The sequence below is a fragment of the Crocodylus siamensis genome, chromosome 1 (genome assembly GCF_052110815.1).
Source record: "Crocodylus siamensis isolate JL-2025a chromosome 1, ASM5211081v1, whole genome shotgun sequence".
Classification (NCBI taxonomy): Eukaryota; Metazoa; Chordata; order Crocodylia; family Crocodylidae; genus Crocodylus; species Crocodylus siamensis.
Window position 1 is genome coordinate 355716097 of NC_143395.1, and position 144179 is coordinate 355860275.

The 144179-nt window shown below is 42.5% G+C and overlaps 1 long non-coding RNA gene and 1 other non-coding gene across 2 annotated transcripts; both read right to left on the reverse strand.

Moving 5' to 3' along the window:
* Positions 1 to 9161: 9161 nt before the first annotated feature.
* Positions 9162 to 9234, reverse strand: TRNAH-AUG (transfer RNA histidin (anticodon AUG)). Its single transcript has one exon. It is a non-coding gene; the product is annotated as a tRNA-His (tRNA).
* Positions 9235 to 23787: 14553 nt separating this feature from the next.
* LOC149874939 (uncharacterized) lies at positions 23788 to 58569 on the reverse strand. The gene is made up of 3 exons (XR_016438792.1): positions 58493 to 58569; positions 28020 to 28238; positions 23788 to 23878 (listed from the first exon to the last, which is right to left on the reverse strand). It is a non-coding gene; the product is annotated as an uncharacterized LOC149874939 (long non-coding RNA).
* Positions 58570 to 144179: the final 85610 nt, after the last annotated feature.

The window sequence follows — 144179 nt, forward strand, 5'->3', positions numbered from 1 at the left end:
TGATGCTGTTCAGTCAAACCCTGAAACACTGCTACGTTAGTTAATGCAGTTAGGAAAAAAATAACAGGCTTCTGAATGGTGCGTACTTTGCTTGCAGTCTGTACTGATTGTTTTGTTAGGGTTTTAAATAGCATGCTCTTGCAGTGTGCTTCTAAGAATGAGTGTGCCAAGAGAAAAGCCTAATTTTTGAAAATAAGATGGGTTTCTGGAAATGACTGAAATTACTTTCATGTCAGGCTAAGCACCCTGGGCCTGATGCTTCAATTGGTTTGAGCAGTATGAGCTGGTGAAAATCCACTGAAATCAGTGAATCAGGCCGTATGAGCTCATTGCAAATCAACTGCATACAGGCACTGTACCAAGTCAGAAGATTGATTTGACTTTACTTCTGTTACTTGACTTTGGACTGAAAAACCTAAACCAAGTTTGTGCCCTGAATAAGGGACTGCTTGTTGACATGCCAGCCCTGGAGGGCTGGATATGGAAGGCACAATTCCCTCCCTACTGCTAACTTGCTCTGGCAGGTGTAAAGATAATCATTTGCTACTGCTCTTATACCAGCAGGGTACAACTATTCATCACTCCCAACCTTGTGCTGGATCAGCTGTCTTGGCTGGTACACTGGGGAGTGGATCCAAGATTCTGATTTCTTCCTGTACATCTCAGGGCAGAGGGAGAAGTCATGTGGGCAGAGGGGAGCGGGGTGCTGTAGCAGATATGCAGATATTCCTATAGGATGGGTCCAGTTTTAAGGGAGGCCATGTAGAAGCAAAGAAAGGGTGCCTTTTTGCATCTTATGCTCTTGTACATCTGCATAGCCCACATCACAATCTTGCTTAATGATTTGAACAATTGGAAAAATCACATATTTGTTTCAGTGGAGTTATCTAGATTTCAGGCTATGACATGCTATTCACCATCTTGGCTAGAAGTTACAAATAAACTGGTTTAAGTGATCATCAAGGAACCTGGTTTTCTCAGATTTAAAAAAAATCCAATTTTTGGATTAAAGTAGTAACCCAAAATCCATATTTTTCTATGATTACAATTAAAGGCCATATATATATATATATAGTATAATTTCATTTTAATCACAGAAAAATGTGGATTTTGGGTTACTTCTTTAATCCAAAAATTGGGGATTTTTTAATCAGAGAAAACCAGGATCCCTGCTGATCAGACACTGCTTTAAACCTGTAACAGAACAGAAGTTTAGCACACATAAACCAGATTCAAAATGGCCAAAAGTAGTTTAAGATAACCCTGGTTGAATGTAGTATCAGACATAGCTGATTTAAGACAAACTGGTTTATAAAACTTCTGTCCCAGACACCTTCCTAGTTCAAGTTAAAATATAGTTCCCCAGCATCCCAGAATGCTTTGCATCTCTGGGCTGGGCTCTGCTGTCTGCCTGAGCAAAGCAGGGGTTGGCTCTGCCTCTCTGCTCTCTAGCTGGGAGCCAACAAGGGGCTGGGAAACTTAGCTAGGAATGCAGCCCAGTCTGCCTGGCAGGGACAGAGCAACGCCTGCCAGACTTTTCCTCACTGCAGTGGAGGAGGTGTGTGTGTGGGGGTGGTAAGACAGCAGGCTCAGACAGAGGGGAGGGAGGGGGATTAAACCTCCCTGCCTCCCCTCTTCCACCAGAATAGGACCCCAGCTGAGGTCTGGTTGGCTTCCCCCCTCTCCTCGCTTGCTGCTCAAGTGCCAGGGTACATGGCCAGCTGGCAGCCTAGGTAGTGCCTCAGGAGCGGGGGGGGGGGGAAGGGAGGAGATTAAACCTTCCTGCCTCCCCTCTCCTACCAGCATGGGACCCAGCTGGGGTCTGGCCAGCTTTCTTTGACTCTGCTTGTTGCTTGGGTGGTGGGGGGCATAGTCAGTCCTCACAGAGCCTCATGTGAAGTGAGGGGAGGGAGGAGGATTAACTCCCCTGCCTGCCCTCGGCTGGGGTCTTCCAGCTTTTCTGTCAACTAGCTCTGCCACTCAGGAACAAACCTAGCAAGGGCTGCTTCCCCCTTTTCCCTCCAGGCACACCCTGGCTTGGGTCCCTGCAGGCCAGGTTGGGGGGTTTAAACCCCTCCCCAATCATACTCAGTGGTCTGTCGGGGCCTTGCCATGCCCACCCAGCTTAGCATGCCCACCCACCTCCAGCCTTCTGCCCACTGTCAAAGTGAAAGGACGGCTCAATTTAGCACGCCCTGGCTTTTAACCTGTGCCACTGCAGACATGCAGCTGCATTTCTGGAATCAAAAGGGTCTATTCATTTGCTTCTCATTTCAGTCTATGCAGGTTAGATTCGCCTGCAAAGATTAAATTAATTCAGGCTTGGGCTTTTTGAATGTCTGTACTTAGCCCTTCTGATTCCAATAACATTACTATACAATGTGGGGAATAAGTACCCTGTAAAAGGTGTAAATGCCATCTCATAATTTATAGATATATCTTGTATATATTAATTATGCATATTTTTCTACTAGTTCCATTACCAGTTATGATATTACATTAGAGTTACATGTTATAAGATTCAACACCCCCAAAATAAATAAATAAATAAATAAAGCAACTTACCCCTTAGGAAGCTGCTTTCACAGCAGAGTTGTCAGGAAAGACAATGAACTGAGAGGAGAATATGTGGTAGACAATACACAAGATTGAGGAGGTACAGGAATAGAAAGGGGGAAGGAAAGATGGGATTTAAATTAGAAAAAAAGAAAAAGAGAAAATTCTTGCTGAGGCATGGAATGAAAAGGATTGCACACAGAACTAGAGTTTGTATCATTTGGAGAAGTTATTCCAGACCTCTATAAGTTCTGCAACTTGGTCTCAAAATATTCTTTTGGGTTGGAATATGTATGTTGAAGGAACTTGCGAAGCAGATACAATAGGCTAGACCTCAGCTGGAATACCTGGGCATAGTTCCACTGAAGTCATGGAAGATTATGCCAGTTTACATCAGCTGAGGTTCTGGCCCTGTAGTTTCAGTGAAAAAAAATGTAAATTAAATAATATCATATTTCTGAGAGCTGGAATGAAGCTTTGGAGATTGAACTGCCTATTGATCGGTGGACTACCATATGGAGGCTAGTTAATGTTCCTTTAGGAAGCAAGTGCCCTGAGCTATTTCATATCTCTGCTGCAGATATACTGATCTAATATCATTCACTTAAATCCCCCCAACGTTTTATTTATTACACAATATTAGCAAGGTTTTACAACATACCGAAGTACATTTTCACAAAAGGAGATCAATATATTAGCTCAACATAAATGTTCATGGAGCTGCCCTTTGGAGTAGGTTTGTTTCTGTTTTTCGGTTTGTTTTTAATGTTTCAAGTAAATGAGTCTGTTGCCCTAAATAACAGGAACATGTTTCAGAATTCGGACCTGATGAGGACGGATGAACTTCTGGAGCCAGGTGTACACCAGGGTCTGCACAGACTACTGGCATCAGCTCTCTTGGTGGGAGTCTGCCAAAATGTTATTTAAAGCAGTGTAACATGGAAAAAGCCTACTTTCCATGAGGCTGCTACAAGCAGCTAATGCTGCCTCAAATATAGGCAGCAGTAGCTGTTAGTGCCTCAGAAACAGCCAGCTAGAATGCTTTTATCCAGTGAAGCCCAGCTGCAGCCGTTAGATGGCATATATCTTATGTATCCCTTAAGCTATGCCTTCTCCTGAAACATGGAGGTGCAGAGTGCTGCACCTAGGACTCAGAAATATCCAGCACACCTACTGTGGCTGGGAAGTGACTCTCTCAGCAGCACAGAAGCAGAAAGGGATCTCAGAGTCATAGTGGACTCCAAGGTGAGCATGAGTTGCCAGTGTGATGAAATCATCAGCAAAGCTAACTGACTTTATCGTGCATCAGCAGGTGCATGACAAGTAGATTCAAGGAGGTGATTACTTCCCCTTTATGCCGCATTGGTCAGACCGCTGTTGGAGTACTGCATCCAGGTTTGGGTGCCATACTTCAAGAAGGATGTTGATAGACTCAAGAGGGCAGAGGCGGGCCACTAGTATGGTTAGGGGCTTACAGGACAAGCCCTATGAGGAGAGACTGAGGGACCTGGACCTCTTCAGGCTCCACAAGAGAAGGGTGAGAGGTGATCTTGTGGCTGCCTACAAATTCAATAGGGGGACACAGCAAGGGATCAGAGATGCTCTGTTCACCAGGGCACCTCTTGGGGTAACAAGGAACAATGGTCACAAACTGACAGAGAGCAGATTTAGGGTAGATATCAGGAAAAACTTCTTCACGGTAAGGGAGGTCAAACTTTGGAATGGGCTTCCAAGGGAAGTGATGCTCTCCCCTACCTTGGGGGTCTTTAAGAGAAGGCTGGATAGGCATCTGGAGACATCTGACCCCAGCACTGTTTCCTGCCTAGGCAGGGGATTGGATCTGATGATCTGTTGAGGTCCCTTTTGTCCCTACCATCTCTGAATCTGTGAATCTATGGAGACCATGGAAATGCTGCCTGGTACCTGCCAAGGCTCAGTCTTGCCTGTGCTACAGTGAAGAAAGGTTAACATATGAAGGTCGAGGTTCAATCAGCTCTAGAAACAGGGGTGTACAGAGTCAGAAGACAACCCATATTATAAATGAAAATAGTAACTGCAATGCTTTGCATTTCTCTAGTTATGAACTAGCTCTGAGAAATTATCCTGAGGCTCTTAAGGGACTTTTAGGTAGGAGATTTATTAGCACAAAGGCTACACCTGTTATTTTTGCAAAGATGTTTTTCTTTGTTCTTTATTTTACTTCATAATATCACCCTTGAAATTTTGTCCAAAGGAATTGTACTAGATGGTGGATTCCGTGGGAAACTGAGTTCTCCATTCCCATACCTGGAAATCAAATTGAGATCAGATCTGTGGATGAAGTATAATGTAAATTTCAGTTACTTTTTGTTGCAGAGGTCCTGGATGTCAGCTGAGAAGGGCTTTGGGGTACTACCTATGAGTTGAATCAAATACCCTTCATATCAGGTGAAAATTAAAGTTCCATGGGTGCAGCATTTGATAACACTGACTAAGAGCTAAATTGACCTGTAGACACTGCATAGTGGAAGGGATCCCACTATTCAGTATTTTCTTCCCTTCCAGGAAAATCTCAGAGAATCTGGGAATCATTTAGGTCACTACTCATCTCCCCAGTAGTACATTTGATGCAGAGTTGCATTGTCTCCCTGCTTTTTGTTCTGCATGCTAGTTGAGACTGCTGGGTGAGATTATCAGGCATTTTGGGCTGGCATCTACGTCTATGTGACAAAGCCCTGCATTTTTTGTGACCCAGATAGTACAATGGCCAGCAGGGTCACATTTCATCTGTGTTTAGAAATATTTATAACTTCCTCAATTTAAGTAAAACTGAGAACCTGGAATACTTATGTCTGTGTAGTCTTACTAAAAAGTGTCCATAATAAATTGTTGTACATGAGTCCTTCATTTTTTTTTTAAATTTAGATCTTGTATGCTCAGTTTCCTACCACATTCTACAGTACTCCTGCTATTTAGAGATGTAGCAAGTTGTATCCCCTTCTTTGTTTTTACACTTGGCTCATTGACCTTACCTTTGTAACTTCTTTTCACCTGCACACATATTGGCAACCTAACTCACTTGATAAATGGGCTGCCATTGTTACAGAATACAATTACTAAGACTGTTTGGTAGGAAAAAGGTCTGATTACATCACACAAGAACTGTGGCCCTTTTCTATTACCACCATTCCTGGGGGAACAGTATATAAATACCTGGTTTTCTTGATGAGTTTGCATCTTTTTGAAACTTTAGATCCTAGAATTTTAGTTGGAATTTTTTGGTAGATAATTCCCATGGAGAATTCTCAGTGTGTAATTAGTGGTTAAGCAGTTCTGAGTATTCAGCATTTCGAATTCAGAATATTCTGATCACACACACAATGTTTGTTTCATTCATAGAATATAAATCTTAGAATTAGCTTTCTAGGGACTTCCTATAAATAGTCTGAAACATTCACTAAGTCTTGCCAGTGAACCTGCTTTTTTGAATATAGAGAGAAATAAAATCCTATTAGACACATTGGGCATGTTTACCATTCTGGTACAGATGTACCCAGCAGAATAAACCAATTTTATGGCTGCCTTGTGTCTCTAGAGCAGACCAAAGCAGCCAGAAAGTATTAACACATCTTGTCCTATGCATGTTTGAACAGGATGAAAAATGGTTAAGACTTGATTTAATTGCCTAAATACTTGGAAAGGACTATATAGCTCTTATTCCCAATCAGGTGTCAATTGAATCGTATAGTTCTGATGTCAGGAAATAAACATGATCAAATTATCTTTCTGCACCTATAGTTCTAAAATGTCATTTTGCTCGGTTGTGTATCTAACTTTGATGCACCAGTTTTAAGGAACTCATTACTGCCTATTGATAGTTATTATTGAATAAAGTGAGTGTGCTTATATCCTTTCCTTTCTGCTTTCCAGAGCTGATGTAGTTTAATATGGTTGCTGTGCAACGTTTCTATGCAGTGTTTTGAGTTTATGAAATAGAAAATGATTTTGAAATCCATCTTCAATGTAAGTTTGAAACACCATAAAATACTGTAGCATTGAAAACCAAAGAAATAGCAAAATCCTAATATGTAATTTCAAAAAATTATTTTTCCCAGCTTTGTCTAGGCTTTTATAATTTGCATCATGGTCATTATAATATTGTTCCTAGGAGTTAACCAATTTGACTACTTGTATATTGAATTTCAGTGAGTTGTGGTCTTAATGTTAGGAACATTGTTGAAGTATGGAGGAGTACAACTTCAGAAGGAGCAGAGAGTGTGCTACTGATTAGAGTTTTGAGACTTGTTTTTAACATGTATGGAAATCAGTGCAATATATTTCCTTAGCAGAGAGAGAGACTTGTTAATAACTGACCTAGGGTCTTGAACTATAGTTTTCCTACACTACTTTTGCCTGGGGTGCACACTGAATTATGCTCTAATCAAAAATCATAATTTAAGTAGAGAAGCATGGTTTAGTGTGAGTAGGCTATTGACTCTGAGAACAGTAATGCTGCATGTAGCCTACCTATGACACTGTAGAAATGGTAACAAGAAGATTAATGCTTGCTGTGTACAATGTTTTATTTGTTCAGAACATATTACTGATCAGCTAGTCCTCAGAGTTTCCTGCTACACATGTTGTTCTCCCCACTTCACAGATGAAGAAACTGAACTAAAACAAGTTAAATAGCTACTAATGTTTACTGTAAATCTAGCACAGTTGTAATGTTGAGATTTTCCTAGTCTCATGTTCAGACCATATATAGGCTCTAAACCTGCAGATAGGTGCTTTCATATGTGAAGTGCCAGTGATACCAATACAGGGACCCTGGTTGTCTTTTTTTAAAACCCCCAAATTCTCTGATTTAAGACCCCCAAATCCATATTTTTCTGTGATTTAAATGAAATGTCATGATATATACAGGTATCAATGTTTTATTGATATATTTACAACTTTAAAACAATTTAGAAGCCTACTAATGACTCAGTCATTATAATAAAATAGATTTTAAATACCTATATGTTTTGGTGTTTGAGTTTATTTTTTTATTATAGAAAATAAGAGTTCCTCCTGTTCCCTTTGCTCACCAGGATGTGGGTCCAGCTGTAGCTATGCCCCTGTTGTTTTGTGGCACTAAGCAGCCCAGATATGCCAGTGCCCCTCACTCCTGACCCACAGTCCCCCACCCCCAGGCCCCGGCCTCCCAGTATGGTGGGGGGTATGTGTGGAAGGGAGGTCATTTGAGGCAGGATGGGAGTGTATGGTACATGGGGGTGTGAGAGGTGGGGGATGTGAGGTGTGGGATGGAGCAGGTGTGTATGTGAGGCAAGGGGGTGTAAGTAGGGTGGGAGGGGGGTGTGAGGCAGGAGGGTGCCTGACCATAGGTGATGCCATTACTATGGGGCATAGGATGGTATGGGGGTGCATGTGTTCCCCAGATGTATGTGCTCACAGCAAGGCACAGGGCTGCAGCCTGGCTGGACTGGCATGGGCATGAGCTCCCTCCATAACCCAGGGGTAGGACCTGGCACGAGAGGGCAGATGGAAGTGACAAGACTTGATGCTGCCACTGATGCCTCTGAGACCCCTTCACCAGCCCTGGTCCAAGTGCCACTGCTGCTTCCCTCAGGCCACCCATGCTGCCCCTCATCCTGCCTTTCCTCTGAGGTAGAGCTGCATCCTGAGGAGAGCAGTTGTGGGGGCAGTAGCAGCAGCTGGACCATGGCACAGGGTAGAGCCATGACTTGGCATAGAAGGATCTGGCAGGAGGAGGAGATAGAACAGCGTCCCCCACCATTACTGCTTGCGCTGCTGGTGGCATGGTCAGTGCAGGGGTCCCAGCCACATTGGTAGGGCAGCAGCAGCACCAGCTGCAGCAACAAATCTCACCATCCCACTCTGCCCTCCCACACTGGGTCCCTCCCAGTGGGCTGTGTAGTCAGTGCCTGCCCATGCCAGTCCTGTCTACCTGAAGCCTCTTGCCCTCTGTGGGTACAGAAATCTGGGAGGGAACATGCCCCTCCATGCAACCCTAATGCATTGCTTATGCACCCCACCCCCTTCCTCCTGAAGCTTTGCCTATGCTCCTTCATACCTTATGCCTTGTGGGAAGCTGTGGGAGCTGCTTTCCACCATGCTACTTGGTTGCCATGTGCATGTGTGCACACGCACGTGGCTCTGGCTACCTATGATCAGCCTTCTCCCACATCCTCTAGGCCCTCTAGGAACTCTGCCAACCTGCAGGTTCCCATAGTTCTCTCTTTTAAAGGAGAAAATCTGCATTTTTCCATGGCAAATGGAAAACCCCGATCTATCACTCTTTATATACTTCATATACTGATAGTTCAGTATTAGTTAAGCACTACAGATGTGGAAAAATGGATCTATTCAGGTATACTTAAGCATGTGTGCAACTTTCGGTGAATAGTCATAGAATCATAGAATCAATGAGTCTGAAGGGACCTAGACAGATCATCTAGTCCGACCCTCTACCATGGGAAGGAAGGAGCACTGGGGGTGGCAGGGGTCATAAGACCTCAGCCAGGTGCCTATCCAGTCTCCTCTTGAAGATTTCCAGGGAAGGTAAGAAAAGAGACAACTGCCTGGAGATAAAACAGGCAGTGCGAGCCAGGCAGGAGTTGAACCTACAATCTTCTGATCCATAGTCAGATGCGTTATCCATTGCACCACTGGCCCAGGCACAATTGAATTTTTTTGAATTCTGTTTATGTGGCTTGCTAAACTGGATGTTAGAAAGGCAACTGATATTCCTCTTAGTGTGTGGGTCAGAGGTTCTGAAATGGGGTGTTGTGAAATGCTACAGCAGCCAAGTAAAACTGCTCTGCATGTATGCCTGCTGCATTAGGGCTCTCTGATCAACTCAAAGCAGACAGGTGACTGGGACTATAGTCCTTTTTAGTCCACCTCCCACACACTAGGGCTGTGCAAAACAGGCCAGTTTCATTTTGACTTCTGTTTTGCTGTTTCAATGAGACCGCATTTTGTTTTGAGTTCCATTTCGTTTAACAGAAACTGTTTTGCAGTTTCAATGCTGTTTTGAGCTTGAAATGAGTTGAAACAGTGTTGAAATGAAAAAGCTGGCGAAATTTTGCACAGCCTACCACACATTCCACGAGCATGCCTCTGTTTCTGGAAGGATCATGGGGTGGGGCACAGGACCAGAAAAACCTGCTGCACCAGAGCTCCCACCTGATTTAGGCTGATCAGAGAACCCTAATGCAACAGTAGCATGTGCATGTGCCCCAACCCTTCTCAGGTTTTCTATGCAGGAGGTACACAGAACAGTTTTATTTGGAAACAGAAGCACCTGGTTGAGAAGCAAAGGTAATTTGAGGCAGCACCTACAATAATTCCCAACCATGGGTGCCACCACATTCGAAGTGGTGGAAGGATGCCCTGACTCTAAAAAAGTAAGAACTACTTGTGTGGACAGCAAAATATTATCCCCACCCTGATACACTCCTACAGCATCAAAACATTGAAGGCTCATGGAAGACAAGAAAAATATGACATATTCCATTGCTTGCCCCAGCAAGTACCACTTATATAGTTTCATAGCATCATCTCCAGTTTTACTTCTGGTTGAAAAAAATGGTAAATTTAAAATGGATGCAAATCTTTGTGTTGCCTGTTGGTGATATAACACATCTCAAAACAAGAAAAAAGATCATGGACTGAATATAAATTCGTGGTAGTCATATACTTATTCAAGGACATATTTGAGTGAATTGCACTTCTTAGACTGGATTAAACGTAGTTCTTCAAGGATGAATCAAGACCAAATCTTTAACTTCTATGGTATTCTCTGCTTACAGTTTTTGCTAGTTCTAAATACTTTTTAGGGTACTGTTTATTTCAGATCCAGTAGAAAATGGTTATGCTAAATGACGGTTGTTTGAGACTTACTTCTGAAGGCTGCAGTTGTGTCCAGTTAATATATGTGGTAGAAGAGTGATAAGTAACAGTCTGATTTATTCCAATAAAATAATTTTCCTTTTATATGTTTTGAGGCAAACACAAGATTGCTGTTTAAAGGCAAGGTACATTTCTGCTTTTTAATAAAACAAGACCACAGATGATAGCAAGTCTGAGACATCACTCACAATTAACACATTCTCATTATAACTTTGTGATTGCTCCCTTGCAGGAGAGCAGGCAAGTGGCTGTCTTTAAAACTAATGACAAGACTGCTTTGTTAATTAGCCAGCAGGGGGTGGCCAATTTCCTATCTCCCTATGAACTAGATATCAAGTGTATCATTTCAGTGATGTATGTGGCATCTGATATATTGACAATTTAGAGAGTTCTGGTTTTCTGAATTCAGGGCTTTCATACAGGAAGACGACATGCTACTGCTATTGCAATTGCAAATGTTTTTCCCCATTAAAAACAGTCTTTTGTTTTGTAACAAGGCACAGAGATTTGAGTATTATTAAGATCACTACAATGAAAGCATTACTTTATCTTACATATTTCTTATATACTGCACCTTTTATGAAAGCAGAATTAAGGGCATATTCTCAAAAAACATTAGCATGAAGTATGACTCTTCCCTTCCTGAATAAAAAGCTAAAACATTTTTAGAACTAACAACAATTTCATACAGATGCATCATTTCCATTTACCCACAGTACATGTGATCAGTCATTCCATTCTTTTGTGTTTAGTACTTTTTCACTCTTGCAGAATAGATGCCTTAAGTGGGTAAAATGATTAAATGTCATCATGGTCCGTCCCCCACTTCCCTTGCAAATGAAGGACGTTACATTTAAAATTACCTATCATGAAGCTGGAAGGAAGTCTCCTTCTCTGATTTGTCAACCTAGAATGTGTATTTTGAATTGAAAAGCAATGTGTCATTTTGCAAAAAGAGATTAGCACTAAGCCCACAGACTAAACAGCTTGGGTGGAAAAAGGGAAGCTGATTAGCAATTCAGGCTTTATCTTTACTGAAAAGACACTGATGCCCAGAGAGTTCTGGCATTCTTCACCTTTTGTTGACCATCTGTATCTATGAGCTCCCCAGCAGAGATGCAGCTCACTTGGGGACAGAAGAGCAGAAGGGCATAGCCTCCTCTACAAGAGAGAGAAACCAAAAGCCACACTAAACACCATCAATTAAAATTCATTAGTCCTGTAGGAGCTGCCCATTAGAGTGTTGAGTGTGCACAGATGCCGCTATTACAAGCATGACACCAGTAATTAGGCACCAAAAGTAGGAGGACTTCACAGCCTATTTAGCAAAGATATGATCTCTCTGTTCTTGCATAAACTTTGCCATAACTTTAATTGCAGTAGATTTCACCTACATTGGTCAAAAGAAATATTGCCTTTCTTCTTATAACTGCTAGGATTGTTGCTTTCTAATTAGGTTTAAGGCACATAACAAAATAGATGAGATTACTGCATGGAAAAAAATGCTGTGCTATTAGAAGTGCATTAGTTATGATAGATGTCTATACTTAGTCAAGAAAAATTAAAGCTCAATTTATTCTTATACATTTTCATGTTGGCTGTCACTACTGACTGATGACTTGTCTTTTGAGTGCATCTGTAATGCTTTAAAATAAATAAAAAGACAGCTATCTCCATACAAGTTGCTGGGACATGCTTTTTAGTTATATTTAGGCCTTGCTTCTAAGAGTCTCATGGTTGCAGTAAATTGTTGCTTTTATTTGATATTTTTTCTCTTTTTTTTAACAGTGGAGGGGATGTCATGAAGTTTGTCTAACAAATAGTACCTTCAAATTCATATTTTCTCTATCGTTGTTCTTATCTTTACCAGAACAGTAATTTTTACTCATATTACATATATGGCATAACCTTAACTCTGACATTTAAGGGGGAAAGGAGAATGTAGAGAATTGCGAGAGTTGTGGTTTGCTATCACAATTACTCCCCATTGGACTGCTGAACATGTTTTATAGAATTTCCTAGAGTCATAGAAAAGTAGGGATGGAAGGAATTTCATTGGCCATCTCCTCCAACCCTCTTCTCGAGGCTATTATCATCCCTGCCTAGGCAGGCATTTGTCTAAATTGATCATAAAAATGTTCCAGGATGGAAATTCTACAGCCTCTATAGGTAACCTGCTCTAATGCTTAATCACTCTCATACTGATAAATATCCAACCCAATATCAATTGCAACAATTGAAGATCATTGTTCCTTGTCTTTTGCCTTTTAGCCACATAAAAATACCTTTTTATAGCTACCCTTCTATAATTTCTACACCAATTTGAAGACTGTTCTCAGATCGAGCTTCATTAAATCTTCTCCCAAACTAAATAATCTTAGTTCTTTCAATACTTTCTTTCAAGCCATTTTTCCAGGACTGCTGTTAATTTATGTTGCTCTTTTTTAGGATCTTTTCAGTCTATCTACATCTCTTCTGAAGCATAGTGCCCGATCCTGGACAGCTGAGCGTCACTAGTGTCAGGGTAGAAGAATCACCTCTCTTGATGGACAGGCGATGTTTGTATTAATACAACCTGGTATGTTTTGGCTTTTATTTCACAACTAGACCACACTGGGAACATTTACACATTCATTAATATGCTGTAGTAACTGTGCATTAAGTTTAGTACTAGGATAACCAAGTATTAAATCAATGTGCAGTAACTGGTACTACTGCGTGGTAGTGCCAGTGTATGGCTTTTTAGTGGCATTGACTGTGCAGTAGCATAATACTACTGTGGAGTAGTATATTAGCACAGGTTTTGCCCTGCACACTACTACACAGTGTTATTAGGTTACTGCGGAGTTAGCATCTCATATAGACACTCCCACTGTGGGTTTATTTTCAGATTATAGTCCACTATTCCCCCCAGGACATTTTCTGCAATACTCCAGCCTACCTAATCATTGCCCAGTCTATATTTGTGAATGTTATTGTTATGTCCTAATTGCAGGGCTCTCCATTTCTACTACATTTCAATTACCTCATTTTGATTCATTTTTCAAGTTGATAAGGGTCATTCTGGAGCCTAATTTTACCCTTCAGAATGACTGCAATTCCAGCCATATTGATGTCATCTGCAAATTTGATATGTATGTACTCAGTCCTATCCTTTAAATTATTAAATGAGATATTAAGCATTACAAATTACCCAAGACAAATTTTTAGGGAGCCCCACTTAATATTGGCTTCCAACTAGATATTGAGCCAATAATGACTGCTTTGAGTACAGTGCTCCAACCAGATATGTGTCCATGGCTGCATTTGCCAAGAATCAAACCCAAGCCTTCCATACAGCAGGCAAGAATTCTACAACTGAGATGCCAATGAAATGCCTTCATTCTCTAATTTTATTTAGGGAAATATAGCCATTTCCTTGTCTGATAATTGTCTTCCTGAATTGCTCAGGGAATAATCAAAAACAAAGCACAATCTTTAAATAAATCCAAAAAATCCCTCTGTCATCCCCAACTCTGGGGAGGGGAGCCCCTTTTGCTCTGGCCCTCACACAGTAGCCTGGCTTCTTCTTGCAACAATTAATTTTCTTCACAGCTTACTCTTTAGGGAGTTTTTGAAGGTCCCAGTAAGACACTCTTTGCCCCATAGCTGGTCTTTTTTGACAAGGCTGACTGTTCCTCCTTAAAGATGCAGACCATACTGTTGCAATAGAAAACCATGAATAACAAGAAAGATGAAGTAATCAGCCTGTTCTTATCTACATGTGTACAGAAAGCTGAATTGAAAAACATCTCAAAGTCAAGTTCAGTTCTACTATTAGAGTTCACACGACTCAAGAACCAGACAAACAATTTGAAAAAAGTAAAAAAGAAAAGAAAAGAACATTCTGATTCAGGTACCTACATAGCGGTATAGTAGAAAGCCTGAAAAATAACAATGGTAAATCAGGAAGTTTGTTATGGGCTAATTTGGTTCTCCAAGCTATGAAACTCATTGAATGTAAGCACAGTTTTGTAGGCTAGTCCTGTGGATTTATGAAGACATCTAATAAGCAAGACATTCACAATGCTTTGCTAAGATTTAGCATCACACATTTTTTATTGCAAATAGCTTTGCACATGCAACTCAGGAAATACAATGTTGGTGAGAAATTGTGCATCAAGAAAACACAAGAGAGCCCTATGTATAATGAAGCAATCATATGGCAAGCCCAATAGGAGGTACTGGTAAAACATAACAAACATGATTTAGAGTCTACCACTGTATAATTTAAGTTTTGCAGCCATATCAGGGTAGGAATTATCATCTGTAAAAATAATCTGTTTTTTGTCTGTGTTAGTATTCCTACTGCTTACTTCATTGGTGGTTCTGTATTGGTGGTAGCAATAATGGGAAAACTTTACGTGAAAAGGGATAATAATGGTAAAACTGTAATTTAATTGCATTTAATTTAACAGCAGTTATTGTACCTGCTGCTCAAATCTATTTGGTGTTTGATCAATGTATACAGCATGTAGAAATGGGGCACTCATATGCGCATACCTTTATAGGATTAATTGTGTAATTATGGTTAGTATTTTGGACTAAATCTGGCAGTGAGGCCTTCTTGCTAGTACCTTTCCTTATGCATTTAGTTCTATTGGGAAAAAAAAATCTTGCTGAGCCTTCTACAAAAGTTAAGAAACAGTTTTGTTTGAAATTACACTTTGATTGAAAGTGCAAAAGTTCAAAGCCAAAACAGCTAAATGTATAGTAGAGAAAATAGTCCACATTGTGTAGTAATGAAAAATGTATCAATTTATCACACACTATATTCTTTGAGTTTGACTTCCATTTTTTATAAAAATAAAAAGAAAATTATAGGTATATTTCACAGAGGCACAGAGAATTATTGAAGGCTCATTGCAAGCTGTGGCCATGCATGTAAAATGAAAAGGAAGTAGCATACTGGGTTTAAATAAGTGGAGCCAACTGTAACTGTAAATAATTGAAAATATCAAAAAATCAGCTAAACTAACTATATCTGGACACAGGTAAGCTGGTCATCATCATAAATAGTGTAGCATTACTGAAATAAAAGAAAGGTATAGTATTGAGACATATATGCAATAAAATTGTCACTCCAACCATAGGTTTAATAATTTTCCTCATATTCCATATAATCAAAATATAATACCTCACTATAAAGAAAAATATAATACATTATTTCAACAGAAAATGAAAATAATAGCTAATACAATGTAAACAGCAAGACTGTCTTTTCTTTTGCTGTTGAAAAATCTGTCAAACAAAATGTCTGATAGTTCTGTTAGCTTGGATACATACACATTAAAAAACTTTAAAAAGGGTCTTATAAAACCATAACCCAATTAGGAATCTTTTTTTAGGTACAAGTAATACTTATGCAGGTTTTCTGGGTCAACTACTTGGTACTTTGTGTTCAAGTTATTCTCATGATAATAAATGTATGGATATTTTTGTCCATCCTTCTCTCTCATTTATTTCTATAATATTGTATTGAGCTTCTGTAAGCCAGACATCTATAAAATAAAGTGATTTTAATTAAAACTTCGGTGTTTACCAATGTATTGTAGTGCTATCTCCTAAATGTACCTCCTATGTGAAATACAACATAATGTATCTCAGATGCATCCATGTAATAGTACACAGTGAGTATTAACTTTTTATTGTTGGCCACTGCAACACCTGAACAAACATAGTTTCTTGAATCTATATTAATTTAAAAGATGAGAATATAGGAATAATTACATTAACTAGTTAATATTATTTGACTTGAGCCAATTGTTGATAGAGTAATTAGGTTACAGTTAACTTCAATGTTTTAGACTGAATTTCATCCAGCTAGAATGCTAATTATCCTTTACATGTACACAAGCGGTTTACTGGTAGGACTTTCAACCCTTCCACAAAAAATAATGGGCCAGTCAACTGGTAGGCTGTTTGTAAACAATATTCTATTATCTGAACTCTATACGGAAACAGAACCATTTCTGATATCCTATACTCAGGTAAATACAGGTTAGACTTGGTTAATAGCTAAGATTAGTGGAGGTTTTTCATGTATCTGGCCTTCTCAGGCTATTAAATCACATAGCCACAGGTCATGGCTTATCTTATTAACAAAACATGCTTGAATCTTTTGTGCTTTCAATTTGTTGTAGACAAGCAAACCACCCCACAGCAAACCTGGATGCTGGTAGAGTCCTGCTGTCCTTTACCGCTGCCAATTCTACCAGAGTCTGGGTGGCCACTCATATGTATTGAAGCTGAATAGCACCGAGAATGCCTATGCTATTACTTATTTGACAAACCCATACCCTTCTGGCTGGAGACACCTAGCAAGCAACCATTGTGCCTACCACCAATGGGCAAAAATATATTAATATATTTCTCAGAAGTGAATCATTTTACTTTCCTTAGAGAAGGCATTCTGCTGACAAAGCTTCAGAAAGCCAGAATTCAATGCAGATGACTCAAAAAACAAGTTTTCTCAAACTTTCCATTCATAGGAAAATCAACTATGAAGTAGAGTTGAACTGACTGCACTATTATGCGACAATTGCCACTTTCCTGGATGCTTTGCAACTGCAATTCTGCCCAGCCTGTCCAAAGTCTGTCACCAACCAAATCCTTAGGAGAACATCTAATGCAAAATGCATTGTACCCAGAACTATCCCTCACAAAAGAGTGTTTTCCTTACTACCCTACAGAGGCAGATTCCCCTTTGCTTGTTCCCAGGACTGTTTATACTTTTATACTTGATAGTCATTGATTAAACAACAGAAATAAGCCTAGCAGCAGAGACCGGTGCCCAGGGCTCCCTTCTGTCAGGAGAATTGCTCTAACAAATGTATTACTGATGCAGCCTGTTGTTTGTTCCTTCTTCCCCTTTCTCTCTCCCTAGTTTTTTTTTCCATTCTTACCTACTGATGGCCCCAGTTCAACAGAAAGGGTGGACAGTGCAATTTAAGTCTCCCACATCATGGACAAATGCTTTAGCCACTAAGCTAGTGGGCAAAAGGTAAGCAGTGCCATCACATGTTTGGTAAAGCCCAACACCAGAATGTCATCCCTTCATATTGCCAACCTGGTTTTGTGAACCCTAAGTGAATGGAGATGAGTAATGGGTGCCTTGAAGGTTTAGCATGTCTAGATGCCTCTGGGCTTTCTGAATCACACACTGCAATCATGCAGTGCCACTCCCGGTCTGTCTATAGAGAACTGAAGACAGGGTAGTTTTGCACTTTATAGATTAACCAGCTCATGAAAGCTTATGCTATACAAACACACAAACATACACACACATACTTTCCTTAGATCAGGCCCTGTAGTGGGGCTTTTTGGCACTTTCATCAAATAGCTGATTGAATCAGCTATTAGGGAAAAAAACCGCCAAAAAGCCCCACCCAAGTGCCTGATCTAAACAGATGCTGCAGAACTAGGCTACACTAACAAGCTGCTTTTTCCAGGCAAGTGCATTTGTTTTAATGTCTGTAAGCAGCCTAACACTCTAGCCTTCTTTCAAGACCTGAGGGATGAGATTTTTCAAAATCACGTGGTTTTGATGAATTAAGTTTCCACTGAAAGTCATTGAGAGTTGAGTACATAACTGTTTTGTTGCAGAAAATTGCCCCATGATAAGCCTTCTATATTTGCAGTTATAATCATAAGCTGGTTGTATTAAAGGCTTTTGCCCAGCCTGTGTTATTTATGTTGTTAATATTTGTCTGCTACAGTATAAAACTATGACTGGGCAGGATAGCTGGTTAGTAAACATATAAGATCAGAATCCCACACAGATTCTAGATGATCTGATAATATACATGGCCACAGTTATCAGATTGTTCAGGATCTGATAACTATGGCCACTGTCCTGTCAGACATAGTCATTCTGCAAAAGTAAGCCAATTAAAAAAAGAAAAGAAAAAACCAAAGACAAAATGCCAAGGAAACAAAACTGATTGTAGTATAAACTTCTTGGAGAGTATAAACTTCTCTTTCTTTTAGCACAATTTACTAGCAACTTTAGATTTCTACATAACCACCTTCCTTGGAGGCTGTTTTTTAATATTGCAGTGTCACTGTTTAAAAGAATTTTGTTTACTGTGTTCTTTTAATACATTCAAGATGCCCTTGTCTAATGCAAAATATTATGTTCCTTAATAGGTTTTTGTTATGGCTGCTGTTAGGGGAAAAAAACCTTGATGGAATTAGACAACAAACTGGGTAGATAATGTACCATGTAGGTGACTTAGCACATACAACATGTGATTTAAATTTTAAATTTATGACCTGTTGTAAAAGGGAAACATATTAAAAAATCATTTCTTCCTCTAATCATTTATTTGCCCATTGCCTACTCAAATGGAAGATAAATCAGTAGATAAGTATGTCATAATATTCCCCTTCTATGATCTAGATCACATAAATAAATTGGTCTACTCATTTCCAAGGGTTGTTGCAGAAGATTTTCTGGATTCTTTTCCTTGTATTATTGGTTCAGCAGTTCTTTGCAAAGTTCAATGAGGTTCATTAGCTTATCTGAAGAAAATGGAACTGGTACTTTCGAGACAGATTCTCTCTGTGACTTTTCTAATTAAATCCCTTCCATCAGACGAAGAGCTGCCCTTTTTACTTGACAAACATTTGTTCTAATTTGGCCTTGGTTGATTTTTCAGTACTTTTAATTCTCTCTCTCTAGGCTCCCACCTTCTCTGCCAGCAGCTGTTAGTCACAGGATCACACTGGCTGACATTTACTCTGAATTTGCTTGCTTATTAAAATATTTCACTGTTAGACAAGCTTATCAGTTGAAAAATACAATAAAGGAGTTCCAATATATTAGGTGAGTACATTTTTAATTAAATAAATTCCTAGTACTATAGTGTACAACTGTTAATGTATGTATTTGAAGACATAAAATTAAATTAACCTTCTCTGGAAGTTTTTTTTTTGTCCCTAATTTTTTAAGCCAAGTAATCAAATGTTAATCAGGTGGGAAGTCCCAATCCACAGCAAGAAAGTATACTGTATATATCAGAGGCTGAAGTCTATTACGGAGAGCATGTTTGTCTTCCATGTTATCAGTATCTTCAAAAAAGTCAGTTCCAAGAGCTCTGTCTCAGAGTGAATTACTGCTGTGGGAGGGGAAAGAGGAAGTTCAAGAAAAGTTTAATCAAAGCACTTTTTCACAATCCTCAGAAAATCTTGGTAAAAGCTTTCAGTGGTCAAGCAGATTGCTGAATAATTCTTCAGGCACATACTTTTCTCCTTATATGAAATAATGTGATATAAGGTTAAGTGCTCGTTCAAGAACCAACAGTTCGGCTTTTCAGGTTTCACATTGGGATATAGGAAGATATGCTCAGCCAGTGACAAACATCTCTGCATACAGTTTATTCTGCTATTCTTTACTACTATCCAGTGTCATTAGCTTGCCAGCCATATCGTCTGTAAGTAATAGGTTGCAATAGCAGCTGAAATTGACAAGTGCTTAGCCCAGAGCATGGATTGAATGTAATTCATAGGGTTTCTGAGTTAATTTCCAATACCTATTTCATCAAGGCAGACTGATAGATGGCTGCCAGCATCTTCTGGCTTTATCTGTAAATTCCTGTGTCTTTTATTGCCACCATTCCAGGTTTTTTCACCCTTTTTCTTTTTTCTTTTCTTCTTTTAAAAAAAAATCCTTCCCTTGCATTTGCTCCTCCCCAATTCCATAACTCCAAATGGAGCTTACTCTATAGGCACATCACTCATTTAGATTAGAGGCCCTTGCAGCTAAATGCAAGACCTTCAGATGTTATTGAAGTGCATTTTTCCATGTGGCCCTGTTTAAAGTGATGTTTCTTTAGGGACTGCAGGCTGAAATATGAAGTTATCTGGGAGAGTAAATCTGAGATGTTGGACAGATGGTGAAGCGTCAGTGCATCCACAGAAATGCATTTCATTTTTATATAGGGGATGCTTTCAATCAATTTCAGCTTGAGAAAACAGTTGCTCTTATTGCATCACTAGCTTTTTTTTCTCAGATCAATAGCTAAGTCAATAAAACCATAATAGATTATAATAAATTCATTAATGATTTGAATATGTAGAAAGGAACACAACACAGACAAGGAAATAGATAAGGAGAAGCTATAAAAATTATTGAAATGGAAGAAAGGTTGCTATGGTGAGGTCATGTAAATACCAGCTTTAGTAAAAAGCATTCCATTTGCTTTGGATCGTGAAACTTCATTTCTCACTTTAGTTGTACTTTAGGAATAAGAATTTACACAAAATATATTATTGAACTATGTAAGGATCTTGTCCTTGCCAGCAACCAAGAAGCCAGTGAACAGAGGCTGTAAACAGGATAAGCAGTTTGCAGGCAGTTTGCTGCAAACAAGAAGAACGGGAAGAGAATCCAGGCACCAGGCACCAGATCCTGTCCAGGGAAGATATGTAATCCAGTGCTGCCTGTGCCTTTGGTTTGCTGAGTGTTTGTTTGGTGGGCTGTGTGTGTTTGGGAGGTGTGCTCTGAGAAGCTGGGAGGGTTGCTGAGTCATTGCTGATTGCCGACTGATTGCTGCTTGGGCCTGACAGAAGCCCTAACAAGTCCAGGCCCAGCCAGGTATAAATAGGAGATTCTGTGAGTGACTAGGGAGCCAGTGATCAAGGGCTACAAACAGGACAAGCAGTTTGCAGGACAGTTCACAGGTCAATTTGCCCCCCCTCCCTGTCTCCCCCCACGACTTTTTGAGGGGAAAGGGCAGATTAAGAGACCCAGGGTAATGGGTGGAGGATGTCAGAATGCCAGAGCCATTGCCACTGCTTCTACTTGCACCTGTGAAGTTTATTTCCAGGTAGGACCTCTCACCATCGAGGCTTCCACCTAGGTCCAGGTTTGGCAGTGTGGGGACTGTGGCTTGCAGGTTCCTTCAGATGATGACAAGGTGGGGGAGTGACTGTAGTTTGAGCAGTGCCTCCTGGTGGTGTCTCTCAGGGAACAGGCAAGAGAACTAGAGGAGGAGGTGGTGAAGCCATGAGAGGTTAATTAGTTCAAAGCTGGAGGAGACCTCAAGGAGGAGACCAGAGGCATCACTAGAGAAGAGAGAAGACATGGACTCCCAGGAGAGTGGAAGACAGAAATCTGAGACCTCTGTCAGCAAGCAGAAATCTTCACCTTCACCTGAAGCAGTTCATCTGGAGAACAAATCTTCAGTCCTAGCAATGGAGAGGGAGGAGCACATTCCATTGGTGGAGAAGGACAGGCAAGATTTCATCATGGTGGGAAGGATTGAGACAACCACCACCAAGGACAAGTGATGTGTGGTGGTGGTTGGAGACTCTCTTCTGTAGGGACAGAGGTCAGGCCATCTGCTGACCTGACCTGTTGTCTCGGGAAGTCTGCTGCTTGCCTGGAGCCTGGATCTGAGAAGTCAGAGGGATTACTGAGACTTCTCTGACTCCTAGCCCATGCTGCTTATCCATGTGGGCAACAATCATACTGCCAGGGGAGATCCTGAGTAGATCAAAAATGACTACAGGGCTCTGGATACAAGGGTAAAGGGGTTTGGGGCTCAGGTCATGTTCTCATCTATCCTTCTGGTCAAGGGAAATGGCCCAGGCTAGAATAGGTGCATCCTGCAGATCAAGACCTGGCTGTGTAGGTGGTGTTGCCAGCAGAAATTTGCCTTCTTCGACCATGAGATGTTGCTCAAAAGCAGGATTGCTGGGAAGAGATGGGATCCACCTGATGTAGAGAGGGAAGAGCATCTTCATAGACAGGATCGCTAACCTAGTGAGGATGGCTTTAAACTAGGTTTGCCGGGGGTGGAGAACACAGCCCTGAGGTAAGTGGGGAATTGGGAGACCTCGAGGAAGTCAGGAAGGCAAAAGCACAATTGGAGTTGCAGCTAGCAAGGGATGCGAAGTTTAACAAGAAGGGTTTTCACAAAAATGTTGGTGGCAAGAGAAAGATCAGGGAAAGTGTGAGTCCCTTACTGAATGAGGGAAGCAACCTTGTGACAGAGGATGCAGAAAAGACTGAAGTGTTCACTGTCTTTTTTTGCCTCCATCTTTACAAACAAGGGCAGCTCTCAGAGTACTGCACTGGGCAGCACAGTTTGGAAGGAGGTGAGCAGCCCTCAGTAGTGAAAGAACATGTTTGGGACTACTTAGAAAAACTGGATGTGTACAAGTCCATGTAGCTAGATGGGTTTCATAGTTTCATAGCTTGTTAGGGGCTGGAAGAGACCTCTCAAAATCATCAGGCCCCGGTACTAGGCAGGGAAGACAACTGGGGTAAGGTGATCCCAGTGAGGTGACCATCTGGTGTCGTCTTAAAGATTTCTATGGTAGGTGATTGCATCACCTCTAGAGGGAGTTTATTTCACAGTCTGGACACCCTAACTGTGAAGAAGTTTTTCCTAGTGTTAAGCCTGAAATGGTCTTCCAGGAGTTTGTGGTCATTACTCCTGGTTTTCCCCAAGGGTGCCTTGGTGAACAGTTGTTCACCTAGCCCTTAATGTATTCCCTTGATATAGCAGTAAGCTGCTACCAAGTCCCCTCTCAGCATTCTCTTTTTTAGGCTGAAGAGACCCAAGTCCCCCAGCCTTTCCTCATATTGCTTGCCTTGCAAGTCTCTGATCATACAGGTGGCTCTTCTCTGGACTCTCAAGCTTTCCCACATCCTTGTTGAAGAGTGGCACCCAGAACTGGACGCAGTACTCCAGCTGTGGTCTCACCAATATTGAGTAAAGTGGGAGAATCACTTCCTTGGTTTTCCTTGAGATGTATGCCAGAGTGTTATTTGCCCTGCTGGCCAAAGCATAGCACTAACAGCTCGTGTTCATGCTATGGTCTATTATTACCCCTAGGTCCCTTTCAGTCGTGGTGCTAGTCAGTTTGGCACTACTGAGCCTGCAAGTATGTTGGGGATTGTTCATGCCCAGATGGAGCACTTTACACTTCTCAATGCTGAACTTCATCTAGTTCTGATCTGACCAACTTGCCAGCCTGTCTAGGCTGCCTGTATCTGCAACCTATTTTCAAGCATGACCACACTCCCCCATAACTTGGTGTTGTCTGTGAACTTGAATAGTGAGCTCTTCACCCCCATTTCCAAACCATTGATAAAGATATTGAAAAGCACTGGACCAAGCATGGACCCCTGAGGAACACCACTGGCCCCTTCTTGCCAGGATGACACAGATCCATTCATGTGAACTCTCTGGGTCCTAACCTGCAGCCAGCTTCCTACCCACCTAACTATCAAGCAGTTAAGCCCACAATCCTCCATTTTTCCCATGAGAACAACATGCGATACCAAATCAAAGGCCTTTTAGAAGTCTAGGTATATAGTGTCGACCTCTTCTCTCTTGTCCATGTGGTGAGTTACCTGGTCATAGAAGGAGATAAGATTCGTCAGATAAGACCTGCCCATGATGAACCCATGCTGGCTGTCATTCAGAATCCTACCTTCTGCAAATGTATTGCACATAGTTTTATAGTTTCTAGAGTCGGAAGGGACCCGAGCAGATCATCTAGTCCAACCCCCTGCCATGGCAGGAAAGAGTACTAGGGTCAAACGAACCCAGCAAGGTGTACATCTAACCTCCTCTTAAAGACCCCCAAGGTAGGAGCCAGCACCACTTCTCTTGGAAGTTGGTTCCAGACCCTAGCCACCCTGACTGTGAAGCAGCGCCTCCTGATATCTAGCCTAAATCTCCCCTCTGCCAGCTTGTGACCATTATTTCTGGTCATTCATGGTAGTGCTTGGGGGAACAGGGACTCCCCCAGTGCCTGCTGGTCCCTTCTGACTAGTTTGTAACAGGCCACTAGATCACGCCCTCAGCCTTCTCTTGTGGAGGCTGAACAGGTTCAGGTCCCGTAGCCTCTATTCATAAGGCCTGCCCTGCTGTCCCCTGATCATGTGAATGGCCCTCCTCTGGACCCCCTCGATGCTATCCAGATGCCTCTTGAAGTGCAGCGCTCAGAACTGGACGCAGTACTCCAGCTGCGGCCTGACCAGTGCTGCATAGAGGGGGAGGATCACCTCCTTGGACCTGCTCAAGATGCATCTGTGGATGCATGACAAGGTACGGTTGGGCTTCCTGACTGCATCCCCACACTGCCAGCCCATGTTCATCTTGGAGTCAATGATGACTCCAAGATCCTTTTCCGCCTCTGTACTGACAAGAAGGCAGTTCCCCCAGCCTGTAGGTATGGTGCTGGTTGTTTCTCCCCAGTTGCATCACTTTCCACTTGTTGGTGTTGAATCCCATCCTATTCTCATCCGTCCACCCCTGTAATCTGTCTAGGTCCGATTGCAGCCTATTCCTCCCTTCTAGCATGCCCGCATCTCCCCACATCTTAATGTCATCAGCAAATTTGAACAGGGTGCTTTTTACCCCTTCATCCAAGTCACTGATGAAGATGTTGAACAGTGCGGGCCCAAGGACCGAGCCCTGCGCAACCCCACTGTCCATCCCTCCAGGCCTAAAATGATGCATCCACCACCACACTCTGGGTGCAGCCCTCCAACCAGTTGGTGACCCAATTGACTGTGTGGGTGTCAACACTACAGTCCCCCAGTTTCTTAATGAGAACAGGGTGAGAGACAGTGTCAAAGGTCTTCCAGAAGTCCAGGAAGACTACGTCCACTGCTACCCCTGCATCTAATGCTTTGGTGATCTGATCATAGAAGGCCACCAGGTTGGTCTGACAGGACCTGCCTCTAATGAACCCGTGTTGGTTGCCCCTAAGCATGCAGTCCCCTGCTGGCCCCTCATGGATATGTGCCAGGATAATTTTCTCAAAAAGCTTGCCCAGGATCAAGGTAAGACTAACTGGCCTATAGTTTCCCAGGTCCTCCTTCTTCCCCTTTTTGAAGATGGGAACCACATTGGCCCTCTTCTAGTCCTCTGGCACCACACCAGAGCACCACAAGTGCTCGTAAAGCCATGCCAGGGGTCCTGCAATGACCTCAGCCAATTCCTTTAGTACTCTAGGGTGGAGATCGTTTGGACCAGCTGACTTGAATACATCCAGTCCTTCCAGAAGTTCCCTAACTAGTTCTTCAGTAACCCTTGGCCTAGGTGTGCCTCCCCTGGGGCCTGAGGGGGGCTCAGCGGAGGGTGGGGGGTGACTGTTCCGGTCCCTGCTTAGGAAAATGGAGGCAAAGAAATCCTTAAATATGTTGGCTTTGTCATCTGGTGTGACGACCAGATTTCCTAACGTGTCTTACAGGGGCCCCACATTACCCGGAACCTTCTTTTTACCCCCTATGTGTTTCAAAAAGGACTTCTTCTTGTCCTCAATCTGGGAAGCTAGTCCCAGTTCCATCTCTGCCTTGGCCTTCCTGACTGCCCCCCTACATCCCCGAGCAACTGCAGCATAGTCATCCCTGGTGATGGCTCCTTCTTTCCATTGGGTGTTTACCTCCCTTTTAGCTAGGAGACATTCCTGGATGCTTTCGGTGAACCATGGGGGCTTTTGTGCCCTCCTGCTCCCTTTGATCTGCATTGGGATTACCTCCCTTTGGGCTTGGAGGACTGTCTCCTTAAGAAGTGACCACTTTCCATGGACACCTGGCTCCCCTCCCCTCTGGGACCTCAGTGCTTCCCCGACTATTGTCCTTAGCTCATTGAAGTTTGCCCTCCTGAAATCTAGGGCTGCTGCCTTGCTGCAGGCCTTTGCCACCTTGCGCTGGATGGTGAATTCCAGCAGGCAATGATCACTGTCGCCCAGGTGGTCAAGCATGTGCAGCCCCCTCACCAGGTCATTTCCTGTGTCCAGCACCAGGTCCAACAAGGCATCTCCCCTGGTGGGGCTGTGCACCTCCTGGGTTAGATGGAGGTCCTGCATTCTGGCTAAGAACCCACATAAGCGGTCAGTTCTGGCTGACTGCTCTTTCCAGCATATGTCTGGGAAGTTCAGGTCCCCCATGACTACCACATCCTTAGACTTCACTACCTCCATGAGCTGACCTAAGAATTCCTGGTTGAGCTCTTCCCCTTGGTTGGGAGGTCTGTAGTAGACCCCCACCGTTAAGTCTCTTTCCCTTCAACTGCTTTGTATTCTAACCCAAAGCACTTCAGAATGCCCTTCCTCTGATACTTTGTTAATTGTGTAAATGTCTTATTTTATTTTTGTATAACTGCCGCGTGGCACTCTCACATTTATGTGACCTTGTAGTTTTGGCTTCTAACCAAAATGAAAGCTTTATATTTCCCCACGCTTGTATTAAGCTGCACATGCGTACTTTGTAAGTTCCATTTCTTATCTATAAGTGTCATTTCTGCAGAAACGAAACTTACGTAGAAAATCTGCCTAGTAACTATTATGTAAAAGAAAACTATCCTATTTCTGTATGCTTAGCTTATATCATAGTTAGTGTCACAGAGGCAGTTCAATCAACATCTATAAAGAGGCATAGAGGCAAGAAGTAGCAGAGACGACGACTGGACGACCCTTCAGGCTTGATCACCCTGTAGCCAGTCCCCAGCCTCCCCGCCTGGGCATATCCTAGGGAAAACCAAGGCCTCGAAAATCCGACAATCGACAACGATTCACTGTGTTACAGTTTTGTTATCCACCATCCCGTTTATGAGCTGTTGACCAGCCCTAGGACTAACTAGTGAGCAGCTGCACCCATCCCTCAAGGGGTGGAAAGCAAGGGCTTGCTAGTGAACCCTGTGGGGCAGCAGACCCCCTTTTGTATCCGGCATACTGTAACTGAAGAAACAACGGAGACTCCATCTCTTGACTGCCTCTCTTCGTAGCTTAGACAGCATATCTACACTTTCTATACTTATATTTACTGCAACTTCATTCCAGCCGGTCTCCCCTCTTATTCGTAAGAGGGTGAGGCCAGGTCAGTGAATAAAACAAATTTTTACTTTACCTTATATCTACTCCATAATAACTTCTACCACTAACACCCTATCTCAATGAGCTGTTGACCAGTTTTGGGACTTAAGGAGTTGGCAGCCGCACCTAGCCCATCGGGTTAGAACGCAAGGGCTTACTCTGGAACCCCGTGAACCAAGAGACATCCTACAAACTTATTACAGAAAACTAACAACTTACTCTAAGTCGTCTACTTGTGCCAACTCGGTGAACCTCGAAGGTGGTCATAAAGCTACCTCCAATCCCACCCCACAAGCCGTGCGCTCGCCCACTCCATAAAGCCTGCGTCTCCCTAAGCGGTGCCGGAATCGCTAGTCCAGTATTCTGCCACAAATTGATGAGCATGGGTATTCCTCCTTAATGTAGAGTGCCACGTCCCCACCTTTCCTTCCTATCCTGTCCCTCCTGTACAGCCTATAACCCTTGACATTCACCGCCCAGTCATGCGTTGAGTCCCACCACGTTTTGGTGATCCCCACTATGTTCAGGTTGGTGTCAGCTAGCAGGAGGGTGAGTTCCTCCCGCTTGTTTCCCATACTACGAGCGTTTGTGTAGAGGCATTTGAGGCCTCCTGTGGTTGTGTGTATTGGCCCCCTAATCACAGCATTGCCCTGGCCCCTGTCGCTTACCTGTGTATATGGTTCACTCTTCGGTCTAGACGGGGCTGTACTTGTGGGTGTTGCTTGGTCTGGCAGGCCGATGATTCCTCCACCCTCGTCTTCTCCTTCCCCCAACAAGCCTAGTTTAAAGGCTTGTTGTTAAAGGCTTGTTGTTAGTTTAAATTCAGTTGCTGCTTTAGCCTTTCTAATCTACTCCCTCCAAGTACGGGCCATTGTTGTAAAGTCCTCCTGGTAATAGATTAAAAAGCAAACTTTGGTTAGAAAAAAAAATTGTTGCTTTGTGCCATCATATATACTTTTATGAAAGCACAAAGTGACAGCAGATAGATGTCCATACCTTTGGTTCTTCCACAATGTGGCTGTAAGAAAATATAATAATACATTGTCCTGCTTTATTGCATGGATATCTATCTTTTTTATGGAAGGAGAGCATGGAGGCCCAGAACTGACCATGGTCTTCTGCTACCCCAGATAGGTGCTCCCTGGGCTTGAGGAGCCTCATCCTTTGTGTCCTGAGAATTTCTGTGTAGGATCAGGCCTCTCAAGTCCAGCATCCACCTGGCTTTTTTCTTTTCCATATGGTTGGCACCCCCAACCATTTCTAAGGTGTGTTTCTGCAAGCAAGGGGAAGTCAAGTTTCCCTGCTTCCAGAGACATGCCCTCAAGATTGCTAGGTTTGCATCTTTGCAAGCAGGAAACTGTGGCTTTTCCCACTTCCAGAGAAATATGCCAGAGATCTTGGGGGTACATCTCTGGAATTGAAGAAGGCTGCAACAGTCCAGTACATGCACAATCCTGGAGCTTGGGCCATCAAGCAGCTGATTAGGGGTCCCAGCCCTACAGACTACATACAACACTGGAGTGTCCTATTCTTCACTGCTTTCACAGATGCACCCCTAGGATGTCTAGGGCATATCTCTGGAAGTGGGAAAAACATCACCCATTTTCCTGCAAGATCAATGGATCAGATGATGGGCAACATTTATTTCACTCAATGAAGTGGTGCATCTAATTTGCTTCTTCTGCCAATGTCTATTTCTAGCCTTAGTCTAGCGTAGCCCTTTCAGATTCAAGGCACCAAATACTGGCTTTTAGCTTGCACTTTGGTTTTTTTGACTAAAGGAAAATAATAGAGCAATTCCCTTGTGGCAAAAGACTGAAAAAGAGAATGACAAGTCAGAATGTTTTTGAATGGATTCCCGTTTGAAGTTTCTGGGTTTATCTTGTGAATCAGGTGTAGGTGTTACTACACTTAACAGTGCTAATATTACATAGCTCCCTGTGACATCTTTAAAAGGATCTCAGAGCAACAGTCTAGGATTTCACCAAGCTGTATACACCTTTACCTTTGGCAATTTCTTTATGTACCTTTTTGCATCAGGCAAATGAACCCATTATGGTTTTTATTTATTTATGTATTTTAAATCAAACAGGAAGGTATTCGTCATTTTTTCTTTCATACCACATATAGCAGAAGCTGATAATCTGGACTAGTGTTTGTATTTTTGTTAACACAATTAAAGTGTGCCAACACATTTCTTTATTTATCTATTCTTTTTAGAATCTTAGAAAGTTAGGGTTGGAAGGGACCTCAGGATGTTATCTAGTCCAACCCCCTGCTCAAAACAGGACCATCCCCAGCTAGTTCATCCCAGTAAATGTTTTGTCTAGCTGGGTCTTGAAAACCTCCAAGGATGCAGCTTCTGCCACCTCTCTGGGTAACCTGTTCCAGTGTTTTACTACCCTCCTAGTGAGAAAATTCTTCCTAATATGTAACCTAAACTTTCCTTGCTGCAACCTGAGACTGTTGCTCCTTGTTCTGTCATCTGTCAGCACTGAAAATAACCTAGCCTCATCCTCTTTCAGATATCCCTTCAGGCAGTTGAAGACTGCTATTAAATCCCCTCTCAGTCTCCTCTTCACTAGACTAAATAAGTGTAATTCCCTCATAAGTCATATCCCCCAGCCCCTCACCATCTTTGTTGCTATCCACTGAACTCTCTCCAATTTGTCCACATCCTTTCTGTAGTTGGGGCGGAGGGGGACTGAACACAGTATTCCACGTCCTTTTATGCAGAGCTGCTGCCCAGCCAGTCAACCCCCAGCCTGTACTGCTGTATGGGAGTGTTCTGTCCTAAGTGGAGGACTTTGCACTTGTCCTTGTTGAACCTTATGAGATTTCTTTTGGCCCAGTCCTCCAATTTGTCTAGGTCTCTCTGAATCCTAGCCCTACCCTTCAGCATATCTACTACTCCTCCCAGCTTGGTTTCTATCTACCTTACAGTCCATTCATCCAGCCCGTACCTTCTTAGCTTACAAGAATGCTGTGAGAGAGCATATCACAAACCTTACTAAAAACAAGGTATACCACATTCATCAGTCTGCCCACATCCACAGCCAGTCACCTCATCATAGAAGGCAATCAGGTTAGTCAGACATGACTTGCCCCTGGTTAATCAATGCTGACCTTCTTCTCCTCCAAGTGCTTAGAAATGGATTCCTTGAAAATATGCTCCATGACGTTTCTGGAGACTAAGGTAAGGCTGACTGATTTGTAGTTCTCTGGATCCTCCTTTTTACCTTTCTTAAATATGGGCAAGACGTTTGCCCTTTTCCAATCATCCAGGACCTCTTCTTATTGACATGAGTTTGCAAAGATGATGGCTTACTGCTCTACAATCACATGAGCCTACTCCTTCAGCACCCTCAGGTGCATCCCATCTGGCTCCATGGACTTGTAGACATCTGGCTTTTCTAGATAGTCTCTAATATCTACTGAGAGGTGCTCACCTCCCACCCAAACTGTACTGCCTGGTGCAGTAGTCTGAGAACTGAATTTGCCTATGAAGCCTGAGGCACAAAAGACATTGAGCACTTCAGCCTCTTCTGCATCCTCTATCACAAGGCTGCCTTCCCTATTCAATAAAGGACTCATACTTTCCCTGATTCTTGTTACCCTTCACATCCCTTGCTAGCTGCAACTCCAATTGTGCTTTGGCCTTCCTGACTTCATCCCTACATACCCAATCAGTGCCCTTATAGTCTTCCCTACTTATTTGTCCATGATTTCATTTCTTATAAGCTTCCTTTTTGTGATTTAGTTTACTGAAGAGTTCCCTGCTAAGCCAAGCTGGTCTTCTGCCATACTTGCTAGTCTTCCTCCACATCAGGTTGGTTTATTTCTGCACTCTCAGTAAGAATTCTTTGAAGTACAGCCAGCTCTCTTGGACTCCTATCCTTTTCAGTCTGGCTTCCCAGGGGATCCTGCCAATGAGTGCCCTGAGTGAGTCAGTCAGCTTCTCAACAAAGACATGGGGCACCTTACAGTAAGAGAACAAAGTAATATATAAAACAGGAGAGTGACAAGAGACAAAACAACTTAAAAGGAAGCTAGACTATCAACTTAAAATAGAGACCCTCAAACAATATTTCAGCCTATCTTTTTTTTTCTGAATGCCTGCCCAAGTAATCAGGTCTTACAGAGCTTCTAAAAAATGTCCAGGCTAGGGCTCTGGTACATCTCAAGAGAAAGGGAGTTCCAGAGATGAGGTGCAAGAGCCAAGAATGACCTCCCATGCATTTTCACCAAATGGACTTGGCATACTAATGGTACTTGCAGGAAATCTCTCTTAGCTGACCTTAAGGATCACAATGGTGCATATAGAAGAAGGTAGTCTCTTAGGTCCATAAAGCCTAGATTGTACCTTATAATTCAAAACCAGCACCCTTGAATAGCACCTAGAAAACTGTTGGGAGCCTATACAGATGCTGGATCACTTAAGTTATGTGCTTCTGGTGATGCCGCCCCTCCCCTCATGAGAAGGTGGGCTACCAGATTCTGCAGCAACTGCAATTTCTGTGTAGGTTTCAATGGCAGCTCTACTTAGGGAACATTTCAGTAGTCTGTCTTTTAAAAGACAGACTTTTCCTAGCCACTGCCACCACCTGAAGATCCACATGCAGCAGAGGCTCCAAGAATACTCTAAGGCAGCAGTTCCCAAACTGTGGATCGTGACCCCAAATAGGGTCACAACATCAGCAGATGGGTTCATACAGGTGTGGGATTGTGGGTTGGGAGTGAGGAGCCATGCTGAGGAAATGGGTTCATGCTGAGGAAAAGTTTGGAAAGTACTTCCCTGAGGCTCTGAACCTGAGTGACAATGCCTTAGGGAACCTCATCAAAGTAAGTGTTCCAGTCCCCTCCAAACCAAATGGTTTGCCCACATTGTCATCTAAGTCTTGTCTAGATTCAATTTGGTTTACTGGCATCCAGTCCCCAACTGCAGACATGCACTGGGAAAGGACCAGGATCAGAAGAGAAAGAGAGGTAGAGCTGGTTGTCATCAGTATTAATGATGGCACTTCACTCCAAATCTCCACACAATCTCACCCAGAAACCTCATATACGCAATGAAAAAGACAAGTGACAATATGAAACCATAGGGGAACCCACAAGAAAGGGCTCAAGGGGATGACAAACACTAACTCATAACTATTGTGTGGGACCTTTCTGCTAGGAATTAATCAATTTAATGCTGTCCCATGAATACCTACCAGGTCATGTAAAAGTTTTATTAGCCCCTCATAGTCAACTGTATCAAAGGCCTCTGAAAGATCAGACAAGATCAGAAAGGTGCTCACCAGGGAAAGATCATGATCAACCAAGGTAATGAACAGGGATCCTGGTTTTCTCTGATTAAAAAAAAAAAATCCTTACTTTTTTTAATTAAAAAAATAACCCCAAATCCACATCTTTCCATGATTTAAATGAAACACTGCTAATACATAGACCAATATACAGTGGTGTTTCATTTAAATAACAGAAAGATGTATATTTGGTGTTACTTTTTTAATCCAAAAATTGGGGATTTTGTTTTTATCAGAGAAAACCAGGATTCCTGGTCATGAAAGCAGTCCACATGATATATCTAGGATGAAAACAAGACTGACAAGGATCCAGGACACCACTGGCCTCAAGGCTTGCTTGCAGCTGTCAAAGGGGACTGGTTTGAGAAAAAGCAATAACTGGCTGGTGAGTCAGTGGCAAGTGATGACTTCTTGATCAGGAAGGCAGACAGTCATAGGCTTAAGGATGCGTAGCACCTTTCCCCCCTGATGGGAGTCATTGACAACCTCTGCCAGCAGTTGCTCCAGTTTCCTTTGTCTGGCTTTTAAAAGGCAGAACAAGCATAGATCCAGTTCACAACTGGTTGCCCTCATACTCCCAAGCACATCCTCTTTATCAGTGGGTGATGGAAATTTAAAATAATTCCTATAAACAGGACAGGACAAGACTTCCTTAATCCCAGACTTTGACTGTTTAGGAAAGTAGTAGTTCCCGAATAGTGTCATATATGGATGAATTTGTCTTACAAGTATCATAGAAAGTTAGAGTTGTAAGGGATCTCAGGAGGTCACCTAGTCTGACCCCCTGCTCCAAGCAGGACCAGCCCCAACTATATCATCCCATCCAAGGCCTTGTCTAGCCAGGTCTAGACAGATCTAAGTGATCCACAAGAGGTCCCCACAAGCCTAAAGAAAGCTATGATTATAGTACTCTGTTGACAGTCAAATCAATAAAGACTCATCTGCAAGAGAAATAAAGGTAATAGATAATCTTGTCACAGGCCTAAGGAGCCTATATGTTAGCTTTTAGGGGGTTTCACAACTCTAGGTCATTTAGCTACAGCGTGGGGAGGCAACATTTTTGTCAGGCATGCCAGAAATTAGACTTGCACCCTCTCCAAGTGTCATTGCCATCACCTTCCCATGCCCCATTGGCTGCTTAGTTTTCTGTTCCCGGCCCTGTGCCCCCTGCCTGATTTGTTTTCTGCTTCCTGCCTTATTTGCCATTGTGTTGCCTTCCCAGTATGCCACATGCCACATGAAGAAACTTCCTGTGCCACTTGTGGCACATGTATTACAGTTTGTCACCCCGAACTATAGCAATAAAAAAACAAATGTGCTATTTAAATATATTACTAGCTAGTTAATTTTGGAGGTTTTCAAGGTGAAAAAGATATTTTCTTGGAACACAATTGTTATTTATTTTCTGTATCTATTTATTTTTGCAATTTCTGCAAATCTGGGTTTTTAACAAAATTGTTATAAGCTAAACCTGCTACTTTTGTACTGCTTTGGCAAGAAAACAGCATCTGTCATTACTAGCAAAAAATGGACTGCTACAAGCACTTGACCCATACTTACCTTACAAGTAGAGGATATTTCTTGTACTTTGGTTTGCTTTTGGAAGTATGACTTTTTATAAGACATACATCATAGGAATGGAGTACACCTGGTAGCTTTCTAACCTATTTAGAACATTTTATTCTTAATTTATAGAATTTTGATTATATTTTTTGACAGCTGACCCAAGTCAAGGAATTTGGTTTGTTTCCATCAAGTAAATAGTGAAAGAAAGCATAATCCATAAGCTTTCTCCCTGGTCGGTCTTGTGGAATCTTCCCACATATTTGGTACATACTTCCAGCTTGTCTGTCTAAAACTAACAAAAGAGAAATTACAAGTAGCTCAGATGCCGCTGAAGAAGAATTTATATAAGTGCAAATAAATTATTGGAAGAGGTTCTAACTACTAAAATAGTCTTTGGGTAAGTTTACCTTCTAACCAGCTCTGATATGTTTAGGAAAAGTGAATGATTTCCCTTTTTAGCCCATAGCCACTAGCCAGTTTTGTAACTTGTTCCAGACATACAATTTCTATTTGAAGTCCAGCTATATGGCATATAGTAAAAACGTTAACACAAACCATTTAGTTTGTACTTATTTCTATGTTAACTTTGTTCCATTAATGATCTCAGACCAGCATAGGGCAACTGTGTCCATGTTAAACACCACACAAAAGTAGTCAAGTTTGGTGCACTGTAAGTCAGTGTGTATCAATTTTAGCTTGCAACCTGACAGACAAACCTGCAAACAGCAGGTGGTGGATAGCTATTTCATGCCTTGGGAGGCAGGAAAAATGATGGAACTTAATATTTGAAGGATGGATGTTCATCTAGTTTCATTTCACTGGATGTAGCCTGACATCAGATGGTGAAAAAAGTGGAATGTCAAGAAACTACAGTTTTATAAAATGTTTTATATAGGCTATTTACAAGGTCACCTTAAGTTTCACTACATATCTACTGAGATTTCCTGCTTTGTCAAGATACTATTATAGCTTAGTTTAGCTTCTGAAATATTTCAGCAGCACAATTATTCCTACTAGTATTTATGTCAGAGATCATTGTATTTAATAAAGCTATCTTGATAAACTTCAAGGCATCTTTTTATGAGCTTATGGTGCAGTTAATTGGTAATCAATCTTTGTCAAGATAAGCAACTTGATCTAACTTAATAGGGTAACAAGTTCAGTTGAGAAGAGATAAAACTCATTTTATATTAATGTGGTCTAAAGTATAGCAATTTATTTTAGTGTAGGCTGTACTTCTGTTAAACAGTTTCTCAGGTCACTGCAGCTGCTCAGTGGAAAAGCCACTTGCAGGGCATACCTTGGATATTTTTAAACAAGAATGATTGAGTACATTCTGAATAGTCCATTAGATTATATATTGATATGAAGCAATATACAATGTCACTTACATAACCAAAAAAAAACCCCCTAACAAAAAAACAAAACCCTAATCACATGGACATTCATGCAATACAAACATTTTTGAGACTTGAGAAGACTATGGGATAATAAATTATACCACCTTCATTACATGAAAAATACTAGAATGCAAGTTTCTAAACATCTTCAGGTCTTTAATTCAAGTCCTGCATATTTTGCTAACCACTTTAACCCTCTTTCTTTGAAACTCAACCATTCCTCATGCCATGGAATATATGTTCTTGTATAAATGCCCATGGCTACTAACTTTGTATCAATGGTACACCATAGGTGCATCTACATGAAACACATTAATTGCTCATTAGCCTAAATTAATGCACATTACAGGCACATTTCTATATGTTCACACCCTTAATGTGAATTAACTTAGGCTTATTGTGCCCAAATTTGATACCTGCAAATTCAAGTATCACAGTTAGGTACGATAAGTTAATGCTCATTAATACACATGTAGACATGATCTGGCACTAACTTTAGTGCCGTGTTTGCCCTTCCTCTATAGGGTAGCATAAGCCTAGCCCCAGAGAATATACAGGGGTCGGAGTGCTAGGCCTTGTCCCCCTATGCTCCTCTCCCCACCATGGCTTTCCCTCTGGGCTTGAAGGCCCAAAATATTGTATATAGTTTTCCCATTATTTATGGTTTCCCATTTGTAAGTGTGTTTTTTATTGTTCTTTAGGTGGGAAGGATGGTGGAGGGGGGGAGGGGTTCTGTTTGTTAAGTGAGGAGGGATAGGGGTGACAGTAATACATTTTTTTTTGTTTCATTCATGTGCACGTCCTGAGAGTGGTGCTGGGGGTGGGCAAGGGGGTAGAGGGTATGTGGGCAGTGGGGCAGGTGGGCTGGAGCAGGAAGTGCAGGAGGGGGGCCAGCCAGGGCCTCCCACAGCCAGTGTCCTGGCCTCTGCTGGTGGATGTGCTGGGTGGGCAGGAGGCCTGCTGGGGCCAGCAGAAATGTGGGGCACTGGTTGTCACTGTCAGGGGCCAGGCTGTATCACCAGGGTGCTGTGCATCACTGGCAGGGACAGGGGCAAGGGCAGGGGCTGGAGCAGCCCTAGCATGGGGAGGCAGGGTGGGCCAGGAGCCTGTTGGCGTGTTTTGCCCCTGTGCAGGGCACATGGTTCCTGAGCAAGGAAGGGGCTGGCCAGGAACCAGAGTTTCCCAGATGGCAGCCAGGTGCTGGCAGCTGACTCTGGGTTCAACATGGCTGCCAAATGTTGGCAGCCATGTGGCCAGAGGCTGGAGCTCCCCCCAGTGGCCACAGAGGCACATGTTAGGGCTGCAGAGACTGAGGACTAACTTTAGTGCCAAGTCTTTGCATGTGTAGACACCTGCCAAAAATCACTTAATGCACATTGGCTTAAAGCACATTAAATTTTGCGGTGCTTACATGCACATGTAGATATACCCCATTGGTTTGAAATTTTGCTTTTTAGCTCTTATTTCACTGTTGTAGTCAGTAATCTAAGTACATTACTTAAATTTCTAATGTATAGTGCTCTGCTAAATAATATGCGGAGATCTTCTCCACATTATCTTATCCTTAAGTCTTTGGCTCTTCCAGCAACATGCCAGAGAAAGACTCATAGTTTACACACTCACAATGTGGAACTCCAATCCTTTCCTCTCATGTCAATGACTGGAAAGCAGAACAATATCAGGGAGACAGCCAAAGTTATCTCAGACACAGAACTTTCTCAAAGTATGAAAAGGCCTTTTTGTGACTCAATCAATCTTACTAATAAAGACTGGGGAAACATATATATTTAAATTGTTTATCAGAATATTGAGGTATAATCAATGAAACCACATCCCATCAGCACATGCAGGATTATGAATTTCAGGAACATGATGTTCATGTATTGTATTTACACATATAGATTATAAAAGTGATATTTCATAACAAGAATACATATTATCACATGAATATGTTGATTACATAGAACTTCTTTTTGATATACCAGTGCAGCTCCACTGAAGTCATCAGCTGCGGTAGTACCTTTGATTCAATACCTGCTCAATACCTGCAACAACAAAAATTGATTTGTAGTTTTCTTACATAAAAACAATCAAATAGCTCGGGAAATACAGTTGTGCTCCTTTTCCAACAAGAAAAATTATGTCTAAGATGTTGATTTGCATAAATCATTTCAATTGGCCTAGTGTTTTCAGTCTATAGTTAGTAAGGAAAATGCTGTTTTCCAATTGCAGTAGAATTGCAGTCTTCTGTTACCCTTACTCTCCTACCTGCCCTCCTCAGCACCCCAGATCCCATCTCACTGCTTCCCTGGCCCTCACCCTTCCTCTGCCTTCCCCTCCCCTCTACTTTGGCAGCCCACAGCTCCATGTGAGCAGGCAGGAAAGGGCAGGCTCAACTGGAAGAAAAGCATCAGTCTGCCAGTAGCAGCAGTGGGGGCCAGGCAGGCAGGTTAACCCTTCCCTGCCTGCTTCCCTGGAAGAGACACAGGCAGCCACAAGTAAGTGGGGTAGAGGGGAACCCCAGGGGGCAGGGGGAAATCTGCAATGGGAGGGGGTTTGGGGGGATTTTTACCTTTCAGTCCTCCAGGCCCCTGCTGGCCTGAAGTATGATAGCTCCAAACTCCAACTATCACTCCGCTCTCCAATCTCAGCAGCTGCTGCTTCTCGGAGGTAGCAGCCAAGGCTCAGGTGCTGCTGGGGTTGGGGAGCAGGGAGTCGTGGGCCCTGGCTCTGGAGCACCTGGGGAGAGTGGGAGATTGTGGATTGGGAATGAAGGGCACTAGCAGGGTCAGGGGGTTGCAAGGTTGGAGTGAGGGGCCATGCCGAGGAAATGGGGTCATGCTAAAGAAATGGGTTCATAAATGGGGTCATGCAGAGGAGAAGTTTGGGAAGCACTGTCCCAAGTCTTGTGGATTGGGCTGTGACCAAAGATCTCCTCTCTATCCCTCCCATGTGTCAGGAGGGGACACAGCAGGGATGTTAAATCTATTCAAGCCACAAAGATTTCTGGGAACTGCTGCAGCTGTGTGCATGTGAATTCAAATTGTTTTTTTTAAAAAAATTGAGGCTCTAAAAAACCATTATTTGGGCCATAAAAGAGTGATTTGTTTTCAGAAGCTAGGAATAGTTGTGTGTGCACATAATTTTTAAAAATTAGATCTACATTTGAAAACTGGAGCTAATGTAGGAATTAACAATAACAGGAACTGCATATAACTTGCTTTATTAACTATTCATGAAAGGGAGCTAGAGTTAGCTCCTCTTCTGTGCCCATCATGTCATGTTCCATAGTCCTTTAAGTATGCAATTCTCTAACAAGCAGAGAACAGGCCCATTGCTGAATTCTAAAGTATGGAGCCCCACTGGGCTCATTGTTTCACAGAGTCAAGTGATGGCTGCAGTAATCCCCACAGCTCCCTAATCTGACATGGCAGTTAACCCCACCACCTTGAGGAGACCTGTAGTCCAGATCTGGCTGTGAAGAACCCCAAAATCCAGATGCAGCTGTTCGGGGGGTGGGGGAGGGGGAAGGCAAGCAACTTTGAAACCCATCACTTAACACAGGCTGAAAGGATTATTTGCTCCTAATAACCACCCCCCCAGTCTAACTACCTCTGAATTTTGTGAAAACATGAGTATTAGTTAGAACTTTGTGACACAGGTTGTTGCTTATATAATGAAACAATAAAAAAACTCTCAACATATAATATCCCTTACCCCTTTTCTGCCTTCTACTATGAGAATTCATCTCATGCTTGTCAGTCTCAGCTTTCTTTAAAGTCATTGAAAAGCCATGTAGAGTTTATTCTAGTACAATACATTCCATTTTGTTGGCAGTAAATTGATTTCCTATCATTCTTCAATGAAAAGTATTTTGATCAACACCTATTATTTTGTTTTAGTTTAGGAGCCAGGGCCAATATCTGTGAACAACAGAAACATTAGACTTTTCTATGGAAACCTGCTTTTTGTTTATTTGTCTCTGGGTGCACCTATATGTGCAATTAATGTGAATCAATAAACTCCGGTGCCTTTTGTGTTGGAGTTTTTTGATCCTGGGCATGTCGTTTGAACATGCACCTGGACCACAGTATAGTAAGCTGGGTCAAAGCAGCCCTGGCTGGCTGGGAGCCCCTGCCATCCCAGACTGCTTCTGCCCAGCTCAATGTGCTGTGGAGGGGCTGTGCAGGGGCTAGCCAGCAGGCATCCCCTCCACAGAAGTACCCTTGTCAGCATCTACATATGTGTTACTGTGCACTAAAAAAGTCTGCAGCAGAGTAGGGGTATATGTTATAGCTGTGTTGGTCTCAGGACATAGGCAGACAAGGTTCTTTGGGTGAATCTGGTATCTTTTATTAGACCAACTTAAATAGTTGGAAAAAAAGTTTAAGCAAGCTTTTGTGTTCAAAAACCCTTCATGAGGCTGAAGAAGTTTCAGCAGTTGGTGTTTGCTCATTCTGGATGGAATGAAAAGTAAAGAAGCCAGAGGCTGGTCTGGTATGCATACAAATTAGGCAGTCAGTGAAGATGTAGACTGAGGAGTCAATGAGTGAGAGACAGGCTGGGTGCAAGGGAGAGAAGGGGAATGAATAGTGGAGAGGATTGCCACCTCACCAATCTTAAAAAGGCTTTCACCCAAAAAGGACACTTCTTCAGAGAGATAGAGCACAAGTTTGAAAGAGCCACCCAGATACCATGTGAAGAACTGCTGCAGTACAGAAGAACCCCCCCAACAAATTGCACACCGCTGGTTATGACATATCACCCCTGCCTTGAACCCATATGGAAAATCCTCAAACAATTGCAACCCATGCTAGAAAGAGACCTATTCTTAAAGGATCTTCCCAGAGCCACCCATCCTAGCCTTCAAACAAGCACCGAACCTCACTAACTTCATCACCAGAAGCAAACTTCCTCAGGGCAGAACACACCAAATGGATCCAGTCCACACCATGGCAAGAAATGAAAAACCTGCCAACACATCTCCACTACTCCCACAATTACTACACCCCACAACAGAACCATCAGCATTCCCAGATCTTACAGCTGCACCTCCAAAAATGTAATATATCTCGTCCAATGCACCAAATGCCCTGATGGAAAATACATAGGACGGAGCAAACAACAGCTGCACACCAGAATGAATGCACACTGGAAATCTGTCAAAGACAGCAATACCCAATTACCTGTGGGGGCACATTTCTCACAAGATGACCACTCTCTCTCCAATCTCTCAGTCCTGATCCTCAAAGGAAACTTCCCAGAGACAAGCCTATGAACTCCACTTCATCAACTTCCTGGATACTAAAAATCATGGACTAAATATAGACATTGGATTTATGACACATTATAACCTGCCTGACATCTGACTCCCCAGGTACCTCTTTATGATTCATCCTCCTTCTCTCCCCCTCACCCCACCTGTCTCTCACTCATTGACTCCTCAATCTACATCTTTACTGACTGTCTGTCTTGTATGTATACCAGCCCAGCATCTGGCTTCTTTGATTTTCATTCCATCCAGAAAGAGCACACACCAACTGCTGAAACTTCCTCAGCTCGAAGAAGGGTTTTTGAACTCAAAAGTTTGCTTAATTTTTTTTCCCCAACTATTTAAGTTGGTTTAATAAAAGATAACGGATTCACCCAAAGAACTTTGTCTGCAGCAGGACAGGGCATGTATTGCTGAAACTTTATTGAGGAACGAATTAGGCAGCTCTGCAACAAATATCTTGTGTAGATGTGCCCTCTTAGAGACAGTTTGTTTCTCTCTCACATCTCCTTGTGTCATTACATAAGTGTCCCAGTTTTTATCCTAACTGGCTTGTCTCCTCATGAGGATTCTTTAATATCACTTCACAAGTATTGGGTTTCTTTCCTGAGTCTTGCTCCCAAAGTTTAACAAATGTGTTTCTAGATGCTCAGGACCTATAATAATAGATAAAACATCAATACATATACAGTGAAAAATCTCATGAGTCCTCTCTACTTTGTTCTTTGCTGGATGGCTCTGAATTATGAATTCCCATGTCCATTCTGTACCTACTAACACATTTTAGCTTTCTGTACTGTATGCTGTGCAAAGACTAGCTTTATTCTTGGCACCATCCTTCTTACAGGCTTCTGACATGTTAAAGGCATGATAGAATCTGATGCATGATCCCAACAATCACACTTTCTGTAGGTGCAATTATAGAATTAAGCATCAGATCCCAACACTCCATATTGCCTGTCCAGGAGGAGACTGGGATCATGATCTTGGGTTTTTCCTGCACCACCAAATAGCAAGTTTGGTTCCCATGTGCCCTCCATCTGGAAATACCCATCAGCTGACAGACTGTCCAGGCCATGAAGTGCACCATTCCTCTCTGGTTGGAAGTTTTGGTCAGCTGATGGGGGCTTCCAGCCAAGGGAGTACATCAGAGGCAAGGCTCCATGTACGTCCCCCACTGGAAGCCCCCATCAGCCTCTGAAGCACAAGGTAGTCTTGAAGAGCTCTGGTGTAGGAGCATTGGTCACACATTCAGTTAAAGTTGTGATAGGTGTGGCAGAATGCCACCTCTGTCTCTCCCCAAAAACTCAGCTGTGTGACAATTTGGTAAACATGGTCACTGCAAAGGGCAGACATCCCATGGTCTCATTATGTGAACCTGAGTTGTAACCTGAGTTGGATACATTCCTGAGGGAGGGGGGAAATCTGCTCCCTCTGCCTACGTGACTGGCATCACATACCTGAGTGAGGGGCTTGGGCTCCCTATTGTTCTGAGCAATGCCAGTCTACCCAACAACCAGTGATGCATTTCAAATTGGTTGGCTAGCAGTCAACAGGTTCTGGCCTCCATTGGACCAGTTAACTGAAGTCATAAGGGCTATATAAGTTAAGGACTGCCCAGGAGGAGGGGCAGTAGCCATGATGAAAACTCAAAGAGAAGAGCTGGATGATCTGAAACTTGCTCTCTCTCTTGAAACTTATGATCAATGAACTGCCTGCCTCCAGAGGGCGTCTCCACCTGCCTCTGGATGATACTTGTGAGTAAGCTACCTGAGATCTAACTAGATACATAGCTTGCAGTAACTCAGATGTGTGATTAAAGGCTTCCCAACCACCCTGTTTGCTCTATGGGATTTCTCTGACATTGCTCTACCCTGTACCCTATTCCAAACCTACTCCTTGTAGCCAATAAAGTTCTCCTTTGTACCTAGCATGGGAGACTTATTGGGAGCGGGGTTAGATTATGCCTTAGAGTCCCCTTAGTTCGGCTGACTAAGGGAGATCACTATTTGTGCTTCAGACTGAGGGAAGCACCCCCAGTTCTTGAAGTGAGCCAAGTACTCTCAAGGGGTACTAGGCCTGTTTCCCATGAGGCACAGAGCCAGGATCACTCCAGACCCTGGGTGGTGGCATCACTACCTCCAGGCTAGTGGGTGTGCTCCAGGAAGGGGGTCAGCTACACATGAGGTGCCCCCAGGGAGGCATTTGGAGCCTGGAAGGTAGTTGGTGCAGCAAGTTGGGTGACTCAGCACAGGAGCAGCCCTACTGCTGTTCCATGATAGGAACCAGCCATAACATTTTACACATACGCACTTTTAACATTGTAGCTTATTCCTCATTTTCTTACACTGTTAAGTGAATGAACGTGTGGGCAGGTCACTACTTAGGATGTGATTTGCCATTTAATCAGGCCTTATGTGTAATGTCCAGGGATCCTGGTTTGCTCTGACTGAAAAAAAAAATTCCTAATTTTTGGATTTAAAAAAGTAACCCCAAATCCACGTTTCCATGATTAAAATGAAACACCACTATATATATGGCATTTCATTTTAATCATGGGAAAATGTAGATTTTGGATTACTTTTTTTTATCCAAAAAATTGGGGATATTTTTTAGCAGAGAAAACTAGGATCCCTGGTCACTACAGATAATCTATTACAAATCTCTTGTTACAGTTATAGGCAGATGACTCAGCCTTTTCCCCTTGAATGATAACATCATCCTTTTCCTCCCTTAGCTGCACTCACTTTTCAATTAGTAATTCCACAAAAGATTTTTGTTGTACTGTAGTGACTCTATGTCCTAATCATGAACCAGAATTCTGCTGTGTGAGGTGCTTTAGAAGCACAGAACAAAAAAAAAGATGGTACAGGTTCCAAAGATTTTAGAATATAAGTATAATTCAAAAGTCAGATGGGCATAGAAATACAAGTATTGGTCAGCATGTGATAGGCAATAATACCACTACATCATCAGTCTAACTATGGTCATGTTCCTATGCATTATAGCAGCAGAGAGTTTAGGGACAATATAGGAGTTTAAAGGGAGTTTAAATGGAGGTACTCCAAATGTCTGAATAGGGGACTATATATACTGACTTCTAAGTATTTTTTAGTTCTTAAATATTAGGTCTGTTCACCTTTCAAACTTTTAGGAAATAAATAAAAAAACTAGTAAGAATCCTTCTAATTAATTTTCACATTTACTTATAATCACCTGTTTAAATATGCCCTTTCTTCTGCCTTTGGGCCCTGCACTGACTGCTATATGATATTGGTAGCCACATGGCATGGTGCCACCTAGGGTGTGCTTTCCTCTGCCACTTCTGGGGACTCTGATACAACTGGAAGCTCTTTGGCCTGTAGGGCTTCTCCCTGAAGGACCTGTGAGGGCTGCCAGAGTTGTACCAGGGCCTCCTCCAGACCGGGAGGCTGGTCTCTGCCTCCAGGTCTTCTGCAACACTCACCCAGGGAACTAACCTGCTCATCAAGCCCCTCCTCTGGAACCCCCAGCTGGATGTGCAAACAGCAGAGGCACCCCAGTTGTGACAGAGGTTGATATTGGCTGGTGTAACCCATATCAGAGGCCTCCTGGACAATGATAGGCAGAAGTGGGTGAGCCCCATTGTGCTGGCCCGGAGCATGGTTCGACCCACTACATGTGACCTGCCATCTGGTCCAGGAAATGAAATCTGCCCTACCTCCCAACATCTTTGCCCTTGTTGACCAGGTCCTGGGTGGTGGTGGTACCTGCCTGCCCCACCCCATCCTCCAGCCCACCGGAGTCTGTCATGGGGCTGGTGCCTCACTCAGCGCTCCCTGCTCCCCCACCTTAGGTGTCTGAGGAGGATGCCAGACCAGTTCATTTTTCCACTGTCCATCGCCACCATCTCTACATGCTCATGTACCACACAATCCATCATTGCACCCTTTCATCCCACCCAGACACCAGGTGGAAGGACCTGCTCAGAGAAGGTGTGGCTGGGGCAGCCCAGTGGCTGAGTCTACTCCACCCTCATCCCATGAACCACTGGTGACTTCAGCCTGTTGGATCTTCCACAGACACCCTGGTCTCCTGTCCCTTCTGCGGGCAGAGGAAGACCCTGGCACACATGACCCTTGAGTGAGGCAGGCTGCAGCTCCTTCACCTCCACTTCCAGAATGTCCTCCTTACATTTTGGTTGAATTTCACCTCCCATCTCAGTGGCAATGTATAGGGGGTACATGGGGGTGCATATGCACCCTCTGAGAGTGCCAGTGCACCTCCTGATCAGCTGTACTCACTGCTTAGGCAGCAGGTGGGGGGGAAGGCAGGAATGCCAGTGCTCCCCCTGCAAGTGCCAGCTGAGCAGTGAGAGAACCACGGTGCTCCCAGAAGTGGCGGTAGCCATTTCTGAAAGTGGCAATTGGCCACCAAGGGACCCTCCTCAGTTCATATGATCAGCTGTGGTTGGACACCCCTGGTCAGTGAGGGTGGCCGTGGGGGTACATCCCTGCTCCTGACTGGTTGTAGGAGGGGAGGTGGGGGGCAGTACTTGACCAGGAAGGAGGCTCTGGCTGGGAAGGTGCCCGGAGAATGCAGGGATGCTTTCATCTCACTTGTTCATGCACATTCCCATGCAGAGCACCAGTGGGCAGCATCCATCAGCTCCTTGGAGGCCTTTGAGGACTGGTGGGTGTGGCCTGAAGGGTCTCAGTTCGGTGCCCCCCTCAAGCACACTCATTTTCACATTTTGAGCCTTTGACCCTCATGTTACTCCTGTCTTGTTTTTTGCCTTTGTTGTCCCAAGTATTTTGTTGTGGCCCCATACAATAGGGGCTACAAGTTAGCTGGGTGTGCCTTAGGGTCCATGGTATTTGAATGTTACAAATAGACAGGAGCTTCTGGGGCCTGTACAGTTGGTATCTGGGGATACTAACCCTTGTTCCAGCTAGACTGCTGAAGCAGGCCTAACTGAGAGTTCCCTGCCCTCTCTGCCCACTGCAGCAGTCTGGCAGTGGGGGCTGCTGCCTGGTTATGACCTGTTGCCACCTGCAACAGCATGTTTTCCCAGGGCTGTACACCTACCAGACTCAGACAGGAACTGCACAGCTGCAGCAGAGGCATTGCACCTCTAGCCAAGCTGCCAGTGGGCTGTGGCTACACAGTTGGCCTTTGTGCAGCACTAATGCCATGTGTGCTGCCGTCCTGCCATCTGGGCAGCTATCACCCAGAAGATGTTATCACTGTGGTGGCCTGCTTTGAACTGTGAAAGCATCTTCCTGGCCCCTGGTGGCAGCTGGAAGTGGCCCTGGGTGCCAGCCCTAAGCAGGCTCCTCTGCCTGGGTTCTGCCACCTGCCTCACTAGCAGGAATGCTGGTGTTCCCTATTTAAAAATGGCAAAATCGCTATTAGAAAAACCCCAAAGTCACTCTTTAAAATATCCCAAAATTCATGTTCTTCCATAATTAGAACAAAAGACCACTATCTATCTATCTATCACACATATATATATAGAGAGAGAGATCACTTGGGCAATGTTATATTGCTATATTTACAATGTTAAAGCATTTTGGAAGCCTTATCAACATAATGAAATTAATTCAGAATATCTATATGTTTTGATGTTTGTTTTTGGTTTTCTTATCATACAATGGGTGTGTGATGAGGGGATATGGTGTGTGCAGGAAGGGGGAAAGGAGTGTGGGGGATGCAGGGGGGTGTGGGTGGGTGTGGAGGAATGTGGAGGGATGTGAATCAGTGTGTGGGTAGGTGTGGGGGGACCGTGGCTGTGGGGGGACCCACCACTCAGGAGGGGTGAGTCCCCTGCCCCCCACAAGGTGCAGCCCCCCCACAGAACAGACACTGCCCCCCACAGGGCCACAGTCTCCCCACAAAGGGCCCAAAGCTCCCCCCTGTAGGAGCTGTGTTCATTGGTGCAAATGTCTTTATTTTATTTCTGTATAACTGCCGCGCAGCACTCTCTCATGTGACCTTGTAGTGTTGGCCTTTAATCAAAATGAAAACCTTGTACTTTTCCACTCTTGTATTAAGCTGCACATGCGTATTCTGTAAGTTTAATTTCTTATCTGTAAGTGTCATTCCTGCAGAAACGAAACTTATGTAGAAAATCTACCTAGTAACTATTATGTAAAAGAAACTATCCTATCCCTGTATGCTTAGCTTATATCATAGTTAGTGTCACAGAGGCAGTTCAATCAACATCTATAAAAGAGGTAAAAAAAGCAGGAAGTAGCACAGACGATGACTAGACAACCCATCAGTTCTGATCACCCTGCAGCCGGTCTTCAGCTCTCCGTCTGGGCGTATCCCAGCGAAAACCAAGGCCTTGAAAATCCGACAATCGACAACGATTCACCGTGTTACAGTTTGTATCCACCATCCCATTTATGAGCTGTTGACCAGCCCTAGGACTAACTAGTGGGCAGCCGCACCCATCCCGTAAGGGGTGGAAAGCAAGGGTTCGCTAGTGAACCCTGTGGGCCAACAGACCCCCTTTGTATCCGGCATACTGTAACTGAAGAAACATCGGAGACTCCATCTCTCGACTGCCTCTCTTCGGAGCTTAGACAGCATATCTATGGTTTTTATACTTATATTTATTGCAACTTCATTCCAGCTGGTCTCCCCTCTTATTCGTAAGAGGGTGAGGCCAGGTGAGTGAATAAAACAAATTTTTACTTCACCTTATATTTACTCTGTAATAACTTCTATTACTAATATCCCATCTCAATGAGCTGTTGACCAGTTCTGGGACTTAAGGAGTCAGCAGCCGCACCCATCATTGAACTAGTTCCAGTGGTGGAAAGCAAGGGCTTACTCCGGAACCCCGTTAACCAACAGACATCCTACAAGCTTATTATAGAAAACTAACAACTTACTCTAAGTTGTCTACTTTCGCCAGCTCAGCGAACCTCGAAGGCAGTCATAAAGCTACCTCCAATCCCGCCCCAAAAGCCGCGTGCTCACCTGCTCCATAAAGCCCGTGGCTCCCCAAACAGTGCCAGAATTGCTAGCCCGGCATTCCGTCACAATCGGGCACTCAGGGTCTGCTGCTGTTGGTGCTCCCCCACGGCATGGTGCAGACCCAATGACCTCAGAACTGGTGCTGCCTGTGCCACTCATTGCTGGTGTGGCCCAGCTTGGTATGGTGCTGTGAGGTGTCGTGTGTCTTTTTGTAGCCCTGCATCACTTGCACTGTCACCTGGGGGGCTGGTGCTGCTCGCAGGACCATGTGTCATGCCTGGCTGGGTCCTGCCTCTATGGAACCGGCTTGGCCCAGCAGCATGTGTAGCCTATGCTTGCAGGACCCAGCCTGGCATGACACGCGTCCAGGTCCCAATCCCTGTTGCTGTTTTTCTGTTTGCCCTGGCACGCTAAGGGTGCATGCCCTATGTGCTAGGGCAGGAGAAGCATATAGAGATGCTCTGGCCAGAAACTAGAGCATCTCTATAGAGGACTGGCTACCCAGTTACATCATAACACATTCTGGGACCGTGCCCTGCCCTGCTTTTTTCCCCCTGGGTTATTTTTTGGATATCCAGGTATCAAATTTTGAGCCCATGCTGCAAATATGCATGCCTCTTGCAATGTCTCAAACAGGTTTGGGACACTGCAAGAGGCATGTACGTGTTCATCTGGACATGCCCATTGTGAATGTATTGAAACTATTTGAAATAAGGTGCTCTTCTCAATTCTGTCTTCTAATTATAAGCTTCAAAATTACATGCAATAGCATCCAGATCATTTCCTTGAATAAAAAATGCCATATTTATATGAATCCAAAATTGCCCTGAATTTAAGATGGCCACCCAGTAACTAGATTATATACATGGAAGATATACAATTTAGTTATAAGTTTACATGCATAGAATAAAGTTACCTGCCTTCCCCATGCCTGTATGTCCAGGACAGAAGTTCAATAAACCAGGCCAAGAAACTTTCTAGCTATGTTTGCTCTGGCCCCAACCCAGTCCTGTAACAGCTGAAAGAATTGTGGCAGTTCCAGCAGGGTCCTAGAGTCCAGGCTAGAGCTCCTGCCACTGCCACCAGCTGATCCAGGGCCAGAACAACCATGTGCTCTGTGCCCTACAGTGGAGCAGAGCAAGGGTAAGTGTTAGAAGTTACAGGTCAGGGAACAGAAGGAGGAGACAGTAGGGAGGCAGATGGGGTGCAGAGGCAGAGGGAGGCAGGCAACAAGGAGGGTCAGGCAAGGCCCCAGTTACTATGAGAAGACCAGGTGCTTTGTGCCTCCCCTGTAAAGCTCTCATAATAGGGTGGGCAGGCTAGCCTTGGCCCAAGTTGTCTGATCTAACTGAGCAGGAAAGCATGCTCTCGTGCCCCCTGGCTTCTGACCTGGGCCACTGCAGATATGTAGCTGTATTTCTGGAATGAAAATGTATATATGTCTGTTCAGTTGCATATCTGTTCGATCTATGCAATTTAGACTAACCTGTGAAGATTAAATTGACTCAGCCGTGGGGTTTATGATTGTCTGTACTTAGCCATGGTGCTTATAGGAACTGTTTGGCTTCTTGAGGATCTTATGAAATGTTTAGACTATTTTCAGTAGAGGGCTGTTGATCTATATTGGTTTCAATGACACAGAGCTATAGAAAACCATATTAGGTTTCTTCAGTCTATTAAAACTCTTCAGATAATTCATCACAAAATGGTAGTCAAGAATAACTAGAGATGAGTTGCTACAAAATGATTTTAAAATAATTCAATCTATCATCACTGACGAAGAAATTGTTCATATTACATTTTAGAAAGTGTTATTTAGGAGAAAACAGGGAAGCTAGGGGATTAGGCATCAGATTGAGAAGTGAGACTTTTCTGGACAGTCTTTTAGCACAAGCAATGGAGGGCCATGCCTAAAAAGCTAAACTACATCCAGTTTTTCCATTGATTTAATCACATTGGTATGAAAACAGATTTAGTTACATTGGTGCATTCCCAAAATGCATTATTGAGCTAAATCATTTTTCATCTTCATGTTCCAAAGCAGCTTTTATGTAGGTATATAATTGCAATGTTTAGTATTCATGCACAGTTTGAATTCTATTTGCACCCCTGGTGAAATAGGATTTCCCTACACACCAGAAGTAAAATGTGGAGGGAAAGGGACCCTTCCGCTTTTTATTTTAATAGCCTGGCAGACAGGACAGTTGTTCAGTGAGTAGAACATCTGGGTGCTAGGTCCCCCTCCAAAGTACTCTAATCATAAGGCACCAGGCCCAGGAAAGACATTGCACAGACCCTTCTGCAGCCTGCCTCTTGAAACTGGCCAGTGTCACTTTCCATTTAAAAGTAAATTGGATAAAGTGCAGAAACATAATTGGGACATTGGAAGTGCAGATCAAGGCTAGACCCTTATCCCAATCCTTACTCCTCACTCTGCCTTCGAGGATAAAATTCCTGAGTCACCTTCTTCTTTCGGATGTTCAATAGGCCAGATACAGAAGAAAGACTAGTAAGTAATCTGGGTCATGTCTAACCCATGACCTGATAGTGAAAGAACTTTGGAAGTAGGGCTTGGAGGTTCAAACCCCCCCTAGAGAAGGAGGACCTAGAACTTGTCTCCTGGTACTTGCATGTACCTTAACCATTGGACACAGGTTACAAAATAGCCCCTCACCAAAGGCTTTTAAAAGATGGTGTCACCAATGGGATTGGAGGTTCTTTTTGTATATTGAGAGCTGATTAAAAAAACAGGAAGGAGAGGGTAGAGCTAAATGCTCATTTTTCAGGATGGAGGAAGGTAAAAATGGTCTCTCACAAGTAATCTGTGCTTACACTCAATTTTGTTCAATCTTTTTCATCCACAGTCTGGAAATGTAGGTGCACAGTGGAATCTTTAATTTTGCAGATTTCATAGATTTCATAGACATTAGGGCTGGAAGGGATCTCGGGAGATCATCGAGTCCAGCCCCCTGCCCAAAGGGCAGGAAGTCAGCTGAGGTCATAGGAACCCAGCAAGATAAGCATCCAATTTACTCTTGAAGGTGTTCAATGTAGGTGCTTGAACCACCTCCGCTGTTCCAGTCCTGTTCCTTGGGGGCTCGGACAGTAAAGAAATTCTTCCTTATGTCCAGCCTGAAACGGTCTTGCAGGAGTTTGTGACCGTTCGACCTCGTCATCCCTTGGGGCGCTCTGGTGAACAAACGTTCCCCCAGATCCTGGTGGTCACCCTTGATAAACTTACAGGTGGCCATCAGATCACCCCTGACCCTGCGCTTTTCCAGGCTAAAGAGTCCCATGGCTCTCAGCTTGTCATCGTAAGATCTGTTTTCCTGACCTCTGATCATGCACACAGCTCTCCTCTGGACTCTCTCAAACTTCTCCACATCCTTTTTGAATTGTGGAGCCCAAAACTGGACACAGTACTCCAGCTGCGGCCTCACCAAGGCCGAGTACAAGGGGAGAATGACATCCTGGGATTTGCTCGAGAAGCATCTATGGATACAAGCCAGCATTTTGGTCGCTTTACTAGCCGCAGCATCGCATTGGAGGCTCATGTTCATCTTGTGTTCAATGATGACCCCCAAGTCTCTTTCTTCTGTAGTGCTATCCAACGTAGCACTGCCAAGCCTATAAGGATGCTGCAGGTTTTTCCTCCCAAGGTGGAGAACCTTGCATTTTTCAGTGTTAAACACCATCAGGTTCTCGTCCGCCCATTTGCTAAGCTTGTCCAGGTCAGCCTGGATCACCCGCCTATCTTCCATTAGGCAGTTATCATGTTCTTATGTCCTCAGACTTCCTGCTCAGTCTGCTAATTTGCAGAAGTGGGTTACCAGTCTTATAGCTAATGACAAGACTGGAGTATGCTTCCATTGCTCTCACTGCCCTGAGCAACTCTCTTCCCTTGCTAGGAGGGAGGGAGTTTGCCTGAATGTTCCTAAAGTTTCAAGCTGTTATTGCTCCTAAATGCTTAGATCAAGAAAATAACGGTTAAAGAAAGAAACAAAGGGTATTCCTTTTTAATCCCCTGGAGTATTTCCAGCCATCAACAAGAAAAACACAGTGTGTAATACCTAGAGGTATCCTCAGAAGGACAAAACTGACTGTCATTATTGCTCTCGTAGTTTCCAAATATTTTTGTACCCAGAAGAGCCTGTGATATTGAAGCATTCAAGAGGACTTTAAATTCTGCTTCAGCAAAGTCTGTGAGGGAGTCACCACCCTTTTCCAGGTTAGCTAAAATTACAAAAGAAAGCAAGAGACAATGAGTTAGCATAAACCAGGGAAAATGTCAAAAGAACACCAAAAGCTTTCAGATAAATGAAGTACAATGTTGAAAAATGGAAGTTGCTCTTTAGAATATTTTTTATAATTTTCCATAACAAGCAAAATCCAAATATAGTCATTTGGTTTTATTCCCCTCCCTTCCTCTCAGGTCAGTGGTGTTCAGTTCATTTAAGTATTGTGGAAAAAATAAAGTGGAGATGGCTGTTTATATTTAATGTGAAACACTGTACTCATTGAACTACATATAGCTCAAGGATACAGAATGCAGAAAGGTGATGGACAACATCTCCAAGGCATAAGACATGTAAAATGGATAAAACACAGCAGATATAGAGTCTCACGCTGTGGTTTTGTTAGCTCTTGCAAACTAAACAGTTGGGCAGATAATACACTATTTGTTTAGCACTGATAATTTGTTTCGTGTTGTGGAAGCCACGATTTATAACATTCTTAGTGGATATGAGTGTTTTCCTGGAAAATCCAAAGTGATGAAAGAAGTGCTTGTAGTGTTATAGTGACACTTCCTTGTCATTTAACACTGAAACAAATCCTCAACTGTTTTATGAACAAAATATAAGGTCCCCTTATAAAAACTGATAGTACTCTTCACAGGAGTAGGCAATCTGTCAAATTTCTCAGGGTTTGTCTTCCCAGGGATAAAGGCTGGCATAGCTCTACAGGAATAATAGTTCTGCTATAGCTGCACTGGTCTAAGTTTCTGTGTGGACACTCTCTGTTCCAGAATAAAAGTAATTTTATTTCAAAACATCTACTTTGAAGAGTAATTAGTACTCCAGAGTAATTATTGTGGAACAGAGTATGTCCACATGGGAACTTAGACCAGTATAACTAGCAGAATAATTACTTTTGTAAAGCTATGCCAAAAAATAGTTCTGTGCAGACAAGTCTTCATAGTTGATAACTGCATTCTTCCTACTTAAATTCCCCAGATACTCTCAACTGGGGATTATGTTAAGTTTAGCGCATATAATAGCTTTTCACTTCATATTTTGTATTATAAAACGTAAATCCTATGATAGTGTCCATCATTATTGGAGGTGGGTATCAATTTTTGGTATCTGTTTACATTTGCTTGAGTTCCAACTTTTTAATTTGGTGATATTATTATTTTAGACAGAGATGCTTTAAATTTTATCACCTGACATTAATTAATTAAAAAAGCAGGTGATAAGTTACCTGCTAATACCAGTTAGGGTTTTTTTGTTTCCCAAGTTGAGCAAAACTGGACTGAAATAATTCCCATAGGACTTAAACAATGGAAAATAGTGTTAGAACATTAATTTTAATATCACAAAAAGTTAGGGGGAACCTTATTGCCTGTTGTATGAGGGATAATGTCATGTTCCTTATACTGATGTTTAACCACTAACATTAAAGTGTCAGCTCGTGCATATACAGGGCGCGTCTGTATGTGCAATTAATGCAACTGAACATAATCTGGCTCAATTTGATCCTAAGTAAGGTAATCATTGTGTCGCTGTCTACACATGCATTTAAGTCCCATAATTTACTGTACTGCTGGATACCACTTGTATCTGATAAGGTTATCTGTCAACATAGTAAATTAGTCTACGGCACCCTAATTGACACATATATGTAAATGGTGATGCTTTACTGTGCAGAAAATTAGTCTGCTGTGCAGTAAAGTGTCTTGTATAGATGCATTTGCACATAATAACCCTTGACTATATGAATTCTGTGCTGGTAGCAGATAGCACTAGATTTAGTATATTTTTTGTAAATATTTTTATAGATAAAAAAAATCTTTGGTTTTGATTTTTCTGATGAAATCTGATAGTGTAAACTAAGATGATGTTTATTTCTCAAAAATAAAGATCTCATGGCCCAATATAATGGAAAAAATTAATCATAAACAGCAGTGGTGAAAGTCACTCAATACAAGAATGACAGACTTCCAGTAAATAGGGAAGTCATTGATTAGTCCATAGATAACTGAGAAGGCCAGTGCAAGATCTGCAAGTTTGACTGCAAATGTAGCAATACTTCAGGATGGAAGGAGTAGATCCTGGTCATATTAGGTCAAAGCTCTTTCCGGTTTTTCTTCTCTATCCACTTCCACAGTGAAGACAGTTTGCTCAAAATGATCGATGGCTTGTTATACATTACAATGGCAGGGGAGAGGATTGTGCATTTGAGTTTCCCAGGTATTGACATCAATATTGCATTTCTTCAGATGAGTCTTCAAGGTGTTCTTGAATCTCTTCTTTCACCCACTTCTAGAGCAGTGAACATCAGTAAGTTGGTAATATAGGACTGCACTGGTGAATATAGTCTGTATGGTGAATGGGACTGATTCATCTTAAGTGCAGACCTTTACACTTATCTTTATTGAAACTTATGACATCTTTTTCATTCGATCCTCCAATTTGTCTAGGTCTCTCTGAATCCCAGCCCCCCATCCAGCATATCTACTGTTCTCCACAGCTTGGTCATCTTCAGACTTGCTGAGAGTGCACTCCATCCCATCTTCTAGGTTGTTGATGAAAACATTGAACAAAACCAGCCCCAGGACTGAGCCCTTGGGCACTCCATGGGACTAGGGTAGAATGGGACTAGGGTGGAATCACAACAGGACTAGGGTAGAATCTCCTCTGTGAGGAAAGTGAGTCCGTGGAGGAGTATCCAGATGAAGATTTTCTGAGCTATGGACAGGAGTGCAATACCTTGATAATTGCTGCAACCTGATATATCTTTTTTCTTCAATATCATAATGACTCTGGAATCTCTAATGTCACTGGGAATCTGTTCATGTTTCCAGGTTTTCATAATAATGTAGTTGGTGAGAGACCGTTTTTACCCTGTGCTTAAAATTTAAACCGGTATTCCATCAGGACGACATGCTTTTTTGTTCTTCACCTGGCTTTCAAGGTCTTTGGATAAGTTTATGGATCTGTAAGGTAGTCCTTAATGGGCACATGAGTGTTCACGTAAGTCTTGCAGTGTCTCAAAGGCCTTTCAGATGCTGCAAGAGGCATGTACAAAAATGAAAAATGTTCCCCAAGGGAATCCCACACTGCAAATTTGGGGGTAAAAAAACCACAGGGGGAAAAAGCGGGGCAGGCACAGGCCTGGACTATACCCTGAGGCAATCAGAGGCTCAGTCCTCCACAGAGACGCTCTCGTTGCTAACTGGAGCATCTCTATGGCTGGCCCTCACCCCAGTGCTGAAGCACACTGCCTACCTGTGCAGGGCAGGCAGCATGATACATGCAAGGAGCTGGGCCTGGGCTCCTGCCAGTAAGTAGAGGGTGGGGAGAGTGGAGGAGGGGGCATGGGACCATTGGGGGCCCCAACCATCCCCACCTTCTCCCCCAGGCCCCTGGGTCACTACAATGCCTTCCCCCTTTCCCCTTCCCCCCCAAACTCACCTGATGGCTTCCTGGCCCATCCCCTGCCCCACCTGGCCCCATCCCCCACCTGTCCTCTGAATGCCCCCAATGGCTACCCTGTCCAGCCCCATTCACATCCACCTCCTAGTCCGTCTGATCAGTGCTCTACTCAGCCCCATGCCCTGCCTGCCTCCAGCCCCACCCAATGGCTTCCCCACCTGGCAGCATCCCCTGCTCAGCCCCCCCAAACTCCCCAATGGCTTGCACCTGGCCCTATTCTCTGCCTGCCCCCTGAGCCTTCCCAATTGCTGCCCCACCTGGCCCCATCCCACATCTGCTCCCTGAGACTTCCCAATCATTACTCTGACCAGCCCAACCCCTACCTGCCCCCTGAACCCCTCTTGATGGCTGTCTCACCTGGCCCCATCCCCCCCGCTCCCCAAGCCCCCTACTTACTGCCCTGCCTAGCCCCTGCATCCTGACAATTAAAAAAAAAAAGAAAAACCCCCACACTCACCAGCAGGAGCAGCTGCCATCAGGGTCACTGCGGCTTTGTGGCAGAGCCCTGCCATGCCGCACAGGGCCTGGGTGACAGCCACAGTGGCCCCAGTTGCCCTACAGTGTGTGGAGCTGTGCAGCACCCTGCCAATGGTGGGCACACCCGTGCAATGGGGCAGTTGCAGTGCATGTGCCAGGAGGTTGGGGCTGGAGCCTGCTGCCCCCCACTGTCCCATGCAGCTGCTAGTGCCAGTGAGCATGGGGCTTTTTTTTTTTGAGTCCCAAACTGCTGGGGCCAGGCGGGGTGGGATCAGGGGCGGGGATGGGGGGGTGATCGGGGAGCCCCACTGCCCCTTGCTGCTCCCCACTGCCTTGTGCTGCATAGGGGGGCTCTGCCACATGACCCCAGAGCCCCCACAGCCCCTGCTACTGTCAGTGAGTGAAGGCTTTTTTTGGTTTTCTGTTTTTTTAAGTGATGGGAGGCTGGGATTAGGGGGAAGCCATTTGGGGGAGATGGGGGAGCAGGTGGGGTGTGGGGCCAGGTGGGGCAGCAATCCAGGGAGCTGGGGGAACAAGCACAGGTGGGGTGTGTGGGCCCTGTGCGGGGGCGGGGGTTAGCCATGTGGTCCCTGTTGCAGAGGCAAAAAGCCCCAGCTCAAATTTGCACCACTTATTTGAGCTGCTGCAAGTGTACAAGCTTTCATATGTGGATGCACGCAATGGGGTGCTGTGGAATGGCTTTCATGATATAGTCTTTGATACCAGAATATAATTTCAGGAGCTCTTGAAAGTACTTCTTCCACCATATGTGGATTGGGAGCTGTCTTTAGAGAGTTTTGTACCATCCTTGGATATCAGAAGGATGGGTTTTTGTGTGCTTGGTCCATCAATAATGTAACAGGGCAGCCATTACAGTGTCCATTACCAGGACAACAGTGATGCTACCTGGAGGTGGGGAAGGGAATCTTACCAGGGACAAAGCTACTGAGAGATGGCACTAACCACAGGGAACACAGCTGTTCCCCATTGAGTCCCACCCCAACCTCGGCAGGAGAATGCATGCAGGATGGAACAGCATGGATTGGTTCCCAAGGATGAAGTCAGGAATTAAAGGATGTACAAGTCCCAGGACTAAAGGTCCCAGGCAGGATACGGCCAGAGCAGCAGGGATTGTGTGAAGCTGTGGCACAGAACAGAGCATGGAGGGAAGCACAGAGCTACAATTAGCTGGGGAGCTGGAAAAAACTCAAAAAAGCCCAAAAAGGCTTTTCCTGAGGGAAGAAAGACAGGAAAAGCTGGCTTGGCATATTACCCCACCCACTCTGAGGGAGGCCGGAGAAGGACAGACCCAGGAAAGGGATCATTGTGAAGGTAGTGAGAATTTCTACTAGACAGCGTGGATAGGGGTGGGAGCCCTGAAGTGATAAGGGCCCACCAGTAGGACTACCAACAGAGACCTGAAAGCTTTGCTAACAGTGCTGGGCTGTAAGAAGAGCACAAGAGAGAGGGAGAAAGAGAACAAGAGAGGGCTCTCAGAGAAACCAACATGCCTGGAATATCACATGTGTGGTCAGGACAAGGTGTAGGAGATGGAGAAGCCCTGTGAAGACACCCAGGATTGCTATCCTGGCTATAATTAGCAGGGATTGTGGTTTTCTCTGATAAAAAAAAAAATCCCCAATTTTCAGATTTTAAAAAGTAATTCAAAATCCACATTTTTCCATGATTAAAATGAAATACCACTAATATATATAGATATATAGAGACTAGGTTTAGATATAGTAGTGTTTCATTTTAATCAGAGAAAAATGTGGAATTTGGGTTACTTTTTAAATCTGAAAATATTTTTTTTTAATTAGAGAAAACCAGAATCTCTCGTAATTAGGGGATGCCACCTCCCAACCTCTGTTGTCTTTCTTTGTATATATCTGTTTCATCAAGGTGTGGCAGGACAGTAAAAATGGACAATGAGACAAGAAGCCAAATAGTGACAGCACCCCCATAGATACAGGCATAATTTTTACAGATGGCTTTGGTTGCATTGAATAAAGTATGCACGTCATGGATGCTGGCAAACTTTTGAATCTCTTTTGCTTTTTCCTTCTACCATTTGTTTTTTTTTTATCTTGAATTTTTGTGTCTCAGCTTTAATATGGAAAGAAATGTTCTGCTTTTCTTTTTGGACTTTATGTCATTCTGCCAAGCTTTTTTCTGTTAATGACAGAAGGAATTTCCCTATCATTCCCATCAAACCAATACTGATGCTTCTTTGTGGAGAGGTTTATAGATGTTTCACATGCTCATGGAAAACTTCCTTGATGCTCTCCCATTGAACAATTAATCCATTAATACAACTCTTAAAACTCACTGTTAGTTGGATTCCTAGCTCCTTTGAAAGTCTCCCTCTTTGTAAATTGTTGCCCTTTCCTACAAAGCTTTGACAAAGATTGTGACTGATGTAAAAGATCTTTTACTTACCTTTTGAATGAGCGTATGCTTATCAAATTTTTGCACACACTGTTGGGTGAAGCTGCAGACACTCCAAGGGGTAGAACTAGGATTGCAGAATGATCTGAGAAGACAAGAGAAATGGTCCACAATCAATTGGTAAGATTCAAATAGGACAAGTGTAAAGTTCTGCACTTGGAACAGACTACCTGCATGCAGAAATTCTGGCTTGGGTATGAGTGACTAGAAGCAGAGAAGGATCTATGGCTTACAGTATACCATAACCTCAACATAAACCAACAATGTGCACTTGTTACAAAAAAAACCCCAACAACACACTGGGTCACTTGCAAATTAAGGGTAGTGATTCTGCTGTTCAGGCCCCACCTGGATTACTATGTCTAATTTCAGACACCAGACTTCACAAAGGATTTCAACACTTCAGAAAGAGTCTAGCACAAAAATGATTAGGGGGCTGGGAAGCAAGATTTTTGACGAAAGACTGAAAAAACTAGGCCTACTTAGTTTGGTAAAAAAAAAAACTAGAGGGATGAGGGGCAAACTTTTGAATCTCTGAAACTTTGTGAGGGGGAAAGCCGTGTTGATGGCTGACTGCTTCTCTTGAAGATCTAGCACTATCTTAAGCCCTCATACAGCCCTCTGTTGCCAATTCTGTTTTAGTTATCACCACATTTTTACAGTTGCATTTAGCTTTATTTATTGGTTCTCCTGCTTGTTGCAGACATGCCCTGATGATGAAAAATGATTTCTGCAATCAAGAATCCTGCTTATTGGCTCAAGTGGACTTCAGACTTGAAATCTTGCTTCCAAATCATGAGCTTTTTATAGCTATGGAACATTTATTATTGATATTCTTATTTGTATCAATCAGTATGCAGAAACAGGCAGTAAGTCCCACTGGATTTAGTTTTGGGACAGGATCCAGGAATTACTAACTTGTATTTCTAGTTCTGCTAGTGATTCAGTGTGTGTTGCCTTGGGCAAGTTACTTTTACTCTTAGTACTTACCTGCAACATGAGGATATTGGGATGATTAATTAGTTAATGGTCCACATAATTAGTGGCATAATTCCATTTTCTTGATGGAATTACACGAGGAATTAATTTGATCCAATGTTTCTACAGTACTTTGAAAATATAAGAATATAATTGCTAGGTACTAAGCGTTCAGTGAATACTGATATCTATGATTTGGTATTCATTCAAATTGTGAACTCAATCATCCCCTGTGTAGTTTCAGTTGTAAATTTTTAAGTTTTGCTGTGAAAAATAGATAAAGGTTAGGGAGAGGCTGAAAGTGCTAGGAGGATGTTAACTACAAAGGAAAGATGACAATAATCAGTAAAGAATCAGGGATATATGGTGGGCTTATAAATGAAGGAAGAGTAGAGTTAAAAATGGTTATGTTTCATATAGAACAGAGGCAAAACATCAGAGGATGAAAACTTAAGAAGTCAATTAAGGGATCAAAATGCAAGTAGACAAATGCAGAAATGAAAGAGTCCTGGTAACACAAGTGGCACTGAAGATAATACCAGCTACTAGAAAAAGTAGTGTGAAGATTAATTCAGGGTTGATAGTTGATAACAAGGTCCAGTTAGGATGGAATGTGTAGTATATAGCTAATTGGAAAAAGGTAAATGATAAAAAGTGACAGCAAAAGATATTTCAAACCATCCAAAGGAATAAAGGTTAAATCTTGTCTACTACTCACTGGGGAGCTAAGAAAGTTTTTCTGTCTTCTTCAAGTTTTTGAAGTTGCCACAGCAACTCAATTTCTGAAGAAACATATACAACGTAAGCCACTTACTGTTAGAAATCAATTTACTAAAGGGGATTCTGGAACAAATTCAAACCCAATTTGAAAATTAAAGGGGACATGATTGTGGTAACAGTGGTATCCTACAGAACTGAAGTGTTTGAAGAGGAACGGTATTGCTACATTGATTGTCTGACCCATATTGAAATGGAAACATGAAAGTCAGACTACTACTAGGTATAAACATTGATGAATGGAAAGAAGTCCTTGTAGTAAAAGCATACCAGGGAACACCTTGGGTATCTCCACCTCCAGCTGCTGCTTCTCCATGAACAGGTCAATAATGATGACAAGGAAATAAGACCTAGGAAATAAGACTCTTAGGAAATAAGACCTAGGTTTTCTCCTGCTGTTTGGCCTTTTTGAAGTCAGAGCTTGAATCAGTGAAATACGTGATTGAAGAAAAAAAAAGTTGAAGAGGACCTGCAGTTGTTGTTTTTAAAACCTTTTTACCACTTAGGTAATCAACATAGAACAAGCCTGCCTAACCTTTTATCAGTCTGGGGCATGTTAAAAAGATAGATAGTATTGAATAGAACCTTCAGTTGTGGTACTTGTGGTTAGCAATTTAATTTTCTCAAGCAGTACCTGATTACATGCATGCATGTGATATAAATATTAAAGCAACAAATATATGTGCATGCAGAGTCTTCTCAGCTAACAGGATTGAGATAATCACATTGCCTTGAGTAGTGCACTTGATAGCTAGCAGAAGACATAGTAAACTCAAAGAGATACTTAAGACTGAATGTTTTAACTAAATCAATATGCATGTATTATGCTTTGCATCTTTCATCTAAGAGGACTCATATATTATAGCCTACAGAACATTGTTACCGACTGTTTTTAATTCCCACCAATTATAAAACCTGTGAAACACTTCAAGTCCACCTATATAAGTGCCCCAACTGATGACACAATTGATGGATGATATGACCTGAATTTTTTTTTCAGGGGACATCTGGTTGTACTGTCATGTTTTATATCGGCTTTCCATCATACAGATGGGAGGAAGGCACTTTCATTCTAAGTTGTACCTTCAGGCTGTGCCTCATTGTTCAGGAACTGCTCTTTTCAAGGATTTGATGGCAAAGTGTAAGTGTTTGGGAAGTACCCTACCAGGAACTAATACTAAGCATTTATTTCGGGTACCAGCACAATGCCATTAATCTTTGCTGCAATTTTGTGACATTACTTTCCATGATTTTATGTTCCCTATGTGGTTTTTAACAAAGAACTTCAAGCAAACAGAGACTGCAGGATGATAGGAAAGCCCTTCTGGGGGATATGGAAAAAATACAATCCAGAGGAGCTATGATAAAAAATACCAATGTGTATCCAATGGTGTTGCAGAAATTTGTTGAGCTGGGAATTGAGTCCCATGCAAAACAAATAAAACAATGGTGCTAATAGCAGGATTTTATAGGTTTCATAGATTTCATAGCTTGTAAGGCTGGAAGGGACTTTGGAAGATCATGGGGTCCAGCCCCCTGCACCAGGCAGGAAAAACAACTGGGGTCAGGTGACCCCAGCAAGGTGACCACCCTGTCTCCTCTTGAAGATTTCCAGGGTAGGTGATTGCACCACCTCTGCAGGGAGCTTATTCCACAGTCTGGACACACTAGTTGTAAAGAAGTTTTTCCTAATGTTGAGCCTGAAACACTTTCCCAGGAGTTTATGGCCATTACTCTTGGTTTTCCCCAAGGTTGCCCTGGTAAACAGTTGTTCACTGAGTCCTTGATTTACACCCCTGATGTAGCGGTAAGCCACTATCAAGTCCCATTTCAGCTTTCTCTTTTGTATGCTAAAGAACCCCAGGTCCCTCAGCCTTTCCTTGTATGGCTTGCCATGCAGGTTTCTAAGCATACGGGTGGCCCTTCTCTGGACGCTCCCTAGATTTACCATTTCCTTGTTGAGGGTCTAATTCACAAAAGCTTAAAGCTAATGAAATGCACCATCTCATTTTGCTTAAACTGCCCATCCCTTTCTGATTTTTCCCTTGATTTTTCAATTGCCGTGTAAGGTATTGAATACAGACATGATATGGAAGATATTTTTACAGTGCTTTTTTCAGTGATTTCTGGCAAATATCAATACCTTCCCTTAAGCCTTCCAAATTCATATTCAAGCATGATTGTGCTCCAGCGGAGGTAGAAATTCAAACTGCCAATCTCTGTTAGTGTTGTTTCAGTATTCTTTCATATGCTAAAGAGACGAGTATAATTAGGAAGCCCTACAATTGCCATGATAAATTATGGGATATTATATCTTTTTTACTTTTCTCATGTAGTTCAGATTATTTGACACAAAGCACCTTGTTGTTATCTTGTATCTGCCCTGCCAACATAAATGTAAATATCCAGGAACTAGCATTAGGGACATATGCTTTGGCACTGGATTTATGACCCAGATATCTTGTTCTTGTCGACCCAAGCCCTCAGACCGACCGCAACCTCTGCATTTGATAAGAGAATGGTATTGACACACAGTGATAGCAGATAAAAATAAGGCAAACAAATATGTATCTACCAGTCCCAGGGCTCACAGAGTCAAGGTACATCTGGTCAGTAAGTGAGCTTCACTCTGAAGTTCTTCCTTGGATGTCAGACATCAGCAGCCTGAAGGTTGAAGGCTGAGGCCCACCCCCTGTCAGTGGGGTAGGTGAGATGGGTTGGTGGTGTGACCTCTGTCCATGGTGGCTTTGGGTTCCCCTGTTGGGGACCTTTGCTGCTCTGAAATTACCCGCTTTGTATTCTTTCTGTCCTTTGATGACTCTTCATTTCTGGGCATCGCTGGTTGGTCTTCCTGTGGTTGTTATACGGTCCACGTTCTGTCCTCTCAGCATTTTCCTTTGTTTCACAAACCCAGCACATCCACACATCCTAATTTTGGCATTACTGGTCTCCTCCTGATTTGGTCCATTTACCAAAACCAGAAATCCCAAGGACTCTGCAGGTGGCTACTGTGACCTGGCCAACACAGCAGAGTCCCTTATTTCAAGTTATGGAACAGTGTGGTGCATGCCTTCAGTTTCTGCTTGCTGTTTGCCTGTGTCAGACACAGCGGGCCTTGAAGAAACTTTGTCACAAACAAGCTTTTGGAAATCAATTAACCCTTGCAATTGTCCTGAACCATTGTTCTAATGTCTATCTACTTTACCTACAATCCAATTCCCAAAAGCAGACCTCTATGTACCATTTTATAGCCATCAATACCCATTTTTCTGGTGAAAGTGAATCATCATTCTGTCATGCCATTTATTACATAGTGGAAGAAGTTAACAGCTTCACTGTATTTGAAGGAGGCCACATGCAGTGAGACCTTAATGATGTTCTTGACCATCTTTTCAGGAATTATGCTGGTGAAACAGAACAAAAATGTCCGAATATAAACTTGCTTGCATCGAGCATTTTTTGACTGTGTGGCCCCCTCGATATGTCACAGTTATTGTGCAATTAACTGGTTAATTGTGCAATTATCCTGAGACTAGCTACATGCACAAAGTATTTATCATCAAGGATCTTTGTTTTCTCTGATAAAAAAAATCCCCAATTTTGAGATATAAAAAAAATGCAAAATGCACATTTTTCCACGATTAAGATGGAACACTACTAATATATATATGCATGTATAGGAGTGTTTCATTTTAATAATGGGAAAATGTGGATTTTGAGGGGGGGTTATATCTAAAAATTGGGATTTTTTTAATCAGAAAAAACCAGGATCCCTGGTTATCATGCCATTAAAAAGATACAACCAGCTATACAGTTAGAACTTGAAAATGTGCACTAACTTTACAGCTGATTGCTATTGAACTTTCATTTGTAAACATAGCAGGGTCTCCACTGTGGCTCGGAGCCCCATCAGCTGACAGGGCTCCAAACCACAAGGGTGCACCATGCCCGCCTGGGAATGGGAGTCTTGCAACTGAGGGGACTCTCAGCCCCAGCAGCTGCCAACTCTGGGTTCTAGCTGCATGGGTACCCAGTGTCCCACAGCTACAGATACTGGGTGCTAGGAGCCAGTTGAATCCTGGCAGCTAGAAAGCACCGCTGCCCTGGGGGTGTATGAAATCCTCAGGGCTGGGGCATTCTGATGCGAAACCCCTGGGACTGGGGGATTGCAGCTGCCTTTATATCATGCTTTTCTATAGAAGTTATTCTTTCTTAATAGATTAAGTTATGTCACCTCTGCAGTTTTAAGTAGAATTTTCCACAGTGACAGGGGGGAGCTAGTTCACCATAAGTCACTTTGCTGATATGAAAATGTCCTATAATGTTGTAATGTTTTCCCCTATACCTATCCAAAATCCCTATTTCAGTAACTAATACTGATAGTCGAGGATACTGATTCCTGAGTTTTTTCTTTCCTTCATCCAGCCCCTTGAAGATAAAACAATATTGTGATGATAGCAAAGGTTATTCAAGGGCTCCTAAATGCAAAACGACTACTCACTGTCTATTTATAAAGCTTGAGAAAACATTACATAGTAAACCCCCTTTGATAAGAGGGGTTATGGATAAAAGATGAACTATTGCTGCAACAGCAGAAGAGGTTGCCTAAAAACAACATATCAGAGATCCTCTACACATGCAGATAAATGTGTGATGGGATCTAATGTGTAATCCATACACTTGCTCCTCCTGCCATGCTCCACCTGCATGGCAGGAGGCATGATTGTGGTATTGAGCATTTGATCCTATTGACAGTGCAGGTTTCCCCTTCCTGCTTTCCTTCCTCCCTCCCTCCATGCTGCCCAGCCCCAACAGCTGCCACCACCATGACCCCCTCTTTACCTCCTCCCATACTGCTCCCCTTCCTCCCTCCCTGCCCACAACCTCCCCCTCCTTGCCAACTGTTATGGGGGGCATTAAGACAGGAAGCGAAGGGGGCACCACCACCATGACCCCCTTCTTCATCCTCAGGCAAGGAGGCATGGAGAAGCCCTGCTGCTCAGGTGGCTGGGGTGTGTTTACCACTGCCACAAGGTCCCTGGCAGTGGCCCAAACTTGGGCCTGTGCAGCCCAGGCTGCACAGCCAATCACCACCTGCCCTCTCAGTGGTGCATGTGCAATTGGCCAAAAGCATTATGGACAGACAGACACACAGACAGATACACAGATTAAGCCCTTTATTATATTAGAATGTATTAGAAGGATTCAAGATGAGCAGCAGGGGTTCATTGATTTCTAAGGAGCTTGGGTCTCACACACAAGGTTCCTCTGGAAGCAGACAGGCTGTCTAATACAAGAATGTCAACAAGGCTGGGAATGGCAGGAGTATGTACCATATTGCCCATAACATGAGATAAGTGGCACCAGCTAACAAGGTCTCAGAGCAGGAAGACCTGAGTCCCAGTTTTGGGGGAATAGACCAAATTAGGAGAAGGCCTGGAAGACTACATGGATGTGTGACCACAGAGAGACAACCAACTTGAGATAGGCACAGATGAAGGGTCATCATGAGGGAAGGTGAATACAAAAGCAGAGACTTGAGAGTAACAAAGAGTCCTTTCCTTTGTCTCATCCCTCCCTTTGTCTTGTCCCTCCCATCTCTCCTCCTTCTCCCTGAGTGGGGTTTTCATGCCCATACCACCCCCAGGAAGGGTCCCTGAGGCCACCATGGAGGGCACATGAACAGCCTGTCTCATCCACCCCACTGAAAGGGGGTGTAGGCCTTGGCATCCTTCATCCAGACTGCTGGACATCTGACACCTAAGAGACATCCTCAGAATGAAGACTGAATCCTGGCCAGATGTACTTTGACTCTGATGACAGCCCTAGTACTTGATAGGTATATAGAATTGCTGGATTGTTTGTACTGCTTCTTTTCTGTTATCCTTGTGTATCAATAAATTTGATCCCCTGACCCCAGGAATAAGGGTGGGTCCCTCTCTCCCCACCCCAGGGACAAGGCCTCTGGTTCCTAAATCCAGAGCCAACTCTACATCCCCCCCCCGGGGGTGGTGGAAATTGAGCAGCTTTAATCTCTCAGCCCCAGGGTTTCATGCACATCTGAGGCTGGAAGATCATAGCATCTACAATCCCCCGGCCCTAGGGGTGTGTGGGTGTAACAGGGAACCCTAACCCTGTTACCAGAAGGCAGGCCAGTCCTTTAAGACCAGAACTTTCCAGGCACAGCCTGCTGGCAGGGTAGAGTTTAGAAGCTGAGCCTGGCCAGCTAGTCAGATGACCAGAAGGGTGCAGGCCAGAACTATAAAAACGCTGGGCTTGGGGGCAGTAGGAGGCAGTGGCCAAAAGGGAAGGAGGTTGTGTGAGAGAGCTCCACAGAGAGGCTTCACTGCTGGTCCAGCTGCTGTGAGAAGGGAACTGCTGATGACTCTCAGAGAAGCAGCAGCAGCACCACAGGGAGGAGATTCACAGGCAGTGGGGGAAGCAGAAGCACCAAGCCACAAAGAAAATGTAAGCTGGCATGTAAGCTGGCATGCTGCCTTCTTTGATTTATATTTTTTGTGTGGTTAGAACCCACTGACTTACTGTGTGTGTATATATATATATATTTGTTGACTGATGCACTTGTGGTTTGTGGATGAGGCTGTAGGGGAGGAGGAGACCTCATTAGTGCCTTGGGCACAGTCATAAAAAGCCAAGGGGGCCTGGTGCACCAGTATGTGTGGTTGTGTGCTTTTGGGCTGGGTGAGTGTGGGTTCGGAGCTGCTGCCTGGGCTTGGGCTTGCAACCCTTTGGCTGTGAGGCCGATGGATGGGCCTCTAGGCCAGAGAGCCTGGGCTCCATATTAGAAGCAAAAGAAGGGCCATGAGCCCAAGATTAAGGAGCTAAAGCCTCAGAGTCAAACCCTATCTGGTGGGTTTAAACTGGTAGGCATAGCTAGAGAAAGACAGTGGGGCAAGACCCGTGGTGGCTGAGAACCCCACCATAGAAGTACAATAGGCAATCTCCCACTTGTAAGAACATCTGTATATCAAGATATGGCAGATGAGTAAAAGTGGGATACGAGAAGCATTAAGGGATTTCAGGGGTACCCCTCATAGGCCACAGATAGCAAACAAAACAAAAAAATGCCGCTGGGGATGGTAACCTGGTACAGTGGGGCACCCCTACAACTGTAAGCCTCTCAACTGATGTGGCTCCCAGCCACAGGAGCTTGCTTTTTGCTGGTGCAGGGGCTAGCACAGTATCTTCAAGGGGCTTTATCTTCAAGGGGCTGGGTGATAGAAAGAAAAAACTCAGTAATCAACATCCTGGACTTATCAATATTAGTCACTAGAATTGAGTTTTTGAACAGCTATAGAGGAGAACATTACAAAATTATAGGGCATTAGAACAGTCATCAAAGTGACTTACAGAGAACCAGCTTCCCCCTGCCACTGTGGAAAATTCTACTTAAAACTGCAGAGATGAAAGAACTTAATCTATTAAGAAAGAATAAGATTCAAGTGAACTTCCATGGAAAAGCATGCTATAATTCTCCAGCTGCTTAGTTCTGCTTATGGTATTAATACCATCAAAAGAGACCTTAAAAACTAAAGAAATATGGTAGAAAAATAACATTAACAAAATAAACATTAAACTAGTAGAGTGGCTGAAATATTTTTTGGCCCATAAAAATATTTATGTTTGCATAGCTACATTATCCTGAAGGATCCTTAATCACTTTACCATCCATATATAGTTCCAGTTAAAAAAGAGTTATCTCTGGGATGACACACGGTCCACAAACTAGCATAATGCCAATGGCACAACAGGGAGGAATGATGACATTTTTACTGAGGGTATTGGAACAGGTCATTCCTCTTATAAAAACTGCCATAGAACGTTACAAAAAAATTTAATGAAAGAGTACTCCTGCGGATTAGGCCAAGATGCCTGAGGACTTGTCGTTTGCCTCACATTTTTTGTCTCTCACAACTGACACAACCCAGTAGGAAAAAAGCCTGCCATCCTCAAGCTTCAGGGCATGGGCCTATGTCTGATTATAGGGTGGCAACAGGAAAATTTACCTTGGGACAGGCATGTCAGGACTGTCTACTGCTTTTTTTTTTTACTCTTAAATAGCCACTACTGGAGATGTTCCAGAGATGTTCCACTGACTTGATTCAAAATGGAATTTCTTGTATTCCTAACTGTGAAGCCTGTGTACAAGGAATGTAAGTGCAATTTGTGAAAAAAAAATCAAAAAACTGTTATGATGACTATGAATCTTACTGTTGCTGGAGAAGCAGATCAAACTCACTTCTTCATCCTACTCTTCCCACAACCTCTCTCCTTCTCGCTTATGCTTTGTACCTGTCACCTGAGAGTATTTCGCAGCTTCTCACTGTTGACTGAAAGGGGGGAAGACAAAAATCTATACAATGTCTACATAGATATACAATCTATACAAAAATCTATACAATGCAATGATACTGGTAGACAGGGTGTATTCACATTATATACATACATAATGTAAAGCTCACACATATTTTGTTGAATTCAGTGCACAACACTCTGATCCTTGGAAACTTGAAGGGCTGATACAAGCCTGCTGGTTTTAGGATTTTTAGGTATTTCCAGCCATATACCTTGACTACTAAGCCATTCTTTTGGCCAATATATTTAAAGAAGATTAGATTAAGAAGATTAAATAAACTGAATCTAACTTGAATGTAAGGTGGTCACTAGGGGAGTGTACAGATATTTTGATCTTGCTCATGCAAGTTTTTCAGGCCAAAGAAAGAAATATGTTTCTGAAATCCTCTTAGCGCACTATAATTGCTCAGTGCAGAGAGTAGGTGAGAAAAAAAATCCATCTTATTATTTCACAGGTTATAGCTCCTCCAATCCAACTTTCCTCAGCCTTCTGATGCTTTGTTCTGTTTGCTACATTTCTTCTGTCCTTGTATTCGTGCTCTATGGTCTCTCAGCGTGTGAATATGTGAAATGCCCTCAAGGTACATATCCAGCTTTGTGTATTCAATTCAATTTCATTATGTTTGTAGATTTCACTCTAGAAATAATAAACTCTGCAGCATGTGGTGAAACAATAAACTTTGCAACTTGTGGTGCATTCTGAAACTCTAATGGTATTGTTACTGATGTACCTGTCTCATGCAGCCCTGGCTTTTAAATCTCTCTAGTTCTTTTCTGTGCACTGGGCTTTTTTTTTATTAGCATGCAACAAAAGCCCTTTCTTCTTGCATTTATACATTAAATAACATGTTTATAATTTCATTATTAGAGCAATAGCATTAAAATGTGAGTGTATTAGTCATTCCATATTTATTTTACAGGAATAGCTAAAGAAAGAAGGAACAAATGTGAAGTTTTGAGCAAAAAGACTAACAAAATGATTGCTGCCATTATTATTCTTACTGTTCTGTAGCACCTACACTGTGTCAGGCAGTTTTTATACATAAGGCTAACAATGTAGGTACTGATATGCCCCTATTACCATGGTGTCGGAGCACCTTGTAATCTTTAAATATAGTTATTCCCACAACTGTTATCCGTATGAAGTAGGAAGTGATATTGTCTCTATTTCAGGGATGAGAAACAGAGCCATAAAGGTAAAAGGCCATATTTTGAAAAGTAATTAGCCATCTAATGAGGCAGTTAGGTGTCCACTGGGATTTTCAAAACGTACCTACCCACCTGTGTTTCAATGAAAGTTACATATCTTGAAAAATCTCATGGGGATTCTACTTCCATTTTGGCTGCATCCAGATGAGCAGAGACATGCACTTGCAGTGGCACAAATAGTAGCAGCACAAATCTGTGCTGCAGCTATGTGCTGCAATACACACCCCTGCACATGCAGGTTGTTGTGGGAAAAATTGTGCCCTCCCTCCCTTCCTGGGGCAAACTGCCCTTGCCCAGCTCCTCTCTGCTCTTCAGCCAGGGAGAGCTGGAGGCTGAGGCTAGCACCTGGCTCCAGCAGTATTGCCTGGTGTCCTGGTGCCATGCTGGAGAAGCAGAGGCACAACACCAGCATCACAAATGCCTGGCTGGCAGCCAGAGCACTGCTCTGGAGGGCCAGACCTCTGTTTGTGCCAGCACATGCTTTTTTTGCATGTGTTGTACTGCTTTTCTTCCAGCATTTTTTTTCTGCCACTAGGAAATCCCAGTAGAAAATATGCAGCGTGGCACATGTTTTAATGTTAACCATATGCACCACAAACTGCATGCCCCTGCTCATCTGGACATGACCCTTGAGGTTTTTCCAAATACTTTCAAACATCTGTCCCTATATATCCTGGCCAAGGATACTTGAGAAGTCTGTGGCAGAGCAGGGAAGGGACCCTGTGTCAAAGAACTTAAATTCAGAGCCCTGATCAGAGCTTTGTTTTGCAGAGCTTTAGGTGTACATGGAGCATTACTAGCTTTAGTAAAATATCAAGCAAAAGTGAAGGTCAGTCTACATGAATCATTTTACGAATGAGTGAATTTGGCGTGATTTTATTTATCCTTTGTGTTACAAAGCAGACAGTACTTATGTTAAGAGCTATATTAAAGTGGTATCTATACAGTGTTGTCAGTCAGTGAATATTTGGCAAGGGGCATTATCTTCACTTTATGGATCTTGAATTCGCCATTTACAAGGTGAGATTATTTTCCTCTGTGGAAAAAAATATTTCTGCCAGTAATAAGAAAGATACTCAAACTCCTAGTGACTTTTCTACCCAAACTTCAAACTTCACTGGGGGAAAAATAAACTTTTAACTTATAGACAGATCACCACCCCCAACAAACAACAGTATACTAGATACACTCTGTTTCACCAGAGTCCCATGCAAATATTTCCCCATCACCACTCTGGAAAAGGAAAGGAGCCAGATATTCCCTAAGGTCCACTAAGGACTTCACCACTGTAATTGATTTTACATAGAAGGGACTCAGAGACTCAGAGAAAATGCTAAAATAAATAGATTAATAGTCTATCTAATTCCATAACTTACTTCAACTAAGATCAATGACTGAAAACTCATTTCCAGTTCTCCACTGTGTATTCATCCAGGAGAGCCCAGGAGTCCTGCTAAGAAACATGCCCATCCACTCACTCCTCCTACTCAATGCATGACAAGTTCAAAAAAACAGGCCGTTTATTGCAGCTCCAAGGGCATACCAAAAAGCATGCCTAAGCCAGAACACTTGAAAGGTACTGGGTATGTGCTCAGGACCTTAGTAAACCAATCACAGGGGCTAGTTTCCAGTCATTGGCATGTACTATCTGGGAGTTACTGGGCAGGACGTGTTACCCAGCAACCCTTCTATTATAGAAATGCAAAATCTGATCAGGTGCAAACTGTTATTACAACCTATTTTCTTTCTAAAATAACACACACGTACAATGTAATATTAAGTATTTTACTGCTGTGTGTACTTTAGCTGATCTTCCCCTATACCTGCATAATTCATTTTAAAATATACCATAGTTTATCATCATTTCCCACTTCTATTCCTTTTTCATTGAATCATATGATAGGATGCCTATTATAAGGCAATTGTTGTCCAGACTTCAGTCCGAGATCATTAATACTATAATGCTGTCCCAAGATCTTGAATATATGTTCCAGACTTCACTGACTAATAGTGTTGGCCGGCCTATTATTTATTCACTGGCATTAACTTGGTAGACTAAGCATGGTTTGTATTACGTAAATATTGATTAAATATAAGTTATATCAGCTACCAGCACTGGAGTAATTTAATGTGTGAAGTAGCTGAAAAATAAGTGAACCATATGATCAGAACTTATATTTTATTTAAATAGATAGTAGTGGGAAGAGGAAGCACTAGGTACATATCTAAAGAGAAAGTTTGGAGAAAGAAGCTATAAATAACGAAAGTTGGGAACTTCATGAATACCTCATCAGCATTTAGAACAAATAATTAAACAAGAACCAAGTGAACAAAATATTCATTGGAATTAAAAAAAAAAAATCACTCAATAGGTGTTCACTGGTTAATTAATCCAAGGACCTAATAAAAAAGTTAATTTCATTCTCTTCAGATATTTCCTAATGAAAGCTTATCACCGAAAGCATTTATCCTGTGCTGACTCTGAATTGTTTTAGAGTTGTGCTGGAATTTGGCAAGTGGCTACATCAGATAAATCTCAAGGTTTTATGAAACATTTAAGTCCATCTGAGCAGATCTTGGTTTAATTCCTCTGGGTCAAGGATTTTTTTTTTAAAGAAACTTATCTTTAGACCTGTAAAATGGCTGTAACTCTCTTTCTGTAATTGCAGTCCTGTCATATGTTTTCCTTCTGACTTGCTGACAGCGTTATTTTTACACACATTTTTATTTCTACTAGTAGCAATTTTGGACAAAAGAAGATACAATACTTTTATGAACATTATTAAATAATGTGTTTGTTCTTCAGCTGAGATATCTGATAATGTCTCATCACAGATTACTCTGTTTATTTTTTAATGAGTGCTTTCATTTTTAATCTAGCTGTCTATAAAGTGGCAGATTGACTATAAACTGCTACCATTGGGTTTTAGAACACTTAATCATGACAAAGTTGAAACTTGAGGTTTGAGTCTAATTTTAATGGGTTTCTGCACTCATTTACTCCCACTATTTATGAATCCCATGTCCTGAGTCCAAAGGCCACAACATCTTTTTTGTCACAGGGATTCATTATTATTTTTATAATTATACTAGTTGCCATTGTATGTGGAGGGCAGGATCCCACTCTGCTAACCACTGCACAAATGTGCATGAAGGAAATGGAGCTTGCCCAAGTGCTGTGTAGATATCACTCCCACTGACATAGCCTTCTTTGTATTGCCTCCCTTTTAAACAAACTATAACATTTCCTCTGTGCTTTCTCTGCAACAGGATTGCTTTAAAACATAACATTTATTGTCCCTATACTGTACTTCTTACACTTCCTTTAATTATTTTTCTCAGTCTTTCTGAAATAGATGCTCCTTCTACACATCAACCAACATTTGTTTTAATTGGAGAGTAGTAATTTTTTATAATGGCTACAGAATGTATCAGGTGCTCATGGCTTGCTTTTGGCCACAACTGACATTTTATACTGCTGGAGGACAGCTAGAGGATGGCACTTTTTCCTCACCACCTCCGATCATCTTTTCATGTCCCAACTCCACATTTGACCATTTTGTTATGTATGCTTATGCCTGTTTATTGTACTGTACAAGATATTTCATTATACAGATGACTTCAAGCAGTGGGCATTGCTGAAGGTGTTGCATAGTCTGAGGCTCTGTGCCACAGTCACAGGTAGTTCTTCATTAGTTCCTTGGAGTGTCCACTGCTGGGGAATAGGAGATTGAGACATTGCTACCTTTGCCATGGTTTGTCAGTTTTTGGTGGTAAGGACTCAGCTGCTGAAACATCCATCTTTTCACTGTCAGATATTTTTTCAGCCTCGTGTTCCACACCTGTAGTCATATCTCCTTGAGTGTGGCATCAAGCAATTGGATGCTGATGAGGAAGGTCCTGCGTGACTTCAGTTGTTTGTGTTTTGCAGGATGGTCATACAGTGGGTGTCTCACATCTTCAGTTTCTCTCTTCTGATGTTGGGTGATGCCAGCCAGCAGGTACACATTATTTAGTTTAGTCGGCTTCAGAAATCCTGTAATGTATCAGCAGCTCTCATTTAGAGTCGGCTCAAGGTGTTTAGCATGTACAAATTTCTCTCAAACAGGCCATGCATACTTGGCAGAAGAGGAGCTGAGAACCAGAGAAGTGATTCAGTTGGTTGAGGGGCTAGATACCCATCCATTTCGAGTTGGTGAACTTATATAAAATGTTATAGGTTTGCCCAACCCCCTGGATTTCTGGCTCAGTTTCTCATATGGGTCTTTTAGCTTCCAGATTTTCCTACACTGGGACTCTGCACACTCCCCTCTATTCTCGGTTGCTTCTCCTGACCAAGACCCCAGCATGATACTCTGGAGCGTATGGGAATCTTGAAGGGCCCCTGCATGCTCCAGAGATTGAGGACACTGGCCACACATTACAAATATTTTTGTAATAACTTTATGGATGTGTGCTCTTTTATCTTTTAATTGATTGAATATGTGGCCGGTTCACTACTTAAAACACGATTAACCAGTTAATCGTGTTTTAAGTATAACATCTGTCAAGGGCCTTTGTGTTTATTCTGAAGGAAGAGTGAAGTTTTCTAGTTCATCCTGAGTCTTTTTCTCTTAGCCCTATTCCAGACTAAATGTGACCACATAGTGGGCATGTCTACATGTTCATTAATGCACTGTAATTATGTCACATTAAGTTTAGTACCTGTAATGATGGGTACTAACTTACTGTGCAATTATAGGCACTACTGTGCATTAGCACAGATGATCACTTTTTTTTAATAATGAGTTTCCTGCCACAGTAATGCGCAATAGAATTAGTCTTTATTCATTAAACATCTTGTATAGATGCACCCACAGAGTTATAAACTATTTTTGCATAATCCAATGCATAGGCATGTCTTGAATGGAAAAAATTTACTTTGTGAAGTAAGGTAATGGGGTCAATGTAAATCATTATCCTTAGTACTTGGCCACATATGAAGGCCTGACTAAGAATTCAGGGAGAATAAAATTAGACTTACTGCAAGGTCAGTAGAAAATCCATCTTACCTACTGCAGAAGACATTTATGTATCCTGGACAGAAGAGAACCTCAGTATCTTTGGTGTTTCATAAGATAAGCATAAAAAAGTTGCTTCTTTTTAATTGTCTCTGCAGCCTTCCATCCCTATTCTATCCCCTCTAAAAGACTTTCCTCTGTGATATTATACTGAACAAATACTTTTGGGGGGGATATATTTCCCTGTAGAATGATTCTTTCCTGATGGTCCTAATTACCCCTTCAAGTTTGAAAAACCAGGCCCTGATTCCCCTCCAGTCTTGGAGTCATATCACACATTCAACACACTCAAATGCTTTCACATACCACAGGCCTCCTATTACCCTCCTCATCACCCATACCTACACAACAACATCCACCCTTTCATCCCTAGAAAAATCTAATGTTTCCACATGTAGCAGATGAAAGGATCTAGAGGAGTGTGGCAGGACACTTAGGGCATCTGCCAGTTTTTGGATGGAAACAGCCTGTAGAGTAGCCTGCAGGTGGAGCTGATAATGATTTACACTGACCCCATTACCTTACTTTACACAGTAAGTTTTTCCATTTAAGATATTCCTATGCATTGGGTTATGCAGAAATAGTTTATAACTCTGTGGGCGCATCTATACAAGATGCTTAATGAACAAAAACAATTCTATTGCGCACTAGCATGGCAGGAAAAGCATCACTAAAAAAAAGTGTATATATATTTTTAAAAAGTGTACAAGCATCATACTAGCACCTGTTACTGCACATTAAGTTAATACCTGTCATTACTGGTACTAAACTTAATGTGACATAATTAGGGCATTTTCTGACCCAGGGAGCCTGCAGGTGGAACTAGGGCTAGTTAGGGACTGGGCTGGAACTAGGGCTGTCATCTGACTGAAGAGGAGAGCTGGGTGTAGAGGTATAATCCCAGGCCCTGAGCAAAACTGCCAGTAACAGCTTGGAGGCTACCAGGAGAACACCACCTCTGCAGGATGACTGCAGCTCCAGAAGGTCAGCATGGTGCGTAATCCCTGAAGCAGCTGGGAAGTTTGGGAAGGAACTGAAGGGATTAAGGAGGTTGTTAGGGATCCAGGGAGGGGTCCATCACCAGAGAGAAGAAATGAGAGTGTCTGAGACTTGATGAGCAGGGATCCTGTTTTTCCCTGATTTAAAAAATCCCCAATTTTATATATAAAAATATATATATATATATATAAATAAAATTAGTGGTGTTCCATTTTAATCATGGAAAAAGGTGGATAGGGGAGGGGGTTTATAAACAACAATTGGGGATTTTTTTTGTCGGAAAAACCCAAAATCCCTGATGATGAGGTCTGCAGCCCAGGAGCGGTCCATGTTAACAGGACCAGGGGCCCAGGTCTCACTGGCCTAGAAGTGAGGCCAAGGTCCAGTGAAGGAGCCAAAGGTCCTAGAAGGACCATGACTGGAGACTTTTAGCCCATGAGTCTTGACTGCCCCAGGGGCAGGGGCAGGACCCAGAGATGGTTCAAAGCCCAGGGAACACAACTGGAGATAGAGCCTAGAAGCCCATAGCCCAGGAGGGGCTGAAGGAGCCCTGAGAGACTAGGGGATGCAAAAGCTGGGGCCTAGAGAGAGTCCAAGTGTGTGGGACCTGATGAAGGACCCACAGATAAGAGAGAGAAGGGGCCAGGAGGCCTGGAAGTGAAAGACCAAGCACAGAAGGAGTAAAGCTTGCCAGGGTAGGATTGCTTGGAGGTAGATCCTAGGTCTGACTGAAAACTCCCCCATACTGGAGTCTGTAGTCATGGTGGTAGGGCTATTTGTGGTGGGATAACCCCTAGAAAGCCCCAGGGAAGGGTGAGTATGGGGTGCCAGAAACTCCAGCCCCCATTGCCTTGTGGATCACCTTTTGGCAGGGGAAGGCTACAAGAGCATACCCTGATACAAAAGCAGGGGAAGGGAGTCTCTGGCGGCTAGGGCCCAAGAGAGGGCTGAGTAGAGAGACCACACCTGAGGCATCTAACAACAGTAATCTTAACTGTAACCTCCTCCTTCCTCATGCTGCCGTCACTTCCCAGGAGCGATGAGGGGGAGTTTGCCGTGCTGTCCCCACTGTCCCCTCCATTTCTTACCACCAGCACCCCGTGCCACCACTGCCTCCAAGGAGTGGGGTGTGGGGGGACTGCCCACCCCCACCCCTACTCCTTCCCCTCTGTCCCCACTGTCAGGGGGGCACTCTGTTGGGTGTAGGGCCAGGGGGACAGGGGCGGTCAAGCCTTTGATGCTTGCCTCACCTACCCACTCTGTTCCCTCCATGCTCACCATCATGGCAGTGCTTTGCAATGTCATCACTGCTGCCTCCTGTCCGTAATGCTCTTGGAGCACTCTGGTTGGTTGTTTCAGTAACCAGAGTGCTACAAGACCATTACAGAGAAACAGACAGACAGACTAAGCCCTTTATTATATTAGAATCTCTTGATTATTTAAAACCTCTGGGGAGGAGTTCTGTGGTACTGTCACTAGAATATATGGCAAGTTGTTTGAACTCCTCACATGCAGTTTTACTGGGAAGATAATGCCTTCCTAAGTACTAGTTGGGCAACTGATAAGCTGACATTGCTAAAGAAGTCTGCTTTTGCAGGTTCTCTCAGGAAATCAGCTATGGGTTCATTTCACTTTTATAGGTCACTTTGAATTGTGTACAGCAGTCCTGCATAACTAGCCATGGAGAGGGAGAATGACTTAGCTACCTTTACACTTAGGTGAGGCAAGGGAAAATAAGATATTATGAGTTATTCTTGGCTCCAGTATGCTTATTTATCAAGCTGCATGTTTCTTTCAGATAATAATTGCTGGTTAATTTTTTGTAGGCCTGGTAAATCATTTTTGTGATAGCTGGACTGACTGTGATGCCTCCAGGTGAACAGACACAGTGAATAACGTGTAGAGTAGCTAACTTAGTATTCAGTTTAGAAAGGAGAAAAACATACATTTCAAAGGAACTTGTGACTGGTGAAAAGTCTTGATTATTAACTTAGTCAAGAATAATCCATGCACAATTTTATCAAAGTTTAGACACATTTTTTCTAAACCACTGTGCAAAGACCATTTTAGTTTCTTCCTCCATTGTTAAGAGACTTCTTGAGTATATTAATGATTATCTATAGTATTACACAGATGTTACAGTACAAAGTGACCATAAAAGAACACCATAAAGTATGTGTGTATGTGGGGGGAATGGTAGTGGTGGCGGGGGAGGGCGGGGGGAAGAGTCAAGGACAATTTTACTTAGACAAATGGGTAGGATAAGATCTACAGCCAGGAAAACAAATGAGTAGGCAGAGGAAGAAACAAATGAGCAATAAAACAAAACCCCACAGTGCAGAACAATGTTTGTGATGAAGGGAGCCAGCAGTATATTTTAAAGGTACAACAGCAGAACAATTTTATTTACAGTTTTGCTTATAAAATGGCATAAGGAAAACATGCAGGTTGGTAGTGATATCCAGCTATTACACCTATTTCCTATGCCATACAATGTAACTGTGCAGCCTATGAGTTGATGAACTCTGACCACTCAAAATGTAGGGTTTATGCTACATGCTACAGTAATATTTTGATGCCTATTGTTTGAAGCCTGGGCACTTTTGCAGTAAAGCAAAAGAATAGAATCCATGAAGAAAAGCATGCAATGTCACATTGGATAACTGGTTGGAGAGCAAGCTGAGGAGATGAGCAAGGGATCATACAGCAAATGGCTAATAGGTCCCCAGGCCTCTTCCTGATGTTGTTCACTAAGGGACTATATCAGGCCTTTGACTAAAAAGCCACCATAAATATAGGAAGTGAAAATCTGCTTAGGAATTATTCACTGCTGTTAACATTCAGAGCAGACAGAAGTTATAGAAGGTGCTGTGTTTTGAAATGTCTTATTTTGACCCCTCATACGATGAGGATTCAGATTTTCACCCAGCTAGCCACTTTTGAAGTTATCTGCAGCCATGCACTCACGTTTGGTCTGCGGCCATATCAGACAAAAATTGCCACTTTTGTCTGTGCCTATTATGCTCTGTCCTGGAGTATTGGCTGTAACGTTGCTGAGCCTTCTGTAGTGATTGAGAACAGTGGCTGCACGTCACCTGTTCTGGAGCATCTGGGATCTGGTTTTTCTTTTTCACGGGATGGGAACTTGCACTTGAACTATGGCTATAATGGCTATTCAAAGGAGAGGAAGTACTAGAATGCCCCAGCCACACCCTTTGCCTTCATGCTGGAGGTTCCCAGGTGGGAGGCCATTGCTTTCAGATTGTATCAATGCCAACTAATTTCAGTGCAACTTCTTTTCCCATGAAGTGATGGCTCTTGCAGTGTCAGGCCAAAAAGGTCAGGGTCCTCAAGGAATCAGAGGAATTCATTTTAATCATGTGGAAGGGGCAGGAGAGGAGAAAATGAGGATTCTTGTATGGTTATCTGAACCCCCTGAAATTCATGGGATTCTTGTATACCTGCATCTATATATGAAAAGGGGGCATTCAATTCCTTTGGAAGTACCAGTGCCAATGACTCTAAAGTTTTGTCTGTAAATGTCAAGAGTAAATCACTGGCAAGCAGAGCTTCTGCTATGTGCCTATCTCATTTCCTGAGGCAAAAGAGAGGGATTCAGCTCTTGTATCCTATTTATCTCTCCTGCCTCTTCTCTATGGTTAGAATATATTTTTCTGATTGCTTGCTGTGCATGAGCTGAGGATCTTGATTCTTTAATGCCAACATGCTGTCCCCCAAATACATTGCAGCAGCAGCATAAGTCACTTTAGGATAAAGTGCTCTTAGATACAACACATAGTTTTTATCATTAGTCAAATAAAATAGATGGTGAAGCTCAGACCACTACTGTTGTGGCTTATTATGACTGTCTTCTTAAATATACCTTGGAAAATTACATATGAATATAGAACTGAATTCTGCCCAGCTTTCTGGATTGGTGGGCTTTTTATACACACTTTTCATAGGTGCCAATGACTATGTGAAGTGTGAGGCAGGTGAGGAATCATGCCCATTATTGCCATAAAGAATCCAGTCATCAGATAGAGTGCTTTTGCTCATCCTCCACCTATCCTTAGTATTTCAGAGACTCTAAAGGCTTAGGCCACAGAAGATCTGCTGGAGATTTTTCTAAAGACTATGCAGTTACCTTCATCAACATGCAATTGCCTCCATCCACATAGATTCTGTGATAATTTGTACCAACTATAACAAAATTCTTACACATATTCAGTCATGATGCATACAAAACCAACCAACTATAATAAACTTTGCTGTCCACAGTGAGTTGTTGAAACTTAAAATTGTCTTTTTTATGTAACCAAATCTTGATTTAAAAGAAAACAATCAAAAAACACAACTCTAATATATATATGTTTACTCCCTGGTCATTACCCTCAGACATTTCTACTCCTATCTTAGGAGAAAATTTCCGTTTCTCCTAGTCATTTTTTTCTCTTTTTGGTAAATACAGCTTGTCTATACCACCTCTGGGCCTCAGGAGGGAGCATTGCAGTGAAGCATGGCATACTGCTCCCAATTCACACAAACTAGCCCCCATAACAGATACAATTTTACAGAGGTGCTGGGCATGTGCCAATAAGCTAGCTTTCTACCTCCAGAATGTGTATTGGTGAATAGCCAGAACTGCTCTAAGGCATCTTCACTCGATCCATTTTAGGGCTTGGTACACTTGGAGGAAGCATGTCCTGTATGATATGGAGTCAATGAAGACATGCCCTGAGAACCTAATTCTGAACTTACTCCTACTTCTTGGTTAGAATTCTTCTGGATTTCCTTGTTTGTCTGTGGGACTGAAATGAGGCCCCTGATCTCATGTTGTGCATGAATGTGTTTATTTCTTTATTAGTTATTCAATATTTATATACATTTATATGATTTGCATTCCAGTAGTGCTTAGCGATCTCTTTGTGCTGTTCAAGCACAGGTATAGATATTCAAGGCAAGCTTTTCATTGCTTTGAAAAGCTAAACAGCTAAGAACATATAGGGCAGATTTTTATTTCACTTTACGTGCCCAAATGGCAGTTTTCCAGCCACGTAAGTGGCACTTTTGTTACTTATGCACAGTTTGGGTCCACACAGACACTGAATATTTTCAATGAACTACTCTCTGGGACATGGCTACGTGAGTGCACAGACTTGATATATGTAATCCATAAAATTTCACTCTTGCAAAAATCCATAAATTGCTGTTCTTAGCTGCCTTCCTTGTGTTTTAGCACTTCCCAAGAAAATAGAAGGTGCAGGTTGTAAATCCCCTCACTCACAAGAGTTTGAACCTACACATTTCCAACTTCACAGTGCTCTAACCACTACACCACAAACCTCTAGTCCTGCTTTTGGAACTGGCCTTCTACACAGCCAAGAGAGGGAAATAATAATATATGTGGCTAGAAGGAAGGTGACAAACTAGAGAGTGTGTGGTTTATGAGGAGGGCATCTTGGACTCTACATGGGCACAAAGGTTTGTGATGAGATATATCCAGAATTGTGCTGGAAAGATTTTAGCATTTTACAGGTGCCTAAGAGTTCCTTACTGAGATTCCACTACCAAAATAAAGGGAATATTGTGGTGGTTTCCTTAGCTTTTTCCTCTCCTCTGGATATGCTTCATGAACCATTTAGGGACTACATGGTCTTCATTCTGAATGCAGGGATGAACAAACACACATAGTTGTTAACTAGAAAGGTTAGACAGTTAGCTGTACTCTTTATGTGCTCAGAAAAAAACTTTCAGAATACAGGTAAGATGTATCCATTGTGTTTTATCCCTTCTTGATTATAATTGTGCAAAAATCTGTTATTTAAATAGGGAACTTAATTGTATGGTGATGATGATGATTGCTGAGAGATCCCCATATGGAGTAGGGACTGATTGTACAAAGACCCATGGAAATAGAAATATGGGTTAGTTAGCTGAATGGACCATTGTTCTGATCTCTTTTAGCTATTCTTGTGCTCCTAAATAACTTTTGGACTCAGGTGTTATCACTGGCTAAAGGAAAAAAATGTTATAGGAGTCTAGTTCTTTCAGTACATTATTGATGTTTCTTATACTGCGCACAAATTCCCACAGCCTAGATAACAATAAGACTAGAAACCATAGATGAAAGACTTATTCCCACCTGTGTAATACTCCTGGGGAAAGATGTGGAAGAAATACAGAACAACAACAAAAAAAAGTTGGAAGCCATTTTTGATCCTCTAGTGGAAGGGGAACTGAGCCATATATTTACCACTGTATGACAGGAGCCAAGTCCTTGGTGACAAAGAACCATTTCTCCCCATGGTAGTTTTTTACAACTGTAAGAGGTTATTGTATCCTCTAATGTAACACACAGCAAATGCACTGTATGAACATTTTATATAACATACAGGCCATAGGATGCTCATTTAATAGGAAAATCTTGCTCTGTTTATTTTTTACCTGAGATAAAGAATGAAACAGTGTGTACTGGTATCAAAGCCACAAAATGTATTTACATTTTTCAAGTAGTTACCTTACATGAGCAGAATTTCATCCCAAAATTCCCCAAACAATAACTAATGCAGGAATATTGGTGAGTAAGTGTTATGGTGTTGAAGACCTTAAACATTCACAGATACAGCTTCCACATATAGCTAGATGTCTCCCAAAGCCTGGCTTATTGTTGCCTAGGCAGTTTCCTCCATGCTTAGGATGCTTTTAGCAGAAATGCTAGATATTCTGCTAATTCATGTGGTATTTCATGAGTTCCTCAGAATTCTTGAACTTTGAAAATGAAAAGGACTATAAAGTTCATAAGGTATATTTCAGACAATTTTGTAATTAGTATGCAGGTTGTAGGGATGGTTTCTGTGGTATTTTGTTGCCTTTTCAAATGTTCCTTTGGTAGTAGATTATATCATCTGATGGGCAATTTACCTACATGTCTTGCTTGTCAAATCACTTCCCTTAATGTTAGATCTGGATGTGAGTAAGAAATGAATAATAGATGTTATGTCATTCACAGTCTGTCCTGTTCTCACTTGAGTCTTTGTATTGATCCTTCTCCCTTTCCCCTGTTATGTGACTAGTGCATTGCTACCAGAGTACAAAATTCAGATGGGAAATACATTTTTGCATGCCCTTCCACCACAATCTGGGGCTAAGCTGTCTGATGCTCTTTGCTACTAAATGTCACATAATCTTTGTAGTCTCATTTCTCTAGACATTCTACATTTCTGTGCTATTATGTGGTACGAGCACCTTACAAAGACATACAGGGTGCATCAATACAAGTAGCTGTGTCTCAAAGTACTTTGAGACACCACGAGAGAAAACAGAAAAATGTTCCCTGTGCTGCATATTTGCAACGTGGGCTCTAAATTTGATACCTGGAAATCCAGGTAAATCCAGGAAATCCTTGCCCCACTCCTGGATTTCCATGCTGCAGCATGACCTGGACCCAGACACTGTCCCCAGTAAGTTAGCAGGGATGTGGGGAGTGGTGGGGAGGCATGGGGGGCTGTAAGGTATGGGGCAGTGGAGTTTGTGGGTGGGTTTGTGGGGGGTGACCTTGAGCAGGGGCCATCACAGGCCTGCCCCCCCGTGATGCTGGCAGCAGCAGCCAGCTGAGCCATTGGGGCCATGGCCTGGCTGCAGGCACAGCTCATGGCAGTGCAATAGTGCCTGACACAGGCTCTGTGCAGAATGGGCCTGGGCCGGCCAAGTCCTGTTCTGTCCTGTCCCAGTCCTGTGCAAAGACATGCACTAGTGGGCCACGCCACGCCGGGTCCATTCATACTGTACATCCCCCCACCCTCCGGATGAGGAAGTGCTGTGCCCTGTGGGGCTATGGCTCCAGCCCCAATGGCCTGGCTGCCTGCTGCTGCCAGAGCTGCAGCAGGTGGTGGGGGGGGGAGGTAGGCGTGTACCAGCACCCCCTCAAGCCCTCCCATAAACTCACCCTCAAACCCCACCCCCACACACCCTACATCCCTCCACATTCCCCCACCCACACACCCACCCACAAACCCCACATTCTCCCTATACCCACACCCCTACAAACTCCTCCCCACATACCCAGCCAAGAACCCCAAATGCACCCCCCGTACACCCCTTCTCACCCCACTCCTGCAAACCCCACATCCCCTCCACATCTCATAACCTGTGTGCACAGCTGCCTGGGATGGGACCTGCTGGTAAAAGCTGTGGCTGCAGCAGCAGCTGTCCCCACATCCTGGTTAGTGAAGGAGCCAGGGGGAGCTCTGATTAAAAAGACCCAAAAACAAACACCAAAGCATATAGATATTTATAATTTATTTTATTATGATGATACAGTAACTGGTAGACTTCCAAATTGCTTTAAAATCATAATTATATTTAAAAAAACATTGCTCAACTGATCAATGAATCTCTCTCTCTGTATATATGTATATGTGTATATATGTATATATTTGTGTATATATGTATGGCATTTCATTTTAATAGTGGAAGAACACAGATTTTGGGGTATTTTAAAGAGTGAATTTGGGATTTTCATATCAGAGAATTTGCAATTTTTAAACAGGGAACACCAGGGTTCCTACTAGTGAGGCAAGTGGCAAGACCCAGACAAAGGAGCTTGCACAGGGCTGGCACCAGGGGTTCAGCTGGACGGCAAACAAGATGGCTGACCTCCTGACTATTTGGGGCTAGGAGGACATGCTTTGACAGTTCAAAGTAGGCTACCACACTGAGAACTTCTTCCAGGCAATAGCTGCCCAGATGGCAGGGTGGCATGGCAGCAGCGCCTCATGAAGGCCAACTGTGCAGCCACAGCCCAATGGCAGCTGGCCCAGAGGTGCAGACGGCTCTGCTGTAGTACCCATGCCTGAGCCTAGGCGGCTATGTGGTCCCTGTCCAGGTCTGGCAGGCATGCAGACATGGGTCTGCAGGTCCAAGGGGATGGATGCTGTCGCAGGTGGTAGCAGGTCACATCCAGGAAGCAGGCCCCACTGCCAGTCTGCTGCAGTGGGTAGAGGGTGCACTTTAGGTCAGGGCTGCTGCAGATTGACTGTGGGGACTGCCCTGCCCCAGTTGCTCCCCCTGGCTTTAGATCTGGAATGTGTTGGCCCTAAGTGGCACAACTTGCCCCATACCAAAGTGCATGTTCAGACGCATGTGCTGAGGCAAAAATCCCTGGCACAAATTTGTGCCACTCTTAATTGAGCTGATGCTAGTGCACATGCCTGCATGTGTGGACGTACCCGTAGATCTTCTTACACATAAGACGTTTCATTTTCATTAAGGATTTATGTCATGGCTACTGGTAAGGGGTTGTGTAAGGATACCTAAGTGCCCAAGATATTTCTTCCTCTATCTCCCTAGAAAAGCCTAATCTATTAGGTGTACTGCTCAGAGTACTACTGTTGGCTGACCTAGGCATCTCTACACTTAGGGTGCTTGTTTTTGTGACTTCCAGCCCGAAAGTCTTTAAATCTCTTCTTTTAAGGTATAGAAGGCTAGGACGAGTCACTGGGGTTTTATCATTCTATTCCTGGATGTGAACACTTAAGTATGAGACAACATACAATGTCACCTCACTCTCTCACTTTTATACCACAGCTGTTAGCCCTTGAGCTCTTGCAGCAGCCTCACGAGCCTTGTCCCACAGCACTAACATTTCACAAATTTAATTTTATGAAAATCATTTTTTTTTAAATTAAGAGAAACTTGGAGTCTCCCTCACTGTTTTCCTGAACATGAGGTGGATAACAGGGATAGGTGTACTTCTTTTGTCATATCTGCCCCATTTGGTCATCCTACATTTTAAGGAGAAAGGATTTGGTCCCTTATTTAACCTTGTGGACCTGATTCAATGCTGTGCTACTGGAAGTTAACCCTGGTGTAAACTTTTCCCTTAGCTGAGTTGTCTGGACATAAATTGAATGAATGCAATGGTGAGTCCAGCTCTTTTGACTTGTTGTGTCTCCTACTTTCTATTATTATTGCTTCATGTGTAAATGGTTTCCTTATGCCTTCTACTTTCTGTGTCCCCTTCAGACTACCACTCTTCATCATGGTTGACTCTTTCATCACCTTCAAGCTTGCTCCACAGTTCTCTCCCACACTCCCTCAATAAAGCCATCTAGAAATGAAAATCTTTTGCTTCCTTTTTCATACACTGAGCATACATTAAAATAACTGACATCATTATTCATTCTATGAAACCTCCTTTCTCTTCTTTGTGGTCTGCCTTTATGAAAGTGAGTTCTTTGATCATAACTGTAAGATTCAGATTGAGATCATAAAATGCAGCAAGCTGACTTGCAATCAAGCCAGCGCTGATGGTGCTTAACATTTCTCCAGAGGTGCTTAGGACCTTGCAGGATTCTTGGAGCCTGGATCTTCACCTCCCAAGCCCTGTCCTCTGTACCGTGACACAAATTTTCCAGATTTGCACACATACAAATCTCACTGCAGGAATCACACTTGCAGAGCAATAATCCTTTCAGTTTCCTCTCCCCTGTTCTAAATGAAAGCTCCACTTTCCTTAGCCTGAAGTGTCTTTGGATCCTCATTCAAGCTAGAAGAGTAAACTATGCTTGAATAGCAGCACCTTTAGCACAGGCTGCTTTGGGAACCAATAAACCAATTTCCCCAGCCCCTGATTGGTCTCTTGAGGAGCACAGCATGTTCACAGCCATTTTCAGATGCCAAAACTGTCATGACAGAGGCAATTAATATGGTAACAAGAGAGTTAGCATCCAAAACACTGTTTCCTGAGGGGCTTGACACATAAGCTGTGGAAAACATTCAAAACAGTTACAATCTGCATTTCTTTCCCCAAATGCAAATTTCTACAGACCCTTATAATTACACAAGTTTGGCATACATGGAAGCAGAAAAACATCAAAAGTCTCATCCAGTGAGGGCCTGAATACCCTGAACTCTCCATTTAGTTGAATCTCAGGGTAAGAAGTGCCCTCGGAATAAGGATTAAATAAACATAAAGGAAAAGAAAACATCCAAACTTCTTAAAAGCAAGTATTATTACAGTCATTGCATAAAATAAGAACTGAATGATATGAAGCCAAAAGGGAGTCCAGGAGTGTTCAAGAAGTATGTACATATTTTAGGACTTCAGATTTTCTGATGTTTGTTTGTTTCGGCTGTGGGGGAGCGATATCTGTTTTTTGTTGGGTTCAGTAATCAATCTTGCCATTAGATTTTCAGCAGAGTCTGTGCACACTGGACACGAGGGAAGTGAAATAAAGCAGCCATTGGAAGTTCTTATGGGACCAGCTCTACAATGGTTGGATTCCCAAAAGAGTTTATAAGCTGTCTATAATTAAATAAGGTCATTATGATAACTGTGATTTCCCAAAATACAATGGTGCTATGACCCACAGAACCTTTCAGTAGGTAATGCCTCATTTTATACCATAGAGCAGTCCTAGCATGCAGCCCCTAGCAAGTGGTTAAGCTGTGACTCCTGAGCTCCCAGTCTGGATGTTGCTCCCTCCAGCACTTCAGCTGTTGCTGTTTCCACCACAGTCTCTGAACTTCCACTCCCTCCTCCAGCTTCTGTTTCTTGCTCCCTCTCTTGGGACTTGGGTAACACAGTGTGGTGCAGTGGCAGAGGCAGCCTGCAGCCACTGGACTCAGAGGACTTGGGGTATTATGCTGTGTGGGATCATGGCACAGTGCAGCATGGAGCAAACATTCAGGAGGGGCATGAGGAGCGATGGGGGCCATGCATCGCAGTCTGTAGGAGTGGGGTTCTCACATGCTGTTGTGGAATGCAGCCCATTCTGCAGTGTGGGGGGTGGGATTTTGCTTCCATTGTGAGGGGCCAGCAGGCCTATAGCCTGCAGCCACTTGAAGGTGGACATCCTTGCTATACTGCAAATAATGGCTGTAGAGACATTTCAGACTCTCTCCACTCAAGAGAATGGTCATCTGGTTGGTTCAGGTGAAGTAGTGCAAAAGGGCAAAGCCAAGAATCTGTCCCATTTTTGTATATAACTGCATTTCATATTTTTAATGAAAGAAAATTATATAGGAATTATTTATTTTCCTGGTAGATTAAAGAACAGATTTTCCCAAGAAAACATCTTGGTCCCTGAGGTATTAGTAATTAGACATTTTTGTTAAAAAAATTAAAAGATGTATGTTATTCCCTTGATAAGATGGAGTAGAGCTGTTCTGGTCTCCTGGGTAAGTCTATAATTATGCAGCTTTATGAAACAGGTATGTGAAGCTGTTCCAGCCTATCATTAAATCCTTTTACCAAAAAAAGGGGATTATATATACAATAGACCTGAACACTGCTTAACTGTCTGTTCCAGTCTGTCATACAATTATGTTTGAGATGTGTGTTCTCTATAGAAGAAAAAAAAATCACATAGGAATTTGTGGAAGCCAGATTTTAACTCATTATAAGTCAACTCTTTGCCATTCTTCTATTTTTAAGTGTTGATAAGCCCCAAATCTGCAAAACTCATAAACTTATCTGTTTCTATAGCTAAGTGTTTTAAGATTAAAGCTATATTGTTGTTTCTTAACCACATCCAGATAGAGGCTTTAGCAAGCAAATAGATAGGAGGGCAAAATGATCAACATTTGTAACTATAATATTGTGAGTGCAAGTCTTTTGTTCTTGTGGTCAATTGTCATTAAAAAAGCATCATGTGTCAAACTGGTATTTGACAGCCTTCCTATACCAACAGTAGGGAAATGTAACTGTATATTACATACAGTGGGATAGCAACTGTTGATAAAGTCTACAGTGTTATGGATGTCTCATCACACTAACAGGCATAACTTCTGCCAGGTATTGTCTCAAGGGGAAGGGCTAAGTTGAGAAAATAATGATTATTCATAAAATTATAAAGCGAAACTGGTTCAAGCAAGTAGTAAGTCTATATACAAAACAACAAAAATTAATTAAGAAGAGAGGGAACTCAACAACAATACATCCTCGTAAAGCATATATACCCCAATGGTATCTTGAATAGCAGTCTCTTGCCCTATTTTGACCATCCCTTGGATACACTGGGATAATCATAGAGACATACCTTATGGCATCTAGGTCCAACTGGGAAAACTGTAAAGTTACTGAAGTACTTCTGAAAATTGGACTTGGGCTTCAGGTTGAAAATATTAGTTACACTTGAGACTAAGAAAACTCTTTCCCTGAGAAGGCAGTTCTGCTCCATTGTTATATGGAAAGAGTAAGTTTCCCAAAGTGTAAGTTAGAATGAAGATAGAGCAAACTTTCATAACTAGTCTTCCAGTTTTGGAGGATTTTTTTTTTTTTTGATCATACAGCCAGCGCTACTAGCATTGCCTAATTCATATGAATACAACATTTGTTTCCCTCTCCAAGGAGTACTTTTTTGATTTGTTTTTTTTCTTTGATGCTGACAAATTATCTCCTTCATGGTCCCAGGATTTACTGGTCTTAGGATCTAGAATCCCATTAGGTTTGAATTCTTATTCCACTGTCTTCTCACTCCAGGCATGCATCCTTAAAATGAATTATAAAGAATTGTAGATTTAGGCAAACTGAATCACTCTACATAAATTTATTTATCTTTTGGAAGTTCAGCCATAAAAATTTGTATGAAGTACTTCTGTTTTTGTCCACTCTCAAAGGTTTTGCCATTGGAGAGCAGTCAGAACCATATAGGAGCACAGCCAAGAGTGGCTGGCTGCCTGTAGGATTCCATAACTCCTATCTCCCGTGTACTTCTTCCTCATCTCCTCCAAGCTAGTTCCATCCACTATGTGGTTGTGTTGGCTGAATTAAGATGTGTACACTGAAAGCATGGTTGCCATGTCCCCACCAGGAAGAATGTCTGCAACTGAATGCCATCAGTACAAAAGTTTCAGACATAGCAGATAGATACCTAACAATAGCAATTGAATGACATTATATTTTATTTTATGTAGCATTGTTTTTGTAAAGCTCCACATCAAGAAGAGATATAAAATCCATTTGTATATTAAAAAAGCCTGATTCTAAAATTGTAACACCCCATGAACTAAAGATGACTAAGGAATTAAGACTTTAACTTCTCTTTGTGCTGAAATGAATGAGCATTGCAAAAGACAATTATATCCTCTTGTTACCTTTCCAAGGGAGAAAAGTTTAAAACAAAATATATTTTTGTCACTGCAAATTGTTATTTGGAATGAATGGCTAAATATAACATTTGGGAAGAGCCAAGGGAATGATAGAGTGAGAGGTAGGAGATGACCACCTGTGGCAGGATTCCACAATTGTTACCATTTGTTCTTAGGATTGTGCTAAAAAGAACAGGTTAGGGACTACTTAGACGATCTGGATGTGTGTAAGTCCATGGGGCCAGATGGGATGTACCCAGCAGAGCCATTGGCCATCATCTTTGAAAACTCATCAAAACGGGTCCTGCATGATTGGAAAAATGCAAACATAGTGCCCATATTTAAGAAAGGGAGGAAGGAGGATCCATAGAACTAGAGACCAGTCAGCCTCACCTCAGTCCCTGGAAAAATCATGGAGTAGGTCCTCAGGAAATACATTTCTAAGCACTTGAGGGAGAGGATGGTGATTAGAAGCAGTCAGTATGGATTCACTGGGGGTAAGTCATGCCTAACCAACCTGATTGCCTTCTATGACAAGGTGACTGGCTCTATGGATGTGGGGAGACAGGTGAATGTAAGATTGGTGGATGTGATATATGTAGCTTGATTTTAGCTAGGATTTTGATACCGTCTCCCGCAACATTCATGCGGGCAAGCTAAGGAAGTATGAGCTGGATAAATGGACTGTAAGGTGGATAGGAAACTTGCTGGAGCATCAGGCTTAGAGACTAGTAATCAATGAATCAATGTCTAGTTGGCATCATATATCAAGTGTAATGCCCTAGGTGTCAGTCAAGGGGCCAGTTTTATTGAATGTCTTCATCAATGACCTGGAAGATGGCAAACAGTACACCCTCAGCAAGTTTGCAGATGCCATCAAGCTGGGTGGAGGAGGGGGAATAATAGGTATGCTGGAGGGTATGGCTAGGATTCAGAGTGACCTAGACAGAGTGGAGGACTGGGCCAAAAGGAATCTCATGAGGTTCAACAAGGAAAAGTGGAAAGTCTTCCACTTAGGATAAAACAGTCCCATGCACCGGTATAGGCTGGAGGCTGACTGGCTATGCAGCAGCTCTGCAGTAAAGGACCTGTGGGTTACAGTGGACAATAAGCTGAATATGGGACAGCAGTGTGCCCTTGTTGCCAAAAAGGCTAAAAGCATACTGGTCTGCATTGGTAGGTGTGTTGCCTGTGGGTCAAAAGAAGTAATTCTTCCCTTTATTCAGCACTGGTGAGGCCACATCTGGAGTACTATATTCAGTTTTGGGCTCCCCACTATAGAATGGATGTGATCTAATTGGAGAAAGTCCAGAGGTGGACAACAAAAATGGTGAGGGAGCTGGGGGCCATGACTTAAAAGGAAAGACTGAGGGAACTGGGATTATTTAGTCTAGAGAAGAGAAGACTGAGGTGGGGATTTAATTGCAGCCTTCAACTACCTGAAGGGGTGGGGGTTGAAAGAAGATGAAGCTATACTGTTTTTAGTGGTGGCAGATGACAGGACAAGGAGTAATAAGCTCAAATTGCAACAAGGGAAGTTTAGGTTAGATATTAGGAAGACTTTTCTCACTAGGAGGATAATAAAACACTGGACCAGGTAATCCAGAGAGGTGGTAGAAGCTCCATCCTTGGAGGTTTTCAAAACCCAGCTAGACAAAACATTGGCTGGGATGATCTAGTTGGAGGTGGCCTTGCTTTGAGCTGTTGGACTAGATAACATCCTGAGGTCCCTTCCAAACCTAATTTTCTATGATTCTAGGACTGGAATACACAAATTCACACTTGTATTTTCACACTGTAAAAATTTGATCTTTAAGGAAATGACTAAAAAGAAGCATTGGTATATTAAAACATTCCCACTCAGAAACTGCTCCTGTGTACTTTTAGCTGTTGCTTGTGAACAAGCTGAAAGACAAAGTTTTTATGTCTAGTATTATTGGGTTTTTTAGTAGTTGCATTCACTTTTATGCTGCTGAAGAAGGATTTCTTTTTTTTTTAATTCCCCAAGAAAATATGCCACATGTTATGACATTATTAGGTATTTAAAATTCAGAAAACTGGTCAGTAATCCTATCAAGGTGCATCTATATGAGCATGGATGTTTGTTTCCCTGGGGACAAATAGCAACAGCAGGTTACCTTGGGTAGGGTAAGGGCTCAGCAACTATGCTGACAACAGTAACCTTATCTGGAGTCCTGGGGGCCTCAGGGAGCTGCAGCCACGATGTTCCTGAAGCAGGGAACTTGGCCAGAAACTGGAGTTTGGCTCCAGCCAGCCAGGATCTGGTTTTGGGCAGCATGCACTGCTGCTATGTGCACCACTCCACTTTCTTTCAGAGTGGATTTTTTTTTACCTTGGGACTTTCCAGGGTCAGGAAAATTTCCTTTACTGCAAAGTAGAAGTATGGGGAATGCCTGCAAGTGCAGTGTGTGGTGCGACAGACAGGTCTGCAGCACCACATACAGTATGCCCATGCTCATCTGGACGGGGCCTCAGAGTCCATTCTGAAAAATATCTTCATTATTACATTGCACCACAATCAGATTTAATGAAGGATTATATAATGTTGCTGCTGTTTATGGGCATATTCCAGTGATTTCAATGAAGTTGTTTGTATGTAATAGCCCCATAGTTTCATAGTTTCATAGTAGCTAGAGTCGGAAGGGACCTAGGTAGATCATCTAGTCCGACCCCATGCCTTGGCAGGAAAGAGCACCGGGGTCAGATGACCCCGGCAAGGTGCTCATCTAACTTCCTTTTAAAAATCCCCAGGCTAGGAGCCTGCACCACTTCCCCTGGAAGCTCGTTCCAGGCCCTAGCCGCCCTGACTGTGAAGTAGCGCCTCCTAATATCTAATCTAAACTTACCCTCCGCCAGCTTGTGACCGTTATTCCTGGTCACTCCTGGCAGCGCACGGGGGAACAGGGACTCCCCCAATACCTGCTGATCCCCCCTGACCAGTTTGTAGCAGGTCACAAGGTCCCCCCTTAACCTTCTCTTGTGGAGGCTAAACAGGTTCAGGTCCCGTAGCCTCTCCTCATAAGGCCTGCCCTGCTGACCCCTGATCATACGAGTGGCCCTCCTCTGAACTCTTTCCATATCGTCCACGTCCCTCTTGAAGTGTGGCGCCCAGAACTGGATGCAGTACTCCAGCTGCGGCCTGACCAGTGCCGCATAGAGGGGGAGGATCACCTCCCTGGACCTGCTCGAGATGCATCTGTGGATGCATGACAGGGTACGGTTGGCCTTCTTGACTGCCTCCCCACACTGGTGGCCCATGTTCATCGTGGAGTCAATGACGACTCCAAGATCCTTTTCCATCTCCGTGCTGGCAAGAGGGGAGTTCCCCAACCTGTAAGTGTGGTGCCGGTTCTTCCTCCCCATGTGCAACACCTTGCACTTATCAGTGTTAAACCCCATCCTATTCTCATCCGCCCACCGTTGCAACCTGTCAAGGTCAGCTTGTAGCCTATTGCACCCTTCTAGTGCACCCACATCCCCCCACATCTTAGTGTCATCAGCAAACTTGAACAGGGTGCTTTCTACCCCGTCATCCAAGTCACTGATGAAGATGTTGAACAGTGCGGGCCCGAGGACCGAGCCCTGCGGAACCCCACTGCCCACGTCCTTCCAGGTTGAGAAGAACCCATCCACTACCACCCTCTGGGTGCGGCCCTCCAACCAGTTGGCGACCCATTTGACCGTGTGGGCATCGACACCACAGTCTCCCAGCTTTTTGATGAGGACAGGGTGAGAGACAGTGTCGAAAGCCTTCCGGAAGTCCAGAAAGACTACATCCACAGCAACCCCTGCGTCTAATGATTTGGTGACCTGATCGTAAAAGGCCACCAGGTTGGTCTGACAAGACCTGCCACTGATGAACCCATGTTGGTTGCCCCTGAGCATGCATTCCCCCGCAAGGCCCTCCTGGATGTGTGCCAGGATAATTTTTTCAAAGAGCTTACCCGGGATTGAGGTAAGACTAACTGGCCTGTAATTTCCCGGGTTCTCTTTTTTTCCCTTTTTGAAGATAGGGACCACATTGGCCCTCTTCCAGTCCTCCGGCACCTCGCCAGAGCACCACGAGTGCTCATAGAGCCGCGCCAGGGGTCCCGCAATGACCTCGGCCAGTTCCTGTAGAACCCTAGGGTGAAGATCGTCCGGACCAGTGGACTTGAACACGTCCAGCCTCTCCAGAAGTACCCTAACTAACTCCTCGCTAACCCCTGGCCCAGGCGTGTCTCTCCCGGGGCCCGAGGGGGGCCCAGCAGGGAGGTGTCTGAACTGGTCCCTACTTAGGAAGACAGAGGCAAAGAAATTGTTAAATATGTTAGCTTTGTCATCTGAGCCCAATACATATAAAAGGTTAGCTAAGAAATAAAAAAGAAATCTGTTTCTAGGCTTCACTAAAAACTGGGATATCCAGGATGGTATCTACTAGGGATGTGCAACACAGGCCCTATTTGATTCAGATTTGGCCCAAATTAGGGACAGTGATTCGATTTGTTGACTCAGATCACTGTCCCTGATTCAATTCAGTTGAATCCAAACCTGAAGATTTGATGCTGATTTGGAGAATCAGCGATTTGAACATAGATGCAGCTTTAAATGTTTTTTTTACATACCTTGAGGTTGTGAACACTGCGATGCTGGGGTGCAGGGAGCATCCCACAGGAGTGCAGGGGAGCCCTTCATGTGCTTGGCAGTGAACCCAGAAGTGGACCAGAAGTGGACTACTGCTCCCCAGTGGACCCAGAAGCGGACCAGAAGTGCTTCTGGTCCACTTCCAGGTCTGCTGCTGAGTGCACTGGGGAGCCCCCAGGATCCTGTGGGATGCTCCATGCACCCCAGCATCCCAGCATTCATGAGCCTCTGCAACCTAGAGGTATGTAGAAAACCCATTTAAAGCTGTGTCTATGTCCAAATCTCTGAATCTCTCTGAATCAATTCAGAGGGTTCTGATTTGATTCAGACAGATTAAAGGGTCCTCTGAGTCAATTTGGATTCAAAGACTCAGCCACTGAATCAGGCCGAATCTCCGCCGAATTGAATCAGGGACCAAAGCTTGGCACAGCCCTACTATCTATATCTTTAGGCTACATTTGTCATCATGGCATGTAACTATGGATTTGATGGGTTGGTTTGATGGTGCTGGCTGTGAAAGTCCACAACAATATATGAACAGAGTTTGGGGGCAATATTCTTGGATCACTTCCTTATATGAAGGGTTCATTTTTCCACACAGTGTTCTAAGTTTTCACCAGCAGGTTTTAAGTGTTCTATTGCTATACGTGTAAAATCACAATCTGAATGTAGAAATGAATGCAGTCGATTATTTATCCATTTTTTTGCACATCAAGAAATGACTGAGGATGGGACTAGACTTTTCTTAGTGGTGGCGCATAATAGAACCAGGAAAAAAATTATCTCAATTTGCAGCAAGGGAAGGTTGGACATTAGGAAAAACTGTGTCTTGAGGAGGATAGTAAAACACTGCAACAGGTTACCTAGAGAGGTTGTGGAATCTCCATCCTTGGAAGTTTTTAAGATCCAGTTAGACCAAGCCTTGGCTGGGATGATATAGCTGGGGCCAGTCCTGTTTCGAGCAGGGAGCTGGACTAGATGATGTCCTGAGGCCCCTTCCAAACCTACTGTTCTATGATTGTATGATCTACAAGCATAAACTGTAACATGCTGAATGGATGCTGGAGGGCAGTTCCTGTGATTCTAATTTGTCTGTGAACTGGTTTCCAGGTATACATGTTACTTTTAAGTTACATCAGCTATCACCGATCACAAGTGAAGCCTGACCATGCTACTGTTTCTTATACCATACCAGTATGCTGGCAGAACAGATGTGGGAGGCCCTACATCATTTAGGACCTGCTCTGGTTATTTATACTAGCCTTTGGACTAGATTTAGCCAACAGCAAGGTGCAAAGAGGTTGCACCCAACCCAACAAATTCATCTTAAATATTTATTTGTGTTAGACTTCAGAATCAGGAATGGGTATCAGGAGTTTAGGATAAAAATACCAGGCATGAAAAGCAAGGCATAAGTGTAAAAAAGAATGGATTAGGAGTCTGACAGAATAAACCAGGCATCATATTTACTTTGCAGAGTACAAATGCAAGATTGATGGTTGGCTGAAACCAGTTGCATACTGCTTGGACAAGTCGACCGGTTCTGTGACTTAATATGTTTTTTTTTCAAAAGGAATGAGTAGCTGCCTGCAGGGAAATGAACAGATTGAATAATACTTATGTATATTAGATTGCTATATACTTAGTACTGAACACAAGCTTCTTGTGTCCTTGATAAATAGGAGAGAGAAACGTGGTGTGCTAGGGAGATGTCAAAAACTACTTATGTGCATGATGTAGCACAAGCTGCAGACAAAGCATGTGCATGGTAAGGTTCTATAATTGCTGGCACTGTGTCTAGACACTATTACAATGTAACTAATGCAGGGACATTTCAGGTGTTTTAGGACATAGAAACTTAAGAAAAGATTTCAACCTACATTAATATGTTGCCAATATCAGATTCATTGTTATCACACAGGCAAGCTGCTACTGAAAATCTGGAGCTCTGATTTCTTATACAATACCTTGAAAAGACCAAACTACATTAGCAGCATACCCAGAATTCCATGGAAGAGGAAACCTTGTACATTATAAAGGAATATAATTTCATGGAGGAAGGAAAGTGAAGCAGCAAAATATAATTTAGAGAGTTCACTAAGGCTGTTTGGGCAATACTTTATGCCATAAAAGATCAGACGTGTTTGTCCAGGGATTGAGAAAGACATCAACATGGTTAAAGCCAAGTGTGAATTTTGTCAAGGAACTGACATAAAGAATCATTAATAGTTACTCAAATACCAGTCTGACCCCAGAAAATTGGGTAGGAGTTGACAACTGAGTGACAGAGGAAGAAGTACTTGGCTGCAGTTGACTAGCTTCCAAATGCATACGCACCTGACTTTGCTAGTTCAAGTTGTATAAATCTCTGGAGGAATATGTTTGCATAGTGGAGGAATCCATATAAACCTGTCACAGTCAACAGCATATGATTTGTTATGAAAGACTTCATATCCTTCGTGGGCAAACAGAATTTCCAAATTAAAACTGGACACTTTTAACTTCAAGCTATTGGTGGAGGTTAGTGTGATGTGCACATAGCTTATCTTTGAACAAGACGATGCATTTTTATTTTTACTTCATTTTCTAAAAACTCCAATCAATGCCACCTGTGTGTGGTCCAGCTAAGCTGGTTTTAGTGAGAGTGCCAAGGACACTGGTTTCTTCACTATGGGATAAACCATATTCTAAGAGATAATATTTCAAATAAATCACATAGACTAATAAAAGAAAAAAGGATTCCTGCAAACATCGTGCTGAGTGGCAGGGAAATAAGATGTTGGGAAGCACTGGCCAATCCTTGCCATTTAATGCACTTGACCAAGACTTCTTGACCCTCTGCTAAAAAAAAAGATAAAAAAAGATGGGGTACTGAGGGTTTGGGGTTTTTTTTAACCCAAGGTATACTACTCAGCAATTCAGTTTCTGATTTGGTTTCCTGCCGGTGCAATCAATTGAAGCAATCAAGCATGCAACACAGGCACTTCTATCAAGGTGTCGAGATGCAGAGTCAACAATGGCTGATTCTTTTTCAGGCCTCTTGATGAAAATCTTGGGAAGGCATCATTGTGAATGTGGAACATTTGAGGAACCTGATTATTGCACACACTGATAGTTAAGTTATAAATACCAAATACAACTGATGTCGCATATTCTTCAATTTGCTACTGAGATAACCGATAATTTACTGTAACTCCCATACAAGGTATCAGTGTGAGTGCTAGGGAACATGAGTCCATCTTAGACATTTGGTAGTGAGCTGTGAGATTGGAAGCAATGATTTTTGTACTCAAAGCATTAGATTCTATAGACTCTAGCTCTTGACTTCCCAATAAGCATTCACATACTTCTAATTAGTAAACGATAATCTTTTACCAGATCCAGGAGAAATGGGGCACATGTCTTAAACAGCTGTAATTACTTCTAATGAGCATTTCCTAACTCATCCTGTAGGCACAATGTAGTAGAATATGCACCACAGGAACTGTGACCCACCCAATTAACCCACAATCTCAGCTGTCTCTTTAGTTCTTAAATGGAGGGCAGTTAAATCTTAACTAGTAAATCCTGCCAGTTAGAACTCTGTGCTGTTGTCTGTAATCTCCCTGCAGGATTCCTGAAACTGCCTATGTCAACCAGAGTCACCTGTCTGTGCCTCATCTATGACCTGATCACACTGGACATCGAGAGGCAGATTTATGCAATCTGCAAAGTGATTTAAGTGCCACAGTAGCTGCACGCTCCAGTTAATTTGTATGCTTTTCTTATAACATAAACTTACTATTGTTGTAACCTATTATGTATGTTTTTTTCATCATCATAATGTGTGTGTGTTTGTGCATGGACACATGTGTATGTTTGATGAAGTGTCTGCTTTATGACACCCATGCATTACTTGCTGGCACAGCAAAATATAATCTCTTATTATGTTGCATTTCATAATTGTATAAGTGACCATTGTTTAAAATTGGCAGAAGACAGGGTAATGATGATCCCTATGGACTAGCTGATACAGATAAACAGAAAGATGGTTAAGGTCAATTCCTGAAGTTCATAATTATTGTTTGGTATACATATATGGTGGGTATTATTATTTACTTATTACAACTTTTGTGAGTTCCCGAAGAGCACTGCCAAAGTAAAAATTGGATAAAAGTTTCAGGATTGTTCCCTTAATTAACTGGCCCTTGTGGCCTTACTCTCAGGTGCACCAGAGCTCTGCCTGTGTGCCTGAGGAAAAGCTGGGTTAAAATGGCACTGAGCTTTAAACCCTGCATCCTAAGAATAGGAGGTGGTTGGGCCCCACTGTATTATATGCAAGATTTAATCTTGTAGAAGACATCTAAGAACATTATACTGCCAGGGAACAGCTGTCTCTGGCCACATTCTCTGCTATTGTCAGTCTCACTACATCTTGAACTAGCCCTACGCCAAATTAGAATATATGTGCCTTATGACAGGTTTATGTCCAGCTGCACTGTTAGGCATCTATAAGAGGCCTCTTGATTGCTGCTGTAGAGCAAAACAGACGTAACATAGTGCAGGATCTGATTCGTCCATTGAATTGATCTTTCTCTCTGCTTCACACAAGCATATGATAAATCAAATATTTTAAATGAAAGTTTGTTTTCAAACAAGTGGGCAGAAATAAGAGAGCAATATCATGTTGGTATTTGAACAATCTGTACAGAAAAGAAGAACCTATTTGCTGTCATAGAAAAGGTCATAATTTGAAAGATGTTGAAATGTTTATATTTCTATTCCTGTTCCCACTAAAATCCACAGCTCTGTAAACAAACTCCTGGGTCCTGGGGCTATTTGTTGTAAATGGGATTTTTTATGCACAATCTAGGGTGTGGAATTATTATGTCCTACATTTTCATGACTGATTTGTCCAAAGTCCCAGTGTAACAAAGGAATTGGTCTTTCAGAGGAAAAATTTTCAGCTGCCATCAGAATATTGCTACTTTATTAGAATGCCCACTTTCAATTCTATAAAGAGCCCAAGGCTAGTACTAAACTATGCCCATACTAAAATTTATGCTGCCACCAAAATGCTACCACTTTAGACAAACCCATATTGTAGCATTTTTTTCCTACAGTGCATTAAGGACGATCCATCTATGTTGTTATAGGAGCAGGTTGAACGCGCTGCTTCTCTTTTTTCTAATATTACTGTTCGTTTAATGATACATAGCAATTTGCCCCTCCATTATAGCTCTTTTTTTCTACATGTAAGAGGCAGATCCCCATATCTGTCAGTGTGAACAACTCAAACTTTGCTACAGAATCTAAGCTTTTATTAAATCAAGCATAGTTATTTAGATACTTTATGGCTGTAGAAATAACCTTCTGAACATGGAATCCAAATGTTATACAATACAATGCCTTCCCAAATCTGCCTGCAGTGTGAAGCAATAGCACTAAACTCCCAATTCAAAAAGTTATATAAACACACACCTAACTCTCAATATATGTTTAGTCATGCTGAATGCCATGTGATGACTCACATGTTGAAAGACAGTAATATGACTGTATTTTTTCTGAATCAGGACTTCATAAAGAGAAGAAATGTCTTCATTTGTCTCAATGTGATATTAGCTCTGAATCTGTATTAAAAGGTGAAATATTTTACTTGTGATTATTTTTCAGAAGCATCGGCTAATATAGCTTTATCTTATTTATGTCAAGGAACATGTGCCTGAAAGATAAAGGTCAGGTTCTCAACTTGTATTGACTGTCATAGTTCAAAATTCCCATATAGATGCTACTGTCAGGCCAGGCTTTTCTTGGTTTGCTATCTGGTACCATGTAAACCAGTACAGCCTGGTCCATGGTTGGGTTGTTGGCCACTAAACTGGTGCCCCCATCTGGGCTAATCTGGGTGAGGAGGGTGTGTGGACACCCAGCAAGTATAAAAGCAAGACCAAAGGGTCAAAGGGTAGATATACTCCATACTAGCCAATGACCGTCCATATCTGGATAGGAGAAGGGAGTCAGCAGGTCACTTTGCCTGAATAATTACCTATGATGCAAACCAACTCAACTAACCTCATATGGGGTGGAGGAGGGTTGTTACAGCATCTAAAGTCCCCCAACAATAGTAATATCTTTGGGACTGACTTCACTTGCCTTGATACATGTACACTTAATTGAGTTGTGTAGAGGCTAAAAGGAAAGATCCCAGGAAAATACAGACACCACAGGAAGGCTGAGAGGTGGATGGATAAGATGATGGCATTAGTTTCATAGATGTTAGGATTGGAACGGACCTATTAGATCACCAAGTCCGACCCCCTGCGCTGGGCAGGAATGAGTACTGGGGTCAGGTGACCCCAGCCAGGTGTCTGTCCAATCTCCTTTTAAACGCATCCAAGGAAGGGGACAGAACCACCTCCCTTGGAAGTTTATTCCATATTTTGGCAACCCTCACCATAAAGAATTTTTTCCTGATGTCCAACCTGAATTTGTTCTATTCCAGTTTGTGGCCATGATTTGTAGTTGTCCCAACAGGCACCCGGTTAATCATTGTATCTCCTATTTCTTGCTGCCGCCCCACCCCGATGAGTTTGTAGGTGGCCACGAGATCACCCCTTAGCTTCCTCTTGTGGAGGCTGAAGTGGTTCAGGTCTCCCAGTCTGTCCATATAGGTTTTTTTCTGTAGGTCTTTAACCAGACAAGTGGTGCTCCTCTGAACCCTCTCCAGACCATCCACATCCAGCCAGCGGGAGAGATTATGCTTAGGGGCAACCAACAGAAGTACATTAGAGGTAAGTCCTGTCAGACCAACCTGGTGGCCTTCTATGACCAGGTCACAAAATCCTTAGATGCAGGGATAGCAGTGGACATAGTCTTTCTGGACTTTTGGAAGGCCTCCGACACTGTCTCTCACCCCGTTCTCATTAAAAAACTGGGGAACTGTGGTGTTGACACCTACACAGTCAAGTGGGTCACCAACTGCCTGGAGGGCCACACCCAGAGAATGGTAGTGGATGGGTCATTTTTGACCTGGAAGGACGTGGTCAGTGGGGTTCCACAGGGCTCGGTCCTCGGGCCCGCACTATTCGACATCTTCATCAGTGACTTGGACGAGGGGGTAAAAAATACCCTGTTCAAATATGCTGATGACACAAAGATGTGGGGAGATGTGGGCATGTTAGAAGGAAGGAATAGGCTACAATTGGACCTAGACAGGTTACAGGGCTGGGTGGATGAGAATAGGATGGGATTCAACACTGACAAGTGCAAGGTGATGCACCTGGGGAGGAAGAACCAGCAGCATAACTATAGGCTGGGGAACTCCCTTCTCATCAGTGCAGAGGCAGAAAAGGATCTTGGAGTTATCATTGATGCGAAGATGAACATGGGCCAGCAGTGTGGGGAGGCAGTCAGGAAGGCCAACTGCACCTTGTCATGCATCCAAGGTCCAAGGAGGTGATCCTCCCCCTTTATGCAGCACTGGTCAGGATGCAGCTGGAGTACTGCATCCAGTTCTGGGCGCCGCACTTCAAGAGGGATGTGGACAACATGGAAAGGGTCCAGAGGAGGGCAACTTGCATGATCAGGGGGTAGCAGGGCAGGCCCTACGAGGACAGGCTAAGGGACCTGAACCTGTTCAGCATCCACAAGAGAAGGCTGAGGGGGGATCTAGTGGCCTGTTACAAACTAGTCAGAGGGGACCAGCAGGCATTGGGTGAGTCCCTGTTCCACCAAGCACTACCTGGAGTGACTAGAAATAACGGTCACAAGCTGGCAGAGGGTAAATTCAGATTAGACATCAGGCGGTGCTACTTCACTGTCAGGGCAGCTAGAATCTAGAACCAACTTCCAAGCAAAGTGGTGCTGGCTCCTACTCTCGGGGTCTTTAAGATAAGGCTGGAAAATCATCTTGCTGGGGTCGTTTGACCCCAGTACTCTTTCCTGCCATGGCAGGGGGTCGGGTTTGATGATCTGCTAAGGTCCCTTCCAACCCTACTAACTATGAAACTATGAAACTACCCCTCCCGAAGTGCAGCATGCAAAATTGGACACAGTACTCCAGCTGCGGCCTAACCAAAGCCACATAGAGGGGAAGTATCACCTCCCTAGACCTGTTTGTGATGGAAGAAAGGGTGCAGTTAGCTTTACTTATTACCTTATCACACTGGTGACTCATGTTCATTTTGGAGTCAACTACTAGTCTGAGATCCCTTGCTGCAGTTGTGCTACTTAGAGTGATACCTCCCAAGCTGTAGGAGTGTTGGTGATTCTTCCTCCTCAGGTGCAGCACATGACACTTACCCTTGTTAAACTGAATCCTATTCTGTTCAGCCCATTTCCCCAGCCTGTCCAAATCAACCTGGATTCGCTCCCTGCCATCTAGTTTGTGGACCTCCCCCCATAGTTTGGTGTCGTCAGCAAACTTGGACAGGGTGCTTTCTATTCCCTCTTCCATGTCACTAATGAAGATATTAAATAGTATTGGTCCCAGGACAGAGCCATGGGGGACTCCACTGCCTACATTTCTCCAGGTAGAAACTGACCCATCCACCAACATAAATCAATTTTATACCCACTGGACTGTGTAATAATCTACACTGCAACTGTTAGTTTCTTTACAAGAATTGGGTGTGAGACTGTGTCAAAGGCCTTTTTAAAATATAACTCAATAACATCTACCTCTATTCCTTCATCCAAGGACATGTGACTTGGTCATAAAATTAAACCACGTTAGTCAGGCAGGATCTGCCTGCTATGAATCCATGCTGATTGCGTTAAATATGCAAAAGTTTTTGCCTCCCATCCAGTCAGCAGCAAGCGATGGGACCCCTCCACTGATCAGCAGTGGGAGGCAAAAACCACAGTAATATTTAAAACCACAGTTTTTTTCCTTCCCACTGATCAGAGATGAATAGCAAGCGGTGGGGCCCCTCAACCAATCAGCAAGAGGGAGGTACATAGGGGAAGCTGCAAAATTAAAGGAGCCACTGTGTAGTGAACTTTCAGCACAAATTCCAGTGGTCCCTAGTTATAAAACCTAATCGAGGTAAAAGGTTAAAAATGGAGCCTTTCTGTTGGAACCATACTTAATACAATGCCATCTGTGGATAATTTCCTGATCTACAATTTTATATTCAAATTTTGTTGTTTAAGAACAGCTACTCTGAGGTCAGTGATGAAATGCCCAGAGAGGCTGAAATATTCTATCATAGGTTTTTGCATCTTTTATGTCAAATGTGTGTTGATTCATTTTTCCACGTAGAGATCACCCTGCTTGTGCACTGTAGGCCTCAGAGGGGCTCCATAAGCAGATGAGGGTAGAGGAAGAGGAGTAGGTAAATGTCGGTGTTATTCTGTAATACTCATGCAAAATGAAACACCATTATATGTGTGTATGTTTGTGTGTGTGTGTGTGTGTGTGTGTGTGTGTATAACTATATATATATGTACAGCTATATATTAGTGGTGTTTCATTTTGATCATGGAAAAATGTGGATTTTGGGTTACTTTTTTAAATCTTAAAATTGGGGATATTTTTTTTTTTATCAGAGAAAACCAGGATCCCTGCTGATCATTTATACTGATCTAGGTATATGGTCTGTACCTAGACTCTCACATTTAATTAAATTAAATTTTGCATCATGCTTTAAATTGCTGCAGAAAATCCATTATGCTTCTGTATTCTGCACCAATAATCCAGGGTTCTTGTTGCAGAAGAGAATATGCTACTAGCAAACAATGGGAGAGGGACTGGATGTGCTCTTTGATATTTCACCCCTCTGCAGCCTATGTGTATTACAGAATAACATCAACCATCCAGCAGTCGCTTCTCTCCCAAGGTGTGCCTCCTTGTTTTATATTTTTCATCCTTAATATCTTGTGTAAAAAATGACATGCCCTTTTTCTAAAATCAGTTGCTTTTCCTCTCTCATACAAATCACAATAGTCCACCAACAAGACACTGCCACTGTGACAAGTGTTTCTTAGAGCTACATCTTTTTTTTGTCTTGACTTCTGTCTAGCAGTTTAAAACCTGACAAAATCCCAAGCTTGCATACCTTTTATCACAATATGGACTTTACAACTTCCTCTACAAAATCGGGCTCAAAGGGAAGTGAATTGATCTGTCATTCAGATCAACTTGCCTTTGACTATTTTCACACTTCCTTCTTCACACTTCCTTTCAGGTTCCTTGCCTTGTATGGCTATATGTGGACACTCTTTCTAGTTTTACTTAAAGGACCACTCTAAACTTTAAAATTGTCCTATTTTTTATGGTTGCTATTCTTGGAATAAATAGCTATCACCCAAAGGGATTTGAGATGTTTCTGTTCATTTGTTTTCACTTTGTTTGTTTTGTGTACTCATGGGCAGGACTATGGCTTTTATCATTGCATGTTTTAGTTTATCCATAAAGCTCCTACATAAGGGAAAATGGGTTTAAGAGAAGTAAAGCAAGATAATTAAAGGAGACAGGACACAACTGGAGGAGATAGGACACAGCTGACCTCTAGCTTCTACAGGGACTTGAATAGCTAGGTTGCATTTGTTCTACCTAAGACAGGTCTCCGGAGTGGAACTGGATGCTAGGAACTTGAATTGGGGCCACAGATAACTAGGGAGGGTGACAAACTGAAAAGCCAGGATCTCTAAGTAGGAAGGAGCTTGGGATGGCTTCAGGTGTACATTCCAAGACCAGACAAGGCCACAGTGGTGTCAAGCGAACACCTGGAGGGACTCTGTGACAACAGTCTATAAAATAAATCATGGTGGATTAAAATAAGCCAATTTCTTCTGCTTGTATGGGGAAAATGATCTGCTTGTAGGGAAAAGTGATCATAACATCTAAAAAAAAAAGGGTTTTCAGGGGAACATGGGAATTATTATAGGGTCTTACTGTCTCAGATAGGTTTCTAGGAATTGAAGAATAGAAGAGAGAGTATAGTCTCTTCCCAGATGAGCAGCAACAGGCAAAAAGAGGGAGGAAGCTAGACAGAAGCCTATATTTGCTTTCTTCTCACTGGGAGTGTCTACACATGCCTCATGTAAATGCTCTTAGCCTAAAGTCATAATTTTCAAGGTGCATTAAGGGTGCATGTCTACATGTATGCACCCTTAATGCATCTTAAAATGACATTAAAGACTATCTGAGCTTTTTGCAGGTATCAAATTTAGGCTCAAATAGCTAAGTTGCATTAGCGTACATGTAGACACACTAAAGAGCAGTAATGAGCAGTGGTGTACATGAATAGATAGACACTGAGTTAGCATGCCTGCACATGTGCTAATGTGACTTAGCTATTTGTGCCTAAATTTAACGCTCCTTAATGTGCATTAACATGTCCATGTGTAGATACATGCCGAAATTGTCTTACTACCTTAGGCAAAGGCTCATTAAGTTTAGGTGCGCATAAATACATGTGTCGATACACCTACTGTTCCAGTCAGTAAAGGTACTATGCAAGGTGTAAGCCAACCACATTTTACTTCTCTAGAGCACAGAGGGGAGCAGAAGGCAGACTTTGATTCTCAGAGATCCCAGTCTTTACTTCCCAGGTTTACCCTGACACAGCTTCCTTTTGTGCAGGACTGAGAGTAAAAAACAATTTACTAAAAAAGATCAGACAAAGGTAGTAGGGGAACCACAAGGTACAGGGTGAAGAAGTGATAAACCAGAATCATATAGTAGGTTAGACACAGAACTGGAAATTTGACCCTGATATCTTAAATCTCAATCCACTGCCCTAACCACTGTCTTCTGATTGTAGTAGAAGTAGATCCATCTATTTTTACAGGCTCGGGTATGAATGCAGACTTTGCTCTCTATTAAGTGATAATGTACTCCTCTTACAATGCCTTCGGGTTTGTGGAAGAGTTTCAAATTCCAATTTAACCCAGATGGAGCTAGTTTATATATTGACTACTAGTACCAATAAATTAGAACCAATAAAGGGAAATTAGTCTTTATGCAGGTAAAGTGAACCTGTGGAATTTGCTACCTTAGGCCATTGAGACAGTTACTGTGACTGAACTTTAAAAGGCCTGTATAATTTTATGACACCTAGTAACCTTTTTAGTTATGAAAGCTACATAGTTAGGCAACCCCATCTCTTGTAACAGGACTTCAATTGGTCACCTAATAGGTCAGTAAAGAATTGTGTTCCCCATATATACTATTGTATAATTGGCTAGGTTTGGCTAGAGGATATTTTTTGTGTTCCTGAGATATTGTCAGAGGCAGTGTACCATGAGAGAAGATTGAAACTTCAGAGTCCTAAGCAGCATGTGGAGATTCACAAACTGGGCTTTATTGCTCAGCCCACAGAATAGACTTAGAAGCCATCCTGACTGAGCACAGCAGGATACATTTCTTGTCAGACTATTGTGGTATAGCGTTGTCTCTTGCTTCTACGCATCAACTCACGAGAGGGAGAAGTAGCCAATATGATTATAATAAGGGGTACAGCATATACCTAATGAATGGGAAATGTTACTTGTTCCACACTCTAGCTGTATTTTGCAAATTAGAATTTGGTAGAATTAAATACTTAAATACTTACATATTGCAGCACAGGTAGTATAAAAAGCACTGGCCATAAACTACACACTCAAACAGCTTGATAAATTTCTTTCACATTATGCCTTGCAAAATGTGACCACAGGAGGCTTAGTAGCGGTTTTATTTTTAGTATCTTTTATGGGAACTTCCTGTTATACAAATACCTTAGTAAGCATAATAAAAGAACACAAACACCTGGCTTACAAGAGGCATTGTGGGATAGCAGATTGGCATTTCTAAGGGAATAGATCATATGCAGGCATGCATGAGCCACAGACAGCACATTAATAAAGAGTCCCCCAAGCCAGGTTTCTTGACACTTTAACAGCACTATCAATTGCAGATCTCTACAGCAGCTGAATAAGCTGGGTTAGCTTTACACTGATTTTTTGTTGGGAAATAGGAAGCTTGACTTGTCCTGTCACTGACCCAGTAGACATGCTGGCATTCTAATGTCAGATCCCTTGGCTCTTAGAGCATGCAAGACAAGAGAATAGTTTTAGAAAGTCTCATGGTCTGCATCTTCTAAAAAAAGAGAATTTGAATGCTGGACAATTTCATAATGACTTCTGATTTTTTAAATTCAACTTATTAATTGCCTACTTGAGATAATTAAAGCACTTGGTGCTCATCTAATTGGTGTCATTGAAAATAAAAGGTTTAACCTTGATAGTAGATTCAATCTGTCTGCTCCAATTCATTCCTACAATACAGGAGGAAATACGCTTCTTCCTCTTTCAGGACTTGAAGCAAGGATTTTAAAAGTGAAATACATTCCTCATTTAAACAAACTGGCCATGTGACAGATGTATGTAGGCCCTTATTGTTCTGTTTTAAGAGGCAGGACTAGATATGTCACTTCTCTTAAGGCCTGTGCATAGGAAAGCTGGATAGATAGGATGAATTAATTCTTCTAGTCAAATTTCAAATCTACTAGAGGACTGTGCATTTGACAATGTATATATTTTGGGGGTTTTGCTCTACTTAGTAGGTAATGGGATAGGATGGGGAGAAGGAAGGATGGGCCAGTGGTTAGAACCGGGGAGCCACAGAAGACTTGGGCTTAATACACACTCTGCCGAAAACACCTAATGTCACTGAGGGAAAGTTATGTATGCCTTGATCTAAAAAAGGACTATGAAGTCCTGGCTTCTGGAATCCAGATCTCTACAATGGCTGAGGGAAATTAAGAATATCAGATTGGGATTTTGAAAGAAAACAGCATGCCCGATGGGATCAAAGAAAACATTGAGAAGTATATGTCATAACCTCTCTCTGAGGTTAAGATGCTTTACTCAGCACTGCTGGCAGGCACATCTGTTCACCAATGCTCTACAACACATAATTCTTTCCTGAAAAATGCACTATACTCTTTCTTCCAAAAAGTTGTAGTTTAAAAAGCAGGAGGAGGAGTCACAAACACTGACCTGTAAGGACTCTTGGGTAGAAGGAGGAAATGGAAGGTTCTAGTCCTCCCTTTTAGGACTGTTTATGTATTTTACATTAAGCAATCAATGGATAAAATACAACTCTTCTTGCACCTGCTCCCCCACCAAATTTTTGTGGGTGTGGAGAGATAAGGAGAGAGAATATAATGTAAATATAACAGGTAATTCAGAAGGCACTCAAAAGGACTTTCAGAATAGCTTTCACATGACTATTTTATGCAAATATGGAGCATTATATTCTATAAAGTATTCATATAAGTTATTTTGAAAATCCTTTTGAATACTTTCTGTATTACCTGCTATATTTACATTACATTGTCTCTTCCTCCTCCACCCCCATCAAAAGAAAATAGGGAGCAGGTGCATTTTGTATTTGTTCTGCTCCTTGTTCCTAACTTTCATTCCTCTTTATGGATTTGGCATATTCACCAGATAAAATGCAAAAGCTACACTGGAAGCAGCAAACAGAATTGATGCTTTGGAGGGAACCACTTTGCAAAAATGTGCAAATGAAAGGGAGAGGCTCCAAAGTCTGAAAAAGAGTCAGTACCCTACATATGGACACAATGTCAGCAAAGCAGCACTCACAGACTTTTGATAACCTAAATGTCTGGTATAGCACAGTTATGATTGCTGACTTGCCAGTCTATTTTAAGTTAGATAGTGGAGTGGAAGTGAACACTATTCTGGTAGATGTAGCAAAGGCCCTGTGAGGTAAAGTATGCATGATTCAAGCTCAAGTTACATTGGTTGTATTTGGCGCATCAAACCAAAAGGTGCAATCATTGCACACTGCAAATCTGGTGCTAATGAATCTGATTTAACTTTTTCTATAACAGACAATTGTTACCCACCAATAATTGGTAGGGTGGCATGTACCACCTTAGATGAGTCCATGCACTGGCTCTGACAGTACCTACAAGCAAGGCAGACCTTCTCAAACAATACCTGGACATTTTCAAAGGCCTGGGCCAATTTCCCAGTACCCACCACATCTATGTTGATCCGGGCATACACCCAGTTGTGCATGGGTGTAGAAAAATTCCCCATGCAACCCTAGGCAAGGTGAAGACTACCCTCAAAAGGCTGGAAGCTATGGCAGTCATTACGAAAGCAACTAACCCTACACCACAGGTCAATATCCTTGTGATCACACAAAAGGAGGATGGTTCGCTACAACTTTGTCTAGACCCATGAGACCTCAACAAGGCAGTGTTGAGGCAACACTTTTCTATTTTCAGTGTAGACAATGTGCAGAAGAGCTTGTCTGGTAAAAACTGTTCACCATTCTTGATGAAAAGGATGGCCATCAGCAAGTGAAATTGGAAAAGGAATCAGCATAGCTATGTATCTTTAACACCCCATGGGGATAGTACCACTTCAATCACCTTCCCTTTCATATTAACTCATCTAGCAAAATATTCCAACAAAAGTATCACGAGTGCTTTGGTGACATTCTGGGAATCAACATAATCGTGGATGACATGTTCGTTGCGGCAGCTACCAAAGAGGAGCATGACACTATCCTGAAACAAATCCTGGAGAGAGCACATCTGAAAGGAGTAAAATTTAATAAACATTAAATACAGTTTTTAGTCACCAGTATTAGGTATATGGGCCATATCTTCTCCAAAGACGGTGTCAAACCAGACAATGACAAAATGGAAGCCATCAACAGGATGCCCACTTCAATAGATATAAAAGACCTTTAGAAACTCCCGGGAACCATTTAGTACTTGGCACAAGACATTCCAGATGAGTTAAACCTGCTGGCCCCACTCAAAGCACTTGTCAGGAATGATGTTATCTAGCAATGTGGACCTGAGCATCAGGAAGCCCTGGATAAGCTCAAGCAAACCATCACAATGGTGCCTGTGCTCAGGTATTTTAACCCAACAGAGCAGCTAGAAATTCAAGCTGATGCATTCAACTATGGCCTAGGAACATGCCTGTTTCAGCAGAAGCAAGCAATTGCATATACTCTGAAGGCTCTAAAACAATCTGAGAGAAATTATGCGCAATTTGAAAAAGAACTTCTAGCAATTGTCTTTGCCATGACTAAATTCCACCAATATGTGTATGCCACCCAGGTAAGGGTCCAGTTGGACCACAAATCCCTGGAAGCAATTTTTGAGAAGTCCATAGAGAAGGCTCCAGCATAGCTGCAGAGGGTGCTGTTGCAGCTCCAAATATATGACATCCAGATTTTCTATACCAAAGGCAAAGATACGTTAGTGGTTGACACGCTTTCTAGAGCCACAATGCTCACCCCTTCCCCTGAACTTGATCTTTTCCACTCAGAAAAGGTGGTTCCAGTCTAACTGAAACAGCCACTTAGTGGCCAGTTACTTCAGCAGTTACAGGAGCAGTGACAGGAAACTACAAGCTCAGCATCTTAATGGATTGCCAAGCAGGCAAAAACAAGTTAGACCTGAATTAAAGCCTTACTGGCCTCTCAGAGACCAAATCTGGATTCAGGATGATTTGCTCATGATTGGGCCAAAAATAATCATTCCACATGGTACAAGGAACAACATGTTGACATTGCTTCCCTCTCAAGGCATACAAAGGTCAAAAGTGCAAGCTCAACGAATCATGTATTGGCCTAGGATGAATGCTCACATTGAGCAATGGATTGCAAATTGCACTTTGCCAAGAGCTTCAACCCCATACTCAGAAAGAACCTATGAGCTCTTCAAAAAAGGGAGGAAGGAGGACCCAGGAAATTATAGGCCCATTAGTTTTACCTCGGTCCTGGGGAATCTCTTTGAGAAAATTATCCAGGAGCACATCTGCAAGGGACCAGCAGGGGAAATTATGCTTATGGGCAACCAACATGAGTTCATTAGAGGCAGGTCCTGTCAGACCAACCTGGTCACAAAAACCTTGGATGCAGGTGTCATGGTGGACGTAGTTTTTCTGGACTTTAGGAAGGCCTTCGACACTGTCTCTCACCCCATCCTCATTAAAAAATTAGGCAACTGTGGTCTCGATGCCTACACAGTCAGATAGGTCACAAATTGGCTCAAGGGCCACACCCAGGGAGTGGTGGTGGATGGGTCATTTTCAATCTGGAGGGATGTGGGCAGTGGGGTTCTCCATGGCTCGGTCCTCAGGCCCACATTGTTCAACATCTTCATCAGTGACTTGGACAAGGGGGTAAAAAGCACCTTGTTCAAAGTCGTGGATCACACTAAGATGTGGGGAAAAGTGGGCATGCTAGCAGGGAAGGACAGGCTACAACTAGATCTGGACAGGTTACAGGGGTGGGCAGATGAGAATAGGATGGGTTTCAGTACTGACAAGCGCAAAGTACTGCAGCTAGAGAGGAAGAACCAGAAGCATAGTCTTGGGAACTCCCTTCTCATCAGCACAGAGGCAGAAAAGGACCTTGGAGTCACTATTGTTTCCAAGATGAACATGGGCTGTCAATGTGAGGATGCGGTCAGTAAGGCTAACCACACCTTGTCATGCATCCACAGATGCATCACGAGCAGGTCCAAGAGGTGATCTTCCCCCTCTATGTGACATTGGTCAGGCTGCAGTTGGAGTACTGCATCCAGTTCTTGTTGTCACAGTTCAGGAGGGATGTGGACAGCATTGAGAGGGTCCAGAGGAGGGCCACTCACATGATCGGGGGCAGCAGGGCAGGCCCTATGAGGAGAGGCTACAGGACCTGAACCTATTCAGCCTCTACAAGAGAAGGCTGAGAGGGGATATGGCGGTCATCTATAAACTTACCAAGGGGGACCAGCAGGGAATGGGAGAGAACCTGTTCCCCTGAGCACTGCCAGGAGTAACTAGGAATAACAGCCATAAGTTGACTGAGAGTAGGTTCAGGCTAGGCATCAGGAAGCACTACTTCACTGTCAAGGAGGCTAGGATCTGGAACCAACTTCCAAAGGGAAGTGGTACTCATTCCTACTCTGTGGATCTTCAAAAGGAGGCTAGATAATCACCTAGCCGGGGTCACTTGACCCCACTATTCTTTTCTGCCTGTGGCAGGGGGTCGGACTTGATGATCTACTTAGGTCCCTTCTGACCCTACCAACTATGACACTATGAAACTATGATCTCAGACTTGCCTTGGCTAAAACTGGCAGTAGACATTTTTGACCTACGGGGACAGTCTTATTTGATAATAGTCAACTATTACTCCAGGTATCCTGAAGTTTTGCACCTGACAGACAAGACAGCTGGCACAGTAGTAGCCAAAATGGAGTCTGTGGTTCCTCACCATGGCATACTTAAAGAAATTGTTTGTGATCAGACACCATTTGCAAGTCACATGATGAAACATTTTGTGATTGACTGGGGCATAACCAACACTCATTCGTGCCCGGGTTATCTACAATCTAATAGTCAGGCTGAACGCATGGTTCAGACCATCAAATCAATGTTTAAGAGGACTCTACAGGATGGCTCAGATCTACACCTGGCTTTACTCAATCTGTGGAACACACCCATTATGGACCTTGAGTATGCTCCAGAGCAGCTTCTGATGGTGAGACCTTTGTGCAGTACCCTCCCTGCTACAACAGTGCTGACTCCTAGGCTACCGTTGAATGCCTCCCGCAAGTGGTGGTAACTTCAAAGGTGCTAAAAGAAGCACTTTGACCACATGGCTGCATTCTTGCCACCTCTATGAGAGGGGGAGAAAGTAAGGATGCAAACAAGTACAGGTTAGATACCAGGGTCCACTATGACAAAAAGGGATGAACTGCATTCTTATGTGGTAAAACCCTCCTGTGGTAATGTCTACAGGAGGAACAAAAGACGCAGGAGGAACAAAAGACACTTAAGAATTGGTACCAGCAGAGGATTACTCATTAGTACCAGCAGAAGATGTTAATGCACCTCAAGAGATGGCGACAGAGCAAACATTAGAAGTAAAACTAGGCCACCAACAGCAAGAGTTTTGCTACATTTCAGAGAATCCACCAGTATCCACAGAGACACTTGATGATACCACCCAAACTAAGAGTAGATGTGTGGTGAAATTGCCTGTGAAGTATGAAGACTATGTAATGGGATAGTGGTAAAGGCTAGACTTCATTGGTGAGCCAAGTGCCTCTGGCTCCACAATCCTGAAGTGTTATGACTTAAGGTAGCTACTGATGAACATCCAACTATTTAAGAGGAAGCTCCCAGAGTAAATAAGCGGGATCTGGTATATAGAATGTACCTTTAAGGGGCCTGCGGTGGAATGGTCCAGTTTTCTCCCTGATACTGTGAGGGTGCAGTTTGGTGGTGGTGGGTGGTTCTCCCTGTAAGCTGGAGTGTGTGTGTTGCTGAATCCTGTTTTCCATAATACAGATGAAGCTGTTTATCATCCCACCGGTCTCTGCTGAATGGTGATTCCACCAAGAGACATGGAGGTCTAAGTGAGTACCCCATCCCAGGAACCAAAAGGCCTAGAGGAAACACTGTAGAAGTAAGTAAGGCTGTGCATTGAGAGAACAAGAGAGCTGCATGTCTCCCTGGACAGGATTGTATTGTGGTCTGAAGTTACATAATATTGTCCATTTCTAGACTGAGTGTGGTATGCATCTCCCAATCCAGGAGAGGATTGAACTCCTGGGGCATGAGACATCATTTTGAGGCAAAGTCCCTCAAACAGCTAAAGCATTTAGGCAGAGTCTACTGCCCAGAAACAATCCCATACATAATAAATATTACTATATATTTGTTCCCTTTTACAACCTAGTCACTCTGACTCACAGAATTCTACTTAAGATTACCTTTTCATTTTTTCATCTTTAAACACACAATTTGTATAACCCACTTTACTACTGATAATCAGCATGACAAGACGACTTGTGCACCACTACCAATATAGCCAGCAGAACTCAATAACAACATGAGACCTACTGAATTCCTAAAACCTTTTTACTTTAAAGTCATATGTGGGAATGAGGCAGGAATATTTAGACGGGCAGGAATATTTAGAAGGGCAGGCCCTTTTAGCCCAACTTCTTTGTGTCACAGTCAGCACTGAAGCTGCCACAAGTAATTTCCCCACTGTTCAGTGAAAGTACACTTAACACAGTGAATATAGCTCGTATGTAAGCAGATAATTTCAAGTGGTTCTTGCCAGCTCCTGGACATCTAAATTAAGATGGTACTGGCCATCTTAGTAGATATGAGTAGATATTGAGTCTGAGTTTTCCAAAGAAAGTTTATGTAAAAAGGAGTAGAAGAGACATGTCTAACTTTCTACATTCTGTACCCAAAATCTCAGCTAGTATATCCATAGCCTGTGTTCACATGTATGATGGAGTAGAGAGACTGGGCATATGGTTTACATACACAATAAAGAATCTTATTTTTAATGAAATAAATATAACTGGAAGCTTTTATAGGAAGAGAATTAAATGGATTTAAATTATAGTAGAGGTTCAGAGAGAGAAGTTCATAAACTCAGTGTATTCTTGTAATTGCTTGAAGGAATAAAAAACCCCACACCAGTCTTCATTATTCTTAAGTTTCCCGAGATCTACCTCTCCTTACTAAAGATAAGTTCTGACTACAGGGTAAGATGTATCAATTTTTAAATGTGTAAATGTTGCAAGTCTAGAGAAGCAGGCACAAATACACTTTTTTATACTGCAAGAATTATCTCTTTTTTCCTGGCTCAGTTCTGAGCTTATATGATCCTAGAGTGAGTTCTCACTTATCTCTCTCAACGTCAATTCACACTCCCCACCAAAATTACACAGCTTAAGTAAATCTTGCTCATATTCTCTCCATCTTCATTTAAGAAGAAGCGGTTAGTGACATGAGAATGATATCGTTGTTAAAGATGATTTGTTTTTACAATGCAGCTTTATAAAATATTACTTGTAAGAGAATATTTCTTCATTTTATATTCCTTCTCAGCAGCATCTCCACAGCATAGGTTGATTTAGTAGCATGAAAAAAAATTGTCCTTTCTCCTTTTTTGAAGTAAATTCATTCTAATAGAAAGTGCCAGGTTTTCAGTTTTGGTGTCCTAGGTCTACCATGTTCAGACAAAACATAAAGTACTGGCAGTATGAGTGCCAAATGCTTTAGTTTGAACCAGTGAGATAACTTCTACAGGTAATAGAAAAGTTAATCTTCCATCCCACATTGTGGGAAACATTTTTGTTTTGCTAGAAAATCTGTCATTTCAAATACAAATAGACAGACAAACAAATAGGTCCAAGTCTATTCCAAATCAGAACGAAAGATTCAATTTCAAGTTTTCCTGCCAAACCAAATGTCAGAAAATTAATCATTATACAATAATTTTGTTTAGTAAGCAAAACTATTTCATTATAACTATGTTTGATTCATTTTGTTTAAAATTGTATATTATGTTGTATAGAAATGCACAAAATAGCTCTATTACATACATACAAAGAATTTTAAATGTAATGCAAAACTATTTAGTGAAATAAAAGTCAAAACAAGGTTAATTGGAATGTTCAATGTATTTAAAAAAAATCATTTTGGCTTTTCCATCTTGAAACTTTATCTCTGTAAAATATTTTATTATTTATAAACCCTGCCTTTGTCAGTGGAAAACTGTTTTGTCAGATATTTTTTGAACCAGCGATATTTCTTTAGTAAGCAAGTTGTGCTGGTTTTACTTATGCCTTTTGTGAGCTTAGACCAAGATCAGAGACTCAGTTCACTTGTACCACTGAACATTGAATGTTGACAAGTGTTGATTGTTACTAGTACCTGACTTCACCTCCATTTTGAATTTCTTGTGGGGTCATGTGGTCTGAGTTAGTGGAAACCTCACTATCATGAATATAACAGTCTTAAATGACAAATACAAAATGCTGAATTTGGTGAGAAGTGTTGAATCACTGCCAATCTGACCTGAATTAGAATTGTGATATACAAGTTAAAGAATCCTTTACTAATCATTACTAATTCTCCAAGCCATCCCAGTGTTATCCATTTTCAAATAACAAGTACCAGTCCATTTTACTGTATATTACTACAGAAGTCAGCTAATAGGAAATGCCTTATCTATAAAGTGTATTTAACATCTAACTTGCTAAAAATACCACCCTATTTTACAATAGCCTGAACACGTGGGAGTGGTATGATAAGCTGTAACATTTTTCACCTATGCCTGTACAATGTTGCAGTATGAGTTATGGTATGTTTAATGTTACCCAGAATGCTGGGCCCCAGGTCTACTGCTGAGCCCCTTTGTAATGAGGTAAGCACTATAATATATAAATTAATTTTTGAAACTGCGTACCACTTAATTCACGAAAGTTACGGAGGGGTGCCATAAATTCAAAAAGGTTGAGAATCACTAAACTAGGGATTTTAATAGTGGCTGGCCTGATGGTAGCTGAGCAAAATGGGTGAAAACTCACCTACATTGCAAGGCACCTTACAAGGACATATAGGCTGTAAAGTGTTGGGTTCAGAGAGAGTGATCAACAGGTCTGTATATCCACCTATGTAAAGGTGGCTAATGTTTTGTGCAGGTTAGCTGTAAACTGTGAAATTATATTTTCAGGAAAAACAATGTATTCATAGGTGATCATATTATAAACAGAGATCCTGGCTTTCTCTGATTAAAAAAAAAAACCCCTTATTTTCAGATATAACCCCCCCCACAATTCACATTTTTCCATGATTAAAATGGAACACCACTAATACACACACACACACACACACACACACACACACACAGAGTGGTGTTTCATTTTTATCTTAAAAATATAGGATCCCAGCTTATAAACAATCAAGTAGGGCAGACAGATTAAAAATCCATGTAAAGTCTGAGAAATCATGCACCTGCAATCCTTGTGAGTTTGGAGCTATAAATATATATAATATGCAAGTAAGTTTGTTTTGATTTCTTTCCTTATAAGGGAATGTTTCATCACAATGTAAGGATAAATATGGTATATGTAGAAACTGCATAATGCAGGCAATTCCCAGATGAAGACAAAGGAAGCTATGAGTGTTCTACTTTCTCAAGATTAGGTCCCTAGAACTGGAGTGAGACCATGTACAGGCATTATGTTTCCATCTTGAAAATCATTGTTCTCCCAGTAAAAATGACAAGCTGTAACAGTAGCCTCAGCCTCTGGTTCTGAGACCCCTGGCACAGATCTACTTCAGAAGTAATTAACCAGTTAGTCATGACTTTTGAAGTTACCTGGCCACAGGCTACGGTCATTAAAGGCATGATGAAACAATCGCAAAATTATTACACAAAATATGTGAAATCTTTATGCCTGGTTCTTATCATACCATTAACTGAATGCATGGCCAGGCTGGGGCTTCCGTGGGGACATGCTATGGAAATGATGGGGCAACCATTAGCTGATGGGACTCCCAGCCCTGGGAGTATACTATGCACCCCTGTGGCTGGAAGCTCCATCAACTGATAGCTCCCAGCCTTGGGGACACGTGGTATGTCCCTGTGGCTGAGAGCCTGGATCAGATGGGGTTCCTAGCTGTGGAAGAGCATGCTGGAAGCCTGAATCCCGGCTGGGATCCCAGATGGCTCCCAGCTGGATCTCAGATGGCTCCCAGTTTTGAGAGCACATTGGAGCCCAATGTGCTACTTCCTGGTGCAGGGGGAGCCCAGCATCAGGATCCTAGGATTCCTCTGCACCAGCAATAAGGTATGATGAGACCTGATGCCGGATCTCACAATCATGCCTCCTTCCATGCATGTGTGGCATGGTAGGAAGCACAGTTATGGTAATTGCAATCAGATCCCATCACACCTTTAATTGCATGCCTGCCAGGGGCCTCAGAGCACAGCCAGGCAGCAAATTCAATATCTGCAGATCCTCAGATGGTAAACAGCAGCCAGCACATTAGGTAATGACTGTAACGGAACTGAGGGCACTGCTGAGGCCAATAGAAAACACCTGTAGCCTCCTGGGACAATCACCAGTCAGGTTACCAGAAGGGGGGAAAAAAAGGGCCATATAAGTCTGGCTACTGGGGTGGAGATTAGCCTCTGCTAGGTTCAGAGAAAGAGCTCCGCAGAGATGGGAGATTCTGCGGGGAGTCTCACACCGAAGCAATTTAGGATTCATGTGTGTTTACATTACTACTTATCCTGTGAGGCATGAGGGTTTCTGAAATGCAGGGGAGGCCATGGATGGAGTATCCTGAGGGAGAGAACTGATCTGGGCAGAGCTAAAACAATCTAAATAAGCCATTCTTGTCAACTAAAGGCAGCTTTCCAAATTCGTATCAGTCTTTCATCAAAGGCATGGCAGGAGGTGATAAAGGGGGAAAGAATGGCTTAGCGTAGCTGCTAGGTGGTGCCACAGGCACTTTCAGTGGCACGTCCCATTATGCAAGCATTCAAGCTTTCCCTTAGTTTTTCATGGAGAGAAAGAGCTTCCAGGAGCTTCCACATAAGAGCAACTCTCTCATAAGAATGACCGCTTGTATGATTGCCTCTGGCATAGTCGGGGAAGGGGATCCATGCACCAGTACTCCCTGCTTCTTTCCCAGATGGGGAAAACTCAGCAGAGCTCTTCCTGCCACAGTTGCTGTCTCCACATGCTTTGAAAGTGCCACTTGTGCCACAGGTGGGTGGCATTTAAGGTCTCAGGGGCTGGGGATGATTGTGTGGAGAGGTCTTTCTGGATCCATGGATTTTGAAAATGCCACCCACACTCTGGTCAGAGTGATTGAAAAGCTAGGGGTTGCAGCTGCCTCTTGACAGCCTGCCCCCTTCCCAGGTGGATGAGAGGACAGGTTATCAAATAATAGTCTCCCCTAAGGGCTGGGGTGGTTCAGAGAGCCACTCTCAGGTGTAGCTCTTTAGCTAGGGGGCTGGAACATATGCAAGCTCCTGTTCCCAGGTTATTTTTCTACCCAGGAATTTCTCTAACATTCTTAACCATAGAAATAAACCCTTGCACATGGCCTGAGCCATTCTTCTTAGCCTTAAGAAAGAAATGTTGGATAGCCGACCTTTTGCTTTTGAAGGAAAGCAAGTTACTAGTTCCCTCTCTCCACAGGCTGGCTCAGCTCAGCTGACTAGCTTATTGCAGAGGACAGCCAAGGGTCTTTGTACTCTCCATCTCTCTCTGATGCTTTATGCCTGCTCCCTCCTCCTCCTCCTGCTCCATGTTCACATTCATGATCTTATGTCCCCTTACTGCCTTGAGAATGTGGAACAGACTGACAATATAATTAATAAGTTCCAGTGGAAAACTGTAGATAAAAAATCATGCAAAGATTTCTTTAATAAATATTGAGAAAAATTCACACTATAGCCCAAGGTCTGGCTAAACAAGCTTTGTTCAATTAAATGCATAAAGGGAGAAAGTGACCCCTCATCACTGACCCTTCATTCATCAGTACAACAGCACTGGCAGACTGGGCCTGTAGCTAGCAGCTAAACTCTGCTATTTCAGTGTGTGGAAGAGATTCAAAACACAGATTCTAGTGACGATCATAGGATTTATGTACCATTTCAGACATGCTAGTGTTTAAGTGAGATTGAAAAGAAGTATCCCTATTTTCCATTCTAGCTTTCAGTAAAGAAATGATTTCACCCTGTGCTTTGACCAAATGTTCATATGTTCCATTCCCATGATGCCTCTCTTCTTCCCAGTTCCACTTTCTGTACATGTTTGTGTGTGAATAATGGGGAGACGCTTCTTTGGAACATATGTAGGAGCTCCATTAGCTGTACTTGCTCACTTCCCCGCATGATGGTCAAGTGATGCAGATGTACGTCTGCCATCTCTCTATCACAGGCTCAGTGGCCACGTCTACAGGAGATGCTGACTGGGCAGTAGCTTGTTACTACCATGCAGTAGCGTCGCATGGTACGAAGCATGACATAACATGACTGAGCAGTAGTAATGGGCTACTGCACCATCAGCATCACCTAAAAGGTGTTCGAGGGTGCTACTACACTGTAACTCTCATTACTTTGCAGGCATTTAGTACCAACTTTGCAGGCATTTAGTAACAACTGCATAGTCAGCGTCTCATGTAGACAAAAGTAACACCCATTAGACAAAAGTAACATTAGCCATTGTGGGAATGTAATAATATATAAATAAATGGTACAATCTGAAGAACATTTTTCAGAACAACAGAGGCCCAGCCTCCATTTTAAGGCATGTATTTACACTTTAAAAAATGTACTTGCATTTCTATTTTTGCAAAATGTATTGCAGGCACACATCAGAGAACTTGGAGCTTTAATGAACTGATTTACAGCTGCCATCTAATTTCTAAAAGTGCAAGAATCTGTAGGTTTGCTTGTGCCCAGTGAAATGCAGGTACAAAGGTAGATTGGCCTATCAAAAATCCAGTCTATTTATCTATTGTCAAGGAAGCCCAGACAGAGGAGAAGAATGAAAACTACAAAATAAAATATAATGGGAGGTATAGAACAGATCTCTAAAACTATACCAGCATATTGTGAGTGTTTGGGCAAGGTGCCTTTTATCTTATTCCTCTGCACTTCCGTTATTTCTTTTTCTGAAAAGAAATCTAAGGTCCCAGCACTAAATTACAGAAGCAATTCCTTTATCAGGGCCTCTGATAAGCTTTTTCTACCAGCTTTTTAGGAGTCATGATCTCAAAATATTGTGGCAAAATGACAACTTTGAACTAAAATATAGCTTTAAGTAAGAATTTATGTCCCCATAATGTATTGCTTAATATGCAGTTACTAGATTACTAGATTAGGGTGTTGACAAACTATATGTGAGAGGATTTTAAAACTATTATAATTTATTTTTTAAAAATCAAGAAAATTAGGACCTGATTTAAATAAGCTAAAGGTTCTTTTTATAATTTCCTAGAATACACACGCACACATAGACATACACACACACACACACACACACACACACACACTACTGATCTCACTTAAAGCCCTGGAAATTCCTTTCAGTCTCTTTCACACTGTAGTTGTATGAATGATGGGGTGTTTTGTCCTCTCCACTGCTTATTTTTTCTTTTTTTTCTTGGCTTTGATTCTGAGGACAGCATACTCTTTTCATCTTGCTAGAGATATGTCTGCATAAATCTCTCAGGAGATCTCACTCTACCCAGGCAATTTTATGGTAAAAAAGGGCTGCTTCCTTCTGTCTGTATAATTTTCCTTGTGTAAATCTGTGAGTTGACCTCAAAGCCAACCTGATTTTACTGTGGATCCCCCCACCCCATCCGCCAAGTTTGCTTTGTGAATTATAGTAGCTGTAACATTTTTTGCCTCTGTGTTATGCAGCACTAGATTGCAATTTTTCAGTAAGTGTCTGCACATAAGCTTTTATTTTCCTTGTAGAGAGACAGCCTTTAGGTTAAAAAAAGCTCTAAAACTGAGACTTGTTGACAAATATTTTTCTGTTGAATTGACTGAAGGGAATGCTATCTAGTTTGGAAAATATCAGGCATATTTGCTGGTAAGCTAAGAAAGCCAGGTAGAGAATAAAATATGGCTATAAAGCTTTATGTGAAATGCAGAAACAGCATCATAAAATACCATAACCTCTATATGCTAATTATGGGGTGTACTCTAAGGTTTTCTATTTTCATGAAGCATTCCTATATTCATTCGATTGGCTAGTAGTTTAGAGTTTAGAGACCTATGGAAAATCCATTCACTTGTATTCTCACCGAGAGCCTGGCCCTGCAAAGTCATATGGACCTCTAGGTCAATACACTTTCAGTTGCCACTGACATTCAGTGACAGCCAAAGATACTCTGCATTGCATAGCAATGCTAAGCACCTTGCGGGGTTAAACCTCTAGTGCTATTTTTCATCTGATGGTTGTGGAGCTCCCATATAATTAACAGGAATATAAAAACTCTTCAGTGATTGGAGAGTTTGGCCTAAAATCATGTTTAATAGTAGGAAGGGATCAACCTTTTTTTGCAGGGGGTGGGGAAGGGCTATCAACCATCAAGACTATCAACCATAGTCTGGGACTGGTTAGCATGTAATAGGGCAATTGCATTTTTCTTTCATACAGAATAAACTCTCAACTTCAATGACATATGGTATATATAAAATCCAGCTTTCATTAGATCTCTAAGAAGAAATCCTAACCTGTGAATTTACTGGATGAATCTAATTTCTTTTTAGCCAATTACATGACTTCAAAGAATTGCACTGAGTTTTCTGTTGACAGTCTATTTTGCATAAACTTTGTTTGATCATTGCATAGAGGATCTCAGATCACCATTCCTAACATGTCAGGGAAAGGGTGAAAGCTTAATTTACAAACTGTTTATATACATATATATTATGCTTCCCACTCAAAAAGAGCAAAATATTATCATGTATCACTTGTAGTAGGAATCACTCAATGCTCTCAGTATAGCAGATTTTTTTTCACTCTGTACTGTTTGTTGGTATTACTTAGGAGAGTGGAAGAGGTTCTGTGTCTTACATGTTTTGCCAATCCAGCATGTGTAATTTGCCAGACCAGTAACATGCATGGGTAATCTTTTTGTATTTAACTGTTGTTTGATAATCCATTTTCTAGGTTTTCCACAAAATTAGGCAAAACAGCCCTTTTAATCTGTTAAAGCAATCATTAATGCATTAATCAAGTTTTTTGAAAAAGCAAATAGAAGTGAGAGGTAAATCTTTAGACAAAATACATATAATTGGAAATTCTGATTTTATACTTGATTTTTAAATTATGAATAATGATCATTCTTTCACCATCTGCTAGGTTATTCATTTATAAAGGAATCAAGCTTTAGTAGTTGTTAATTATTAAAAGATTTACAGGACATTTAAGCATTGTACATAATAGTAAATGGTACAAAGAGGTGGATATTATCCAAACAGCATGGAAATAAGTGCTGCATTTAAAGATAAGAAGGGTTGTTTTAATTCTGTTATTGCTATTACCATTTTAACAGCCACACAAGTGTGTGTCAGCCAGTATCATTATTGTTACAAGTTGGAAGTTTGCAGGAGGTAAGAACACTTTTATAGATTAGCAATCTCCTATGGCCACAGAGGTCCAAATGTGTTTCTTCTCTCTAGGAAGTCAAAAAAAGGGACTGAAAATGACTAAATCTGAGAATCCTGGCTTTGGTATGGAGATCCTAACAAGAAACTGAGGTTGAGCTCCTGAAAAAATCATCCAATTCAACTACTGTAAACATTACTCTGCAGCAGTGAAATTGTAATTAATGTTTCCTTCCAGTTAACCATTCCAATGGGTAAGAGATGCCCTACACCAATTATCATCTTGTCACTCCTGCCCCACTCCCCTGCCTTTTTTCACCTAAGATTTCCAGAGGGAATGCTGTCTATAAATTAGAACTAACTGCCCACAGTGTTATATGATTATTGTCTAAGTGAAACAGATTTATCATCTTCACTTTTTCATTTCCTGTTCTAAGATTTCAGTTAAATACGTATTACTCATGAATTTCAAAAGGACTAACAGGATGACAGGCTATTTCCCAGGGGGTAGGTAAATTTGGAGAGTGTTTATTACAGAGTTAATGTTCCTCACCAACACCCGATTGTGCATTCTATTAGATTTTGTGTTCTGCTCTCTAAAAGCCTATATACTATAAGGTGAGGCTACAGGTGTTTGTCAGGTGGAGGCAAGAGAATCTATTACCCTCTTAGCATTTTGGGACATTGCCGTTTTTCACCCCAGCCTCTCAGCACCTTTTCTTCCCTGTCTCATACTTGCATGTTGGTTTAGGGAATATGCAAATAGAAACATCAAGAAGTTCATTACCCTCTGTTACAGAATGCAAATGAGAGAACCATGGAGAATTTCACCTCTTAGAAAAACTCACTTTAAGGTACCCCAGGTTGAATTAATCATTATTAGTGCATTTCAGTCTGCTTTAATTAATATAGTCTATTAACATATAATAAAAATTCAAAAATGTAATTGGAAATTGTCGAAAGAATCTGACTGATAATGAAAGATCTATGCCCTGGTGATATTTTCAGTTTTAAGTACATACGGACAATGTTAAATATTCTTCTGTGTTGGGTAAATATGCTTTCATCTGGAGGACTGCTTAGATCTATGTCACAAAGAGTCACCCATAGATTAGCTTCTATTTTGACCCTCTTTATCTTTAGCAGGCATGTCTACACGTTTATTAATGAGCCATAAATGGCGCTATTGTGCAGTAGCCCTAGCACACACTTTTATGATGCTAATGCGCAGCAGACTAATTCATTAGCACAGTTTTTGCCTGCTGCTCTAATGTGCAGCATAATTAATCTACTGTGCATTTAGCATCTCATGTAGACTCATCTGGTAGTGGAATGAGAGAGAAATGGCTTGCTGGATTTTTCTTCTTCCACCTTCTTCGTCTTCATAGTTTTTTTATAGGTGGTACTTCTAATGATCTGACCACACAAACAGCCTAGATGGATAATGATTATATCAGTATGGACATACCCAGCCACCACATAAGCAGTATGTTTGACTATTATGTTAATAGCCAAACAATAGCCAAACAGAAGCCCAACATAGTGCCAAATAGTAGCCAAACAATAGCAGTATGTTTGCACTATTTTATGATTATAGTCACTCACACATTAAAATTATGCATTTCCTTTCCATTTTTCACTAACCTATAACTCAGGAAATAGGGAGAGTAGTTGAAAAAGGCAGATATAGGAGTGAAAATCAGGATTTGCGTGTTCTGTTTCTATTGCTCACCTGTGTTGGGGGAACAGCTTAACTTCTTTGGACTAGGGTTTTCATATCCATAAAATGGAATAATGAATTTAAGCTATGTCTACATTGAAATCACTGCTGTGAGTCAGCTGCTCACACTGTCAGTGTAGCTTTAAACTGCCTCAGATATTTAGGTCTACAATCAATTTAGCTGCAGTAGCACAGAGCTCAACATGGACTAACCATCTTAGCCTAGATACAGACATTCAAATAGCCTGAGGCAAAATTGATCTCAGTTGTGTGGTTTTCTGCAAGTGACACAGTTTAGATTGGTAGTGAACAAAACATACGTTCACCCCTTGTTGGAGGAGGGGAGGTTAATCTTAGACCAGGTTCAATCATTTTAAAACCAGTCTATATGTGCCAAACTTCTGTTTTGTTACATGTATATACCTGTTTTGTGTGCTGAACGCCTGTTCTGTTATGGGTATAAACTGGTTTCCAATGACTTATACTGAAAAAAATGTAATGTCTGTACCTGGCCTAAATATTTTCGAGACCTCTTGGGGCTCCCTCACTGCCTGCACTGAGTTTCATGCTGCTGCAGCTACACTCTTCACCATATCTAAGTTAATTTGTTTAAAGCTAGGGTATGATTATACAGAGCAATCATAGCAGTGACTTCAGCACAGAGTCTATGCCATAGACGTATCCTAGATTCATTGCTTTATTTTACAGATGTGAAAATTTAAGTACAAAGAAGTTAAGCAGTTCAGGCAACACAAATGAGTGGTAGAGGCAGACAAAGGAGATTTTAGATTTACTGATGAAAGGGTTACGCTAGTTTTAATGATTTATTCTTACTGAAGGCTACTGATTCTCACAGAATCATAGAATCATAGAAGTAGGGTCGGAAGGGACCTTGTACATCTTCAAGTTCGACCCCCCACCTGGGCGGGAGAAAAAAACTGGACTCAAATGACCCCAGCTAGGTAGGCATCAAGCCTCTTCTTAAAGATCCCCAGGGTAGGAGGCAGCACCACTTCCCTTGGAAGTTGGTTCCAGCTCCTAGCCGCCCTGACTGTGAAGTAGTTCTTGTGGATGTCTAATCTAAACCTACTCTCCAATAATTTGTGTCCATTGTTCTTTGTCATGCCAGGGGGTTCTAGAGGAAACAAGGTCTCCCCCAAACCCTTCTGGTCTCCCCTAGTGAGTTTATAGACAGTCACCAGGTCCCTTATAGACAGTCACCAGGTCCTGAATCCTTCTCTCAAATCAATCCAGCATTTTTCAAGGTTTTTAGGGTATGCACAGATGTTACACTTAGATCGACCTAACTAAGGTTAGGCCAATCTAAGTGCTGATCTGTGAAGATGTTTGGCCAAAAGATGGCTGGTCCAATCTAAATTAGTTCACCCAGGCTGTGCTCTTTCTACTCCTCCCAACCCGAATGGGGCATTTTTAGTTCTCCCACTGCCCCAACCCCCAGATGCAGCTGCACAGAACTCCATATGTAGGGGATTTCTACATGGTTCTGAGCACTGGATAAGGGCCCTAATATTGCTCATTAAAGAAACATGATGGTAAGTGGGGAGGATAGGGAGAGCAACAGTGAAAAGGTTTTGTTCCACTGCGTACTTCACCTAAGCTCTGATAGATTAAGGAAGTTTTTCTCAATTTTTAAAAAATATAGAGTAAATAGCTTTCTATTGGAAGTGGAAACAAGGACCAATTTAGTCTTATAGATAATGGATTACAGTGCCCTGGCTTACTATAATATTATCCCTTTATCTTTTTACCCACTTTTATAATAATTATTCTGCAAAAGATTAACACTTTTTTTCTGTTTCCTGGATGAGATCATGTAAGCACTCTCGGCCATAAGGGATCATCAAGCTGGAGAGTCTTTGGTATCCATTTTTCAAGCACAGTTATTAAAATTTCCCCTTACTCACCTAGTTGCAGCAAGATTTTGCCCATAATATGTGCCTGCACTTGATTGTCTTTCTATTTAATACCATACCTGAACATTATTTTGTAAATGCCTTTTGGATTTGATTTCCTTCTTTTAGAATAGCAAATAGGACTATTTGGCAATTGATGAAACGGTCCTCTCTTCTAAGTGTACATAATTCACATTATTGGTTATAAAAGCCGGAAATATATAGCCTGTGAAGTTCAGGGTCAATAGCCAAGGAAAGCATATTTAGTTGTGGAATGTGGGCATTTTAGAAATGCAGGGTTTTTAATCTCAACTGAGAACGTTGACCTCATCCAGAAGAAGAGCTCGTGTAAGTGTCTTTCAGGTTATCGGACACTAGTGAATGTTAACAGATGACAAAAAAAAATCTAGTTCGATTGGCCACCTCCTGTGGTTGGCATCCTGCCACACTTAATTACACTTAATTATATTTTGTCCTTTATTTTTTATGCATTTTGAATAGTGTTTCTTATATAAGCCATTTCCAGTTTATCTTTTCTAATCTTTTCCAATTTATCTTTTCTAATCTTTCATCTCAGTTTTCACCAGTATAAGAAGACTAGACAATCAAAACATTTTTATGACCACATATCATAAAATCATAGAAAAGTGGGGCTGGAAGGGATCATCAGAGGACTTTTAGCCTGGCAGGTGTCCTGATAAAGGACATTATTTTCTCTTTCAGTTCTACAGTGATGTATCTTCATTCTCCTATTCCCACTGTCCATCCCTCCATGGGAGATTTGTCTTTATGGGAGGGAAAGTTATTAAAGGAAAATTCAGGTTTTAAAATAAACCAGAAACATTAAGGTTTGGCTGTACTTTTGTATAAGCATGTATGCCTTATAAAACATATAGAGAGCATAAAAGTGAAGGAGTCAGTTTTATGAGTGTGGAATGATTTTTACTCATGAAATCAGAATTAGGTCTTCATTCCATGTCATGTAGTGTACAACATTTTGTGCTTCACTGAGAGCTGGGGATAAAGACTCTTATAGCATCCCTAGTTTATATGGGAATAAATTGTTGTTTGAATGACCTGTCATGGAGCTAAGCTGTAAACATCATGCATGATCCATAGTTCACTACAGCAAACAACTCCTCGGTGGGAATGATAAAAACTTAGAAAAGCAGGAAAGCCACAAAAATGAACACCAGGTCTTCCATAGCCTTAGAAAAAATTCTGAATGCAGTGAATTTTAATGCTTTAAACCCTAATACTGCAATTAGACTTGTCTGTACAGACAGGAGTGACATTCACCTTCATTTTGCTATGGGGGACAATGGAGGGTTGCACAGTTCATTGTCATTTTTTATTAAAACAGATAAGAATGGACTCCGGGTTGTGACCCTTCTATTCAATGAGACCTCCAAAAAATCACTCAGCTTCAGAGATAACGTTCAAGATCACCCTCGAGGCTGCATGTGCTCTATAGCATGAGAACCAAAGAGCCTAGTGAAAAATGAATATTTTTCCTGGCTTCTTCCATATTTTCTTATTCTGTATGCTTGCCCTAGATGATCAGTTCTCAGTGTTGTGCATGGTGAGAGTAAATTTGACATCTCATTCTTATTGCTAATAACAATAATGTTAATTATAGTAAGCACCATACAAATAACAGCAGCAACTTTATCTCCATTTTATGAATGGATATATGGGGCATGTAATACCAGATGCATTAATGTTCATGAGACTAATATAATGTGCATTATGGGCATGCGTCTACATGTGAGTGCTCTTAACGAGCATTAAAAATGGTAAATTTAGGCTAATTGCACCCAAATTTGATACCTGCGTTTGCACACACACCAGGATCCCAGCAGGCCCCATGTGCCTCCAAGGACAGGCCACAGGCTGTTCCCCCTGCAGACTTGCTTCTTGACCACAGGTGAGTGTTGCAAAGGCTTACAGCTTGCTGCATCCCTTGCCTAGCCCTGAGATCCCCCCAGTGCTGCTGGCTGGCTGTCTCCGCCAGCAGTGGCAGCACCTGCTCTCTGCTACTGATCACCCCCAGCTGTCTCCTGTGCTTGCAGGTCCTGTGGTGAAGTGCTTCTTCCCCATGGCTCCCAGTCCCCGGCTGTGCCCCTGTGCTGTGCACTGCTGGTAGCTGTCCAGGGCTGGCCACAAAGGGACAGCTGTGTGGAGGCCCAGAGAGCCAGCACGGGATGACCATGTCATCACCCTCCTCCCCATTAAGCCCCAGGCCCACCCATATGCATATGCCCATGCCACTGCCAGGGCCCCCAGCTGGACCCAGGATGAGGTGTATGACTTTGTGGCACTCTGGGGCTATTCCAGTGTGCAGAGGCAGTTTGATTCAGGCAGGCAGGCCCCCTCAGCCTCCACAAACAGCTCATCGCACACTGCCTGAGGCATGTGCAGCAGAGACATATATGGGCACAGCAGCGGTGTGGGGGGTGGGCTGTCCCAGAGAGGCCCCTTGTGGGGAGGGTGCAGCCAGCCCCTTGCGCCAGTTGTCCAGGAGCCCCACATGCCCTGAGCCCAAGCACTGTGGGATGGACAGCAGTGCAGAAAAGCAGGTGGCTTAAATGTGCGGGGTGGGGGGAAGTGGGGCCTAGAGCCGTGGCAGCAGGTGTAGCCAGCAGCTTGGTCTGGCTCATCCTGGGAAGGATGTGGGGGAGGCAGGTTACCTGTGGCCAGCACCCAGTGGGAGCAAGAGGGGATGGGGGGGGCTCTTCCGGTGACTGCCAGGGCCCAGGCCCGCCCAGCTGAATAACCATGGTCCCTGGGCACCTATGCATGTCTGACCCTTGACCTGAAGCTGGGCAGTACATGGCCTCTGATGCAGAGCATCTTATCTCTGAAATCTTGCAAACTCTCACAAAAAGCTTCTGTCTCTTGCCTATGAAGAGTTAACATCTGGATGTAGGGGAGAGCCTACCAGCCCCAGTGGGGACGCTGCCTCAAGGCCACTGCCACCCACTGCTGGAATGGTCTGTGCATACCTTCTGTAACTAGAGTCATACAAGGTCTGCCCCTATAAAAAGAGGCAGTGAAGACAGACCCAGTGGGATGCTCTCTCCATCTGGACCAGCACCATGCCACACCACCTATCCACCCAGAGGCCCTGCTGGCGACCCCATTCTGGACAACACCTACTGGACAAGGACCCCTTTCCAGCCCGGATAGGTAGATATTACCTGCACACCTCCTACAATTCGGATTCTCTCTCTCTCTCTCTGTCTCTCCTTCTGGACTTCAGTGGACTTCAGCCCCTGCACCAAGCCTCTCTAAACCCTGCTATCACTGTGTGTGTGTGTGTGTGTGTGTGTGTGTGGGTGGGTGCAAAGGAACCAATAAGACATTGTGTCACCATCTCCCCTGTTCAATAAAACCACTGTCATTTGCAACCCCGAGTTGGGTCATGTCTTATTGAATCTCAGCCCCTTTCCTATCTTAAATTCCAGCCTCATTCTCTCTCTCTCAGCTCCAGTTGCCACCCTTTTCTGCTAGTTTCTACATCTTCTCCCAATTCCATCTCCCCTTTTCTGCCACCACTCAGCCTCTCCTTGCTTTCCTTCTGTCCCTGCTGCCTTTTCCCTGTGACTTTCTGCTGCCTTTCTCTGCTTTCCAGCTGCTCTGCTGCCTTTCAGTGTATCCTGCTGCTTTTCCTATGATTTTAAGCTCCCTCCCTGCTCCTATTGCCTTTTCCCTGTGACTTTCTGCTGCCTTTTTATGCTTTCCCACTGCCCTGCCACCTTGCAGTCTCTCCTGCCGCTTTTCCTGCGATTATCTGCTGTCCGTCTCCCTGTTTTCAGGCTTCCCCCATACCTCATGTAGTCATTCCCACTCCCCCGCACAGCTTCCCAGGTCCTCATGGCTGTCCTGCAGTTTTCTTCAGCAGCTGGAGCCTTTCTCCAGCTCCCAGCACCTAATGCCACTCCCTGCAACTTCTCTAGCTGCCCTGGAGCCATCCTCTGGCTCCCCACACCCAGAGCCCCTCTTTAACACCCACACTTTCCCTTAGTCCCATTTTCCCTCTCCCACCTACTTTTTCAGCTCCCCCGTAGCTCTGGCTCCAGTCCCAGCCTCAGTGTCTGCATTGCTCCCCTGTTCTGTAGACTTTGGGCATTGTCTTTTAATCAATTAAGATCAATTAACCTAAAGTTACCCCTGAGCCTCAGTTCTTCAGCCCAGGCCCCTCTAGTCTACTGGTTCTAATCCCAGTCCTGGTGACTTTCACTTCCAGCAACTTTCACTCCCTACACTTCTACTTTCTTACCTTAACCTTTCCCCAGGTATCCCAAGTACACCAAGCACATACTTACATTCATACATACATACATACACATCACAACACCCAACTTAGGAACTCACATGTGTGTATGTGTAGGTGGGTGGTATGTGCGTGAATTAGTGAATACACATATATAGATATCATTGTGTGTGTGTGGTATTTGAATTAGTAATCCACGTATGTGTATTGGATGTGCAGGTGTTGGTAACTGATTCTGTCTAAATTTAGTGTGTGTAGCATGTAAGGGATTAAACTGATGATAGATGTGCATAAACCTAGATTGGTTATTAAACTGCCATAATTAAGATGCATTAATGAATATGTAGACATGCCCACTGTTCACCATGCAGATTCCATCTACCCCATCTATGCATGTTTAAAGATTGTAGCTTTTGATTAAGTGCTGTCCTACCTGCTGGACACCACATTCACACAGGGGGGTGTCCATCGTGTTTATTTTGTACAGTGTTGCTTTGAAGTATCCATATCCAGATCTCAGTCTATCCAATTTGACCCATATTTCTCTGTTAAGGTCATGCCCAATGGGGATTTTTTTAGTGTTGGTATAAAATGCGGGACAAAGAGCATTTTATACCATTTTATACTAGACCAGATTACTCTGAACAATCATTTCATTTTCATAAACACCACTCCTTATATAAATTTAGCACAACACACAAGACCACAGTACCCAGCCTACTGGGCTCTCCATGGGACCAGAAACCTGGCAGAAAGGGAGCAGTTAGTGTCTGTCTTCTTATGCCACTTGATCTAAAGCCCAATTGTGAAGAGAATATATCTCTGTGTGCAAGTTGTGCAGGCTGTTATGAATCTCTGTGCACTATTAAGTACAATATCCAGGTTATTATTTCACCAACTTTTGGACCACACAGGAGCACAGTAATCTGTTGGGCATATACCATTGTAAGTGTGGTGATTGTGTGCACTTTGAAGTTGGCACCCCATGTAGTGTTGGAAAAATATCTTAAAGCAGCTACCTATGCAGCAACTTTACTGCTGCCCTTCTGAATGTGATGTTTATAGGTGAGAGTATAGCCTAACATTACTCCTTGGTAAGTTAGGATATGCTCATGGGGAAGGCTGTGGTTGCCTGCTCTGATATTTAGCATGCCGTTGGCTCAGAGATTGTTCAGGTAAAAGACTGATGTTACTGATTTATTGGAGCTCTTCATTGACCTTGTGCCTCTAACAACCCTCTCCCCTAGCCTTTGTGATACTGGCCTGGAGTGAAGGTGAGTCCCCATGCTCAGTCATCCCCACTGTTGGTGCAACCAACAGGCAATACTGTATGTTTTCACTGGGAATTCTGTGGGTGCCATTTGGCAGAACAGCTACAAGTGAGCACTGCTGCAGGTAAGGCACAGTGTGAAATGGGATCTCTCCTTAGCAAAAACTCCCCCAATGCTTCCCTTCCTCTCCTCCTGGAGAACTGGTGAAGACTCATCTCTCCAGGCCTTCACACTTAGGTTTCACAGCCTTTCTGGCTCCCACAGCAGGGATATGGAACAAAAGCATCTGAGTTTTCCCAGCTATGAGGTACAACGTGGGCATTCTGTGCCATGGTCAGCACTGGGTTGTGAATAGCTATGCAGCTTCCAGTCCCAGGTTGGATAAAGGGTCCAGACAAGGGACTCACCAGAGGTCCCTCAATGTCATCTTTTTCTGCAGGCTCCACATTTGTGTGGGAGACCCAGTCATGCAGCTCAAGATGTTGGATCCATGGTGTGCCAGAGAGTGCTGGAGATGTGACTAGGTGGCTCCAGTGATATGAAGATTAAAGGAGACCATCAGTGTGGGGAGTTGGAATGGACAAGTTGGTGACTGCTTGCACCCATGGTGCTGTGGCACCTAGGAAAGGCCTGAAAACAAGGTCTACAGATGGCCAGCTGTTCTCTGAGGGAGACTGCATGTGCTGCTACAGAGCTTAAAGAGTTGCAGCACCAGGTTAAGGAATTTATGCAAAGGGTCAAAGACTACTTGGGATCCATGTATGACACTCCCGAGTAGCCACAGCTGGAAACTGGGGAGACCGTTGCCCTCCTGGGGTGGAATGGTGTGGCAGGCTGTCTCCCCCAGCATGGAGAGTCCTGTTCCAGGGACTCCTCCATGAGTTACATGCCTGAGAGTCCTATGGGGGAACAGAGGGGTTCTGGATAGCAGCCACAGGGGAATGCTCCATGCTGCACATGTTTTGGGAGATGCTTGAATATGAGGGAGCCCTATAACAGGAGAAATGGTACATGGGAACTGCTGACCCATGGTCCAAGGAGTCAGGAAGGCATCTGGCGGGGTCTGCTCTGTGGGGCAGCAGTATGGAAGGGGAGGGAGATCAGACTGCCTGAGACCCAATGCCAGAGCCTGCACTGACTCAGCCTGCCTTCCAGGACCAACTAACTATGCAATGTCAGTTAATAGCATAGGCACAGGGACCCAAAGAGAATGGGGATGCAGGTGGCCTGTCAGCCCAGTAGGCCAGGCAACTGTGGGCCTGGGTCCCACTGCAAGGGAACAGCGCAGTCTCTGTGAGGACAGGCAGCCCCCTGGGCTCTGGCCCAAGTTCTGGAGCAGACAAAGTTCCACAGTTTTTCTTTATTATGCACACAAAAAGTTTGGCAGCTGTAAAATGTAATTAAACTGAAGAGTGGCAGTTTCACTCATTGCATTCCCTCTTCTGCCTCAAGGTTTCATGTTTATTAAGATGAGCCCCCATGGTTGCCCAACCCCCTGCTCGTATCAATGTCATAACCAGGATTCTTTGTTTTCTGTGATAAAAACCAATATCCCTAATTTTCAGATTAAAAAACTATCCCAAAATCCACACTTTCCCTAAATATATATGCCTATAAGCATATATATATGTATATATGTGTGTGTATACATACATACATATCTGTGTATATATATTAGGGCTACGTGAAGCTTCAGTCACTGATCAATTTGGCAGAGATTCAGCCTGATATGGTGGCCAAATCTCCGAATCTGAATCAAAGCAGGAGACCCTTTAATCTTTCCAAATCAAAACGGAACCCTTCAAATTGATCCGAAGAGATTTGGAAAGATTTGATGATTTGGACATAGACACAGCTTTAAATGTTTTTCTACATACCTCAAGGTACTAGGCAGCTTGTGAATGCTGAGATGCTGGGGCAGATGTCCCACTGGAGTGTGGGAGGGTCCCCAGCACACTCAGCAACAGACATGGAAGTGGACCAGAAAGACATCTGGTCCACTTCCAGGTATGCCAGGGAGCATGCTGGGGGCCCCTCCCTGTGGCCCCCGGTTCAGCGACTGGTGCCTCCTGGGTCTGGGGGGCACCCAAGGTTCCCCCCATGGTTGATTGCTGAGCCAGGGGGATGTTGGGGGGGGGCTCTCTGCACGCTTGGGGACAAGAACTGGAAGTGGACCAAATTTACGTGAAAGTTAGAGCACTTCCACTGTGGGTTTCTTGATCACTTGTACTTAGCCTCAAAGTACATACTTCAGTCAATCTTAGCACTTCTGTTCTATTCTGCTCTGTACTCTCTCTAATGAATCCAATAGCCTTCTGGTAAAGATTTTAGTGATGTAATGAACCTCCATCACATAGAACAGAAGTTCTTAATAAAAAATTCTAGCATCCAAAAACAGATTCAAGAACAACACCTCAGCATTTCTCTACTTTTTCCTCAAAAGCTTCATGAAACAAAAGGGACTGGCAGAACAACTTGAAAGAAGAAAACTCCAGGTTATTTTAATGTGCCATCAATCACACCTTTTCCACTTAGCTGAACAATGAAAAAGATACCTGCCTCCAAGAAGATCTTTTTATAACCCAAAAAGATGAATCACAGACTCTTCAAGTCCTATTTTTGCTAAGTGTCTTCTTCCCTGACAAAAATCTTCAGTCCACAGTAATGTACCCAAGTTCTTCTATGCATTGCAAAGGACATGAATGGCATGGCCTAAAGTAGTTAGAGGTGAAATACAGAGGAAAGGGACATATGGAACAGCATAACTTGAGTCTCTGTGGAACATCTATCCCTGGATATTGTTTAAGAGTGGGTGAGGCAGACACTTGACTGGGATGTTTTATTCAGGGATGATCCAGCTTTGAGCTGCAGTTGAACTGGGTGACCTCCTGAGGTCCCTTCTAATTCTACTATTTATTATATCATTCAATGAAGTTTTAGAGACTTTCAGGCAGGCAGTTCTTTTGGCTTGGGTTCCAAAACCATGAATCATCTCCTCAAGTTAGCTACCTATGCCTAGTTTTCCTGCTAAACAGAAATAGGAGAGAGAGTGCTAATCAAGGACAGCCAACAGTTAGAAGATTTATCTGGGATGCTGGAGAGACAGCTACAGACTCCTGATTCAGAGAAGGTCATGAACCTACAATTCAGAAAAGTGCACCCAGGTATTGGGTAGCATTAGGTGGATTTCACAATATCTTCTCCTAGAGCTATTTTTCTTAGTAGGTAAATATTTGTTGGGCCAGAAACTATAGTGTAGTAGGTAGGGTCCTTGGTTAGAAGCTGGGAAATCATATTTTAAGTCTCTATGACAGAGCACTTAGCACGCCTGTGACTTGAAGAGAAGAGGAGGATTTAGAAACAGGTCAGGAAGCAATCAGAGAAGACACATGACCAGATGTTGGTAGAGGCTGGGGTTCCAGACTCCTCCCTCCAGGCTCCATGCTCTAGGTGCCTCCTCCCTACTGTTCCCCCCATAACAGCTGAGGCTGGGTGGGGGTCTGTTGTTGTTCTGGGTAAAGAAATAAAGGTTGGGATTCATTGACAACTGTCTGTAGTGTATGTGTTTTTGGGGGGTGCACTGTGGGTTTGGGGCTTATGGGTGGCCACGCAGGCAACCTAGTGTGAGGGAGGGATGTGTGTGGAGGAAGTGGTGATCTGCGAGCACCTCATGGATATGGTGCACATAGCCATTTCTTCCAGCTGGAAATTGAGAAGCATACCTGGTGTCCTGGGTACAGGCTTTTGGCACAGTGTCCTGGAAACCTGTGTCAGAAGACTGCAGACTGCTCTGAGCCAAAAAGGCATGTGGCCTGGGAACAAAACATGGGACAGCCTTTTACAGAGCAGGGCTGGCCCTCAGGCAGCAGCAGCCAGGCTGGGCAGGAAGAGCACTGGCCTAAACTACTCAATTTGCTGCTGTTCCAGATGCATGTGTATACACTGTGCCCAGGAGTAGTTTATTCCAGCGCAAATTTGTTCAGTCACATTAACTGCATGTGTAGCTACACCCACAATGGAGAGGTAGGTAGTATGAGAGGTGGGAAGTAGAGAGTTGCATTATTATGGAGGAATACTAATCTTTTCTGGAGGAGTACAATGGAGATGATTTGAGCAAATGTAAATGTCATGACCAGTCCATTGGTCTATTTCTAGCTTTTTAAGTCAAATTTTTCCCCTTCTCCTATTTAGGATTGTTCTTTTCTTGCTTATTATTTCTTTCTCTCTTTCTTATTCTTCCATTTACATTTGTCCTCTTTCCACTGATCCTTTATGCCCCTGCCTCTTCCTTACTCCTTCCATATATTCCATCTATTGCAGGCTTATGAAGTACTCAGTTCATGCAGAAGAGAATTTAATATTATTGTTTTCCTCTGAAATCAATGGAATCTGAGGATTATTTCAGTCCTTTATAGAATCAGGCCCTTTTCTTCTTTTCTTTTTCACTGTTCCAAGCCTCTCACCCTACCTATTGTTTCTCTTGTTCTTTACCATAACACCATCTTCCATTTTCCAATTTACTTTTGAATTTATTTGGTTCATACATGTCCACCGATATTTGATTTAAATGAGCTGGTGCAGGTCTTCTAGCCCATATAGATTAGTAGTGAGGTGGAACATTCCAAAATGCCGATTCAGCATAGTGGAGGTGGGGGGAGGAATGCGGGGGGAGTTGCTTTCCACAAACATTTAAACAGTGCTGATGGCTGCTGAAAAAAAATCTGCATAAAAATTACACAATCCATGAAATTTATTACACCTGCAGTTTGCCAGTTGCCTTCCTCATTTGCATATGCTGTTTTGGCTTAAAGCTGAATAATATTTTACCACATACTTTTACATATAAAAATCTGTTCTAATCTAATTGAGATAATGTTGTGTGTTACCTATAGTAAACTGTCTATAAGTTGAGCATTAGCGTTTCCAAACAATATTTGTTCTTTTAAATCACTTGTGTTTGGAAAGATCTTGCAGCATTTCCAATCTGTTCTTGTTAAGAACATTTGCATTATGAAATTCTTCAGCTACCTTACTCTCTAAATCTTCTGTCTTTGTTTCATTGATTTACAGCTTCTAAATAATTTGGGAAACGCAGTTCGCAATTAAGTGCATTCTCACTCTCATATGCAAATTCTAATGAATACTTGTCATCATTCTTCTATTTTTAATAACATTAGTACTGCTATGCTGAAATGTCTTAAAGATCAGACCAATTTTTAATAGGTCAGTGTTCTTTTTATAATTACCTGACTCATTTATTTTGTTTGCCATTGCATGAATACTAGGTGTTTGTTTTAATTTTATGGTGCTAGCAACAGATGAAGTAAATATCTTTTCAGGTTTCTTTCAGGGAATAATTGTAAATTTTAACCTCTACAGTACTGTGTGCACATTCAACAGAAGGTGTGAATAATTTTTGTTCTTCAAAATGAATGGAAATTTTATACCAAAGCAAGTACATTCAAATGCAGTCATCATTTTTTTCCAGCTCCATTAACACTTGTAATAGATTAACCATTAAGAAATACACTGAATTAGCTATTAGAGAATGCTTTAGATCTCTAATATATTTTGTACAGTACTGTAGTGCTTTGTATTTGGTCACAGTACAAAGGAACCCAGTTTGTTCTTTCCTCTACCTGATATTCATGGAAATGCATATTACCACCATTCTTTTTCAGTCCCAAATCTAAACTGAATCAAATCTGAATATGACCTCTGTGCTAAGAAGAGAGGTGGCTTTTCCCCAGTAACAGTTGTTTAAATATAGTGAATTGACGCTGAAGTCATCCCCAGTAGCAACCTTTTGATTGTAATCTCTCCAGTACATTTAGTCAGGATTCAGTGGAAGTCTCTAGGGAACTACATAGGATCTCCAGATGACAAGACTGAATTTAGAAGTATTTATGCTCTTAAATCACCTCAGTATGTGTGTGTGTGTGTATCTATATATAGATATATATCTATATCTATATCTATACTGCATTACCCCTGTTTTGCACTGACTAGGCCTGAGACAGCTGCTTGTCATTGAGGTCCCTGTTTTGCCCAAGACAAGGAAAGAAAGAAACAAGCAAGAGGAAGCATGTTTCATTATTTAATACACAGCTGCACATCATAGGAGTATTGGGCCACATTGCAAAAAATGAAGCAGAAACATAAACAAAACTATGCATTAGACAGCCAGAAAAAATGTTATTAAATAATCTCAATAGGGACCTAGCATGTAGGTTCCAACTTGGAGCATAAGCCATGGGAGCAGGAGGGACCTCTTATCTAATGAGTTGAGCCCCCTGCCATTTCAGGCAAACACATCATGTAATCACTTTCATAAACCAATTAAGTTCCATGTAAAAAGCCATTTGTTTTTTGTGGTGTTGTTGTTTGTTTGGTTTTTCCCTTTACTATGTTTGCTGGAAGACTGCTCCAGAATTTCACTCTTCCAATGGTTACAAGGCTTCCCATTTTTGTTCATGATTTTTGTTGCCAATGTGTTACCCATTTGCTTTTATGCCAACATATCCCTTAGCTTAGTTTTTCAACACCCTGGCATTTAATTCCCAGATATATTTAGAGAGAAGAATCATGTGGCCTCTCACCCTTCGTTTTGCTAGTCAAAACAAGGTGAAATCTCAGTCTTATGTTGTAAGATAAGCTTTTCCCTAAACAACTCAGCAGCTATGTCTTGCACCTGTTTCAGTTTGAAGTAATCTTTTTGGGACTGTAACAGGGGAGCTGGAGGCTGTTATTTTAAGGGAGAAACAACTGAGAAGAACAGCCCTGCAACAGGCCAGGAGAATGCCTGGCCAGAAAGGGAGGAGCCCAGGCAATATAAAACTGGGTTTCTGAGGAATAGAGGTAGTGCAGTTCTGCATTTTGTGTGAAGGAGAACTCATGCCAGCACACACAGGCAAGGGGCAGAATCTGTGGGCCAGAGCAGGAACCCTGGGGGCTCAGAAAGGGCTAGAGAGTGGGGAAGAGGCTTCTGCAATGGCCAGGTAACCCAGATGGAGCTTTGGATGATTTATTTAAAGCATTCGGCTTATATTATTTGTTTTAGATTAACTGGAGGGCTGGTTGTGGCTGAAACAGGTGCATAGGAGGCCACAGGGGTGCCTGAGGGACAGCATTTAGAGGCAGGAGATGGCAGTCCTAGAGTTGGGGATGCTGGGGGCTTAGCCTAGTTAGAGGGTCAAGGGCCAAATTAAAGGGTCAGGGCTGTCAATAAACCAAGAGCAGCTTTGCCTGGGTCAAGGGCTAGGACTAGCTGAAAAAAGCCTTGCCTGGTCCAGGGATAAAAGGGAGCTGGGATAAGCTGAGACCAGCTTCGTTTGGGTCAGTGATACCACGGGGGCTGAGTGGAATTGTGAGTAGCTTTGCCTGGGCCAGGGCTGGGACAAAACTTGAGCCAGGACCAAGGGGCCCAAAGACTGAGACAGGACCAAGGGGCCTGGAGACCTGAGACACAGAGGGGTCTGAGGCCAAGAAAGCTGGTTAGAACAAGTGAGCCAGGGATGAAGAACTGGAGGCAGAATAAAGGTGGTCCAAAGCTAAGAGGGCTGAGGCCCTCCAGAGGCAAAGAATATCAGCTGCAAGGAATGGGCATGACTATAAGGGTGGATGGAAGCCACAACTTGCCCATAAGGAAACTGGTGCCCTGAGGCACCAATAGGGCCAGGAGAACCATGACTGAAGAACAAGGTAGAGACAGACTGGGCTCACTTGGGGATGCTGGGGAAGCCTCCTTTTCACACTTGAAATAATTACATCAAGGTGTGGCAGGAAAGGAAAAACGGAGGGGACCCAAGGAGCTGAAGTGTGTGGCGGGGTAGAAATCAAGTGGCCACCAGGGGGAATCACACCATCCCTAGGGGGCCTAATCCTAGTACAGGGACATGAGTAACCAACTCATAGGCCACATTCACACAAGCATGGATTTTTTTTTCCCGGGGACAAGAAGCGGCAGCACACCTTGTGCTACTTGTCCTTGGGGAATGCCTGTGCCATGCACTGTCTGCCACACAGCAGGTTACCCCAGGTGGGATAGGAGAGGCTGGGCCCAGCAATTGAAGGCCTGACTCCACTGCCCTTTATGAAGCTGGGTAGTATCTTATTACATGATTAATCCAATTAAAGACAGTAAGAGTAAGTTAACCACTCAGAGTAAATTCATCAATTGGACCTCAGCTTATTATACTTCAGTAAACTCTTCTGAACCTTAGATATTACTAATGCAGTATAACTGTAAACAAACACAGCCTCTAGTAGTTGCTTGACAATGATACATCAGCTTGGGATAAAAGAACTAGTTTTACTACTACTGATTAGGACACACTGGATGCATCTACACATTCATTAATGCACTGCAGTTAATGCACATTTAGTTTAGTACTTCCTTATTGAAGTACTAAACTGAATGTGCAGTAACTACATTTACTATGCAGTAGCACCAGCACGTTTTTTTTAATGATGGTTACTGTGCAGTAGCTTGAAAACACTGTGCAGTAGCTTATTAGCACAGTTTTTGACCAGCTCGCTACTGCATGGTGTTATTAAGCTACTGCTCAGTAAGCATCTCATGTAGATGTGCCCACTGAAGCTGATACGTAAATATCTGTATTTTCCTTTAGAGAATTTTTGACCATGGCATGAATTTGGTTAAATGGTCAGATATTACCAGTGAGAATCCTTTACTCTTATCTTCAGTTTAGAGTTTAGGCAAGGCTTTTCCCCTCCTCTGGGCAACTTCAATTCCAAAACCTTAAATGTACTATGTCGTTGCAAGATCCTGTATACAACCAAGAAAGCTAAGCATAGCGAGTCCAAAGCTTTCCTCAAATCCGAAAGAGAAATATTTATACAATACTACTGGGAAGACTATATATATATAGGGTAACAAGGGTAATGAAGATTCACAGAAGGAAACACTTTAATCTGTAGTCATTGATCCTGTATTTGTTAATGTAGTACAATCCTAGTTTCCAACCAGACCTGCTTACACTTCTGGGTTCTTTGATAATAAGCCATGACCAAGAATGCTTCTTCCCATGGCAAGGCAGATGACTGTGCCTTTATCTATTAGATAAGGACTTAGAACCATTTTTGATAAGCCTAGTCAGTACTACTTAATAAATTGTGCTTCAGGTAGGACTGGCCATGAAAGCCACCTTGAAGTTTCAGTTGCTGCAGAAGGTGATGGCTCAATATCAGTGAAAAACAGAATGTGGAGAATAGATCTTCTATTCAATTAGTATTTGAGTAAAATAGAAATTCTTTCTATTCTTTGATACAACTTGTACAGTTCCTGATATTTATCTTCAATGTGGACTCTAATTCAATTACTTCAATTACCATTTCTCACCCTGTGCACTGATGTGGTAGCTTTGCTTCATCAAGGCCCATGGCTGAAAGATTCTAGTGTAAACCATGGGAAAAACTCAATCTTGAGCATTGCTTAAGGCTTCAGATTGCATCTTGTGCATACTACTGAAACTACATAGCATAAATCATCTGCAGGATCAGTCATCACTGACATTGCATTAATAACGCAAAAGTCTTGCACCTTGACTGCTGCATTTCATGTTAGGGAACTGATACAGAATTTGCTATGCAATTGTTTCAAGTATTATTGTGAATCACTTGACTACTGGGGGTAAAAGTGCTAGATAAATTACAATTGTATTGTATTATGTAACCTTGTAGCAAATTATATAGCTGAGGGAAAAAATGCAAATTATTTTGATAAAAATGATAACAAAGACCATAAGACATAAAGTAGTTCTCATATCAATTTCAGCCATAATTATATCATTTATAATTATATGAATTATAACTGATGTATGCTATATCATATTCAGCTTCAACCTCAGTTTCATGTACAGAGAGGACAAAGGTTGTCAACAGTGTCAGCAAACCTGATGCTTGACATTCTGCTCCCAAAATCTTCAGGCTATGAGCAGAGGTATGTACCAGTCAATCTGTTTCCTTGGTTCTGTTCCCTGCTATTCATTGTACAGGGGTCATGACTAATGCTGAACTATGCTTGCATTAATTGTGAGTCCTACAAGGCATATTTATATATCAGGATAATAAAGATGTATACAGGCAGTCCTTGACTTTCAATGTTTCGAGTTACAATGTTTTCACAATTACAACATTGACAATTGAAACAAAATTGACACCCTGTTTCAACTTTCTGACGTCAGTTTTGACTTTACGATGCTTGATCTGATGCGACGCCATGTCAGCAACCAAGTTCGCTGCATCACCCATCTCCCTGGAGAACATCTGTCCAAACTTCCTTGGACACTTTCTTTAAGAAAGCAGACAAGACTACAGTAAAACCTGCAGTCAAGAATCCCGAGAAGACGCCAGCTAAGAACCCTTTAAAAAGTCCAGCAAAGTCACCTCAAAGAAGTTCTTCCAAATCAATGTGATTGCTATTTACAATATAAATAAATTAATGTAGCTATATTATTCATCTATAATTGACTGAGTACAAAATTCTGGATTATTTTTGGTGAAAATAGGGTACCAGGCCTTGGTTCAGAAACCAATCCCCGTTTATAACATTGTTTCCTATGGGAAAAATGGTTCTGAGTTACAACATTTTGACTTAAGATGCAGTTTTCAGGAACTAGGTATGTCGTAAGCTCGAGGACTGCCTGTATAGTAGATGGAAGGCATTATTATTTGTACAGTCTGTAAATTGGGCCTTACGTGTGTAATGATTCTGCTAATACAGTGGTGGCCAACCTTTTTAGCATGCGTGCCTCAGTGTAGCCCTCCCCAAGTGCCATTCCATTTCCCAGTCTGCTCTCTGGTTTCTTTTTCGAGCCTTATCTGCTTCACTGCTTCCTGTCCCTTTCTGGGTCTGATGTGGGCTATACGCAGAGACTGCCTGTACCACTTGTGCACTCAGGCCACTGGTTGGCTACACCTGATTTATACCATCATGCTACTAAATGTTCTGAGATGAGGGGAGCTCAGGTGTTAGAAAGGCAGCAAAAAAAGGAATTACTACCAAAACCAGGAATGCCCACAACATGATGGTTCAAGCAAATGAAGTTAATAGGGATTCTTGGTAAGGTTATTAAGATTTCAAGCTGAGTGAAGTCTACAGATTGGAACACATAAGAGAAAGAAATACAGAGTTCAGGACTGCAGCCATCTGAGCTCAACTCCTGTTGAAGTGGTTAAAAACTATACAAATCCACTTGTGCTCTGTATTTTGATTACTTCCTATAGTAGTGAGTTTGATATACATCAACATCTTCTTCCTTTTATTTGTTCCAAACTTTATATAATTGAACAATGCTATTACCTTGTTCTGGTGGAGTAAATGTTCTGAATTTCCAGCAGCAGGAAGCCCTGTAAGAAGCAGGACACTGTGGCATAAGCTGTTTCAGGCAGGCCTGCAATTCAGAATACAAGCTTCCAAAAAGAGCAGGAG